We start from the raw sequence: 121,896 nt of genomic DNA, 5'->3' as shown, positions 1-121,896 counted from the left end.
CGGGAACTATCCAAAATTTTATGTAATAAGCAACTGTTTGCGTGTTTGCTGATTTGACACCACAGGTAGCTTTCAGCGTCCCTCAAGAATTCTTTTAAGACAGAGGTATCCGCAGCCTTGGTTGCTTTTGGTAAAACATGCCCAGGAGACCCACTGGCCACTCTTAAGGAAGGTGAGCATCCTTTTCTTGCCATGTATTTTGCCATCTCTCCACTCACCATCCGCTCTTGCTCAATGCAACTTCTTTGCCTACTTCATAAGTGCTTCTCCCAGGGTAACTGGGTTTTGTACCGCTAAGAAACACAACAAATATATGGGACATTTTGCCTTTAAAGCCAGTTGGCTTTGCCATTTTTAGACACACTAATTGGAAATGAACATTGGCTAAAATAGAAAGAGGGGCTGATCTAAACCTAGTTAATGCACAGTCTCTCTCTCTCTCTCTCTTCCAGCTTAGTCCAGCTTCTGCCCTGTTTCACTTTCATCACAGGCCCCAAATTACAGAAAGCTAAAATCTGAAGCAAAGACAGGACTACAGGGGGGCTTCTCAGCCTGGTGGGACTGGCAGCGGAAAGCTACTCGGGTCCCAGGTAGACAGCCTTTTCCATGGCATCCTCCACTTTCATGTACTCCAGGTGAGAGAGGAAGGTGGTGCACTCAAAGTGCTTGTTGTTACGGATGTACTTGATGAACTCTGGTGCCCCAGGGTAGATGATGTTGTCAGCCAGGAGGACGGAGCCCTTTCTCAGCAAGCCACATTCCTGAGAAGGAAAAAAGAAAAAGTGAACTGCAGTTCAAATGGGCTCTGATCTGGATGGCCCAGGCTAGGGCAATCTTGTCAAATCTTGGAAACTAAGGGAGACCACCATGGAAGTCCAGGGTTGCTATACAGAGGCAGGCAATGGCAAACCCCCTCTGAACGTCACTTGCCTTGAAAACCCTATGGGATCACCATAAATTGGATGCAACTTGATGGCAAACAACAAGAACCAGTTGATGTAGTGGTTAAGAGCACAGGACTCTAATCTGGAGAGCCGGGTTTGATTCCCCACTCCTCCACTTGAAGCCAGCTGGGTGACCTTGGGCTAGTCGCAGCTCTCTGGAGCATTCTCAGCCCCACCCACCTCACAGGGTGTTTTGTTGTGGGGATAATAATGACATACTTTGTAAACCGCTCTGAGTGGGCATTAAGTTGTCCTGAAGGGCGGTATGTAAATCGAATGTTGTTGTTGTTGTTGTTATTAAGAAGCCTGGACACAACTATCACAGAAAAGAGTTATTCATATGCTCAGAAGTACCAGCATACTTATTTATTTAGAATATTGTTTTATACTTTATTTTATTTTTAACATTTTGCTGCCAGAGACTTGCTTGAGGTCAGAAATAAAAGTAATGTAACACTGAATGTGCCGACAATAAAACAATGTACAATACTAAACTTATCTATAATAAAAGCAGAAATAAAAGCAGTGTTACAGCTAGCAATGCTGGTAAAAAGCGTCATCAAGTCATATTTATTTATTTATTTATTCCTCCCCACAAATGGGCTCAGGGCGGCTCACATTATCATTAAAACACAATAAATTAATAGTCAACTTTAAAAACAGATTTAAAAACTTATATTAAAATACTCTGGCACCATTATACATAGGCTACTTTGGATACTAATAAAAGAGCTGTGTAGGTCATAGCTGTGGGTAAAATGCGTAGCCGAGGGCAGTCATAGGTAGCGATCTTAGATAGGATAAGAGGGGACACCCGCTGGTCCTCAACCAAAGGCCTGGCAGAACATCTCTGTTTTACTTACAGTGTTGACTTATAGTGACCCCTGCTGGGGTTTTCAAGGCAAGAGACATTCCAAGGTGGTTTGCCATTGCTTGGCTCTGCATTGTGACCCTGGTCTTCTCTGAAGGTCAACCCTAAGGCCAACCTTACTTAGCTTCTGAGATGAGGCTTGCATAGGCTATCCTGGTCAGGACAGAGTTAGCAATAAAACTACTATAAAAAGGCATAAAAAATCCAAAGAGCAACAAATTAATTTCTACAGACATCATAAAAAGCAGTAAACAGGTATGATACAGGCCATAAAAGGCAGACAATTAAAAAAATCTGCTCCTTCAGGAATAGTGCAATTATCTGCAAGAGGGACTGGCTCCTCATTCTCAGAGCAACTTTGTCAGTGACCACCTTTCTTGCCTTCATCATCCAATAACCTCATCCATCAGATTATCTTGGCCAACCAATTATTCAGGATGTAGAAATAGGGCATATATTTTTCAGGATATAGGATGGATCTGCCCACACATCAAATAAGGAGCCCACTGTTGCAATCTTCCCATCAACTGCTCTTTCAGGCTACTGCTGTGCAGCTGTCTAGAATGATACCACGGAGCAATCCTGTGGAATTCCAAAATGGGGTGGAGGTGGGTCTTGATTTCCCCAAAGGAAGAGCTCCAACTTACTTCAAGCAAGATGGTGTCTGGGGCATATCTTTCTTTCCAGTGGTCCAGAAAGACAAAATCCAGCTTCTCTACTTCGTATTTCTTCTTCAGTTGTGGGATAATGTCTTCTGAGTGGCCTTCCAGGATGGTCACCTGAAAGCAAAATGACCCCCAGGTATTGAACCCAATATTGTGTGCTATCACTGCTTTTAAAAGAGGCAGTCACTCCTCATTGACAGTGTTAAATGCCCGGGTGGAAAATGCTGGCCAAGCCAAGCTGACAGGATCTGGGTCACTTGGGGGCTTTATTTTTTTTTGGTGCGTTTGTGATAAATTGGCTCAATTATTTCCACCACAAATATTTTGTCTCTGTGCAATTATAAAAGGTAATGACTTTGCTTCAAGTAAAGGGAAACTCTCGGCTAGCGACAGGCGAAGTCCCCCAGTAGAAATACTATTTGGTCCTTCTCAGAAATCTCAATCAAATGCAGCAGCCCAAAGGAAATCAAAAGTACAGAGACATTTTAAAAGGCTGGATGTATTTCCCTCTTACACAGAGTTATGGGCGAAAGATATAACAGAATCACCTCCTTGCCAAAAAAACAGGGCCCCCTTCAGGCCAGTGAGAGGCGATGCAGCAGGTCTCTGTGCTTAAACCTGGATCAGACAGAAAGTGGAATGCCATGGATCTGCTTGCAACAGCAGAAGTGGAAGAACTCGTGCTTTAGTACAGCCAGGGCTCATTTCGAGGGGGAACGCGCAGGAACACAGTTCTGGCAGTTCTCCAAAGAGGTCACATGTCAGGTGGCCTTGCCCACCTGACTTTCGGCCATTTGGGGCCCATTCCAGCCTGGATTGGGGCCGAAACAGCCTGAATCAGATCGGTGCCAGGCGGGGGAACCATCCCCTGCCCAGCACTGCCCCGATCTGGGCCGTTTTGGCTCCAAACCAGGCCCGAAATGGCCACTTTCAGTCATTTAGGGCCCCTTTTTGCCATTTTGAGCCCAATTTCGGCCCTGAATGGCCAGGATTGGGTCCAAAACAGCCAGAATAGGTGGTGTCAAGGAGCAGGGCATATGCTAATGAGTTATGCTAATGAGTTCGTCCAGCTCTTTTTCTACGAAATGACCCGAGTAGAGCCATTGGATCAGTGGTGGGGCCACATGCAGAAGATCTCAGGTTCAATACCCAGCATCTCAAGATACACAGAAGACCTCTTTCTCTCAAGTGCCCAGAGAGCAGATGCCAGTCAGAGTAGACAGCACCAAAACAGACCAAGAGTCTGACTCATGTAAAGCAGTTTCTTTGGTATAAAGCAGTCACACCAAAACAGACCATCAAGGTCAGAATTGCCTACTCTGATTGACAGAGGCTCAGGCAGCGGTCTTTCACAGCACCTATGCCTTGATCCCCCTTTTTTAATGTAAATTTTTATTTAAACAAAAAACGGTAAGCATAAAAGATAAGGAAAAAACACAACAATCTAAAAAAACCACACTAACAGTACATATAAACATGAAAAAAACAAACAGGACACACAATTAATAATAATAAAAAGAACATAGAAAGATATGAAAAGAGAAGAAAAAAAGAAAGAGAAGAAAAAAAGAAAAAGAAAACTAAATACAAGTTTCTCCACGACAAATATATATTGATTTCAAAGTCTCACTTATTCCATGTTAAACGTAAGAGCCCTCTTTTTCCTATTGTTCATTATTCTTAATCCATAAATCCAGATATCATCAAATTTCATATAAAAAGTATATAAACAGTTTCCATTCAGCCAAAAATGTAGATAATGTGTTTCAGGGCTTTTTTTCTGGGAAAAGAGGTGGTGGAACTCAGTGGGTTGCCCTAGGAGAATATGGTCACATGGCTGGTGGCCCCGCCCCCTGATCTCCAGACAGAGGGGAGTTGAGGTGGCGCGGAGGGCAATCTCAACTCCCCTCTGTCTGGAGATCAGGGGGCGGGGCCACCAGCCATGTGGCCATTTTCAAGAGGTTCCGGAACTCTGTTCCCCCGCGTTCCCCCTGAAAAAAAGCCCTGATGTGTTTTCTCTAATCAGTGAAGTAAGTTTTGCCATTGATGCAAACTCTTTAACTTTTATCCAAACTTCCTCCATTATAGGCAATATTGGAATTTTCCATTTTTGTGCGTACAGTACTCTTCGCTGCTGTGATAATATATAAAAATAAAGTTCCAAAACTTCTTTCCAACTGGCTGTCCATCATTCCCAACTCTATCCATCATTTGCCTACTCTGATTGACAGAGTCTCCCCAGGGTCTCAGGCAGAGGTCTTTCACAGCACCTATGCCTTGATCCAGAGCTTTTTTTCTGGGAAAAGAGGTGGTGGAACTCAGTGGGTTGCCCTCGGAGAAAATGGTCACATGGCCGGTGGCCCCATCCCCTGATCTCCAGACAAAGGGGAGTTTAGATAGTCCTCTGCGCTGCCGGCGGTGTGGAGGGCAATCTAAACTCCCCTCTGTCTGGAGATCAGGGGGCGGGGCCACCAGCCATGTGACCATTTTCAAGAGGTTCCGGAAATCCATTCCACTGTGTTCCAGCTGAAAAAAAGCCCTGCCTTGATCCCTTAAGTGATGCTGGGAGCTGAACCTGGGATCTTCTGCTGCACCACCAACCCACAACCCTCTTTCCAAGCAGTGAGGAAAGTAAGCAGAACTTACTTTTGGTACTAGAGATAGGGGGAAGCTGCAGGAAGGAAGAAGATTCAGCACCCGCAAATGCACACAGCCCTTGGCTTAAAATTCAGACACGCCACCCTCTACCTACCTGATCAGAATTTAAACCTTACTGCTGTTTTACTCACTCAAAATATACAGGATCAACATTTTTATGTAAGACTATAGCATTCAAGAATACTTTCTATGTATGCTGCAAACATATTTATTGTTAATATACTCTCGTGTATATGATGGTAATATATTATTGAAGAGTTCAGTGTTTTCAATATTACAAAGTTTAATAGAGTATCCAAAGGTGCTGCTAGTCCTGCTGTGATTGTATGAGAAGGTTTCAGTCCAAGAAAAATGTTTCCTTTCGTTTACTGCAAAAATTGTGTTTTCTATTTTCAAGGGTTTTTTTCTACTCAGGAGATGGTTAAAACCAAGTTACACATGCTAAGGTGGGCATATGGTGCAGCAGTTTGCAGTTCTCCCTTTGTAATATTGAGTATATACACATTGGTGTTTGCAGAAAACAAAGATGTTAGTACTTTTAAATTTCATAAATATGTTAAGTTAAAATTATGCATCTTACACTGTTAAAGGAGCACAATAAGTTTTAGATCCCGAGGAGTTAGCCGTGTTAGTCTGTAGTAGCAAAATCAAAAAGAGTCCAGTAGCACCTTTAAGACTAACCAACTTTACTGTAGCATAAGCTTTCGAGAATCACAGTTCTCTTCTTCAGATGCATGGAGGGCAAAAAGAGAAACTGGTCAGATATAGAGGAGAAGAGGGGCGGGGTGGGGTAGATGCAAACATCTCCTTCTGATATGCAGAAGGAGCTGTTTGCATCTGCATATCAGAAGGAGATGTTTGCATCTACCCCCTCCTCCTCTATATCTGACCAGTTTCTCTTTTTGCCCTCCATGTATCTGACAAAGAGAACTGTGATTCTCGAAAGCTTACGCTACAATAAAATTGGTTAGTCTTAAAGGTGCTACTGGACTCTTTTTGAATAAGTTTTAAGTTGCATAAAAATTAAGTATTGTGCAATTTCAATTTTTTCTAGTTTCAAAAGGGGTGGGGGTGTCTTCCCCTGGCTTCAAAATTTCTGAAAACTTTACATCTCTAGGCAGGAAAAGACTACATCCACAGAAATCAAAATTAACATTGGGAGGGGCGAGTCACCGGTTTGGCCCGATTGGTCTCAGCAGAGATGTTGTCATTTGCTTAGCCATTTTGAACATTAGAAATCTAGTAAACACACACACAAAACCATGTCACATTTGCTACTGAAAATATCCCCTTGTTTTGCATTTTCGGTACCTTATCATTGACTCCAGCAATCTCAATAATTTCTTTTGCAATAGAAGCAAATTCTGGGTTGAATTCGATAGTCAAAAGCCGAGCCTTCGGTTTCAAAAGTCGAGCGATCCTTATTGCTGAGTAACCACAGTATGTTCCCAGTTCCAAAACAACAGATGGATTAGTTTCCTCTACAATCTTATCTAGGATCAAACCTGAGGAGTGTGGGATGAGAAACAGAAGAGAGGAGTGAAGGCAGTAGAATGTAGGGAAACTAAATCAATAGTAATAGAAAACTGACTAGCTGGTAGAGGAATTCAAGATCTCCTTATTTTTCCATGAGTTGCAACAGAATTAATTTACAATTGTGTGCATAACACAAACATCACATTTTTAAACATCAGAAACAGAGAAGAGGTCACATGTAAAACAATGTCAAGCTACTGCTATTACTTAAGGTTACAATGTTAAATTGACAGATCAGTCAGATTAGACAGCAGATATATTATTTTAAAAGATTAAACTATTTTTAATGCAAGGTCTTTCCAACCATAGATGTCAGAAGCCCTATTTGCAGAGGCATCCCCTTCCATCTCCCACCCAGGCAGGAATGCCTCTTTCGAGATGGTGCTTCTTATAACAAGTATCCAACACCAAAACCAGGGAGAATATCCCCGTTTTGCTTTATTCCTATGGAAGGGGTTACAGAGAGAATTTCCGCTGCAAGAAAATATAAGGGAAAGCCAACTGGAATCCTTCTTGAGCTCTTCTAGATGGAGACAGCTGTTGCTGCTCACTTATATAGAGAGAAGGCATTCATAAAATGGAAGAAGAAAGAAATAGGACAAAGTATTCAAGTGGAAGACAGCTCACACGTGCACGCACACACACACACACACAATGGATATTTGGAAGACGGAGTGAAGAGTAGAGATGGGCACAAACCAAAAAAAAAAAGAACCATGAGATTTGTGGTTCGTGGATTTTAATGAACCATTTAAACTGCCCCTGTAATATGCCCCAACGAACCAGTATAAAGTTTGTGGAAGTTCCATGAAAAGAGCTTCCACAAACCCTAGTTTGCGAACCATAAACCAGCATGTTTCGTGGGGGTTTTTGGGTTGTAATTAGGTTCGTGCCCATCTCTAGTGAAGAGTAGAACACACGAAAATGTGTGCAGCAGTAAACTAAAGTGCAAACATTAAAGTTATATAAGAACATAAAAACAGCTACACTGGATCAGATCAATGTTTCCTCTAGTCCGCCATACTGTTTCATACAGTAACCAAATAGATTCCCCAGAAGGCCTACAAGCCTATATTGCGGCAGCGGAGCTCACATATCTTTTGTTAAAAGAAGTCATACACTTAACTTTCTTTTGCATCCTTAAGCAACCATCTACAGAAATTTCTCAAGATAAATAGGTCTAATTCCTGATAACGACTCATGGTTTGGAGTGGCAGAGAAAGTCTCTCATGAAAGGCCCAAATTATGCAAAGCCTGTCCACCAGGGCATGCTGTTTAATCAATTTATTTCTGCTTTCCAGCCATAAACAATAGAAGCTGCTTTTATGACGTTCATACCATACCCCACCCCCCAGCTACTCTGCAAGGCTGTTCCCATCTTTGCATCACCCAAAAGCATCTCTCTTTACAAAGCACTGATTGAATGTGCAAGATTTGTTCACCTGGATTACAACTCAGTCAAAGTTTCCAGTCCCACTAATATTAATGATGATAGATCAAGATGGGTAGTCGTGTTAATCTGTCTATCACAGTAGACAAGAGTCCAGTAGAACCTATAAGACTAACAAAATCTGTGGTAGCTGTGACTAGACATGGGCACGAACGTAAAAAAACTGAACACGGTGTTCGTTGTTTGTTGCCATCCACGAACAATGAACAGCAAACATTGACGAACATGACCTGTTCATGAACATGTTTGTTGTTTGTTGTTTGTGGGGGCCAGCAGGCTCTCCTCCGGCCATCAAGATCCCTACCACACCACTCCCAGAAACCCTACCTGAGCAGGCAGCAGGAAATGTACCAATAATAAATAATAGCTTGGCCTCAGAGCCTGGCAGCAGCCCTGGAACTGGAAGGGGTAGATCCCTATCCCGCCACACACAAAGAAAATTCAAGCTCCAATGCACTCTATCAAAATGCCAACAGCAGCTGTCTCTCCCTCTCCACTGTCTGTGAAACCAGAGCTGGGAACCCTCCTCCCTCCTGCTTTTTGCTCCCTTGTAACAAATTTGGAGCTCCACACTTTAAAGGAAGACCTGCCTATCAAGCTAAATTGGGCTTAGATTGGGGTTTCCAGGGCAACAGCAGGAGTTCAGAAAGAGTTCAAACAATCCCTGCCTATGTTGCCAAGGGAATTGGTTGCAGGTGCCAGACTGTCTGGCTTGATGAACAGCAACGAATGAGGCTTACAACGACCACCTGTTAATTTATAATGGGGCCTCATGAACAGCTTATTTGCAAACAGCTGATCAGGCTGTTCGTGGCTTTTTTTAGTTCGTATTGCTGTTTGTGCCCATCTCTAGCTGTGACTCATGAAAGCTCATACCCTACCTCAAATTTTGTTAGTCTTATAGGTGCTACTGGACTCTTGCTCTTTTCTACTAATATCAATGGGAAAGTTTTATGCAGATGCTTAAAAAATAAAATTATGCTGAAAATCAACAAAAATTAAAAATCATCTAAGATCTACATCAGCAATAGACAGCCACGAAAAATCACCTTAATGTGGAGGCCCCCCCCGCCTATCGCACTGGGATTGCAATGTGTGGCTGGAATACTCCCGTAAAGAGCTCCAACCGGCTGCAGATTACCTTTTTCATCCCCCACGTTCATGGCCCACTCGCTCTTGGAGCAGTACTTATCTATGCAGTCCAGCACGCTCTCGGGATTTCCTTTGATCGCATTGTATGATACTGTGTTTAATATCCGCTGCTCTTTGCTCTGATCCATGACAAAATTGGTTATTTTCTCAAGGACAATTTCATTCCAAAACATAGTCGCATGGATGTTGGTTTTGACGAGCTTCACCAGGGCCACCACAACAAGAATGGAGCCAATGACAAAGGACACAAGGATGGTCACAATATAGTTTTCGATCATCTGGAACGAGAGAAACAAAAAGGAGGCTGTGAGTTAAGATGACACAAGAAACAAGGAGCTGGCTTCTTATTTTCCTATTGAGGTAGACAGTGTCATAAGCAGCAATCTGAAATGGAAATGATCCTGTTTTAGGACCAGCAGTTCACTATTCTGCGTACTTCTTCATTATTATTTAGGCATAGCAGTTGACAGACAATTTCAAAGCCCAATGAAAGGTCTCCACTCTACAAAGGAGCCTGGGGGTTGGGGTGGAGTTGCTTAAAAACAGCTTTTCGCTCAGAGCTGTAACAGTTAGGTGGACTGCAATCGTTTATTCAGCATATAACCAGCACAAGTCTCCCTATTAAAACCAGAGTAGTAGTGTAAGTACACAAAAATACACAAGAATCCAGACTATTAAAAGTACAACAAAACCTATCTCCAGTATTTACACTGAAATTCCTCACTTTCTCTGGAATGCTTCCAGCCAAAGTGAAGGAAACATACATTCTCTCAAATCCACCACCTCTCAACTGCATTAGGCTTTGTCTTTATGAATTTTGTCGGCTAAAGCTAAACGTTTGGCGGCATTCAGTATAAACTGGGGATTAGGGTCAAAAAGTAACTTTTGGCTTATTTTCTTGTCTGCAAACTCATGAAGCCTCTTTAATAAGATGTGGATAATCTTTACCAGGGCTTTTTTTCTGGGAAAAGAGGTGGTGGAACTCAGTGGGTTGCCCTTGGAGAAAATGGTCACATGGCTGGTGGCCCCACCCCCTGATCTCAGTGGCGCGGAGGGCAATCTCAACTCCCCTCTGTCTGGAGATCAGGGAGTGGGGCCACCAGCCATGTGACCATTTTCAAGAGGTTCTGGAACTCCATTCCACCACATTCCAGCTGAAAAAAAGCCCTGATCTTTACTCAGAACCTACAAATATATGTTCAATCGATTCTATATTCCCTGACCCACAAGGGCAGAGCCGCTCTATCAGTGGCACCTTTTTGCACTGTTTATCTGTTACCACCTACCAGTTAGGTTGAGAGAGCACGGCCATAATCCAACTGAGACCCTGTTGGGATCCTCCTTCTGTCTTCTCAGAACCTCAGTAAAATTGCTGCTGTTGGTAAATGTTATTCTGTCAGACAAGAAGGGCAATGGCAGCTATTCTTTGTGAAGTACAAAACTTATTCCTGCCAGAGTTACCATTCCAGTGTACACAATGGATGTTTTAATAGGTGTGATGTACACTGAAAGAGCCTTGTCACTGTTCATTAATAGCGGATACAAATTTAGTGAAAGTTTTTAGTTTGTATTATTAAGTTGAACGCTTTGTTGTCGAAACACATCTGGGTCTTCTGTTTGAAGTTTGTATTTTAAGGTTTCATGGGGTGGAATAAAGTTTATTATACAGTCAATAGATACAAAAAGAATCGTGAAAACAGAACACAGCAACTATTAGAATGTGATTAACAGAGTTATTTCACCATCTGGGACCTTATCTGAATGACTACATTGGAAAATATTACCACTTTTGTGTACATTCTCCCCTGCAAGAAAAAGAGTGACTAGCTGTACAGCTGAGCAACCTGGCACCATAGCCAACAGTGGAGCAATTACATTCTATCTGTTTAGTCAGGGCTTTTTTTCAGTGGGAACGCAGTGGAACGGAGTTCTGGCACCTCTTGAAAATGGTCACATGGCCAGTGGCCCCGTCCCCTGATCTCCAGACAGAGAGGAATTTAGATTGCCCTGTGCCGCGGCATGGAAGGCAATCTAAACTCCCCTCTGTCTGGAGATCAAGGGGCGGGGCCACTGGCCATGACCATTTTCGCTGAGGGCGATTTAAACTTTAAGAAACTCCCCCTTTGTTCCAACTGACCCAAAGTGATATCATTGTGCAGTCCTGAGTTCCACCACTGGGTTCCACCACCTCTTTTCCCAGAAAAAAAGCCCTGTGTTTAGTTATTATTTTATACGTTTATAGCATTTTAGATCGTTTAAAATTTTATTTTTGCATATACATTAATTATATGTAATTTGTTTAGACTGTTTTGTGTATTTTCTTCAAACCCGCTGGCCCTTAGGGGGTCTTTTAATTACCCTGTATATTAGATCGCTTTTTAAATTTTCCTCAACTTCTTTGTTTCTCGGAAGCGTCAATCTTGCTGAAGCTAAGCAAAGGTCTGGCAAGCTAAGCAAAGGTCTGGATAGGAAGCCCACGCATTTCTCCATGAGTTCCACGATGAGACAGAAGGTGGGGCAGAAATTTCAGAAAGAAACAGATCCAGGCTTCAGCTATCAGGAATCTTGCAGAAGCACCTACTGCTCCAGTTACATTAACAAATGGGTTAAAAAGGCCTCTACTCTGTATCGTGTCTGGGGATGGAAGCCTTTTTGTTTTGCTGTCAAGTCACAGCTGAATTATGGTGATCCTAAAGGGTTTATAAGGCAAAAGACAAACAGAGTTGGCTTGCCAATGCCTGCATCTGTACAGTGACCCTAGATTGCCTCCCTTCCAAGTAACTAACCAGGGATGATCCTGCTTAGTTTCCAAGATCAGACAAGATCTAGCTAGCCTGGGCTACCCAGGTGAGGCAAAAAACCTTGTTCAATGAACCAGAAAGTGGCAGCAGCAACCAGGTGGCAATTGTTTCTGTACACCACGGTTATAGGCAACTGGGCTGGTCCAAAGTAAAATCCAAACCACAAAAGCCCTGCAAACCTTTTATTAGAACTATCCAAAATTACATAAAACTGTATACAAGTTTTTAATTTCACCAGAATTTTTAAATCAGGGACCAATTACTGCTTCAACCAGGGTTCTGGAGAGGTGATGTACACATTTTTAAAAATAATATAAAGCTGATTTAAAAAAAAAATGGGAGGACAAGTTGTTCCAGGCCTTGATCTTAAGGGGGTGGCTTCTCCTTTGCGGCTAGTGAGGCGCTAGCCCTGTCTAAAAATGAGGCTATATGTGGTGGGTGGGGGAGATAATGTGCTTGTTGAGCAGCCTGTTCCCAAATCCTACTGAAGTCCATGGAGCAGCAAAACTGACTAGGCATGCTGATTTTACAGCACAATCCTAAACACATAACATACTCCTAATAAGGTTGCCAACCTCCCGGTGGGGCCTGGCGATCTCCTGGAATTATAACTGATCTCCAGAATACAGAGATGAAGACAATGGCTGCTTTGGAAGGTGGACTCTACAGCATTGTATCATACTGAAGTCTGTCCCCTCCTCAAACCCCATCCCCTTCCCAGGCTCCACCTTTAAATCTCCAGGAGCTTCCCAATCTGGAGTTGGCAACCCTACCATCTAAACTCATTGTCTTCAACACCATTGGACTCTGTTTATTAGTCTACTGTTGTATTCATATTAGCAGATATGGATGCATCCTTTAGCATACTTGAAATAAATAAGGAAACTGCTCTGTACATTTGGCGGTGGCAAGGAAATGATGCGTGTTATTCATCGCCAGTGACAGCACAGGCCCTTTATTGAGGCATAAGCTTTTGAGAACCACAGCTCTCTTTGTCAGATGTATGGAGGGTATGAAGAAACTGGCCAGAGATATATGGGTGGTGAGGGGAGGGGGGAGAGGGTGCAGGGAGTGAGGGCCTTGTAGATGCAAATCAGTTGCAAAAGTCATGAAAGAGCACAATCCAGGATGGGTGTGACCCCCTCCCCTCCATTACTGAATCTAAATGGAATGCTTGAAAGGCAGTTACTTCTGATAATGAGATAACCATCCAGAGTCTCTATTCAATCCAACTCTGATTGAGTCAGATTTATATATGAATTCCAATTCAGCAGCTACCCCTTGGCTTCTGCTTTTGAAATGTTTCTGTTGAACTATGGTGACCTTTAAGTCCTTGATGGAATGACCTGGTAGATTGAAGTGTTCTCCTACTGGTTTGGGGATATTACTGTTTTTGATGTCAGATTTGTGTCCATTTATTCTTATTCTCTCCCCCCTCCCCTCACCGCCTATATACCTCTGGCTAGTTTCTTCATACCCTCCATGGATCTGATGAAGAGAGCTGTAATTCTCAAAAGCTTATGCCTCAATAAAGCTGGTTTGTCTTAAAGGTGCGACTGGATTCTTACTATTTTTTTTATTTTGTGAGAACATACAGCACATAACAAAGCCCAGTATGTTATTTGTGATGGCATTTTATTTATTTTGGAGGGGGAAATTTAGAAGAACTTTTTATTTTATTGATAAGATTAAAAGCCCAATAAAAAGGGCAGAGAAAAGAGAAAGAAGATTAAAAAAAGAAAAAGGAAAAAGAGAAAAAATATTAAAGAAAAAAACCAAAGAAAAATAATTCATATTTCCTTTTCCATTTTTCTCTACACCTATCATATCTTTACAAACGTAGTTTTGATACCTCCAAAATTTACGTTTTCAGTACTGCCCCCCTTCTATTTATATTCCCCCAATTTTTCTTCTTAGAAATCAAATCCACAAATCATTAGTTTGTTTTTTCTTGTCTCGTGCTGAAAGTCAATAAAGGATTTCCAATTAACCATAAAAGTAGATAATATTTTATCTCTGATCACAGCTGTAAGTTTAGCCATCTCTGCAAGCTCCATCATTTTCACAATCCAGTTATCCACTGAAGGCAATATTGTACTTTTCCATTTTTCCAAATGGAAAATGTAAAACATTTTAGGAAAATGTGAGGACTAACTCTCCTCACCCACCCCCCTCAAAGGGTAAAGTCAAAAAACTGAGCAGCCAGAGAATTATTTAGGCCACTGGCCTAAAAGTACTTGATAAAATTCTCTGTAGGTTAACCACCCATGAGGTAAATAATATTCCTGTTTAAATGTACACTCCCACCTTCTACAACCTTGCTGCCGAGGTACATTTCATCTCTCCCCTGCCTTGGTAATTAGGATGGAATAACCTTGTCCGCTACTAAGAACCAAGAAGGAGACCCAGAGGTAATGAAAACAAAAGCTTTATTTATTTCCCCAGAAGGGGGAATGAATGGTTTTGGTTTCAGAGATTAAAGTTAGTACATTCCTAACAGCAGGTGAGACTGCAGGCAGCTATGAGCGCAGGTGGTGGGAGGGCTCGTGAGCAGATGGGAAGCAGGTGGGAGGCATACGGGAGGGTGGAAGGGAAGGAGAGCATAAGCTGGGGGCCCAGTGGTGGGCAGAAGAAGGGAGGGGGCCCTGGTAACACTTTGTCCAGCCTCCCTGCAAAACCTGGAAATAGCCTCAGATTTCTCAAACTTTGGTTAGATGTTTGTGGAGTTAATTACACACAGGTTTTAGTCTGCCCCGTAGCTTCCCACTGCCTAGGAAGATTAAGTTCTAGAACAAAGTTCTCCAACATGGTGCCAATGGGCACGACGGCATATGCAGACACCTTTCCTGTGCCCACTAACTTACGTAGTGGTAAAGACCAGTGGGACTCTAATCTGGAGAACTGGGTTTGATTCCCCACTCCTCCTCTTGAAGCCAGCTGGGTGACCTTGGGCTAGTCACGGCTCTCTGGAGCTCTCTCAGCCCCACCCACCGCACAGGTTGATTGTTGCAGGGATAATAGTAACACACTTTGTAAACCACTCTGATTGGGCATTAAGTTATCCTGAAGGGCAGTATTTAAATCAAATGTTGTTGCTGTTATTTTAGAAAGTGGGCAGGGCTAGGTGGGGCTTCTGAGAGGCCAATGGAAATATGAGTGGCTGTGCAGTTTTTAAAAAGTTGCTTTGACAGCAGCTGCCACCACAACACAAAGATCTTCACAGTGTGACTGAAGATAAGCTGTTGAGTATAAAAGAAAATATTTTTAAACAATACGTTCACGAATAGATGTATCTACCACTAGCATGTCTAATCTCTACAGACTTACTGTATACCACTTCTACTGTAATATGTGATGGGTTCCAGAAGTTTATTTTGTAGCTACTTTTGTGGTTTTATCAATCACCCACAGTATTTGCTATCCATACAACTATCTACAGTCATACAGGAAGAGGAAACTGGATACAAATCCTAAATGTTTGCCTTTCCACAGACTTTCTGAAAATATTAGGTCATCATAAGACAGAAACGTTGGTGGAAGAAGTATGGGGAAAACATAAAACCTCCCCTGCCCACCCACCCCATTATTGCTTGTGTAGCCTGATGAACAAATACTACCACAAAGGAACAAAAATTGTCAAGTAAGCAGGGAAACTCCCAGGGCTCATTTGGAGTGGAAACACACAGGAATCCAGTCCCGGCAGTTCCCCAAAGAGGTCGCATGACAGGTGGCCCCGCCCACCTGACTCTCAGCCATTTTGGGCCCGTTTTGGCCTGGATTGGAGCCAAAATGGCCCAGATCCAGCCTCTGGCGGGTGGTGGATCACTCTCCTCAGCAGCAGCCCGGTCCTGACCACTTTGGGGCCCTTTTCAGCCCCTTTTTGCCATTTTGGGCCCAATTTCAGCCCTGAATGCCCAGGATTGGGTCTAAAACAGCCATGATAGGTGATGTCAGGAGGTGTGGCATATGCAAATCAGTTATGCTAATGACACAATTCTGGTGCTGGCAAGGGGTGTGGCATATGCTAATGTGTTATGCTAATGAGTTCCTCCAGCTCTTTTTCTATGAACTGACCCCTGGAAACTCCCAATTACCAAATGGTCTGCTTATCCAAAAAAAAAAATCACCCTCTTCCACATTCACCTTGCCCGGTGCCCAGAGAGGCTGGAGGATACTTAGAAGAGATCCTAGCAGAGCTGCTCAGGCAGGGGTTTGCCAAGAAACTCTTCTCTTTGTTTCTGCTACCACTCCCTTGATCATAGTCTCTGCACTCCCTGCTTCAATTCAAATAAATCCAGCACCTCTCATAAGCCAACAGCGTTCCCTTAATACCTTATTGAAAAATCAGATCTCCTTCCTCTGTTTCCCACTCCAGCTACAAAAATCTGAGCTAAATTTCTGCTCCCACACAAAAGAAACCCAGGCTTACGAAATCCAAAGGACATAACAATACAGCGCATTGTAGTTTTGTGCTGGACAACTCAGACATCGGAGGAGGCTGGGCCTCTTGTTTCTAGGGAACCTGGATCACTATCCCAGGCATGCTTTCTGAGGATCAACTCCCACTGAACTCAGTGGAACTTCCTCGAGTGTAAACATGACTTGCAGTGTTTGCTTCTTTGCAACAGGAGTTTGCAGCGGGCAAGCACCTTGAACCCGCCAGATCGTTCATAGCATCTAATTCTATACTACAGAGTTGCATTAAGAGAGAAATAAATATGTCGATCCACAATTTTATGTATTTATTTCATTTATACCCCTCCTATCAGGGGTCATTTTGTAGAAAAAGAGCTGGAGGAACTCATTAGCATAACTCATTAGCATATGCCACGCCTCTTGCCATCACTGGAAGTGTGTCATTAGTATAACTGATTTGCATATGCCGCACCCCCTGACATCACCTATCTTGGCTGTTTTGGACTCAATCCTGGCCATTCAGGGCCGAAATTGGGCCCAAAATGGCAAAAAGGGGCTGAAAATGGCTGAAAGCGGGCCCAAAATGGTCAGGATTGGGCCGCTGATGAGCGAGAGAGTGATCCACCTCCCGTCAGAGGCCTGATCCAGGCCATTTTGGTCCCAATCCAGGCCGAAACGGGCCCAAAATGGCAGAGAGTCAGGTGGGCAGGGCCACCTGACATGGGACCTCTTTGGGGAACTGCCGGAACTGCGTTCCTGTGAGTTCACCTTCGAAATGAGCCCTGCCTCCTATAAATGCCCTGGGGAAGAGTCATGGTATAGCTCCATCTCATCCGATCTCAGAAGCTAAGCAGAGCTGGATCTGATTAGTAGTGGAACTGGAGACTACCAGAGAAATCTAGGGTTGCTATGCAGAGGCAGGCCATGGCAAACCATTGAACAGGCAAGACAGATCTTACACACACACACACACACACACACACACACACACACACACACACACACACACACACACACACACACACACACACACAATATATATATATTGGGGAGCAATATATATATTGGGGAGTTAACCCCCACCCCTACAGAAGCAGCACCTGTAACTTAATGAAACAAATGACCTCAGTCACTTATTCATTTGCTTATTTGGCTAACTTAGGTTATTACGGCAGTTAATGGGAAAGTAGGTAACTTCCAAACGGCTTGGGAGTTTTCCTGAAGATCAGTTTCGAAACAGATTCCAGCTAACTATCCATCGCCACTGTGTCATCGGCATCTTTATTGCTGTATAGTATCACAGTGTTATTGCCATTTTTATCATTATATGATTGGCTGCATAGATTGTTGTATTTGTTTATATATTAGTATTTTGACATTATCCATTCTTGTAGTTACAGTTTGGTGTAGTGGTTAAGAGCGCGGGACTCTAATCTGGAGAGCCAGGTTTGATTCCCCACTCCTCCACTTGAAACCAGCTGGGTGACCTTGGGCTAGTCACAGCTCTCTGGAGCTCTCTCAGCCCCACCCACCTCACAGGGTGTTTTGTTGTGGGGATAATAATGACATACTTTGTAAACCACTCTGAGTGGGCATTAAGTATATAAATTGAATGTTATTATGTTGTTGTTGTTGTTATTACATGAGTGTTGATGTTTATGAACCGTCGTGATGTACACTAAATCCTTTTACACCCTCTTTTTCAGTGTTTTTTTAATACCTCCAGTATGTAAGTACTTCTGTTTTATATTAATTGGCCTCCACAAAAGATACTGCCGTACACAGAGTCCCATTGGCACATTTTAAAGCTTGGGCAAGGGAATCATATTGGAAAAGATATCCTGAGACAGAACCTGAGGCCAGATTCCCCTCTCCCCACAAGCCTACTCTTTTGTGTGACACAGCTCCCTGCTTTAGACTTCATATCATTATGCAGAAGGCATTCTGAATTCAGAAAATGATTACAGTTGCCATGGAGATGTACTCCACTCACAGTACAGTCGATGTTTGTTCACCCATCTACTTATCTTAGCGGTGTGGCGAGAGCTGTGTGTTTGGAATGCTTGCAGTGGGTCCCTTCCTGCCCCCCTCCTGCCCCAAACAGTCAGCAAAGTTTATGACTTATTCTTCTGCCTTGCAACTTTCATCTATCATCTTGAAAAGGTTTCCCTCAAGGAGGGACACAATGCCTCTGTCTTTCATCATCTGGCTTGTGAGAAACGCAGTGGGACTGACCAGACGTAACATGCACACATTGCTATCTTCATTTACCAGGGGCAGCCTGGCTAATCGCCTCGCCAGTATATTTTTCAGAACTTTGGGATGCCTTATTTTTTTAAAAAAAAATTAATAATGCTGGCAGAGTTGTTTGTTCAGGATTTAATCCCCTCCCCTAGAGAAGGTGCACCTCTGAGCAGGTGGGTGCTTGCATCTTGTCCCTTATGCACATGTATGAACATGAAAAGTTCCATATATGACACAACTGGCGATTTATCATGTGGGAGAGGTTTATTTCGCACCGTTGGTAACTGACTACAGGGCAATTAGGATCCTAGTCTATAATTATTCTTTCAAATGGTTCTCTTAGCTTTTAAAACTGAGCAGGACAGACTACTGAAGAATAAAAGTATCTATTTCAATAACGTATCACACTACCTCTGTTCACAAGTTATACTGAATGCAGGTACAATCCATAGTGTACACTTGATTCTTCTTTATATGCATGCTGTGTAATCCTCATGTTACATGTAACACATGTACAGCTGAACACGTGATTGAAACTCTGTATTTATTCAGGCACTGGTCTTCAATTTTATTTGTCAAGTGAATGTACATTGGCTGTTTCTTACAAACAGATGTGTGCCTTTACATGCAGAATGCACATTCATTCACTGCAACATGTGAACAGGGCTCTTGGGTAATAGAGTAGGGATTCTAGGCTGCCGTCTGGCACCCCTGGGAATTTTGCAGGCAGGGAGAGACACTCTGGGACTTTCTAGAACATCAGCTGATTCACTGACATCACATCCATGTTTTCACCTGGACATGACATTGATGCACCGTGCAATGCCATTCCCACTCTCCACTGGCTTGGGCGCAAGGGTGGGTGGGGGTGCCCACTAGAAGCAGACAAACAGCATACCTGTTCTACAAGTACCTCTCTGTTTTCACCTAAGAAATGTGGGTGGGTGGGTATGGTATAAAGGTCTTCACCAGGTGACTGAGTGACTTCCAGAGAGAGAGAGAGAGAGAGAGAGAAAGAAAGAAAGAGAGACAGTTTGGTGTAGTGGTTAAGAGCGCAGTATTCTAATCTAGAGAGCCAGGTTTGATTCCCCACTCCTCCACTTGAAGCCGGCTGGGTGACCTTGGGTCAGTCACAGCTCTCTCAGAGCTCTCTCAGCCCCACCCACCTCACAGGGTGTTTTGTTGTGGGGATAATAATGACATACTTTGTAAACCGTTCTGAGTGGGCATTAAGTTGTCCTGAAGGGCGGTATATAAATCGGTTATTATTATTATCATTCCTGTGCAGTTGGGCTTAACACCACACAACCAGAATCTGGGAAAGAGCTCCAGGGGGACAGAGATTTCCTTCCCAACAAGAAACCCCCCTGCATCTAGTATGTGCAGCCGACAACAGTGACCCCGCTCAGCAATCAATACAACCTGGCAAAGACCAGCACAGACTAAAGCCAAGTTGAGATAATATGGGAATGACGGGGGTGGGTGGGGTGGCAGTATTGTGGGTGCAAGCAAGAGACAGTAACACCCTCTCCCACTATATATTAGTTGTTATTGGCAGAGAAACCTGCTAAAAGTATCTTCAATGGGATGGCCAGGTTTTCAACTATGAATATGCAAGGGATGGGGAGAGGGGAAATCCCACCAATAGACAGACTACTAACTCTCTTGCAATTTCATGGCCCTCTATCATTCTCAGAGAAGCACTACTCCCAGCGGAGTTTTGCACCTCTTCCCTGAAAACATACCGCTTGGCTCACCCTGCTCAACCATCACCTTTCCTGTAGCACTCAGAAGGGCTCAGTGGTAGAGCATTGGTTTTGCATGCATAAGGTCCTAGGCTCAATCCCAGGCACCTCCAATTAAGAGAGCAATCCTAAGCAGGTTACTCAGCATCCTACTGTTGTCTACTGAATAGGACTTAGTCCCAGGAAACAGTTCTTAGGATTGCACTGTAAGAGGCTCCAGGTGCTGGAAACAGCTCACCCTTCCTGAAACCCTAGAGAACGACTGCCAGTCAATACTGCTATAGACGGACAAGTGGTCTGACTTGGTACAAGACAGCCCCATACGTGGTTGAAATCAATATGCCCACTTCTTGTCTGGACAAGTGGACTTTTGTGCTGCTGTGGAACTGACTTGATGGCCGCTTGCGTCCTTCCACCCAGCTCTGGATTCTGCACACAAAATAACCCTCTGCCATGTACTAATGTTTTATTTTTGTTGCCGTTTTCAGCTGACCCTACAGCATGAGCAAGCCATCTCTTAAGCAACGCTTCCCCCCATGTATTACTCTTGCTGTTCTGCACTGCTAGATTAAACTGTTGTTGTTTTTTTGTTGAAGCACTGTGGCAGCTGGTACCACCAAGGAAAACTCAAGTAAGCAGATACTCTCCTACCGTATCCCAGGAGTGCTCCAGGGAGGGAGGTGGGTGGAATGACGGCCTGTTGTTGCAACTCTAGCTCTACAAGAGGCGGAAACAGGGATTATTTCTCTGCCATCATGATGGAAACATACAGCAAAGGCCTCACAGCAATGAACGTTAGCATGGCAGGAATCACACGCATGTGTTAACGTGTGAACGGTCACTGTGCTCTCCGCCTAGAAAGGTCCCAGGCTGGACTTCCTGCATTTCGTGGTTGTTGGGTCCAACTGTTCACAGTCCATCTGCCCCCTCTAGACTCACACAGACACATGCACATCTACGTTCGTTCACTTGTGAGCTGTAGCCCACTTAGAGGTCAGAATAAACATGTGAGTCTTCAAGGGGTTGGTTGTTTTGGCTGGAGCTGGACCAACATCAAGATTTGGAGGGCTTAGAGCAAAATTATTATTATTATTAGCAGGGCTTTTTTTCAGATGGAATGCGGTGGATCGGAGTTCCAGAACCTCTTGAAAATGGTCTCATGGCTGGTGGCCCCGCCCCCAGATCTCCAGACAGAGGGGAGTTGAGATTGCCCCCCGCACCGCCAAGCGGTGCAGAGGGCAATCTCAACTCCCCTCTGTCTGGAGATCAGGGGGCGGGGCCACCAGCCATGTGATCATTTTCTCCGAGGGCAACCCTCTGAGTTCCACCACCTCTTTTCCCAGAAAAAAAGCCCTGATTATTAGGTAGGTAATAATAATAATAATCTTGCTCTATTGTTGTTATTGTTATTCTTTATTAAATTTATAGTCCGCCCTCCCCACAAGCGGGCTCAGGGCGGATTACAGCATACAAATAAATACAAAAAATAAAACAGTAAAATCACAAGATCCAAGTTCAGTGGCGTAAATCATTGCTCCACAACATAAATCCCCGGTGTTCCGGGACGAGATTCCTTTCACCCTTTCCTGCAACCCATATAAGGAGAAGAGAGGGGGCGGAAACGTGAGTTGGTCACTACTCGTACATGGGGGGCAGATGGTCATATTGCCCCCCCCCCACACACACACTGGTAGGAGACCAGCAGGGAGGCTAATTCAGTGGATCTGAGTGCTGGCCTCAACCATATGCCTGGCGGAACATCTCTGTCTTGCAGGCCCGCCAAAAGGACACAAGGTCTCGTTGGGCCCGAGTGTCTTCCGATTCCAACAGAGAGTGCCTGCCAGAATCTCCCTTTCTACCCCACGTGCCCATATGCGCACCTCCTGGAGGAAGGAGCAGAGTATGACCCATTCATGAGCCTTCAAGCCCTATCAACAAGACCTTTCCTTTATTATTACGCTCCTCCAACCCAAGGTCTTGAGCAAAACAATACAGCTGCCAATATAAACGACAATGCAACAAACATTAAAATAAAACGTTACCTGATTAAAATCACCTGCTTAAAGAAACCAGAACTGCTAAGAATTTGGCAAGAGAGTGCATTATTTCTGGGTTAATAGCTGCCAGCAGAAATGAAATCGTGCGACATTCAAGAGGCAGCTGCTATTTACTCAGGACAGGTCCAATCCAGGGGTCTCTGAGTGGCAGTCCATTGGGCACAGAAGCAAACGAGATGATCTATGGACTCTATTACTCCAAATGTGCAGCACCAATAGCAATCAGAATACGGAGTCTTAATAAAGACCCATAGTGGGGACCCAAAGTGGATTACATCATTCTCCTCCATTTTATCCTAGCAGCACCCCTGTGAGGTAGCTTAAGCTGAGATTGTGTGTCTGGCCCAAGGGCACCCAGCAAGCTTCCGTGGCAGCAGTGTTGCCAGTACAAGGATGGCAGCCTGTGGGAGGAGATTAACCTGTGTCTGGGGGCCCTTGCTGGCAATGTAATGATGCTGCCAACATCATTTTAGGTGCACTTCAGGTGCAACTGGAAGCGACGCAACTGCATCACCAGCGACACTATAGCATTTGGCCAAACGGTATGGCTTAACCATAGAGTTTTGACCAAGTTCTAGAGTGTCAACTCACCAGAGACATAGAGGTGACATCATTGTGCCAGGACGCTGTTGATTGCCTCTCGTTCTTCCCCACTCTCCTCCCACTGCCCAGCTGAGCAGGAGACCTCGCAACTCTGCGAGGCAGAGCAGGGGGATTTGAACCTGGGTCTCACAAATCCTAGTCCAACAGTAACCACTAAGCACACTGTCTCTTTTGATAATATGAACACCTTGTTCTTGACGTTCTTGATGATATCAATACCTGTGGAAACCTTAGAAACAGGTAAGCCTTCCAACACATTTATGATGGAAAGGCTGTTGGGGTGTCCTTAAGAGCAGCAGAACAGGTAAACAACAGGTCTCACCAATAGAAACAATCCATCAAACTGGGCTCCAGCCAAATTCTAACTGAAATGCACATGAGCTTTGCCGGAACGCTCCTCTACACTTCCCCTTCAGTTCAGCATGGGTTGGTGGAGGCACGGCAGACTGTACCCTGTCTTAACGCTGGTGGGGGGATGAGGTGCCATTTAATTTTCCTGCATCAGGCACCCCAACGACGTTGGGTGGCCCTTTGTGATTTTTCCTCTTTATCCCACTGATAAATTATCGCTCAGACTGGAAGGTAACAGTGTTAAATTCAACGAAGATACAATTTTTCATATAACATCTGCCAGTTGGCGGTTCAGAGATCATTTCAATGCCCCGTCCCTAAGGACGTTCTCAGCCAGTGCTATGGCATTTAGATATCCGAGGGTTTATAACCCCATTGGGAGTCGATTAGTCCCTAACCTATGGAGTGTGCAGATGATGTACCCCAGTCAAGTTTTCCCACTAATGGAGTCCTCCATCAGCCTAATAGTTTGGATGCCAACAGAAAAAGGCTACAACAGAATACTGCCCAGGGACAATGTTTGTGATCTCATTGCAGAGATGTTCAATAACCAGAGTCCTCCACAGCAGAGAGTAATAAGGTTTAGCAATTACACAGTGGGTTTATTTCTCAAAGAGGCGCTGCAAAATTAATTTGTTCTGTCAATAAAGTTCCTATAGCCATAGGCCATTGTAAAAGCAACATGTGCAAATTAAAACACACACACACACACACCCTGCTCAAAAGCAGTGCTAAAAACAGTCTCAAAATGTAAGCAAAGATCAGACCTGTTCTCCATTCTGTTATCGCACTACAGGCTCTCTATGCAATAAGCTCAGCTTTAATTACAGTTGATTTCAAAAGATGAAGAGCAAGAACCATTTTCCTGTGTTTACCGGTCAGCAAAAGGCACCATGCAAAATAAGTGATTCTCCTTGCATTCTGCAAAGGAGTTTGCACAACCTGCTTTCACAGGTTATTAGTAGCAGTTGTGCATTATATACAGCCTGGGACACTTTTAGTGTGAGATATTCCAATTATATAGATGGAAGAATGGAAACTGAATGTTGCGGATTTACCCAATGTTACCCGGCAAGTTTTTAAAAGTTCCGAAGGGGATTCAAACCAGCTCTCCCCATTCAAGCCCAGCACTGAAATGACTTGTGACAGTCTTCACCATTTTTACAAACTTACAGTGCAATCCTATGGAGTTACATCCTTCTAAATCCATTGAAATCAACAAGTTTAGAAGAGCATAACTCTGTTTAGGATTGCAGTGTAAGCTTCCGAAGAGATGATTGTCAGAAAAACATTCACAGAATGATAGGTATAAAAAGAGTCAATGCCAAGCCCATCTAAGTAACTTCCATTTATGTATTGTTTTTAAAGTTTAATTACATTAGACGAACCTGGAGCTTCATTAAAAATCAAGAGGAGTTAGCCATGTTAGTCTGTAGTCACAAAATAGTAAAGAGTCCAATAGCACCTTTAAGACTAACCAACTTTATAGTAGCATACGCTTCCGAAAACCACAGTTCTCTTCATCAGATGCATCGTCAGCTTTCGAGAACCACAACTCTCTTCGTCAGATGCCTCGTCGGCTTTTGAGAACCACAGGTATCTTCATCAGATGCCTCATCAGATGTATCTGATGAAGAGAGCTGTGGTTCTTGAAAGCTGATGAGGCATCTGATGAAGAGAGCTGTGGTTCTCAAAAGCTTATACTACCATAAAGTTGGTTAGTCTTAAAGGTGCTACTGGACTATTTACTATTAAAAATCAAGATGCCTACTACCTATGATCAGAGGATTATAATCCTTTCCTTTCCTTTTGCAACCCACTAGATATTTTAGTTTTATCTATAAAGACCAGCAGATGTTTTGTCTATTAAAGACAAACAAAGATGTTCCACCATTAAGAGGTTGCTACAGCAATTACTAAGAGCACCTGGGATGCATTTCCCTTTACCTGAAACAAGAGAAGGAGATTTTAAGAGACCAGAATGTAGGATTTTTCCCCTTCTGCATCAAGGAAGGCTGTTTTGCTCTGACTGCCAACTAATGCTAGATTTCCTCTTCTTTAAGACTGATACTTTTTCACAAGTATTTCATCATAAAAAATGAGAAATTAACAGTGCAATCCTAAACAGAGTTACACAATTCTATACCCACTGACTTCAGTGGGCTTAAAAGGGTGTCACTCTTCTTAAGATTGCACTGTAAATTGTTTCCTTAACCCAAGACATTCAACCTTATAATTTTAATTTCATTACAATGACAACAGTAAAGAGTATATGCCAGAATCAACTTTCTGGTAGCATTTTTAGCTTTTAAGAGTCTGCTAAACTGCTGAGGAAAATAAATTAGAGTCCTTTTCAAGAAGAGTGAAAGGAAGTGGCCAGACAATAATCGTAACTCTTGCTGTGCTTTAGCCCCATAAATAGAGGTTTATAGGAAGAACCAAGATGTATTTAAAATAGAATGAATTATTCCAGACCTCATGGCTGCACTTCAAAGGCTTCAAGCAAATAGGCTATGAAGGGTTTCAAGTCAACTGGAAGATGTTACGTGCACTGTAACTCCTTAACACCTTTTCCCTGAACTCCAGAGCAAAACCAAAGCCACTCTCAAGCAATTCTCACACACACACACACCATTTATTGGCATGTCAACAAGCAATTCTCAAGTCTGAATTGGAATCGCTTGCTTCTCCTCATATTAGCATTTTCAAAATTTGGGTTCACTAAACAGGGGATGGGACAAAAAGAGAAGTCCAGACATGCTGGTTCTTAGCGCTCCGGAACACCTTATTCTAGTACGGTTGCGGGGGGAAATGATATCCAAGTAACAGAACCCACCAATCTTGCAATTCCACCGAAAGAGAGGACAAAAATCAGAGTAACTGAAATGTTGAGTCATTCACTGTGCAGTATGGAAATCACGTGAAATAACTAGACAAATAACTAGACAAATCTTTTTGGAAAACTCTTGCTTTACAATCTTGTGCTACACCTTTGAGCTGTTAAAGGGGCAACTGCTGCTGGGCCGATCCGGTAAGCTGTGTAGGACGTCCCAGTGGTGTTCTGACATTCCCTCAAAACCAAGAGTACGGACAGAGGCAGCTACCAGCGCTGCCTTAAGTGTCTTAAAATTGAGCAAAAGGGGATGCCCAAGGAACACAGAGAAAACAAAAATGGACTGATTATGCACACGTCACACGGCAAGAACAAGATTATCTACAGCTTATGGTTTAGATGACGCAATCTTTGTTTGGGAAGACAGAAGAATTTGAAATAGAAAATGCGGTCTCCTAATAAGCAAGTAGAAAAACGGAAACCTCAAGACAAAGACATCTTTAAAAAGGAAATTAGCTTGAAAGCGGTGTCAGCTTTATGAATTGAAAGGTATTTTTTTCTTCATTGTTCATACATGAGAAACAGTTTCAGCTGAACCGGGACCTTCAGGAATAAAGTCCCCGCAAGGATAACAGACGTCCACCCCTGGTTCTAGCAGCAGCTGGGAAGGGAATCGGTTGGGCTTTTTTCCTTTTCTTTTCAGAGAGAGAGAGAGAAATTATTTATAATTGGGATCTTTATTAAGAATGCAATCCAAGAGTTACAACAACTGAACAGCTGACACCGTTAAAGTATCGGCAGGCAAGCAACTGACTTGGACCTTCTGTGATTTCTTGAAAATAAAACCTTCTGTATGCCTTTAGCCCATAACATTTTTCAACAAAAAAAAAATCAGCTTATCTGGTTTCCCCCCTTTAAACGGTCGTCAGTTAAACAACAGATGCATTAAAAAAAGCCTTCCCTTCTCTAGAGATTTGCTTAGTGACAAGAAGCAAAGCAGAGTGAAACAAAAAAAATAGCCTCCCCCCCCTCACCCCATCCTCCTGCTCTCTTCATTTAGAGCATTCCTTTTAAAAATGAAATGAAAGAAAACAGGAAAATAGCCACGTATACCTTGCTGAGCAGAAGACGGAGCAGCTTGCTCCGACCTTTTCCTGGGATTCAAGGAGGTGGCTTTTACAGATGCCGTGTCCTCGGTCACATTTGATCACATCACTGGGAGAGCTAACAGGTTCGGATGCCACTCAAAGGAGCAGCCTTGCCCCCCCCTCCTTTTCCTCTTCCACCCACTGCTCCTAGTTGCTGCAGTCTTTTCTTAAAGGTGCTCTGCCTTCCAGTGACCTCAAAAGGCGCTCCTTGGTGCCTGTATTACAAGGCGCTTCTCGTTACTTGGTTACCGTGCAGGATGCTGACAGCACCCAGGAATTAGGTAAAATCATCACAGGACCAACGCCTCTAAAACCAAAAGAAATTGTATCGGGAAGAAAATGTGATCTGTTGAATGGATGCTTTGCACGCAGAAGGTCCCACGTTTGGTCCTTCGCATCTCCAGTTAAAAGTTCTCAGGAATCAAGCGCTGGAAGGACTCCTGCCCACAGATCAGAGAAGCTCTTGCAATAAGTATAGCAATACTGGGGTTCGTTGGTTGAATAGGTATAATGTAGTTGCTTATGCTTGCTAGGAGGGGAGGTAGGAGCACAGGGCACCTGTTTTACATGCACAAGGTCCCAATCAGAATAAATGAAGCTGCCTTATATTTATTTTTATTTATTTACATTATTTATAGTCCACCTTTCTCACCGAGACTCAAGGCAGTTAATACAGAGTTAAGTCAATGCAGTCAATAGAATGGGGCATCCCACAAACAATGCAATGGGTTTGGACTGCAGAAATCTGAAAACAAGTAGAAATCTGATACAGAGCTGGAACAAAGCATGGAGTCAGGCCACTGGCCCATCCAACTCAGTACAGTCTACTCTAAGTGGCAGCAGCTACCCAGGGCTTGGAGCAGAGAGTGGTCATTTCCAGGGCTTTTTTTCAGCTGGAACACAGTGAAATGGAGTGCCTCGAGTGCTGAGGTGCTGAAGGGGGCACCGGAAGGGGTGCCGGGGGTGGGGGTGCATTCCACGGAGCTGGTGAGCCTGGCCCGCAGCTGCTGCAGCCAGCCAGCCCCATGCCGCCGCCATCACACGCCCCTGCCCGGGCACAGCAGCCGTGGGCTAGGCGTGGCAGGTGTCTGGGGTGGCGTGCGGAACCTCTCCAACCTCCGCGCCCCATCCCAGCCACCTGCCAGCCAATGGGGCCAGCTTGCTGCGTGATGACAACACACGCAGTGACATCATCATGCAGTCCGGGGGGGCACACGCACATGTAGGGGCAGCTGTGGGCGCCAGAAACCCTGGCACTGCCCCTGGGCCTGATAGATCAGCTGAGAGAGTCAAACTACATGTTAGCAATGAGGGGGAGGGAATCCACCATGCAATTTTCCCCATAATTGTGCATTCAGTGGGGCCAGTTGCGCTTGCAGCACCTCTCTGTAACGCAACTCTTATTTCTATTCAGTTTCTGGATACCCACAGAACAACAAATTATAGCAGAAAGTATAACCAGAGTTAAAAATCTTAAAAGAAGGTAACATTTTTGAAAGAATGGCACATGACACAGTCTAATACAGGAGCGGGCATCTGCTGGCGCATGTGCCAAACAGTAATATTTCGTCTGGCACCCAGGGCTGATTCTCCACCCAAGCCTCTGAGGCCTAGGTGGAGCCAGAGGCAATAGGAGAATACAAACAGCATCGCTTATGCCTGTCGTCACTTTCGGGACCTGCAAAGCCATCAGTCAGGCCCAAGGTGCCAGCAGCGGTGCGTGGGATAGGCTTGCTCGCCACAGGTCTGGACTTCTCCCCCTTCGATGTATTGTACAGTCCGGAAAATCCACAACAACCAACCTTCTCCCCCTTCCTTTAGTTTGCCAGCTCACTAACATCTTCACAAGTTTGTAGCAGGGCACTTAGGCCAAACAGGTTGCCTGATCGTGGTCTACTTATTTTAGAAACCATCCAAAGATGCCAATAACCAAATCTCTTAGCAGCTCCTCCACATTCTGAACTTTGCAACCTGCCCAAACTATCCCAATTAAGCAAGACTTGCATTGGTTTTTCCTGTACATTATCTATATTTCTCCCCCTTTGTAAGGACTGCTGTAACCGGATAAGCTTCCATAAGCCCTACAATGAAGTTAACATACATCCATTCTTTAAAATCTCTGGTTAATATATTGTTCGAAAAGTTCTCTGACTATTGGTGGTGGAGAGTGCCTTCAAGACAGAGTTGACTCATGGCAACCCCTGGTGGGGTTTTCATGGCAAGAGATGAACAGAGGTGGTTTGCCATTGCCTGCCTCTGCAACCCTGGTCTTCGTTGGAGGCCTCCCATCCAATTACTAACCTAGGCCAATTCTGCTTAGCTTCTGAGATCTGACAAGATCAGGTTCACCTGGGCTGTCCACGTCTGCCCCATTAGCAAAACCCATCTAGGTGTCCTTACGCGTTCCAAAAAATTCAGAAAGGGATGCCATATGTCTGGAAAATGGTTTGAATTCTAGCCCCTCCCAATCTAATATAGATTTTCTCCACCACTGCTAGATTCCATGATTTACAGTCCTATCCTAAGCAGAGTTACCCTCATCTAAGCCCGCTGATCGCAACAGACTCAGAAGGATATAACTCCACTTAGGACTGCGCTGTAGGTCTGCACGGCAGTTATGTATATAGTTTGCCACAATTTAGCAGTACAGATTTTTGCTGCTACTTATAAAAACAGGACACAGCCAGGACCCTCTTTCCTGACAATACGAAGAACTTGGGTAGCAAGGTGACTTTTTAGTTATTTTGCACCAATTATTCCACTTCCTTTCACCAAAGCTCAAGTGCAATAGACTCTCCAACATGTTCAGGTTCTGCCCCCTGGAAAAAAATTGTATCAACAGGTCCTTGGCTTTCAAGGTTAACCCAAAGTTTCCCACAAAGAACTCGAAACACGACTCCCTTAAAAAAAAAAAACACCCCTGGTTCTCAATAAAATAAATTCAGGTCCCTTTACCTCCTCACATGCTTTCTCCTGCCTGCTAACCACTTCCTTGGTTGATTTTCAGTCCTTTTTCCTAGGTTCCTGACAACGGCGACGAGGCTAACATCTGGAACGTATGCAGCACAATGATGTAGCTTCTACACAGCTCGAATTTATGTTATTGATTTTTCTTATTGGTCTCATGGCACAATGCTCCAAGGGTCACCGGCAGCAGGAGGAAACTTTGCCCTACCTATGGAACTAATAACCATTGCAGGAATGAGAATTGCAAAACCTCGCCAGTCCAGATCTTATCACCGTTTTACCTTGCCCTTCCTCCCAAGTTCTCATCTGCCCCATTTTGTCCTCACTGCAGCTTTGTGACATAGATTAAGCTTCAGGAGAGTGGGCCAAGATCGTCCAGTGAGCCCAGGCCAGGCTAGTTCTAGGCTTCTTCTCTAACCAGGGCTTTTTTGGGGGGAAAAGAGGTGGTGGAACTCAGTGGGTTGCCCTCGGAGAAAATGGTCACATGGCTGGTGGCCCCGCCCCCTGATCTCCAGACAGAGGGGAGTTTAGATTGCCCTCTGCACTGCTTGGTGGCGCGGAGGGCAATCTCAACTCCCCTCTGTCTGGAGATCAGGGGGCGGGGCCACCAGCCATGTGACCATTTTCATGAGGTTCCGGAACTCCGTTCCACTGTGTTCCTGCCGAAAAAAAATCCCTGTCTCTAACTGCTACACCACACTACCCATCCAGATTGTAAGGTGAGCCTTAAAACCAGGTGAGGCCACAGGAACCCCTTCAAATGCAGCATGCCATGTACTCTTCTTGAAGGGCAGTACGGAAATGTGCCTTGTAGGCAACATTTTTTCTTGGTAGAGATGCATCTGCATTCTTCCTCTGCTGCCCCTGATAATTCAAGAGCTCGTCCCAAGTTTGCTGGAGGAATGACTGCAATGGTCTGATTAGGGGAAAAAAATTATCTGCTGGCCAACTCAGATAAAGTATATGGCTGGTTCTGCATCAGCTGCAGATAAGCACAAATATCCTCGGAGGACTTTACTTGACCAATGCAATGACTGAGAAGTGGTTGATCGCATTTTATAGACATGCACATTTTACTTGTAATTTTTTTAAAAATTTATAACTGCAAGAGTGGCATAAGGTCCAGTTCTCTTTTTAGTTCGGTTTGATCCCACCGGGCCACCACTATGGAGCTCAAGTCAGCATGCAAAAGGATTCTTAGGATTTAGCAGAGGGGATTCCATCTTTTAACATTGTTTTTAAAATCTGCTTCTAAGCAAGGAAATGTTTTATGGCTATCATTTCAGGCTTATGCAGTTTTTTAAAAAATTTAATTTAATTTTTTTTTCCACCAAAAAAGACACGTATCAACAAGACTCGTAAAATCTATCACACCACCACAATATACAAAGTGCAGTTTTCATGACCCTGGCTTATTTTATATTCTTATATCACTATTTTCATGATTTTATTGTATTAGTTTTTACTTTGTCAGGCACGTCATGCAGCGTCTGGAGAAGTGGCATGTATGTTTTCTAAATATACAATAAATAACAACATGCAACTGAAGTGCAGAGGTTTTTTCCATTGCCCCAGAAGGTCAGACCAGTACCAACGGGTTGAAATAAATCAAAATAGTTTTCGGCTAAACATTAGGAAGAACTTCCTGACAGATAGAGCAGTCCCTCAGTGGAACAGGCTTCCTTGGGAGGTGGTGGGCTCTCCTCCTTTGGAGGTTTTTAAGCAAAGGCAAGATGGCCATCTGACAGCAATGCTTATTCTGTGAACCTAGGCAGATCATGAGAGGGAGGGCAGGAAGGGTTACATCGGTGTTTAGTTCTTGTGGTCCCTTCTTACATGGCCAGGGTAAGACCGATCGACACTTTGGGGCCAGGACGCCATTTTCCCCAGGCCAGTTTGGCTGGGGATCCTGACGGTGTTTTGCCATCTTCTGGGCATGGAGCAGGGGTCACTGTGTGTGTGTGTGTGGGGGGACAGGTAGTTGTGAATTCCCTGCATTGTGCAGAGGGTTGGACTAAATGACCTCGGAGGTCCCTTCCAACCCTATGATTCTATGAAGCAAAAATACCACTAAAGAGTGCATTAATATTAAGGGGGGAGATCTAACATGTGAAAAAAGAATTTGGTGCAGAATTAGACTGAGAGTTAAGTTTGTTCAAAGGATTTGGGTGAAAATCAAAGTGGGGAATTTCGACTCAAACTGGCCATCTTTTAAAATGTGGTGCAATCCCTCAATTGCACTCCCTAGACCAACCTGAGAGCTGGACCTCTTTCTCAAACCGGAGGGACTCAGCCTGAACACACTGCTGCCCCTTGGGACTGTTTATGCAGGTTCACATCTGTTTAGTGTATGATTATGACACCTCCAGAGAATATGAAATGGTGTCTCAAATCTGCAAGCGCTGCACACATTGGCATAAACAGGAATAAGCTCTCCCCTCCATCGGCCTGTCTGCATTGGACACGTTGCCTTAAGACAGCTGGGACTCCACATATATAAAAATCACGGTGATGTTGATTTGAATGTGGGAGGATGGGGGGTGGACTGAAGCCATAGGATCAAACCCTCACAATTCCCTAGATCAAGTTAGCACCTCTGAATGTGCCTTTCACTGCTTAACAAACTCACAGAGAATGAAGCCCTGCACTAACTTCCACATTACCTGGTTGGCTTCTACCCTAGTTGCACCCTGCAGTTCTTTGCATAAATGCTTGTGGGGTCCAACTGTGGGCAGTGAAACACTATGGTAGCAAATTAAGGGAACCTGTTGCACATATATGCATGAACAGATGTGACTTCAAGACAAGGACTCTAACTAAGAGCCAAACTAGACAAGACGAATTACACGAGTCTATGCGAGGGGCCAGATTCTCTTTTACCCCTGATGAACTCTGTAGCTCTGCTCTGTGTACGTGTCAGCAAAAAAGCAGTTTACATTGGCGAGTGTCCGCAGCCCATATCATCGAGTCACCATTGCAGAGTGGTGGTTCTGTTTTGCTTCCGCTTCCCTCTTCCCGCACAGAAAGGAAATAGGGGACAGTTGCAGGGGACGGTTTAAGCATGCACAAACTGGCAGTGCATGATGGGATACCATTCCTGCATCTTGGAGGAGTGCAGAAGAAACTTGTACTAGCATGGACACGGGATCAAGTGCAGTCCGGCCATGCTGGCAAGTGTACAGGAAAGCAACGGGGAGACATGTCTAAGTCTGTTCATGTGTCGTTCGTGGGTCATGCATATCGTGTACTTCAGCTCTCTGTGACTAAGCACATGGCCTCCAGCTCTGTTCATAACATTTCCAGTTTAAAAAGGTGCCTTTTGCTCTGGGAAGTCTCAAGGTTTTGCCATCACATTTTAGCAAGTTTCCTCCCCTCTCCACCAAAGACAAAACGAATTTGTTCCATTTTGGGAACAGACATGAAATTGTATTTGCATGTTAATATCATCTCTAAGATCACAGGGCTTTGGATCCAATGAACCATAAATGGCAGTCAACACTCACTCGCGCAGTTCTGCAAATCCTTACACAAGAGTCCCTATGGATACTACGATAGTTCCTATAGGAGCTCCTGCATACTTCCGCTCATACAAGCATAAGACTATCTTGGGATTAAGTTTCACACTTCTTTTTTGGAGGGGGTAATAGAAATTTTATTTAAAAAGAAAGAATATAACAATATTCTTATAAACTTATACAGCATTACATTTGGAATTAATTTGAAACTTATACAAACGAATACATTTGAAATTAGTTTTGAAACTTATACAAGCACTACATATGAAATTAGATTAAACTAATAGAAAGATACGGTCAATATTTACAATAACGAAACTCAATTACGTAATAGCTCTCCTTCCCTCTCCTTGGTTACTTATACAAACTTTAATATCAACTGCTCTGGTTAGTCATTTCCTTATGTTTTATCTTCTTATCTTTGGACTAAGTTACCTTATAATTCTTCTTAGTTTTTACCTAAGTAGTAAAAAAAAAAAACCCTCCATTTTTCCCGGAATTCAACTATTGTTCTATTATGTACATAAGTAGTCAATTTGGCCACTGATACCTGTTCATAAATCTTATCTATCCATTCTGACACATCAGAGCACATATCTACTTTCCATTTCGTTGCATATAGCACTCTTACTGCTGTCACCGTGTAATGGAAAAGGTCTCCTTGTACTTTTCTAAGATTATTTGGAAGAATATTTAATAACATGCTTTTTGGATTTAGCTCAAATCTAAGTTTGAAAATCTTCTGCACCTCTCCATGTATTTTTATCCAATATTTTCATGCTTTCTTACATCCTCATCAAATATAAAATGTTGCATCCGTGCATTGACACTTCAAGCACTGTTCACTATAGCCGTTACTAAGAGTCAAGCTACAAGTGACAAATTACACTTGCAAGTGAACAGACTCGTGTGTATTCCTCCCGGTTCACTTGCCATTCACTTGCTCTCCACTTGATCAAGTGGAGCACAAGTGAATGACAAGTGAACGGGGAAGAATACACGTGAGTCTGTTCACTTGCAAGTGTAATTCGTCACTTGTAGCTTAGCTCTATGTTTCACATTTCTTGCACTGTGCTCTAGCACATGGTTTAAAACAGACCCATGCTCCTGTTCAGAATTCGTCCTTTTTACAAATGACAGCCAGCATGGCATAGTGATTAGAGTCGTGAACTAGGCCTTGGAGGACCCAGGTTCAAATTCCTACTCTGCCATGGGCCAGTCCCTCAGCCTAACCTACCTCACAGGGTTGTTGTTGGGAGGATAAAACAACAGAGGTGGGAGGGATAATGTTGTAAGTTGTTCTGGGAAGAACCTCACTGGGATGAAAAGCAATGCCTAAATAACTAAATAAAGTTCTTGTTTTGCCAATGGTTGCCTTCCAGCATTTCACAGATGAAAACACATACCTGATAGTCTAGTTCGAAGGACCACCCTTTCACCCCTCACCCAGTTTGTTGCATTCATTGTCTCTGCAACAACCTGTCCTTCAGAAATGGAAGGTTGAAGGGGAGGGGGGGTTACTCATCAACTTAAAGATATCCTAGATAAACAAAACTGTCCGACAGGAAGTGAGCTGTTCAAAGCAGACCTCAGCAGATACAAAGAATGAAATGGCAGGCTGCACACCCCACCAAATAAAATCTGTTTCCCCCTTTTTGTAATATCTGACCTGATGAAAAATTCTGGGGAACTCAAAAGTTTGCATAACTGTTACATTTCATTTGGTTGGTCCTAATTAAAGGAATTACACAGATTGTATTCTTGGCTTTTTAGCATTTGCTTTGGGACTGACATGGTTGTAAACAACTTGTATATTATAGTGCTTTACAGCTCATAACGATTCATTTAAATGCACAAGTTGTGTACCAGAGATAAGAACCCATTCACCCCCTTCAGAGATTTAATTGCTGGAGATGGGAAGAAGAGTGAGGTGAGGTGCAGAACAGCAACTTTAGCAATTTACGAGAACAGCTTTTTAATAATGCATCCCCAGAAACAGAAAGGAATCAGAAAACAAAGTGTGCCTCGGCTAACAAAATAGACATAATGGGAATGTATCCAGCCATGGAAAGTTCTCTGTGCGCACTGAACATCCACAGTGAAAGCTGCAGAGTTGAAACAAGATGCCGTTGCCACTCAGTGTACCAGGAAATAAAATTTTCTAATGCTGGTATTATTTTAAACCTCTAACCACAACTCAAATGGGGAAGAGACTTTGCCCAGCTAGACGAAGTCCTATCTTCAGTGGCATCAATCATGTCTAGGATGGCCAAGCACATTATTGTTCCCCCAACCACTGCGCACAAAACAAGCAAATATTTCAAAATATTGTCCAAATGTAACTCCATGCTCAATCTGTTTTCCCTTCTCCATTAGATTTCAGTAACATCTCCAAGTCCACATTCAACTTCATTGGCATACATATGTTCCTCCCACATGTTCAGATTATCTAATGTCCACAATTATAATATTTTCTTTGTGCCATGTTGTCAGCAAATGCTTCTAAGAGCAGAACCGCAAGTGACAAAAGGCACAGATGGGACACTTGTCAGCTTCCCTCAAGTTTTGATGGGAAATGTAGGCATCCTGGTCTTGCAGCTTCGCTCTCTGACTGCTGTCCAATGGACTTTTCAACTGTCACTTGTCCAACATTCTGTCAAGCTGCCTACATTTCCCATCAAAACTTGAGGGAAGCTGACAAGTGTCCAATCTGTGCCTTTTGTCACTTGTGGTTCTACTCTAAGATCCTACCAAAACTCACTTTTCTAGTTTGCTCAACAATTAATAGCAGGGCTTTTTTTCAGCAGGAACGCAGTGGAACGGAGTTCCGGAATCTCTTGAAAATGGTCACATGGCCGGTGGCCCCACCCCCTGATCTCCAGACAGAGGGGAGTTTAGATTGCCCTCTGTGCCGCTCAGCACTCAGCGGTGCAGAGGGCAATCTAAACTCCCCTCTGTCTGGAGATCAGGGGGTGGGGCCACCGGCCATGTGACCATTTTCTCCGAGGGCAACCCACTGAGTTCCACCACGTCTTTTCCCAGAAAAAAAGCCCTGATTCAAACATCCTGAACGCAGCCCCAGTGGAGGGGAACAGCCACTGCGACAGAGGAGAAGCAAACACCCTCCCAGGCTGGCGCTCCATAAAGGAGACGGGCTGCCCTAAGACACCTAGCACAACAGTGGCAAAAGCCTGCAAAAGCTGCTCCACTGTGGCAAGTCCACAGGGACACCATCCCACTACACCCTATGGGCTCAACGTTGTTGGCAGCTTGCTTGCACCCACTCCCGGAAAGATATCCAAACCAGGTCAGTCCTTATACTTGGGCGTCACCTGGCCAGTTTGAGTCAGAATAATAGAAAGTCAAGAAAGGTGGCGGCTGGCTGCAGGTTACAAAAAGAGCCAGCGGTATCCAAGCAGCTGCTGTTCTTTTGGCTGACACTTACCTTCACCTGGCTGAGGAGGCAGGTCAAAGGACCTGCTGCCCCTTTGTGAGAAGGGGTGGCGTTTGAGGAGTTTTAAAAACCAACTCGTCACCAGGCAGGGGCGATATGTTAAGACTTTAGCAGCCGGCTACAGAAATCTTGCATGGTGCTTTCTTTTGCTGAGACCTCAAGGGCAAAAATAACACCCTCCTTCTCTCTGCTGGCCAATCCCTTGCCAGGAATGGCCGGGGAACTGCAGTAAATAAACCAACGATAACCAACTTGTGCTCTACTTATAAAGCCTTTCTTTTGTAAAAACAACTTATAACCTAAAGCTATTTCTCTCCTCCCTTTTTCCAGAGCTGTTTGAAGGCCAATGGCTGCTGGGATTAAATACTAGCCTTGAAAACATGCTAGACCAGAAATAAAATCCTTTAATTGTCAAGGGCACACTTAATCATTCAAGGAAGCCAGTTTAGGGCACAGCCTTGAATGGGAGCATCCAAAAATCACAGGAAGTGGTTGAGAGCAAGAACAGTGCAAGCAGAATATTTTCCCCAAAGATAAGGAAGCAGTGTTCCAGTCCCAGTCCCATAAGCTTTGACCTCTCAGGCGTTTTGCACAATTTTCAGGGTACCAAACAGCAAGGGTCAAAGTTGTCACATTTTTTCCCTTTTAAATCATCTTTGCTTCTGTGCATTTAACAACAGCCTCACAGGCAGAATTTAACAGGAACAGATTTTCTTGCAGTGGGGATAAAATGACGGGACGGGCGGGAGACTCTGGGAGCACACCCAAGCAGGTTAACTCAAAAGTAAGTCTCATATTATTTAGTGGGTTCACTCCTAGAAAAATGCCCTTATAATTGCAAGCCTACATTTGTGGATGTGAGATTGAGCTCTAGGACGTTCCACACGGCGTTATTGCATTCGTTCTGGCCACTTACTGCTTTGGTTTATCCCGTCTTCCACACATTCTCTGGAGATGTTTGTTTTCACCTTGCATTTTCCCTGGTTCTTTCAGGGCCGCTTTCACCCCAATCTTTTTCCAGCGAACATTTAAGTTGCATTTCTTTGCATGTAAAATGGAAAAAGTTTCCTGGGCTTTGGGTGAGTCATCCCACTTCTCGCTCACTTTCCACTGACTGGACCATAACTGTGGGACCACCTCGCTTTGTGCTCTCTGTCCCCCAACGGGTAATCAAGGATTCTTATCCCTTGTGTTGGCAAATTTTCAAGTTATTTTTTTTAAAATGCTCACTGGATAGAGTTATACCTCTATATCGCTAAAAGAAGTAATAGTGGATAGTGCCGTCAAGTCACAGCTGACTTATGGTGACCCCTGGTGGGGTTTACATGGCAAGAGACTACCAGAGGGGTTTACCACTGCCTGCCTCTGCAGCCCTGGATTTAATTGGAGGTCTCCTATCCAATTACTAACCAAGGCCAGCCCTGCTTAGCTTCTGAGATCTGACAAGATCAGGCTCACCTGGGCTATCCAGATCAGGGCACTAGAAGAAGACACAGGGGCAAGTACTGCTCTTCCCGCATGTATGCAGAAATCGGTACCCTTTTTTCACCCTACCCTACTCCCTTTTTGCCACAGCCATTTGCTTTCTTGCACTTTCAGAAGGGAGTGCTCACTGCTCCTTCTGGCCACCCAGCTTTCCCTCTTCGCCTTGTGCTTGGCTCTCTTGATATTCCCTGAGCCCCCGACCCCCCCCCCCCCAGAAAGAAGGATTCCCCTTCCCCTTGTACAGGCAAGCTTGTAGCCAAGTCTTTGGTTTTTAATTTTAGAAACATGCTCCCGGATAGCAATATATCTCTGTAAGATGTGCCTGTGCCTTGATATCTAGCGCTCACTCCGTACTAGAGATGGGCACGATCCACATTACGATCGAAAAAAACCCACGATAATGGCAATCGTGCAATCGTGACCCGGCGGATCGTGATCGGCCAAGGCCAACGATCCGGCGATCGGGAGAGGCCTGGATTGGGGCGATCGGGCTCGGATCGGGGATCCAGACACTCAGGCACCAGCTATCTATTCCCCTGGCAACAGAGCCAGGGGAATGCCTGAGCTCTGTTTGCCCTCCTTCCATCGCCCTGGAAACCCGAATGGAAGCCCAGCTTTCCTTGATCAGTAGGGCTTCCTTCCAACCACAGAGCAACAAAGCAGTCACAAGTTGGGAGAAGACACCCAAGGGAGGGAGGGGGAAGGGGGTGTTCTGTAGCCATGGGCACTCCAATCTCATCCCTGCAAACCCTAATAGGCAGCTCTGACAGCCAAACACAGACGGCCAAACACAAACACAGATGCCGCCGGCATCACCCACCGTTCCTGTATAGCTGGGAACAGCGGGGCGCCCCTCCGCTTTTGCCTCCACGATCCACAATCTACGGCTCGGGAACGGGAGATGATCGGTGCAGATCGTTAGTTTGGGATCATCGTCGGAGCCAATCCACAATCCGCTGGATCATTAAAATTTTTTGGATTGTGCCCATCTCTACTCCTTACTATGTTTATTTTTGGAGGACTTTGATTTTTTTTACGGGTTTGGGGGGTATTTGTTATTTATTTAAAACATTTCTGTGTCACCTTTTCACCCAAACTGGACTCCAAGGTGGCAAACATCAAAATATTTAAAACATTAAAGCAGTATTTAAAATAAGGTACATATAAAAGATTTAAACAAATCAAGTAAAAACATACAGATGTAAAACCATATAACAACACAAACAGGGAAGAGAGCCAATAAGAGATACCGGGGGGTACGCCACATAAAACAAGAAAGTCTTCACCTGCTGGTGGAAGACAATGACACAGGGACACAGAAGGATCACCCCGGAAAGGGAATTCCAAAGTTTCGGCACCACAACCAAGAAGGTTGTCACCTGTCTAGGTTTAGATGATGAGGGCATCTGGAGCACAGCCTTCAAAGATGACTTCCCAGCTGCTGCTGAAATTTAAGATGGGCACAGGCAGGGGTTTTTTTCTGGGAAAAGAAGTGGTGGAACTCAGGACCGCGCAATGACATCACTCTGGGTCAGCTGGAACAAGGGGGGAGTTTTTTAAATTTTAAATTGCCCTTGGCAAAAATGGTCACATGGCTGGTGGCCCCGCCCCCTGATCTCCAGACAGTGGCATGGAGGGCAATCTAAACTCCTTTCTGTCTGGAGATCAGGGGGCGGGGCCACCGGCCATGTGACCATTTTCAAGAGGTTCTGGAACTCTGTTCCACTGTGTTCCAGCTGAAAAAAAGCCCTTCTTTTGGAAAATTAATAAATATGTTATCACTAGTGGGGACATCAGGGCCCAGTTCATTGTTCTCCACCTGCTAAAGACATTTAAAAGACCCAGGTCGTTTGAAAGCAACTGACCAAATAGGGGAGCGACTGACACCTCTCCATTTGCCTGCTGCTTGTTAAGAGGAAAACTTTTTAAAGCCCACGTTCAGCTCCAAACGTCCGAATGTTGGGGTGAACTTTTGAGCGGAGGATATATTTCCACAGGGACATTATGACGATTCTCATGTATGGACATGCCAAACCCCCTCGTGACAAAGAAGAAAGGAATAAAAGGGGGTTGATGACAACAGCACATTTGAACAAGAATCCTGATTTTTGTAAGGCACGTCTGTAAGAAAATAAGTTGACGTAGTTACTGGAAAAAATGCGGAGGGAGAGAGGATGTGTGGAACTAGGGTTGTCAGCTCCAAGTTGGGAAATTCCTGGAGATCTGGGGGGTGAAACCTGGAGAAACCTGGAGAAAGTGGGGTTTGGGGAGGGAAAGGACCTTGGCATGGCACCATTCCACAGAGTCCACCCCCCCAAAGTAGCCATTTTCTCCAGGTGAACTGATCTCTGCGGCCTGGAGACCAGTTGTAATTCCGGGAGATCTCCAGCCACTACCTGGAGGCTGGCAACCCTATGCGGAACCCTTACGCTCAATGCAAGTCCAATGCTAGCGGATTGACTGCTAAGCTAAGCAGGAATAAGTCGCATGTGCTGAAACCCCCCTACAAAAAAGCAAGAGGGAAGGAAACTGTATCCTTAACAGTCATGAAGCTTCTCTCATCCTTGTGTGAGAAGCAACATCTGCCAAAATTCCCACTCCTATATGACTCTCAAAGCACAGCCTTCCTTTGCAGCCAGAAGAAGCGAGTCAGGAGTTCAAGATTTTACTCTGAACCCCACGAATCAGTCCAAGGATTGCCAGCTGTTGCCCTGGCCTTGCTGACACTCAGAAATTGACTGGATGAGGCTTTCCCCCCTCCCATTACCTTGCCTAGGAGGCCATGTGGCTCAGTGCTAGACCATCCGCTTGCCATGCAGTTAAGGTAGTCAGGATGGAATGTGGAAGACCTCTCCCGAGAGAACCGCAGCCAATCAGAATAGATAACACTGACCTTGATAGATCAATAGGTTATCTACCCCAACCACAGTTTCCAGCACTACAATCTCATCCAAAAGTGATTACGTTTTACAGAGATGCTAAAACTGGTTTAAACTTCCCTGGAAACGACACAATTGTGGTTTTTAAAATTAAGAGAATCCCAGCCTGCTTAATTCTAGGCTTGGCCCGGCATACCTACGGGGCCGCCTCCCTCCCTATGTTCCTCCACGGCAGCGTCGCTCATCTGAACAGGGTCTCCTGCAGGTGCCACCCTGTACATGGGCAAAATCAACAGCAGCCTGTACACGGGCTTTCTCTGTGGTGGCCCCTACCCTGAGGAGGTCAGGAGAACCCCCACTCTCCTAGCTTTCTGCAAACGATGCAAAACCAAATTATTCAAAAAGGCTTTTGTATTGTAGGGAGGGGCTCCCAGATGCTTCGCTAATGAATTAAGGACCATAGACTTCCCCACTATGTTGCCTTACGTACTACCTGTTGTCTTAAATATGTGCTCCTATGAGCTACTTGCGCTTCATGTGGTCTAATGTCAGCCCTAGAATTGCTTATGTTCTGTTTCAGCATTTCTTCAACTCTTGTATTGGATTCTTACTAATGCTATGACTTTGTAAAATTATGTTTATTTACCCTATGGCATTGTTTATGGAAATGTCCTTGAAACTGACCATACTAATCTCACACTGTGTGATCCACCTTGAGTCTCTGTGAGAAAGGCGGACTATAAATGACATAAATAAACAAATAAACAAATAAATAAATAAGGAGGTTCTCTCAATGATTACCCCCAAATTGTTGGAAAGACTCTCTGCACATCCTCAGCGCTCATCCTCTTAACTACTGTTTTACTTACCTATTTAACAGCAGGATTTGAGTCCATAGACACCTTAGAGATCAACAAGATTTTCAGGCTATAAGCCTTCAAGAGTTATAGCTCCTTTCTTCAGATAGGGAAGCTTCGACTCTTGAAAGATTATACCCTAAAAATCTATTGGCCTCTAAGGTGCCATTGGTTCTACTGCAGACCAACACAGCTACCTAACTGACATTACTTTTTTGCGCCATACTCTTAGCTTAGACACCTCCAGAAGCTGCTTCCAATATTAAAACAGCATAAAACAGACACAGGAGTAGCAATAAAAACATTCATAACTCAACATCCATAATAACACCCTCCATAACAACACAGAAGTCTGAAAACTTTAAATATCTAATGGACTTTTGGTAGGATCCTGTAGGGCTCGTTCTGTGCTCTTAATGTGCCTGTTACATCTGGATTTTATTTATATAAATTGATTTTTACCCTCCCCCACAGGCAATTTTTTCCTAAAGGGCTCCCAAGGCAGTTTCCAAAATTAAAACTATACAAAACAGTCATAGGAGAAGAGATAAAAAGCAATCATAAAAAAGCATCCACTATAAACTATTGCTAATAAAATTAAAAGCCTAAAAGCACGAAATGCCAAAAAAAGACATAAAGCCAGCAACTGATCACACAAGAATACATTCTTAAAATATTTTTAAAAAACAAATAAATTAAGAATGGCTAAGGGGACCAATATTTTTTAATCTCCTCTTGGCACCTATTTTGTAACACAAGGATTTTCTAGTATTTGCATTAAGTATGTGTTTTGTTTTTGTTTGTTTTAAACCCTCTGCAGCCCTAATAATCAGTATATTGCAACAACGCCAACAAACACAACATACGCAATCAGTGTAATGCAACAAAATCAACAAATAAGCTCCTGCCACCTTCCAGACTACTAGATACATGAGGCCCACCCATTTATTAGGCCGCCAGTCAGGTTCTACAAGCCCCTTTATCATGCCAGACAACTCTGGCTACCCCTCTGCATTAAAAAAAAAATTGCAGTCGTGATAGAAAAGCATACATTGTTAGCCTTCAAAGTCCCACAAGCCTTCCGTTATTTTCTTTTTAATCAAAAAATGAATGAAACTAATGAACTCTGTTTCAAAAAAACAGAAGCTTTAAATAATAATAGAAAAAGGAAGTCATTTCATTGAGTTGTATGTGCTCGAAGAATGTTAAACTCTGGGGTGAACAAATTCTATGAATGTTTAATGTCCCGGAGCTCCAAAATCCAAGAGGGAATCCACCCATATGTATTCTTTGGCATGCTATAAGTGACGGTGTAATCAATTTTAAAAATGGTTCTGGTTATAAGAGTTGTTGTTAGCTATTTAATAAATTTTTTATATATACAGAAAAAGGAAATGAAAGCTGACATGCCTTGAGTTGTAGCTCTTGCTTCTCTCGTTTACTTAGTTTATTTATTTGTGTAGCTTATTTATAGGCTGCTTTTCTCACTGAGACTCAAGAAGGATTGCAGAGTACAGAAAGAGAGAGAATGAAATTTAATCTTACAGTGTAGATATTGAACAAATAGGGTTAGGAGTAAAAAAACCGAATGGCAATACAAGCAATAGTGTGGAAATACAGTATAAGATATACCATAAACAATGCAATAGCTGGATCTGTTGAATTTATACTGCACCTGTTGGATTTAACACATGATGCTGTTTTATACTGAGTCAAGCCCTTAATCTATCGAGGTTGGCATTGACTACTCTGACTGGCAGAACCTGGAACCTTCTACATGCACAGCAGATGTTCTACCAGTGAGCCACAGTTTCCACAGGATCCCTGCCTGCCAAGGTTGCACCTGTTGGATTCCTGCCTGTCAAAATCCAAACAGCCCTACCAAGACAGATGATCTTTTTTGTAAGTGGAGGTGCCATGGGCTGACCCTAGAACCTTCTGCCTGCACAGCAGATCTTCTATCACTGAGCCACAGCCTTCCCAGTATTCTTGCCTGCCAAGATCACGCCTGTTGGATTCTTGCCTATCCTCCCATCTCCTTTCTTGAACAGCTTGCTGTGCCCTCCCCAAGGATGGTGTATTCAACTTTCAGTCCCTCCTCACTTACTCATTCCCCATCTTCCTCCACTGGGGCAGCGCCATCCTCTCCACTCGCGGCTCTTCCCACTGAGGGAGGAGGAGGGCTGTCTGTTTGGGCGGGCGCGTCCCTCAGGCACTCACTTAGTCAGCCCTGAGCGAGCGCCGGGCGGAAAAGAAAAGCCACTGCGGCCGCCTCTTAGGGGTCCTCGGCGGCGTCACCAGCCGTGCCGTACAACATGGCGGCGCTGTGGTGGCGGCTGCGACCGCGTTTCCGATGTGAGCCTCGGCTCCGCTGTACGGCACGGGCCCTGTCAGGTACGAGGGTCTCCGCGGCCGCGCGCAGCTCTTGGCAGCGGGGAGGGGGGTGGACACGGTTCCTGCTTAGTGGTTCTCAGTGCAATCCTAAACAGAATTGCTCCAGTCTAAGCCCATTGAGTTCTAAGCAGAGACTGCACTGGATGGCAGGAGCATGTTAGGAGGACATTCAACAGGTGAGGCTTCCTCCATCACGGCATATCAGTTGGGTTGCTGCAGGTGTAAAATTCACAAGAGCAATACCTAGTGGAAAAATGCCTCCTGGGAAAGGAGAGGAAGGCTTTGCGTGGGAACGCCTCTCAATGGCTTACGGCTCTTTGGGGAGGGCTGCCAACCTCCAGGTGGTGGCTAGAGATCTCCCAGAATTGTATCTGATCTCCAGGCCACAGTCTCACTGGACAACATGGCTGTTCTGGAGCGGGGACTCCACTGAGGTCCCTCTCCGTCCCACACTCTGCCCTTCCCAGGCGGCACCCCTCCAGGAATTTCCCAACTTGGAGCTGGCAACCCAATTGATGCCCCAACCCTCTGCGTGGTTATTCAGGAGCAAGCGGCTATATGTTCTGCGGGGCTTACTCTCTTGTGCCTGTGCATCAGATTGCCGCTTGAAGCCTAGATCTTACCAGCAGGCAGTCAGGGGTCAGGAACTCTGCATGTGCTCAAAGGCACGTTACTATTGTTTCCTTTATTGCTCTAATCCGTCTAGAAGAGCGGTGTATAAACACAATTACTATTATTATTAAAACAGACCATGGCTCCAAGTAAGTCCATGCTGAGGCAGAAGGGATGTTGAGCCTGAAATTTCTGCTGACTGAGAGTTGTCTAATATTTTACCCAAAGGACCCAAAAGCGGGCCTCTGACTTACCTTGGCAAGTTATCACGATAGAAGAGCTTGTTTGTCACATGGAGCCGGCCCTGTTTAAGCTGCCTTCAGTTTTCCTCTCCGCTCTCTTTTGCTCTTTACTTTGGCAATCAAATGGCTTCTTGGTACCTCCCCCCTAAACCCCACAGAGTCTTAAAATTGGGCCATCTCTCAACAATTTTTATTTGTTTAACGTTCACACACATTGCCGATTGACTAAAATATGCAGTGTACATTTCTTTGGCCTTTCTCGATACCACAAAAATTGAATTTTAAGATTGTTCTGTTATCACAGAACATGGCAGATTTGCTTTTGTAAGAAACCCATTATTATCTCCTGTCTGGAGCCAAAAGTTGGTTTATCTGAACTAAAAAGGAAATATAAAATGATGGGTGGCTCTTATATCAGATGCTGTAGCACAATATTTAATAAATAACCCTGTTCCTGTCACTTCAGTGTTTTATAATCAGTCCTATGGCTGATTACTTCAAAGCAAATAGTTCAGTCAGTGGAGCTTGTTCCTAAGAAAGTGTGCCTAGAATTGTTTCCTTAATCCGTCAGTCATTAGATAGATTTACAGTAGAATTTAAAAAAAACGGGCAAAAATATGACTGTAAAAATTGTGGAACTATGGATATGTAAAAATAAATAATTGATTTCGGTTGACAGCTTGCTGTCATTTATACAGAAAGAAAATTTTAACTGCAAAATGATATTTGTCAGAAACCATGCTCAAAAATGCATGAACGTTTCTCATCTGACCAAATCTGTTGCAAATGTCCATAAACTCCCATCCTGCATCGTTTTTTTACTAATCTGCCTGCATGCCCCATATGTTACTCTTTTCCAAAAGTAAACTTGATGATAAATAAATCGCATGTTGGCCCCAAAAACCTAAATAAAGGATTTCATGTTTGGGCCATTAGCAGAGTATCATTTAGCAGAGGACGCGTGATTATAGGTGGTTGTGAGCTGGTTCTGCTGGCTGGTGCATGGGCAGGAGAGAAAATAACAAAGCATGCACTTGCTTATATTTAGAAAGGAAATAAGAGTTATATATTGTAGGAACTCCATACTCTGATAGGAAAGGAGGAGACACAGATCCTAACTACCTATCTAGTCTAAGGATGGGCATGGATGCTAAGACAAGTCCTGCATCCATGCTTCCAAGATGGAGGAAGGACAAGGAGAGAGATGATGTCTGGAACAAAGCCAGGAAGAGAAGTGGCGAGAGGGAGGAAGTCAGGAGGAGGAAATCCTGAGAATAGCAATCTACATATGAAAAGATAGTCAGAGCAGTAAACAGAGTGCCCTGAGCTCTCTGTCTTTCTAACTCTTTGGTTTGTCCCCCTCTGAAACCCAAGGAAAGGGACAGTGCTGGATCCTCCTCTTCCAACAGGTCTTGTGTCAATAGGACTGCGGAAGTTTTAGAGTCAAAAGAGGCCTTGTTTGTTTGTTTACCTATAGCCCACCTTTCTCCCCTATAGGGACCCAAAGTGGCTTACATAGTCACCCAACAAGCTCCTACAGTAGAATGGGGATTCAAACCTGGGTCTTCCAAATCTTACTCCAACACTCAAACTACTATAACACACTGGCTCTTAAATCTAGCCAGTGGTGATACTCAGTGGCTCAGGAACCACCTTTAACACGCCACCTGTGGCTCTTCTGAGCATTGTTGCTCAATGTGGCACCTGCCCGATGTCTCAGGAAAATGGGTAGGCTCTTATCTGGTGGGGCTTCTGGTCGGTAGGTAGTTCCTGCCTAGAAACAGCCACTGCCAGAGGAATAGGTAAGCTGCATATCCAGAGGTGCGGGCCAGGGGTGGAAGTAATCTAATAGTCTAATCCCCTGCTCAATGCGGAAAATTGAGCCACCTGCAAAACAAGGTAAATGTTTCTCTTATATCTGGGGGAGGAAGATTAAGGTTGGGCGATGAATGCCATGCAGTCCACATCCATTGACCTTAGTCCCCGTCCCCCCCCGCCGTAATTTTATAAACTTTAAAGGGCTCTGATTAGTTTCAGGTTCAGTTAAGGTTGGAGGACCAGCATTTCCTCTAATTATTTTCACACAAACCCTGAGAAACTTTAAGCTGTGAAGGGGACAGAGCTCCATACAATTCATAGTGTCTTGGATTGTGCTAGAATTAGTGGGTGGGGCGAGGGCTCCAGGATAGGGTGCATTCCCCAATCCCATTTCCTTTCCCAGGTACTGCAGGGAAAGAAAAGGGTGATTATACCTTCCCTTCCAGTGTTGTAGCTTGCAGGTTGAGGACTAGAGGAACAGGTTTCCTAGTTTGAAACTTCAGTAGTCCAGACAGTTGGGCAGCAATGCCAGATGAAGGCAGTTTGGTGAGAAGGAAGCCATGAAGATCAATAGTGTCAAACTGTTGAGCTTTGTAGGGAATTGTATAATTATGGGACCCCAACTTGTACCTGTTCCGTTGACCAAAAGCAACCAGTGTTGACAAGCTTTCTTGCTTAGGTCCTTGGTCCTGGCTGACCAAGAGAGTGCTTGTTCCGAGTCTGCCCTATGTTATTGTGGGTATGTAGTATACATGAGTTTACTCGATATTGTTCTCTGTATGGTGTAATCGAGGACTCGGATCCGGGAGACCCAGGTTTGAATCCCAACTCTGTCAAGGAAGCCTAATCTCTAGGGATCCCCAGTCCCCCGGTGGGGGCAGAGGATCCCCTGCTCCCACTCTCTGCTCCCCATCACCACTCACCTATCTGGCGAGAGGTGGGGGGTGGGAAACGCAGGGGAATGGGCCTCCTGGGTGTGCTCCTGGGGCGGCACAGTAACGTCTCCCCTGAGAGTGACGTCATTGCACCACCCCAAGAGCACATGTGCGCTTCTCAGCAGGCTGATTTTGGCCCCAGGCGGGACGAATTTGGGACCCAAATCGGCCCACTGAGAAGCGCGCGTGTGCTCCCATACCTTCTTGATGACATCACTTCCCAGAAGTGACATCATCATGCAGGCATGGGAGGAGCATGTGAGGAGCACAGAGAAGGTAAACACTGGGTTCTCCCCCCGCCCTCCAAGGGTAAGAGGACTTGGCAACCCTACTCATCTCCCTCAAAGGGTTGTTGTGAGGATAAAGGAGATCAATGTAAGCCAGTTTGGGTCCCAGTTGGGGAGAAAGGCAGCATATAAATGAAGTAAATAAATCTGTTTATTAAAACAGCAGGATTTAGATCAATAGCTCCTGAAACTACCTACCTGATGCTACTTATTAAACATATCATTCCCAACGTGTTTGTTGCTGCTATTCCCCTACATCTCGCTTCTCTAATAGCTCACTCCTGTACAGAGCTGGTGCACCTACGCCTCACGGACTTGATGCTAAGCCTCACTGAACATAACAGGGCTTGCTTCTGAGTCAACATCTGCTCAGTCGGGCTGCAAGAGACATTGTCTTGCGTAAGGCCCATTGAAATCAATGAGAGCTGTGCTGGAGCTTCTCAGTGGTGTGCACCCTAATTATTTCTCTGTCACCACACTGTCTCAGCTCATAATTTAAGAATGTTCAAGCTGAGTTGAATCTTCTTCAGGGCTTTTTTTCTGGGAAAAGAGGTGGTGGAACTCAGTGGGTTGCCCTCAGAGAAAATGGTGCGCTGCGCTGAGCGGCGCAGAGGGCAATCTAAACTCCCCTCTGTCTGGAGATCAAGGGGCGGGGCCACCAGCCATGTGACCATTTTCAAGAGGTGCCAGAACTCCGTTCCCCCACGTTCCAGCTGAAAAAAAGCCCTGATCTTCTTACTTCCTGGCAAGAAGCAGAATGTGGAGTCACAGAGACTTTCCGTTCCCCTATCTCCCTTGGAAGAAGAAAGGAAAGAAATTTCAGCTGTCTGGCACAGAAGGTTATCTTTGCCTTGTGAGTGGTATGTGGAGGAGAAGGGAAGGGCAAGGCAGATTCTACCCGCTTCTCTACTAGTCAGAAAAACTCTCCCTGCGTTGTGTGGTCAATCCTTTCAGTACTTTTGCAAGTTATAACAGGCAAAACGCAAACCCGTTACTGGTCTTTATATAATTCCCCTGGTTTGGCAGATAATTTGATGACCAAAACATAAGTACAAAAATATTTTCCCCAAAAGGATTTCCTGGCCTTTTGCTTTGTATGCAGGCTGCAAAGCTGTTTTTGTACAGAATGCCTGTACAGAATGCCCAGGCTCCATTGCCTGGGATGCAAGAATGGGCAAACATAGCAGGCTCTTGTTTATTAAAAGTGGTTTAATAAAGTACTTAATAAAGTAGTTGTGAATATATTTATTTACTACTTAATAAAGTACGTGTGAATTTCCTGCATTGTGCAGGGGGTTGGACTAAGTGACCCTCGATGTCCTTTCCAACGCTATGATTCTATGAAAGTATTTTTCTCCATGCATTTCTCCTGGAAGCTCATAGCAGCTTTCAGGAATGCATAACAGTAGTCCTGATCTGGATAGCCCAAGCTAGCCCAATCTCCTCAGATCTCAGAAACTAAGCAGGGTCGGCCCTGGTTAGTACTTGGATGGCAGACCCCCAAGGAAGTTCAGGGTTGCTATGCAGAGGTGGGCAATGGCAGTTGAAAACCCTGTGCAGTTGCTGTACGTCAGCTGCAACTTGATGGCACTTTACACGCACACAATTTTAATAAAGTTTTTCTGTTCTGTTATGAAGACTTTCTCCTAATGCTCAGTTTAGAAGTTCTAGATCCCGTCACTCAGTGCCTGTTTTGTTCTTGTTTTTTAAATTTGGCTTGGGTTATTAGATCTCTTTGCTCTTAATTATTGGAATTTTCATGTTGCTTTCTGGTATGTTTCTGCTTAGGGTGTCTAGTAAATGTAGAGATAACGTTCTCTGCTGTCGCAACGGTCTTATTAACTGCAATGACCTTGTTACAGATAAATATCCATGTGACTTACATATCATACTGTTCAGACTGTCATTGAGCAGCATAGCAACAAAGCAGAGATTGTTCCTCAGTTCCATCTGCACGGTGACGATTCTCCATGTTGCTCACATTGCTACTGTGAGTGCGGAAGCATTTGCAGCAACAGAGTGTCCACTTGATTGGTTGGACATTCCAGATGTTTTGCAGCCTGCATTGTTCCCCTTATATTTTTGTAACAAAAAGGGCCAGAGACTTTCTCTCTCTTTTTTTTAATGAAACTGGGAATCCAAAGGAACTAGTAGATCATGACAATAAATCATCATAACATTATTGCTCTATAGTGATTTTTAAAAAGCTTTCTAGTGGCACAGTGGGGGAAAATGTCTTCCGCAAGAAACTTGGGGAAGGAAAACGGAGTTGATAGGGATGGGACCTTTAAAACATTTATTTCTATAAAAGATTTATTCCCTGCCTTTACATTTAAAATAAATGTCTATGGTTGCTTGCAAGTTATTAAATCACATGGTATCATTTAGAGAGATTAGAATACAAAAGAAACTCTGGAACCGAAACCCTGAAAGCAGCAGCTCGACATCGTTATTAGGCAATCAAAATTACAGCTCTCTCCCAGCCTTTAAATGATGGGCTTACTTTTGACATGCATAATGGATTTAAGATACCAGTTATGAGATGAAGCTAAAATGAAATGTAAAGCATCCTGTCACGGGCATATTTGATCAGCAGTTGCATAGAGACTGGTTCTTTTTCCAAATAACCAATACCATTTTGGAAGGAGTAGATTATGATTTTAAAAAAGAGCAGCTCCAAACGCCACTCCTTCCTTGTTAGCTTTCCACCTGCAGGGGTTGAAGATACTCGCAAAAGCCGCTGGGGAGGAAGCTGTTGTGTGCGGTTTAGAGCAGGGAAAATGGCAGGTGGGGGCGGCGGTTAAGCCCCTCTATCCACCCCCTGCCATTTAGGCAGTATAAATTCCAAGACACTGGAAAAGGGTTCCATGCTTTGATGTGCTAAATGTCGCTAGTCCCTAAGATAATGCTATTTAATAACACCCCAGTTCGCTGGCATTTCCAGTTAAAGGCTTTCCATTAGCAGGTATTGGGGAAAGAGAGCTACTGTTTGAGGCCTGCTGAGCTAGTTGGATTAGTGTGGTTACCTTGTGTTCAAACACAGAGAAACTTAAAGCTGGAAGGAACCCCTGAGGGTCATCTAGTCCAACCCCCCTGCACAATGCAGGAAATTTACAGCTACCCTCCTCCCCACTCTCCCAGTGACCGCTGCTCTATGCCCAGAGGGCAATCTGGCCTGGAGGAAAATTCCTTCCTGGCCCCAAAGTGGTGATTGGCGTTACCCTGGGCATATATGAAAGGGTCATGAGAGCCCAGCACCAGCTCATCCCTTCCTGCCCTTCTTCTCACAATCTGCCTAAATTCGTACTAATGTGATATGTTTAGATCCCCTCGCCATCTTTCACTGCCTTTTTTGTAATGCTCTTTTTCCCCCTTCTAGGGAAGAACGAATACGATCTTCTAGTCGTTGGAGGAGGATCCGGTGGCCTTGCTTGTGCCAAAGAAGGTTTGGATTGCATTTATTTAGATCCTACTTTTCTCCTCAACAGGGATCCAAAGTGGGCTAAGAACATGGTTCTGCCCTCCTCCGTTTGCTCACAACGACAACCCTGTGAGGAAGGTGAGGCTGAAAGATACCCAGCAAGCCTCCATGGTGGAGTTGGGATAGGGCAGGGCTTGTAGACAGTTATGGTCAGTTGTTGGTTCCTGTGAACCAGGTAGGTTGGTGGTTCCTGTGAATAGGAACAACCAGATGGATGGACAGTAACAAATTTAGCCATTCCCATCTAAAATGTGTCCTCATCTGGATAGCCCAGGCAAGTCTGATCTCATTAGATCTCAGAAATAGCAGAGTCGACCTTGGTTAGTAATTGGATGGGTTGCAGAGCCAGGCAATGGCAAACCCCGTCTGTTAGTCTTTTGCCTTGAAAACCCTACGAGGAGTCGGCTATGACTTGCTGGCACTCTCCTCCACCACCATCATCTAAAACATGGGATTTTGTATCTATTTTTTAAAAAGATGGGACATGTGGGCAAGGAGAGTTAAACCTCCATCGCTTTTCCTCCCTTTTTGTTTTTCTTCCATTCCGGCTCACTTCCAGAATTGGAGCCAGGCTGGGAGAAAAATCTTTAGATCAACAGAATGCTGTGAGATCAGGAGGGAGAGAGGGCAGAACTGAGTGCAACCATTTCTATTTATTTGACTACCACTCGCTACGCAAGGACTTTTTGCCTGGCTAGGCTTAATGCTAACCCTTCTCAGGTTTACCAGGGCAGATTTTTGAATATTCGGTATTCGGATTGCCTCTCTCCCTGCCGTCTAGGTAGAATTGATACTTCTTTTCATATTCTCTTTGAGTGTCCGTTCTTTGAAGTTCTTAAGAGTTCTTTTATTACTCCTCTTTTAGCTTGTCCCCTTGAATTTTGTTACTGATGCATCATCCTTTTTATTTTGTGACAAAGATCCCAAAATTACTTTATCAGTAGCCAAATCTTTTCCAGTCCTTTCATCCTTGGTCATAATTATTTCTGCTGCTCAAGGGAATTGTCTCGTGGAGCTTCAGTGGGAGAAAGGAAAGGAAAAATACCAAAGACTACCTTTTATATACATATTTACAGATCTTTCTGTTGGTGTAATACATTTTTTATTGCAGCCCTCCTCCGAGGAGTACAGGTAGCATCCATAATTCTTCCTCCTCTGTTTTATCTTTGCAATAACTCTGTGCATCAGGTTAAGCTGGCTACCCCCAAGGGCCCCCAGCAAACTTCACCGAACCCACGTCTCTTGGATCCTAGTCCAGCGTTCTAACCATCACTCCAGGCTGACTCTGCTACATCTATTTTAGCCCTAATTCAATTTATTGCAACCCTGACCTGGATAGCCCTGGTAAGCCTGATCTCATCAGATCTCGGTAGCTAAGCAGGGTCAGCCTTGGTTAGTAATTGAATGGGAGACCTCCATCAAAGACCAGGGTTGCAGAGGCAGGCAATAGCAAACCATCTCTGTTAGTCTCTTGCTTCGTAAACCCCACCAGGGTCACTGTAAGTCAGCTATGACTTGAGGGCATTCTCCACCACACCAATTTATTGCATGTGCTCATATCAGAAAGTAGCACAGTCATTGTGTCATCTTTAGCTAAGGGGTAAAGAAATCTGTTTCACTCTTTAGCAAAGTACTGGAGAGCCAGTTTGGTGTAGTGGTTAAGAGCGCGGGACTCTAATCTGGAGAGCCGGGTTTGATTCCCCACTCCTCTGTTTGAAGCCAGCTGGGTAACCTTGGGTCAGTCACAGCTCTCTCAGAGCTCTCTCAGCCCCACCTCACAGGGTGATTGTTGTGAGGATAATAATAACATACTTTGTAAACTGCTCTGAGTTGGTGTTAAGTAATCCTGAAGGGAGGTATATAAATCGAAAGTTTATTGTTGTTGGTTGTTGGGGGTTTTCCGGGCTGTATTGCCGTGGTCTTGGCATTGTAGTTCCTGATGTTTCGCCAGCAGCTGTGGCTGGCATCTTCAGAGGTGTAGCACCAAAAGACAGAGATCTCTCAGTATTTATTGTTGTTGTTGTTGTTGTTGTTATATCATTAAATGCTGTTCCTTAGGTAAGGAGGTGGGAAATCCTAATTCATGACAAATCGGTCTGTAACTTTATTTTCCCAGTGTTTGTATGTTTCTTAATCATGGCAGCAGTTAAAAATTAATTTTGGGTTATTTTTGGTATAGGCTGCAAGGTCTAGAAACTTGTCTTTGCAGTTGGCCTGGTGAGGATCCAGATGTGCTCTGTCTCCGCTAGAATGGCTTAATATATCCAGTGATGCTCTTGCAATGCCTGACCCTGTTTGCAATGCCAGGACAGCTCTGTGGGTTAAGCTGGCATGTGAGCCCTCTTCTGAATCATTCGGCCACTTGCTGGCTAGTGCATGACATATTTTGTAAAAGCAAAACGATTTCGGTTTTTAAAAAGCCAATGTAGTTGCCAAAGAATATCCTAACAACATCTCTCCTTGCACGTAGCTATCTCTAACAAGTCCTTCCGGATGCTGGGTTTTGCAAGTGACAACACGCCTGACGCCCACGATCCACACGGACTCTGGGTCACTGTGCTGACATTGGTGCTAGTCCAAACAGGCCAGCGATATCAGCGTGGGTGATGAAGCTGGAGTCTATAAAACTGCTGGGCTAAGCTAGCACATTCCTTGCTGTTTCTTCCTAGGGTTGCTATAACACAGACGCACACCCCTTCTGTTTGCTGTGCTTGGTGAGGGAACCTGCTGGGTCTGCAGATGTCATAAACAAACCCAAATTTATTCCTTAAAAGCACAAACCTGGTTTATAGTTGGTCTCTTTCCCTCCCTTCCCCACCCCTTCTCTTCTTGCATGCTGTGCTAAGATCAAAGACTTCTTGGTTCAATCTGTCTCTCATTTGGAGTGGTGCTTCAGAACACCGCCGTTTTATTTCTTTCCCAGTAACTTGGATTCTGAATGAGGATTGAGACATGGCTTAGAATCCCAGCTAGCGGGAGAGAAACTCCAGTTTCCTATTTGGTAGGCATCTCAAACCAGGAAATCTTCCGTCACTCTCTATGCAGCAAGGACCAGTGTTGTACAGTGGTTAGAGCATTGGACTAGGATAGGGAATTCCCGTGTTCAAATCCCTGCTCATCTATGAGACTCATTTGAGTAACCAACCTTGGGCCGGTTGCTCACTCTATCAGCTAAAATGATATTTTACCCTTAACTATATTTATGGCCTTTTTATTTTTGTAGCTGCTCAGTTTGGAAAGAAGGTGGCTGTGTTAGACTATGTGGATCCTACTCCAAAAGGTATGAAGTCATCCAAATGCCAATGGCTAAAAATTAAGATTCTCTCCACTGCTGTTTCTGTGCTCTCAATCATTCCATCCCAAGCCAGTTTGTCATGCTAAAGAGGGCTGCAGTTATATGCATTGGCTTGGATCCAGACTAAACTGGCTATTTCCGGTAACTTACTCTTGCAGCTGCAGACTACTCCCCCCTCCCCGCCCCGGGTCATTCTTCTAGATCCCCTACCCCCCAGGAGCAGCATTTCGTGGAGATCAGTGAGCTGAAGTGGGAGGGGGGAGGGAGAAATGTTTCATGCTGCCTTTGGAAAACGTAGTCTGGGTCCAACCCATTGGATGGCAGTCTTGCTGCTGAAGTTTTATGCCGTTTATTTCATTTCCTGTGGGAGCCATCTTTTATTCTTGTGTCCCCTCAATTTTGATCATCAAACGTAGGCCATCGTTGCATATTGGCAACAGTGTGCGACATGTCAGATATTGCTCACTGTTTTGTTGTGGATTCCACAGCCTGAGCAAAGGAACTTTTAAATGGGTTTTCGAAACACGCTGTGTTGGTGGATGGATGGATGAATTTCTGTTTTGTATTTTTTTTCTATAGGAACCAAATGGGGACTTGGCGGTACCTGTGTGAACGTTGGCTGCATTCCTAAAAAGCTTATGCACCACGCAGCCCTTTTGGGGAGCTCTCTCAAAGATGCCCAGCACTATGGCTGGAGTATATCTCATCCCGTGACCCATGACTGGTAAAATAAAACATATCTACTAAGACATGTCTCTAATAAACAAATGCTCCATTTTGTTTGCAGCAGCTAAGACCTTTGATTAGTTGTTCTGGGATAACAAGCCCTGAACACATTTGATCCAGTTTCGCCAATACTCTTCCCCAAACTCTCTAAGCGTGCTGGAAGAGTGGGATCACACAGGCATACTGGAAATTGATGCCTGGGTGAAATGTTAGAAGAGGATGTACACACAATTATACATAGGACAGTTCCAAGGACAGTTCCTTGGATATCCTAGATACAGTTCAGGAACTGACTGCATGATCTGGGTCTACACATGTTGGTTTTTACACACACAGGGCTCATTTTGAGGGGGAACATGCAGGAACGCGGTTCCGGCAGTTCCCCAAAGAAGTCATATGTCAGGTGGCCCCGCCCACCTGACTCTTGACCATTTTGGGCCCGTTTCGGCCTGGATTGGGGCCGAAATGGCCCGGATCAGGCCTCTGACAGGTGGTGGATCACTCTCCCGCTCAGCAGCAGCCCAATGCTAACCATTTTGGGCCCCTTTTCAGCCATTTTCAGCCCCTTTTTGCTATTTTGGACCCAGTTTCGGCCCTGAATGGTCCAAAACAGCCAGGATAGGTGACGTCAGGGGGTGTGGCATATGCTAATCAGTTATGCAAATGATACACTTCCAGTGATGTCAGGGGGCGTGGCATATGCTAATAAGTTATGCTAATGAGTTCCTCCAGCTCTTTTTCTACGAAACAACCCCTGTACACACATATCCTTCCCCATTGGCAGCCCTCCTGATGACCCCTGTTTTTTTGGCCACTGTGTGACACAGAGTGTTGGAATGGATGGGCCATTGGCCTGATCCAACATGGCTGCTCTTATGTTCTTATGTTCTTACCCCAAATTGAAACATTACACCCATGCACGGATATCTGGCAGCATCAGAAACAGGACTGCCGTACCAGATGTACGTGGATGGACTCCTCCACCATGCTTAAGAGAAATGTCAGAAGGGAATGAAATGGGTCATTTCTGTTTTCCAATTGCACCCCTTTAAAGACTGGTTCAGAAATTCGTGTCCAGAGCAGTTCAGCCTTACTCTTCATGCTGGGGGGATGGATACCAGCCAAGCAAAATAGATGCAGAAGTGAATCCGTTGTAAATGGCACAGTAACTCTTAAACAACCAGGATTCCTTACAACATAAACAGAATTACATAGGATTCTTGCTTGTATGACCTTTGTGAGGAAACCTGATCATTTAGACATGCATGTACCACTGATGTTGCACATATTTTGTGCTCAACCAGGGATACCAAAGTTCATTCTTTAATTTTTTTTATTTTACTTCATTTATACCCCACCTTTTTCCCCAGTGGGGACACAAAGCAGTTTACATAATTCTCCTCTCCTTCACTTTCTCCTCACAACAACCCTGTGGTGTAGGAATCTAACTGATGGTCAATGGAAATGGACCCTCTGTGCCTTTCCAGTTGCTAAAAGACTTATACTGCAACATTGGAAAGCCAAAAGCCCACCTCCTGTAATTCATTGGATTGAGGACCTTATAAACTTATCAACATTTGAATGTATTGCATATAGACAGCAGTTGCATAAATAGATGCCTGTGAGTCCAAAATCAGGAGCCCCGTGGTGCAGAGTGGTAAGCGGCAGTACTGCAGCCCAAGCTCTGCTCATGACCTGAGTTTGATCCCGGCGGAAGCTGGGTTCAGGTAGCCGGCTCAAGGTTGACTCAGTCTTCCATCCTTCCAAGGTCGGTAAAATGAGTACCCAGTTTCCTGGGGGAAAAGTGTAGGTGACTGGGGAAGGCAATGGCAAACCACCCTGTAACAAAAGTCTGCCAAGAAAACGTTGTGATGCGATGTCCCCCCATGGGTCAGTAATGACTCGGTGCTTGCACAGGGGACTACCCTTACCTTTTTTTTAATGAGTCCCATCAGCTCCACACAATACTTTTGATACGTGTTCTTCACCTGTTGAGAGACACAATGTTAGCCAGGAAGCATAGTTTTAAATGACAGAGCTGGCAGAGATTGCTCCGGGGGTATGGATTCTCTCACAGCTCTCTGCCACCTTTGGCATCTCCCCTTCCAGAGCCTTGCCTTGCTGAGACGCAGTTAATTCAATGTTTTAAGCAGCAAGGGTGGCAGGGTAAAAGCTCTGGAAGGGGAGACAGTCTGGTACGCCAGGTGCGGCAGAAGGCTGTGAGGATTCGTCCCCCCCCCCCGAGCGATCTCTGCCAGCTCTGTCTTTCAAAACTACACTTCCCAGTAACATTGCATTTCTCAACACTTGACAGAGACATGCCCTGCCGTCTCATGTAGAGACTCTATGTATAGATTTGCTAATAGTGTTTTTGTAGCCAGTGCTATTTTCTTTTTTGTTTATTTTCTTTTTTGTTTTGCACTAATAAAAACTTAATTTTTAAAAAAGTAAAAGTGACCATGTAGCCATAACAACAACAACAATACGCTTATGATGTAGGATAGGCTGAAAGTATGTGACTGGCCCAAGGTCACCCAGTTTGCTTAAATGGCGGAGCGGGGAATTGAACCTGGGTCTCTCAATTCCTAATCTATTCCTCTAGTCACTACACCACATTCGCTCTACAAGCAGACCCAGAGTCCTTGGCAGGACCAGACTTTCTTTCTTTCCAGATTATATAAACAATAGGCCTGTTGAATTATTTAAACTTATATCCTATCTTTTCCTCCAAAGAGTTCATAATGTTTCCAGGAGGTACTCCACCTGGGCAGTGACCGTGTCCAGAGTGCTTTGGCTTCAGCAAAGTTGTTAATAGATTGGATAGAGGAAGCTTTTTCCTCCCTCTTCCATAATCTTAGAATTTGGGAGGCACCCAGTGAGATTGGTAGGTGGGAATACACTACAGACAATCTTCACACCAGCGCATAAAAATGGATGGCATTTGCTTCTACAAGATCTAATGACAGCCACTAGTTCAGAGGCTTTAAAAGGGGATTAGGCAAAGCAATGGAAGCAGCTGGAGGTCTCAGTAACTATTAGTCATGATTAGAGATGGGCACGAACCAAAATATGAACCAAAATTGAGCACGAACCAAGCCGGTTCGTGGTTCACGAACCACGGTTCTTCAGATCCCATTTCTGATGAACTGTCATGAACTTTAGGCTGGTTCGTTTGTTTGGTTTTTTGGTTCGTCACTGTAGACAGCCTGGTGCCAATCAATCAGTTTCCTAGGCAACAGGGGATGGACTTCCTGCAGACCTTCTGCTGACCCAGAAATGAACTTCTGCTAACCCGGAAGTGATTATTTTCTGACCTGGATGTGGTGTTTTCACAAACCAAATGAACCGGTTTGCGAACCAGGGGCAGGTTTGTGAAAGTTTGTGGTTTGTGGTTCATGAAATATGACGAACCACAAACCACATGATTCGGTTTTTTTCAGGTTTGTGCCCATCTCTAGTCATGATGGCCAAATGGAACCTCCTTCTTCAGAGGCACTGTACCTCTGAATAGCAGTTGCTGGAGGCAGTGGGGGGGCAGCAACAGGGAGAGGCTTTGGCCTCCGTGTCCTGCTTATAGGCCTTCTGGGGTTTCGGTTGGCCATGGTGAGAAACACGAGGCTGGACTAGGTAGACTGTATCTCTAATCCAACAGGATTTTGCTTACGGCGTTCAAAATTCTATGATGCACATTGACGAGAGCTAGCAAGAGCTATGGCTAAAATACTGAGATACTCTGCTCCTGGGCAATATAAGCAGAAGTTGGTACTATAGTCAGCAGCTCTGAGATTAACACTTTGATTTCTGGAGTATGCAAGCCCTAGAAATGTGACTTTGCAACCCAGTTATGCCATTGATTTTCCATGTAATCTCACCAACATCTGTAAAACTGAATTTGCTTTGACTCGTAGCCCTTCAGATCTTCAGGACTTTGTACCTGAGAATTGCTATTTAGTTTGGACTGCGCCTTAGCAGGCGATTATGTGTGTATCTAATATCTGATCACAGAGCACTTCACAGTCCAAAGGCTGTTGGCTTCTTATGCCTGAGGTTTGTTCACAAGCCTCCTGAAATAATAGCTTCTATTTTTTGCATTAGAATTTCTGGCTTCTTTTCCTGTTCTCTCATAAAAACGTCTGGAATCGTTACGCAGCTTGTACCTTTGTTTATGGCCTTAATTTGCGCTGATACCCTAAGTAATAGCTTGTAGAGTTTATAAATTAAACAAATTTAGCTAACCGAACACCCCAGTTACTGTGCTGCGCAGTAAAATAAACTGTTCTGCTGCAACACTGCCTTAGATTATCCAGAGCACTAAAGAATTCAGATGGAGCTTTGGCGGAGAGTAAGGAGGAGGGGAAAACAAACAGAGATACCTGGAGGATCACCACAGCAGTTGAAGGACGGTAGACCCTAGGCAAAACTGAAGAGGAGCTGCAAGAGAGCTTTTGTCGTGTGGAGAAAGTGGAGGTAGATAGGCACAAAGATAAGGGCAAAAGCCAGGTAGGGAGTGGATGCATAGCTGTGCACCCGCTCCGATGCCAGAAGAGCACGTGGTGGTTGGTTGCAACAAAAGGGTACAGTTGGAAAGGAGGAGGAACATACTCAACTGGTTGTCCTAGATCCAAAATAGCCGAGCACCATTCTGCCAAGTCCTTTCCTTCTGCTTCCTGGACATTAAAGTAATACCACCTCAGCAGGCTCCTATAGGCATGCGCTACTCCCGCAGTAGAACCCCTTGCCTAGAAACCGATTGTACCAGCTGGAGACATGGTCTGACTGTGAGCAATCCGTCCATAAAGCAGCTGGGCCTTTTTTGGCTGGATACCTGTCTAGGAGACACGTGGAACATCCTTTTTCCGTGCTGCAGTCTATTGCATGGAGGTTACTAAAGCTGGCTGTGCTGTGGTTTTTGCTCCTGTGAGGTCATGTGAGACTCACCGCAGATACCCATGGCAAATGCATGTGCGAAAGCCTTCACACTCTTATGTAAAGTTGGAAGGTAGATGGTTGCTTGACTAAACTATTTAATACTCTACCTCCTTGTTGCTGATTTGGGTGAATATTTTATTTCAGAAGAACCCAGATATTAAATATATTGTCGAAGGCTTTCATGGCCGGAGAACGATGGTTGTTGTGGATTTTCCCGGCTGTATCGCCGTGGTCTTGGCGTTGTAGTTCATGACATTTCGCCAGCAGCTGTGACTGGCATCTTCAGAGGTTTGACACTGAGAGATCTCTGTCTTTTGGTGCTACACCTCTGAAGATGCCAGTCACAGCTGGCGGCAAAACATCAGGAACGACAATTCCAAGACCACAGCTGTACAGCCCGGAAAATCCACAACAACCAGATATTAAAATTTGCAAGGCATCACTAAAGGAAGATTTGCTAATAAGAAAGGGAGATGGAGCACGTCCACATAGCATAAGTCTGTCCGATCTCTCACTAACTAGTCTCGTTTGAGCCTATAATATTTTTTTAACAGAGTAAAGGAGGTGTTAGCTTCTCCCCCATGTCTCGTTGGCTGGTGAATGTGAAAATATACCATTCAGTGACTGTGATGTTTCAATCCTCTGTCTTTCTAGGTCTGCAATGGCAGAAGCTGTTCAAAACTATGTGAAATCCTTGAATTGGGGACACAGAGTGCAGCTACAGGACAAGTAAATATCCCCTCCCTTGTGTAATCAAACAACTTTAATTAATGCAAATGAACCTTAAAGATTACCAGATTTATTTCTGTGTGAGTTTGAGTAACAATAAACAAAACTGTGCAGTAAATAGTTTACAGTACAGTAAATGTGGTCATCTTTAAGGTGCCACAGGACCCTTTGGGGGTTTGGCAGCAGACCAAAACGGCTACCCTACTGAAATGTATTTATAATAGAAACCTTCCAGTCGATACCACACATTGTATTTCGTTTCATTTATTCGGTTATTTGTCTGCTCTCCCCATGGCGGGCTCAGAGGGGCGTAACAACCAGGTTAAAACACATTAAAACATACATAAAACAATTCATACAATGATATCATAAAACTCAGTTCATACAACAATAAAACCCAAGATGGCTGTCCCCAAAATATGCCCTGCCCCATTAACATTCAAGGGGCAGGAGCTGTCCTCTCTTACAAAGTTGAATAGAAACAACAATTAGAGCAAAGCTGCCTTGTAAGTTCTAGATGAGTTGCCAGTTTTTTTTAAAAAAACCTGTCTCATCCAGGGGCTTTTCACAGTGCCAGATCACTGGATGGAGACAGCAGGCTATGTTTTTAATCTAATTTATGTTATCTATTTTTATTGTATTTATTACCGCCTGTGATCCGCTTTGAGCCCACTTGCAGGGAGAGCTGAATATAAATTGAATAAAATAAATAAAAATAGAAGAATGATCTCGAGCACCAAAAATTGCACGAGAAACATCAGATTATTGGAATCAGCGGTGGACTGGCCATTGACCTTTCGGGGAAATCTCTTGGTAGAACACTGCCCTAGAGGATCACTGGTGGCCAGCAGGAAACAGAGCCAAGCCCGAGCCTCGGCACTGTTTGACCAGACCCTTCATTATTCATGACTGTTTGGGTCAGCTCACCAATTGCATCCTCCTGCACTGCTTCCAGTTGTGGGGGATAATGCAGGCGATGAGCTAATACCCATTGTCAGCCCCACTGAACTGAGTGCCCCTGCAGTGTTGGCATGTAGCACAGCAGGAGCTGCTCAGTTTGACTTGCTCCATGGCAGTTATCCCTTCCCAATCCACTCTTGCTTGTAATGCTGGTGTGTCCCCCCCCCCGCCCCAATTCAGAGTTTCTCTCCTTTTTGGCATCCACTTAATACTTTATCATGATGCTAAAAGCACCCCGAGTTGATTGCTGCAGTTTGCTAAGGCTGCAATTCTGCACTTGATCTATCCTTGGGGATAGATCAAGATGGGTAGCCGTGTTAATCTGTCTGTAGCAGTGGAAAAGAGCAAGAGTCCAGTAGCAACTATAAGACTAACAAAATTAGTGGTAGGGTATGAGCTCATACGCTACCATTAATTTTGTTAGTTTTATAGGTGCTACTGAACTCTTGCTCTTTTCTTCGGGGAGTTAGTCCCATTGAATTTAGTGAGACATTGCTGAATAATCGAGTACAGGATCAGGTTGCATGTGTTGCGATTTTGTTTTATTGTATGTTTTTTTGACAGAAATGTGAAGTACTTCAACTTGAAAGGCAGTTTTGTGGACGCTCACACGATTCGCGGGTTGTCAAAAGCCAACAAAGAGGTAAGATGCTCAGCTGGCTTTTTGAAAATGAACTTCTGGTATCAGGAACAATAACACCGAGTTGCTTCTAGCTCTTATCATCGGAGAGTTTTGTTGTGTAGCTATGGCTGGCCCTGTGATGGGATGAAGTGAGGCAGATTTATGGGGAGGGTGCCAGCCTCTATTACCCCCATCACTATTGCCTCCCTGCCTCCCACTGGAGCCAGAGAAGTAGATATCCCTTCTCTCTTGGTTCCTCGAGTGTCTTCCAAGACAGCATGGCAAGCCGTGAGCCCAATGGGGCTTCCCAATGTCTTGCAACTTATGAGAATTCAGGAAACCCTACTGGGCATGTGCAGTTTACCACTTTGTCTTTAAAGATTCTTAGAGAATCAGGAAGGAAAGAGCATTGGCCGTTTTGCTCCTTGGCAGCGTTGGGGACCATGAGGAGGTGGGCTGGGGTAGCAGCCGCTGGTGACATCCCTTGCTGATCTGTCACTGTTGGTAGCCCCCATCTGAACAATGGAAAACCTTTACTGTCTTATGTACCAAGCCACGGTTAGCTCTGTTACAAGGCGGTGCGGGGTCAGGGGGGTGTCATCAGGTGCAGAATTTTAGGGGTACAAGTGTCTGTCCAAAATGGTGGTGAAAAGTGCCATCAAGTCATAGCTGACTTATGGCAACCCCTGCGGGCATTTTCAAGGCAAGAGACAAACAAAGGTGGTTTGCCATTGCCTGCCTCTGCATAACAACTCTGGTTTTCTTTGGAGGTCATCCAATAACTAACCAAGGCCAACCTGGCTTAGCTTCTGAGATCTGATGAAATCAGGCTTGCCTGAGCTGTCCAGGTCAGGGTGTCCAAAATATATAGCTCTCCTAATTTGGTGTCATTGCAGCAAAGAGTTTCCAGGATGATACTAGGGTGGCTTCCTAGAGTGACTCATTCTTCATGGGCAACAGAGACGGTGTTATCTAGAAAGCCCCCCGGCCCCAACTTAGAGGCACTTTCTGGACTATTTCTATACCACCAGGCTTGTAATGGCTGTTTTTAGTAGTTCTGCAAAAGCGTTAAAATATTGCTGTGGCTTCAGAGATTTGGGATGGGGTTGGGGGAACAGGAAAGACAGACCCTAACCTGGATAGCCTGGACAAGCCTAATCTCATCAGACCTCGGCTGCTATGCAGGGGCAGCCTTGGTTAGTAATTGGATGGGAGACCAAAGAAGACCAAGGTTGCGATGCAGAGGCAGGCAATGGCAAACCACCTCCGTTAATCACTTGCCTTGAAAATTCCAGCAGGGGTCGCCATAAGTTAGCTAAGACTTGACAGCACTTTCTACCACCACCAGAGAATACAGGAAAAAGATTTAAATGAAATTGTATCAGCTGAGAACCAAAACTGGCTTGGTTGAATGTCCTTTCTACACTGGCATTTTTGTTAATTTAAATGAAAGAGATTTTTGCATCCATGATGTTTTACAGACTCTACTGTATCTGTTCTCATTTTGGCAATGTCAGTGTGTGCAGACTGACCTCTCATATTTTTGAACATGTCAAATACTATTATTTGACCTAAAATCTTTGACAAATCAATGAGATGGATGGATGCTTCATGAGATCGTTGGATTAGGTTAGGTTATTTGAAATGTTGCTGGAAGAGATTTGGAATTAATGTGAAATCCATTCACATCTACTAAGATATATGCATATATCACAGCTCCTTGAAAGAAGTCTGGAACACTTTTAATATTAGAGGAGAACAGAATAAATTTTTGTTTGTTATCATGTAGATAAATCTATTGAAAGATGGGCACTGTTTGCTGAATTTTTGAAGAATAAATTCCAGGATAATGTTTGTCCAAATGTTATTGATTACAAAAATTATGCTGGAATTTTTAGTATTTTGTCTTCTCTTTTTGCATGCATTGTTTAATATAATCTTTTTTTAAAAAAAGGTTGCATTCATAGAGAGCAGTTCATCTAAAGCTGATCCTTTTAATCTCAGTGCCTGACATCTTTGTGGCTTTATTCCTAGACTTTGCTCACAGCAGAAAACATAGTCCTTGCCACTGGTGGGAGGCCTAAATATCCCGCTAATGTAAGTTGCATTGATTTGAATCTATTTGCCTTCAGGCCCTGGTTTAAAGGAAAACACCGAGTTAACTTTGGAGGAGTTAGAGCTGAAATGGGAAGTACAGAAAAAATTCACGCAGCAGGGAAAGAGCAGGGAACATTCCTGATCTTGTCACCATGGTTATGAGTTTGGGAAATACTACGTCTGCTTTGGGAAGTGGATGTAATAAGGGCATTGTTTCAGTTCCAGCTCATATTGCTGCAATGCAAAAAAGGGCTGTTCTAAAGCACAGTTTGGATACGACAACTGACAGGTGGTGCCACACCCACCCCTGAAAAGCTGCAAACGGATGAGGAGAGGAGCAATTCAGACAGCTGTAAAGGGCCATTTGTGGCTGTCCTGGGGGAGCACGAGGGGCTGAGTTCTCTAAGGGCCAAGCTACAAGTGACACCTGACAAAGGTTCCCTCAAGTTTTGATGGGAAATGTAGGCGTCCTGGTCTTGCAGCTTGGCTCTCCGACTGCTGCCCAACGGACTTTTCAACTGTCACTTGTCCAACATTCCGCCAAGCTGCCTACATTTCCCATCAAAACTTGAGGGAAGCTGACAAATGTCCAACCTGTGTCATTCGTCACTTGTCGTTTGGCCCTAAGCCATCCAAGCCCCACAATCAGGGCTTTTTTTCTGGGAAAAGAGGTGGTGGAACTCAGTGGGTTGCCCTCGAAGAAAATGGTCACATGGCTGGTGGCTCCAGCGGCACGGAGGGCAATCTAAACTCCCCTCTGCCTGGAGATCAGGGGGCAGGGCCACCAGCCATGTGACCATTTTCAAGAGGTACCGGAACTCCACCGCATTCCAGCTGAAAAAAAGCCCTGCCCACAATCATATGCACCACCAGTCTGAGCATCATGCTGGTTGCTAAGCAACGCAGGATAGGTGAGGCCTGGTCCTCTTGTGAGGGTAGGAACAAGGGGATGGGGGGGCAGGTTTGTACAGGCTACTGGATAGTATTTAAGCCCTTGTCACCTTGGCCTGAGAAAGGATCAGGAATAGCGAGGTAGAAGATGAACTGGGGTGTAGCTAAAAGTGGCTGGTCCTAGCTGGCTCACCACAAAACATTCTCTTCCTTCCCTACTCTCTTCTCTTTTCCCCTTCACTTCATTTCTTGATGTTAAAGCATAGTTTGAAGGGAAATTTGCACTTGAGGAGGGATAAGGATAGGAGTAAGCATCCCTAAGGCCAGTTTCTGATTTACAGGCCCTGCACCACACCAAATTGGTTTGGTCAAAGGCACCACCCAGTACTCACACTATGTAAAATACCGAATATGCTTATTTTTCATCATAAAGAGTGTTTGTTATGTTTGGTCTTGCAGAAAACTGAGGACTGGACTGATAATTGCATGTAGAGTCCAAATTAATTCTTCATGCATGATATGCTTTAACGTGCAAAGTTATTTGGCAAGATGTTGGTAATAGTTGCAGGTGTCCTTTGTAGATTCCTGGGGCGCTGGAGTATGGGATTACAAGCGATGATCTCTTCTGGTTGAAAAAATCTCCTGGGAAAACGTAAGCTGCTTCCCCAAGGATTTTAAGATGTGTCACATCTGAATTCTTTTACTTGCTTCTCTCTGTGTGTCATCTTGTCTCTCTCGGTGCATGTCTTCCTCTTAGCTTTTGAGGGTGTTTTAATTTTGCTGTCATGACAAATTGGGTGGGTATGTGCGCTCAGAAACAATTGCATGGGAGGGTGGACAAACGGTTGTGGAACTTCGCTCCTGTCCACCCCAACTTTCCTCCCCCAAAGTAGATCTTAAGCAGTGCAAATTCCCAGTCTCCCTTTGGGTTCTCTTTCCTCCCACCTTTAACTGTTCTCAACAATCCAAGCAAAATGAGGATATTCCGTCTTTAACAAGTTGTTGGGCCAGGGGCAGGCTGCATACCGAAGGAGTCCCCCAGGGATGTAGGTGACCCCATTTTGCTGCCTTTGTAATACCGCCTCCCCCCCCCCCACACACACACACATACTGATTTTAACTCTCAACTGCTTGTGACATTCCATGTTTTGTAAGGCATGCTCAGGCTTCATCAGGCTGGATTGGGATTGGGGAGTGAATTCTTTTTGGCAGATTGTATTTAATTGGCAAAGTCATACATTTCTGTTGAAACACCTCTCTTGTCTGTGTGTGGCTTTTCTTTGGTTGTTTTTTGTGATTTGCACAAACTGCTCACTTTACTTGTTAGATAAAATAATGAAATTTATAATGATGCCGTTGGCTATGATTTGTATAGTGTTACTGGCAAATGTTCAGATGCTATTTATGTAAGAATGTGTGCGCTACAGTTGGTCCCTATGTAATGCCCAACCTGAGGTAAATATTATTTGGGTGAGACTTAAGTTTCCACACTCCCTCTTCCCTTCACAAGATATGATTCACTCCCTGACTTTCTCTTTTGTGGCAAACCGTAGCTTGCTTGTTATGTCCCAATCAGCAAACTGCTTTGTGCTTGCCCTTTGTTAGGGGTCAAACCAAGGCTGAGGGAGACTCCAAAGCAGTACAGGCCCTGCCTATGGCTGGAGCAGCACCAACCATCTTAGTGCCAAAGCCCCACCCACAAGCAGGTGAGGGAGAGTTGGGTGGGCACAAGAAGGCCTTTCCGGCCTGTTCCTTGAGGTGGCCACAACCCCCCTTCCCATAATGCAGTGGAGTGTTGGGGATTCACTGCTGAGCCACACCTGATGGCAACCCATATAGAGTCCATAGTGTCCCCACCCCTCTTAGGACAGCACAGGCCAAGAAAACAGCCCATTAGGGTAATGAGGGAAGGTAGGGCACAGGAGAGGGTGCCCACACTGGAAACCCAGCGGCCCCTGTTGCCCCACTCTGTTGCTCCCCCTTTCAGGGAGCATTAAACGAGCCTGAGGTTATCCTGCCCCAGAATCTCCTTTAAAGGGCAGCCAAGGAGGATGGGCCAAGCCTCAACCTGATGGTCAAGGGAGAAGTATGGGACAGGGGAGAGAGGGACCAGGGTGAGACAGAACCCTCTCCTCCCCTAGCACTTGAGACATCTCCTGTAGCCGTCCACCAGAGACCCAGCAGTCCTGGACTCAGACCTGCGGGAGTTGGAGCCTGACACCCTCCAAACCATAACCAGGTTTGTTAGTTTGAACATAATGGTAGAACTGGGATGCTGAAAAATGGAAAATGCATTAGGTAATCAAGGAAGACAGGAAGAAGAAGCATGTGATCATATGACATTGAAACATAGTTTGGCATTACATGTGAACATGTAAAATTATGTATATGCTGCTGGTACTGTGTAAGCGATAGTAATACTGTCTAAAGTAATACAAATGTCCATGATTTCTGTTTTGTCTTCCTCACGCACAAGCCACAAGAGGGCAGCAAATGCTCATAAAGTGGAATTGTTTGTTATATAATCCTTGATTCTCTCCATACATCAAATGTGTCTTGGGTTGAAAGAATACAACCCACCTCATTTGGTTGTTGACTTTACTACTTTGGCAGTGTCACAAATGTTCTAAATCTGCTGAAGTTCAGATGAGACACTATTGGTTTCTCGATTCTGTAGATTTAGCCAGCAGCTGATCTGAACTTGATGACATCTGGTAATCGGCAAATGTGTTTGTACAGTTAAAATGGCCCAGAAACAAGGAAAATTCCTGATAAAATCATAATACAGTACAAATACCTGTTCGGTCTGAGGTCTCCAGTTTATTCCTCATTGTTCTGGTGCCTTAACCAAGGGGGGCCTGTCTTTCTTCTCTCTCTTGCTGTTCTCTAGAACAGGGGTCTCCAATGTGGTGCGCGTGGACACTGTGGCACCTGCCAACACCTTTCCTGTTGCCTGCCATGTTCTTTTAGAAAGTGGGCAAGGGCCAGGTGGGCTTTTGCTCAGCCGGGCTTCTAATCAGCTGTGCATATATAAATAAAAGCATCCTGTTAAACAGAGCTACTGCCTGAAATGTTGAAGAGTTACTATATAACCTCATTCCCTGACATTTTACGGTGGTGGCTACAACCACATTTTGTGGTTGTAGCCACCAACCTGTGTTAGAATTCGAAAGGTGCCCACAGGCTGAAAAAGGTTGGGTAGCCCTGGTCTAGAAGCTTCGCTGCTGTTGAAATTATTTTCTACTTTCATAAGGCTCAGGGTGTTACCGGATTTTCAGAGTCTTTTCTTGAGCTACAGCATGCACAGTTGAACAAGCTTGCAGAGCTGTTTGAGAAGAGCAGGTGTGTGCAGTTGTGCATTTCTTTGTGAAATAGTAAAAAATTTAATAAACAACTGAGTGGTTAATGTATCAGCATGAAAGGACACCAGCAAACATCATTTTGGACAACAGATAGTTGCCAGCAGGGCTCTTTTTCAGCCAGAATGCGGTGGAACGGCATTCCGGCACCTCTTGAATTTAATCACGTGTCCGGTCGGAATTAATTATATGTCAGCTTTTTCTTAAGATTGCTTAAGGCTTGTAGAGTAGTAAAACAGCACTTTGATTAAGTAATCCTTAATCCTGTAAAATATCTATAAACACTAGAAATATACTAACACATCATTTGTTTTACTAACAGCTTTTGAGGGATATTTTATTAAATTGTGTATGTCTAAGGTACATGATATTACTGAGATTTCCGAGATTTCCATTTAAATACTGGATTGCATTTTATTTTACGACTGCACTGGATTTTTTTTCTGTTAAAAAACAGACCCCTCCCCCCCCGAGATATACAGTACAATACTAAATGTTGCTTGAATCTCATTTTAAAACCCTGTTTTGGAATAAACAACTTTAGTTCACCAAGGCACCCTGGAGTGATGTCATTGCGCCACCCCAAGAGTATGTGAACGCTTTGCAGTGGGCCAATTTGGGCCCCAAACAGCCTATTTGAGGCCAAAATTGGCCCATTGTAAAGGCCACAGAGATCAGTTCACTTGGAGAAAATGGCTTCTTTGAGGGGTGGACTGTATGCAATTATGCCATGCCAAGGTCCTTTCCCTCCCCAAACCCTACTTTCTCCAGGTTTCACCCCCCAGATCTCCAGGAATTTCCCAACCTGGAGCTGGCAACCCTAACACACACACACACAAAATGGAACCCTAATTGGTCTCTGTGATTGTAGTCACTGGCTCAGTCCACAAAGCCTAACCTAATATCAAGTATAAGGGAATTACATTTTACAGAGTTTCTATGCTTTGCACACAACTGAAATTGTGTCCGAATTTTGGCAGGGCAACAGGTGGGGGAGGGGAGAAACTCTTCCTTCTGCATTAAAAGCAAAAAGCAAAAGAATGTTCTTTTCTGGCTCAGATTAAAATCCAAGGCCAGCAAGAAATGTCCGTTCATAATATTTGCATATTGAAGGCAATCGCTACTGCCAAAATTCATATTTGAGCTTCGGGAATCTAAACCTTGATGGCATTACTGTAGCCAAATACCCTTGCACTGGGAGAGGTGCTGTCGGGCAACAACAACTCTCGGGGTGGGGGGCAGGGAATATATAGGCCCAGCCCACCCACCCCCCCATCATCCTAACAATGAGTATTTCATGAAAAATAAATAAAGATGTTTTTCATGGCTCTAGTTACCAGAGCATTAGCTTGCCCCCCACATATGTCTTCCACTGACCTAAATGCTATGAAAAGCAATTCACACAGCAGCAGTAGGGGCTGCTTTGCATATCAATCAAAAGTGACACACCGAAGCCGTAATAGGCAACTGATCAACGTTTGTACAGTGTTGAAGACTGAAAATGTTGCATCTGTTCCATTCACCCTTCAGCAGATAAACAGAGGGGTGGTCTTTGGGTACAGTTTAAAAGGGAAATTAAATCTGCAGTTGTTTGCAGTATATCAGTCACCTCTTGAATTTTGGGAGCATGATTTATGTGAGGAAATTGCGTGTTGTTTTTTTGCTTTGCGTTGCCCCTCCCCAACCCAAACGCTATCCCTGTGAGATGTTTCTGTGAAAATGTGGCTTTTGTCTAGTTGCTGTTAATGCAAGTTGTAACAGTGTAATGTGGGAGTCTTGTGTTTATATGTTGCATTCCTAAGCTTTAGTCAAAATAAGCCTGGAGGGCCTACAGTAGCCTTTCTGTACTTTATCAGCCTGTGTCGCTGCCGACAGAGGAGGGAGTCGATGGGCGCATTTGAGTCACATTTGTTTCTGTCAAGTGGATTTCCCTTATAAATGTTCCTATGATTCAATTTAATGCCTTCATGTTTTTTGAAATTTACTCCCCTTTGACATTTACTGCTCTGTGAGCTTTCTTCCTCGGTTTTTACCTCAGCACAAAAAGCTGCGCTGGATGGCGAATTTGGGAGGCGTATCTAGGACAATTAGAAGTTTTTACAGGCCTTATGTTTCAGAGTGCTTTGAAACAACAACAGACATCTCAAGAGCTGCAAAATACTGTTTGCCTGATACAACACCATTTCTGGCAGCGTGTGGAGAAAAGAGAGAAATTATAAGTTCTTGACATATCTGAACTGGTTGTATGCATGCTTCCCCCCTCCCCTTGTCCCCAGTTCCTGTGTGGAAACCCTCAGTGTGAACTGGGGGGTATACACAAAGATTTTGATGTAACTTAAGTGGGAATTCAGCTCTAGAGTTGCCTCTTTCACTTCGTAGGTTGGGGCTACCATGATGGAATGTGTACCTGTGAAAACAATATTCCTACCCATAGTAAACTTGCATTTCGAAGAGAAGACTGAGCTGAAATCATACTGAAATAGAATCAGAATCAAAATAATGTTTATTGCATACGGCTAAAGGCCTTCACAATTGAGCAAACATACAAGAATAAATGTTGTTCATCTTTAACTTGGCACTGGACTTCTGTTTTGTTTGGATTAACACAACTATCCCACCGGAACTAAAATTCTTTGGCCTGACATGCTAGTCTTCTATGTGAAGGGATATTATTGCTATGGGGGAATATTCGGTCATGTGAGTCTGGCTAGGATTAACAGTCTCCAGGTGGTGGCTGGAGATCTCCCAGAATTACAACTGATCTCCAGATGATAGAGATCAGTTCCCCTGGAGAAAATGGCTGCTTTCGAGGGTGGAGTCTATGGCATTATACCCCTCCCCAAACCCCACCCTCCCCATGGTCCACGCCCAAAAATCTTCAGGAATATCCCAACCCAAAGTTGTAACCCTATCAGAAGTAGTACAATCCAGACATGCAGTTTATCACTTTGGTGAGAACTAGACCTAAAGCAAGCCTGTCTTAACCATTTCTGCAATTGAAGGGGTGCTTTTTACAGCCATTGCCACTGGAGGAAATGGCTGTTTTATTTCCAGTACAGCCAGTTTTTGTTGATGTTTCCACACAGTATGCCATCGTGTGGAGCCCTATAATGTTAGACATACTTAAAATGTTTACTTCCTTGGAACCTCTGACCTCTCTCATCATCCATTATGTGTGAACCATACCAGGCCACTCAACGCCTTTCTCCCCCCTCCTGTCCTGTAATTTTCTGCATTACAATGAGGAAAATGATTTCCTTTCATTCATCGTATCTGAGGAAGTGAGCTCTGACTCAAGAAAAGTGATGCTGGAATAAATGCTGTTAGTCTTTAAAGTGGCACTGAACTTCTGCTTTGGTTTGCTATGATAGACTAGCACTTCTTGATTATCTCCTTGATAGCATTCAGAGAAGCATCTAAGGTGTTGTTCTGAAGGGCCTTTGGCTACGTTTATTCATTCATTTTTTTATTTTTTTTATTTACATTATTTATTGTCCGCCTTTCTCACAGACTTAAAGCGGATTACACAGGATGAGTCAACACAGCACAGCAAAGTTATCTCAGTAAACAGGGTATCGGGTGAGCTGTAGCTGCTGATTAGATTATGGCTCTGAGGGTGCCTCATTCCCTTGTTAGAGTATTGTAGCTTTCAGATTTTCAGTGATTCCGCACACGTTGGATAATGCACTTCCAATCCTCTTTATAGATCATTTGGAATGGATTTTTTTGTGTGTGGAACAAAAAATCCACCTCAAACGATTGATAAAGTGCATTGAAAGTACATTATCCAACGTGTGCAGAATCAGCCTTTAACTGAGTGTACGTGAACCCCCTTGGGCCCTTATCTGTGGAGAAAGACAGCATATAAATATTGCAGTAAGTAAGTGGCTCAGCTTGTGGAACTGCAGAGGAAGCGTTGTGTTCTGGTTGACTGCTCAGCTGGGGCATCTCTGCGTTTTTCTCTTAGCCAAATCTCAGTCTGATCCTCTGAGCCCACCTATTCTCAAATGCTTTAGAACTGCTGGACGGTGGCAAGCCTCCCCTGTCTGCACAAGATTCGTAAGCATTGCTTCAGATAATAACTCCAGGCACATTCCTGTCACCCCGCCCCGCACAGCAGAGTCGAGGGCTGATGACTTTTGACGGAGCACCCGCAGCATTATTTTGAAGAGCTTGCTTTTTGTGATGGAATTATATTATTAGTACCTCTAGGGATTAACGCTGACATCGGTATTATCCGCTCGAGCATCACATTATCCTTTTGAAAGGACCAATGTGTTCCTTTGACTAGGCCACCCACATCTTAGTTTGCCCTGCTGAGGAATTGTCGTCTTAATGTACAATATTTGTGCATTCCTTCTCTCTCTCGCTTTCTAAGTTAAAGCGAGGGGATACAACCCAGAAATTTCCCGTATCCAAAATTTTTCTGGGCTTCATTTTTTCATGTTAGATGTTGTTTGGATAACCAGGTGATGTCTTTTAGAATAGCTTAGCTTTTATAATGAGCCTCTGCAATAATCATTAGCAGAAGGTGAAATGATTGCTTTTGGGGTGAAAAGGTTTGCATTTTTCTGTTGTGAAGCACAGAAAGTCCTAGATGATCTCCTTACTTTCATTTTGATTAGATTTGTGGGGGGAGAGATTCTGTTATCCGAGCATGGTGAAATTTTCTGAGAAGATGTTGCTGAAGAATATTCATATTTCTATGCTGCTTTCTTCGAAATCCCCACTTCAGTTGCTGCCTCTGCGGCTACTTCAGGGAATCATTTTTTGGGCTCGGTAACTCAAACCTACTGGTCAAGTGATATTGTGCATCTGTGAAGGAGCTGTTTCAGATTTAACATCGGTGCTTTAGTGTCACCTTTAATATTGGGTATTATCTCAAACACAATATATTTTTTCAGTAGAGAAATTCATATTTTCAGTTCACCTTTTTTCAAAGGAGAAATTCACATCTTCAGTTGCTGGCTTTCATAGGTACTCTGCTAATAGGTACTGGGGCCCTAATTTTTCAAGGTGTATGAGGTTGCGTAATACTCTTCCAGATAGGACTGAAATACAAAACTTCATTCTCCCAAGTCCACATCCCTCTTCTACCTACATGATTTGATGGATTGGTTTGACATTGTCAACAAAACATGGGTTTTCTCTGTCCAGCTTCTGTGGTCTTTCTTCCTTTTTTTCCATGAAATCTTTTACTGTGTGGGAAACTTTGGCTATCCAGAAAACATCGTATTTGTGTTTGTGACGAACCCAAGAAGCATTGTTCTGCTCTAAATTAGCTTTGTTTTCCCTCACCTCACTAAAATAGCCAGATCTGAATGGCTGTACAGCGCTGTGATGTTATCCCTCTTACTACATAATCTCTAATTGGCTGGTATCACTCAATAAATGAGAAAAAAGCCCTATGTAAGGAGAAGAAATTTTGCCAAAGCAACAGGAGAACTGTGGGGAAAAGGTAAACATTCTCAGCTGCACGTTTTTTTGAGGAATAATGGTAATCCCCAAAGTTTTACAATTGATCCCAAAAGTGAACATTCTTCACTATGCAGAATGGTTTATAATCACGGCATTAGAAGTCTGTAGTTAGCGGAGAGAGGTTTGAAGTTGTGTTTTAAAGCAACTTTCCTCCATCTATCCCCTTTTGGGTGTTGGGAATTTGCAAAGTCAGTCATACCTGTAATTATGCCAGAGTTCTAGAAAATAATTTGTTTTAGTTGTGAAAACATGTGCAGTCTCATTTCTGTACTCTTTTCTGTGTCTTTCTTCCCCCCCACCCCACTCCTCTCCCCATGAACAGGTTGGTTGTTGGAGCCAGCTGTATCCTTTGTAAAAGCTGTCATGATTTATTATATGCTCAGCATATTTATTTTTTCAGGGAGGACTCAATAATCTGAGTAATCAGAGAGAGCCGGAGTGCGCACCAAACCTAGGGAAACAATGCAAAAGGCAACAAATCTGTTCTCCAGGGAATTTGTTCATCAGTTATGTGGGCCAATTCTACCTCTTTCTAGCAAGACTGTATAGAGGGCATCTTTCCAAATATGACATGTCAGGAGTGGGAGATTTTCAGTTAAGTAATCCTTCACTCCATTGACTTTGCCTTCTAGTGTTTAAGCATCACTTTCTAGCAGTGTTCACTGAAGTCAGTGGTTAAAATACAGCAAGAACCAGCTAAGTAACCAACAAAATCTTCCACTGCAAAGTACCAGCCTAGCCCTCCCCTTGACACGAGTCATCTTTTTTAAAATAGGGAAAGATATATAATCCCCATTTGTTTCCACAGGTCAAAAAGTTGTTGCCCCTTACCGTTTAAAGTGGTACAGTCCAGCAAGAGCTAAACCATATGATTGTTACTAACCCTAGCCCAGTTTTAGTATGCTTTGAGCGAAGGGGAAAAAGTGTTAGACCTGTTCCTTTCCCGAGCAGTATAGTATATTCTCCCATTAGAAATCTCCCATACCCCAGGCTTTTAGAATCCAAAAGAGAGGGGGGAAATGACTTCAGGCACAAAGCAGGTATCAGTCTTCTCCAGAGTTTAAAACAACCCAAAGAGGGATTTTTCCTTCATTGAGGTAAATTTTTAGTTTTCTGGAAGAAAAATCTGAACATATCTCCAATTCCAGAATGAAGCTGAGCAGGCTTTCTGGTGGCCAGGAAATGAATCTTCAGTATTCTAAACAGCTCTTTGTAACTAGTAGAAGTAGGATAAAGGGTCAACCATCAGCAAATGCACACAACTTGATTTAACCTGTTATAACTTAATGACAGAATTTGATTTTTCTTTGCCCAGAATTTTATTCTGTGCAGAGCATACGCAAAGAAAGAGATTATCCCCTGCTTCTCCAATACTATAGCTCTCATTCCTGTCAGACCCTTCCCCAACTGCTTTTTGCAGCTCAGTTTCATGTCTGGGACTGTCCAGTCATAAATTCCCAGTATCACATGTTTTGGCTCTTCAGTATTAAAACATTGTGGGATGGTTCTCACCACATATGGATAGTGACAGTACTCAGGCAAGGGATCATGCCCTATTATTATTCTTCCATTTGATCTCAAAGCTGTGGTGCTGTGCTTCTCTCCTGGGCTGTTTCCAGATGGCTTACCTGCCTCCGGAACGTCGCGCCATGTTGCGGGGAAAACACGAAATATCGCGTTTTCTTGTGAGAGTTTTGCGCGACGTCGGAGGCAGGTAAGCCGTCTGGAAACGTCCCTGTTTGTGCAACTACTTTTCAACCATGTGAGGCAAAACGGTGATTCTTGTAAGTGCCCTTGAAAACTGTTTTGAGAATAACTGATCTTGCTGTGACTGTGATTGTTTGATCAAACTAAAATGAAGCTGAGCTACATTCCTTTGACTGCTAATTTACCAGATGTTTCCCTTGAGTGCGCTGGCTTTCTCACGGGCCTTGGATTGGATACTACGGTCATGATAAGAAGCATCCCTCTTCGAGGATTTGACCAGGTAACTGATGCTGTTGACTGCTATGTCAGTCTGCTTAGCTTGGATTAAGATTCACCACTAAGTTACAGGTCTCTCCCTACTGGTATTATAGGTTAGTAGCATTGGCAGAAGGATCCTTTGGTGGCTTTCTGCCCCATGTCAGTTTGACAATTGGAATGAGAAAATGTTCTCTAATTTATTTCTTTTTACATTCCTTTGTCATTTTGGTCACTTTTGTTGTTTTACTTTACTTTTTACTTTACTTTTGTGTATATAGATTTGTTTGAATTGTGTGTGTGTGTGAGTTGCATGGTTTGTATATGCAATTTATATGGTATTTAAGCATACAATGTTAGGTCACTTATATATGCAATGTATATTGCTAACATCAATGCAACACCCTCCAATGCTGCACCCTCCGATCTGAATTACATCTTTCCCAAGCTGTTCCTTGTTTTTAAAAAGCCCACTGGTGTGCCTAATCACAGATCTCCCAGATTGCACCTACATTGGGCATAACAATGGAATTCATACATCTAAAAGGGGCTGAAGCCCCAGCCTGCTCACCATCAAAAATTTAGGCTGCAACTGGGTCAATAACTGCTGAAATGAAAGAAACCATAGACATGAAATCAGCTGAGGGAGACAAACTGGCACCAAAATGCTAGTACATCATGCTGGAGATTTTTTAAAGAATGGCAGTCTGGAGTTTGTTTTCTTGCTATAGGTCAGGACTAGCAGAAGAGCAGGAGCAAAGTTTGCCCCCACCCACCAGTTCCAAAACCGAGCACTTAAGTTCTTCTCTCTGGGTGGATTTGTGATCTCTCCTTTATGCAACTAGTAAACACACCCTTTTTAAGTACAACACTTTGACAATGTCATCAACAGCAGTGGCATTTTTTTAATAAACCCATCAGCGTAACAGTTTACTGTTTGGCAGCAGGATGGCATTGGTTCAGACAATCCTTTTCTAGGAAGGCTCCATTTCCTTTTGTAAAGGAGCTTTTCAGGATATCTTAATGAGTCACACACATTGGAGAGGCGTGTGACAGGTGCACCAGAGAGGGAAGGACAATCAGCTCAACCCTTTCTTGTTGGCACAGAGTATTTGTACGTTGCACAGGCATCAGGAAGCAGGTTGATGCCCAGTTGCCAGATTGCTCTGTTGTCGGGAGGTGGGGGTGAAATTTGTTTGTGTAGTGAGATAGTTGTTTACTGTATGTTTGCAAAATGCCCATTTTCCTGATGGGTAGGACAGAAAGGGGGGGGGTCTATGTGTCAAATGATCATTCAGGGGAGGAGGGGAAATGCACCTGTATGTACACCAAGTTGCATTTCATGTCCCAGTGGTCCCTTGTAGTGGAGCCCAGGGGTGTGGGACCAAAGGATATAATAGTGATGGCACCGGCACAGACAGCTTTAAAAAGTGATTAGACAGATTCATGGAGGATCGTTCTATCAGTGGGCACTAGCCATGGTGATTAAAAGGAATCTCCACATTCAGAGGCAGTATGCCTTTGAACACCAGTGCCAGGTGGCAACATCAGGGGAAGATCTCGGCCTCTATGCTCTGTGTTGGCCCTCCCGAGTAACAGCTTGGCCACGGTGTGAGACAGGACATTGAATTAGATGGACCTCTGATCTGATCCAGCAGGGCTCTTCTTTTGTTATGTTCTTATGCCCCACCAGAGGAGGCAAGGGAGGGAAAATGCATGTCTGTGGGCATCAAGGTGGCTTGTGAGCAACTCATGGGTTGTTTGCCATAGAGGCCAGGACAGGGGTTGGGATATGAATCTTTACCATCAGCATGACAGTTGTTCCAAATTACAGTGCTATACTCTTCCCCATAGGGGTGAGCTGCAGCCATTTCTATAAGATATTTGAATGCCACTTTCCCCATCATTCAAAGACCTTCCGGCCAGATGGAAGAAACTTAACAAACAAATTCGTGGGCTGAACTTATCCCACAGACCCAGTGTCAGAGAAGGGGTGGTAGTTTTGCCCTCCCCAATAGTCTCTGGCATCTCAGGTTCAAAAAAATATCATTTGGCAGGGCAAGGGATGTTGTCATTGCAGCATTCTACATAATGGAGGGAAGGGGAGGAGGCCTCCAGCAAGACGTCTGTGCTGCTGCTGCTGCTGCTGCTGCTGCTGCTACAGTGTAAGGAAACAAAAATGAAAGAGGGCTCATGCATGGGGCACGGGGGGGGGGTTGCAGGTGGGTTTTAGAGGGCAGACATTTAAATTCCCTTGTGTTCAAAGTGATGTCACTGGAACCCAACAGGCTCCAATTCCAGAATCGGGAATTAATTTCAAATAGTTTGGGGAAGCACCTCAGCTTGCTGATATTGCTTCTGAGTCAAGCTGGGAGAAGGTTTCCCGTCGCAACCTGAACTCAGGATTTATGTAACATACAAGGACAAATTCTTATCCCCGCCGCACTCCTTTCCTGTTTTAGCAAATGGCTGCCTTAGTAACAGATTATATGGAAGCCAATCACACACGGTTTTTAAAGAAATGTACCCCAACTAAAGTGGAGAAGATGGGAAACGGCAGGCTACGAGTCGTGTGGAAGTATGGTGACTCTGGCCAAGAAGAAACGGATGAATTTGACACGCTGATGTGGGCAGTAGGTAAATATTTTAATAATATCTCCTGTACTTTTATGCTTAATTTGAGTTGCTTTGCAAGGTATACTCATTGTCAGGGCTTTTTTTCTGGGAAAAGAGGTGGTAGAACTCAGTGGGTTGCCAGTACAGGGGGCAACTCTTGGTGGGAGGTCATGCCCCTGGTACCACATGTGCACGTGCAGAGTGCGCGCATGCTCCCAGGACCAATGACCTAATTTTTGGTCAGCGAGAACAAGGGGGAGTTTTTAAATTGCCATCAGCAAAAATGGTCACATGGCTGGTGGCCCCGCCCCCTGATCGCCAGGGGCGCAGAGGGCAATCTAAACTCCTCTCTGTCTGGCGATCAGGGGGAGGGGCCACCGACCATGTGTCTGTTTTCAAGAGGTTCCGGAACTCCGTTCCACCGCGTTACAGCTGAAAAAAAGCCCTGCTCATTGCTGCAACATCAAATGATAGTTTGTGTGCATGAAATATGGGCCAACTGATTTCCCCCCAGGGACAGAACTTTCAAACCACCTTACATCCCCTAAAACATGATGCTTTTTGGTGCCTAGAGCAGCTTGTCATGAAATACTAATCAACAGGTGATGTACATGGATGTGTGAACCAAGGCTTAGAGAATGCCGCTTCATTGACTGGTTTCCCAATCTGGGGAGGGAGCAAGATGCAGTCTTCATTCGTGGGAATCAAGAGCTTATCTGTTTGTCATACACATCTATGAGATAACTGCTGAATCTATCCCTCCACAGGGAAATGTTTAATTAGCCTGGGAGCAAAGCCAGAAAAACTATCACAATTGGCTGAAATTTAATATGCTATTTTTCAGCTGGAAAATGTATGTACCTTTGTAAAAAGTTGATTAAAGGACATGAAAACACTACAGCAAGCTTAGCACTGTCCTCCAAAAGCCAGCTTGAATTTAAAAAAGAAAAACTTCTGAAAGGTTTTCAAGCTTGAGTTTTGGTGATGTTCTCATAGGGAAAGAAGTTGCGCAACAGATGCGTGGCATGTACTAAGAAGGCTTGTGTGCAAGTGTAAGAGAGGAAGGTTGTTTAGTATAACACATCAGCACTCCTCAAAATAGCAAACTTGATAGCCCTGTGTCTATCAACAGAGCAGCAAAACAGAGTGACTCTCAGTCAAGGTTTCTGCATGCTTGTTGGACTTAACAGGTGTGAAGGAAAACATTCTTTTAAAAAATTATTTACAAAATAATAAAGCCAAAACACATTGAGGAGGAATGAGCATGCGGATTATCCTTTAGCAGAGTTATTCAACCTTTACAGACCCAAGAACTCCCTTTAATCTGCTAAATTGGGACCCATTAAGTTGCAAACATGTGACAGGAAGTAACAGTCACATGGCAGGAAGAGGAGGAACCCTGTCATTGCCAAAAAAAAAAAAAGAATCCTCTTCCTCACTGAGTGACTTTGTATTACCATCCTTTTCCTTCTCTCAGCTTGCATGCAAAGTAAACCTTGTTCTATGGGCATGAACACTAGCAGCAAATTATTTTCAACAAGCAGAAATAAACACGGTGATTCAAGAACAGCTTATGGCAATCATTCCAAAAAGTCCCGCCTCCCCTCCAGGGTTCAGATTAGAACCAATCCTTTTGTGATTTTGGGTCTATGCAAATCCAAGCAGTTTTCAGCCAATCAGAGCCCATGGAACTCTATTAGATGGGAGAGGCCAAGCAAGCTTCATTTTAAAAAGGGAGGGGAAAACTCCCCTCCTCAGACTGGGATTTGAGGCTCTTGAAAAGATGGTTAACCAGAGGGTTAACTAGTTTAACCAGAGGGTTATTCAGCTTTTAATTAGGATTTGGGGTCAGCTTAGAGAAGAAAGCTTGTTTTCCCATACCCAGGGCTTTTTTTCTGGGAAAAGAGGTGGTGGAACTCAGTGGTGGAACTCAAGACCACACAATCATGTCACTTTGGGTCAGCTGGAACAAGGGGGAGGTTTTTTAAAATTTAAATTGCTGCTTGGCGCAGACGGCAATCTAAACTCCCCTCTGTCTGGAGATCAGGGGGCGGGGCCACCGGCCATGTGACCATTTTCAAGAGGTTCCGGAACTCCGTTCCCCCGCGTTCCCCCTGAAAAAAAGCCCTGGTTGTGCCTTTTTAAAAGTTGAAATTGCCCTCGGCAAAAATGGTCACATGGCCGGTGGCCCCGCCCCTTGATCTCCAGACAGAGGGGAGTTTAGATTGCCCTCCGTGCCGCTGACCGGCCATGTGACCATTTTTAAGAGGCGCCGGAACTCCATTCCACTGCGTTCCCGCTGAAAAAAAGCCCTGCCCATACCAAAATACCAAACGAATGTGTACAGGTTCTGGGGACAGGAAACTGTCTTAAAAGGATCCTGCGGAGGATCCTGTCAGTTGTGGTAACAGGTCCAATGTAACCTCATAAGTTGAGGTAAACCGTCTGGAGAAAGGGAAACCAAATCTCCCTTCAGCGTTTATTTACTGTAACCGAGACTCGGTTAGCAAATATTCACTCTCATTGTGACCGTATGAAACCACTGGGAAGTGATGTCGAGAGCCATTTTCAAGTTATAAACTGAAGCATTCCACACAAGACCTTTACCCTGTTAAACACTTTTCCACTTAAGTAAAAGCTTGTTTATCTCCATCTTTGTCTTGTCAGGATTCATATTTGCCTCATAAATAAATTACAGCAGCGTGCCTGCAGGATCCAAGTAAGAAAGCTGTGGGGACACACAGCTTACACACTACCAGCACTTTAAAAACTTGTGTTACCCATTTACCTGATTGTGGGCAGTTAGGGGTGTTAAACAAGGAGAGGCAAGTGTGTGGGATTGGACGTTTCAGAGAAAGGGCCCCACGTGCCTGCTATGCACCTGAGGCATAGTAGTATGGTATAAGAATAAACACAATAAATCCCACAGCATGCTACTGCTTCAATTAAATTCTCTGACTGTTCTCTTTCACTCACAGCCGCCACAGGGCTTATGGTGTACTGGGTGCACTCTGCAACCCACCTGAGAGTCCCAATCCATGGGGTGAAAAACAGTGCTTTAGGAGGTAATTAGGGGAATTGAGAGTCAGGTCTGGGACAAGACACAAGAGGGAGTACGGAAGCTGGCCATTTTCACACTGCTTACCGGCCACGGAACATCGCGCCAAGCTTCTGGAACTACAGCATCTTCCTGGCGCGATTTCGTGCGAGAACGACGAAATCGCACCAGGAAGATGCTGTCATTCCAGGAGCTTGGCACGATGTTCTGTGGCTGGTAAACAGTGTGAAAACGGCCACTGACCAGCTGAAACCCGAAAGAGCTTATAGTATCTCAGAGATGGGGAGGTTATGAGTTGAGGGCAAATTTCCCGGTGGTTTACCAACTCTTTGAAATCCACCTCATAGATAGTCCCATGGCAGAAGCCTTTCTGGGCCATACTGCTTCAGAAAACATACGAGGATGTGGGAAATGGCATTTTTCAATGCTCCCTTGTGTAAAACTCAAAACATACAAAAGTCCCTGCCGGATGAGGGGAAAACACCGGCAAAGTAAAACAACAAAACTAGATTGTTAAAAGTATCTTTACATCAGTTTGTCAAATAGCATCTTTTGACAGCTGTGATGAATATCAAAAGTTTAGAAATTATTTAGTATATGAGATTTCATCATTCAAATCTCCACATTTCCCAAACACCTTATCTGATTTGCCTCAAACTTCTGGAATGATTCCAAGCCCTTCCCTTAATAGAGAAGGCATATATTTAAAGATTCCAGGTGTACTTGGCTTAATTTGGGGGCATGTTTGGAATGGAAGCCAGGGAAAAGAAAGTGATGGAGTGTAGTAAGTATAAAAGTTGACATACTCCACCAAGAATAGATCCAGGGAGCCCCTGGGAGAGAGAGAAGACTATACATGGTGCTGTGCCTGTGGAAAAGTACTTTGCAGTGGAAACATATTTGTACAAGTCTGGATCCAGATTTCTGGTACCCCATTTGTTCTGTGCAAACTGGGTTTTGTTTCAAAAACTTTGTGAATAGATTTGTTTAGACATGTGATCATTTTTGTTTTATTCGTTTAACATTGTTTTCCAAGGGAAATTTCTGGCTTTGTTTTCTATCTAAGGTAGATGACATTCTCAGGAATCCTGTTTCTTGCCCAAGAGATCATCCTTGCCAAATTTCAGGGAGGGTATTGATACAGAAAGAAAACAGCTAAAGGCAAAACACAGGGAAATGAATGGCACCTTGTTGCTATTCAGTTTTTTAGCCTAACAAATGGAGCTGGCAGGAGGGGGTAATGGAAATGAACAACATCATTGTACACAGTGTTGTCTTTCTCCCATTCATTCCCCAGCTTTTTGCATCTATAGCAGATCTGTTTGTGGAAATAATTTTTGTGAACAAAACATCTTTGCTAGGTGGTGGTATATGAATGTATGAAGCTGCTTTATACTGAGTCAAGCATTGGCTCATCTTTTCTAGGGTGCTGACATGAAATCCTGGAGAACTGCTACCAGTCAGAATAATGCCGAGCGTCTTTAATTGCTCTGCACCCTGAGAACTGTGCTTGAAATCCTTGGAAGCTGCTACCAGTCAGAGTAGACAATATTGATCTTGATAGACCAATGATGTGACAGGCTATAAAGCATTTTCATTGGAAGTTTGAACTTTGCACCTCCAACATGCAAAACAGGACCTCTGCCACTGAGATATGTCCTCTCCCTGAAATTGTCTGTCAACTTAATCTACAGATTTGGTTGGTGCACTGCCACATCACCTGTTGCAGTGTGAAACCACTGAGAGACCACACTGCTGGGACTGTGCATGTACCCCTAATTAGCAAAGAGATTTAAAAAACTTTAGGTTTTTTCCACTCTGAAAACTCAGAATTTAAATACTTCCCTTCTCGATGAGAACTCCACCCCATAGGATTAAGGTTTTTTAAGTCATTTAGCAGTTAAAGCTGGTTAATTGATATGGAGTTGGTGTATGATTGTTTTTATTCTGTATCAACACACCCACACCAGGTGTCTCTGATAACAGACTTAGGAAACTTAGTTGTGTTGAGGATTTCCTGTCTGAAGACACGCCAGTCACAAACACAGACTGAAAGGGGGCAGCTTGTAAATCTAGCAAGAGATCGGCTACAGACAGATTAACTAGTTGTTGCCCAAATCTGCTGAAATAAATCAGGGTTTGAGATTTAAGCAAAAAGCCCAATTTGTCTCCTCCTCTACAAAGAACGTCTACCCTACCATATCAGTGGCTGTCTTTGCTCAGTGGAGAATGTTTCAAGATACAGTAGCAAACCATGGTTTGCATGAACAAGTGAAGGAGAGAAATGGGAGTTTGTGAACAAAGTGCTTTTGTGAGCTTAAGGTTCAAGCAGCAATTCCCAAATCAAGGTTTGCTGTTCCATATAAACTGAGCACATGTGCTCCTCGGCAACCTCCTGATATGATAACCCTGTCTAAACAGCACTCCTTTTTTCCCATCTTTCCAATTATTCACATGTTTTGGATGCTGTTCAGGAATGTGACACTGTGCAGTGAGAACTGAAAGCCAGATTGTCTAACTACCTAAGAGGAGAAGATTTGCCACTGCAGGCCAGACTGTAAATATGTCATGAGCGGAAAAGCTATAATTTTCATAATTTTATTTGCATTTGATGAGTATAATTTGCATTAACAAATTATGAGGTCAAGCACAAGAAAACTTTGTGCCTTTTAACAGCGTTATGCAAATGATTCTGTGCATATATTGACTTGTACTTCTACTGCTCTGCTCAAAAAAGTTTAAAGCCTTCCTCTGATCGGTTTCAGACTTTTTGCAGAGCAGCATGGTAAAACACAAGCCAATGTTCTCAAGTTTATTTTTGCAACCAGATGGCCTAGAATCTTACACAGTTGTGAAGATTCTCAGGACTCTGTTAAAACCTGCATGCTACAAAGAAATGCGTTGGCGAACTGTTCCCCAAGTCTCTTCTCACTCCCTGGGTATTGCATTGCGTTGTACCAAAAGCCATCTAGAATGTTCTGAGAAACGTTCATGTCATTCTTCTTGGGCATACACGCTGATTTAACCAGCTCATTAACATGAAAAGCAAATGATGGAGATGAGCGCCATTTCTCATTGACTGACTTCTACCGGATGAACCACAGCTGCTCATTTTCCTCAGTCTTTGTGACTAGCTGTGTAGATCTAATCTTTCCCAAGGGACAAGAGTTGCTTGAAACTTGCTGGTGGGTTTCAGTGGTGTTGTTTTTTTAAAAAACGAGATCCAAGGGTCTGCTTTGTCTCAGAGGCTGAGTCTGTTACCACGCTTACATTGGTTTCCCGTTAGGGTATCAATGCAGAAACCATTTGCAAATAATTTACAAAGTCTCTGAACCAGCTTGTGTGAGGTAGATACTCTGGTTTTAACAGCTAACTTAAAATCGCTGTAGTGACCACAGAGTCTGCTTTGAAAAGGCTACAGAGTTATTGTGTTATACCCCACTGTCTTTAAAAGAGAGAGAACCATTTATGTTATGATGTAGTAATAAAAGACACAGCTCATGTGTAGCAACAAGCCATGGTTTGTCACTGTGGTTGGATAATAAAACCATGGTTTGAGCGAGGGAACTCAATCCAGAATCTTAATAAGTATTTTGAAGCTGTTTTGCAAATCACAGTATGGACAAACTGTAGTTTGGCATTGCGTCTGGATCTTCAAAGCATGGTTTGAGGTGTAGCTCTGCCCTTGGTGACTTGCCTGATCACAGAAAAAGGCATCAAGAACTCATAGAAAGCAAGCTATTCTCCCAGCTGCCTCTGGTAATTTAGTACTCTTCCTACCCTCATCTGAGCTTGAGACTTTTCTCTACTTCTGCTGCTGCTTTTAAGTTAAAGAAATTCTGCCTATCACATTTGCAGCCTTCTCTTCTACGGAGCTCACGTAGTGTACATAGTTCTCCCCCCTCCTCCATTTTTCCTCACAACAAACTTGTAAGGTAGGTTAGGCTGAAAGTGAGTGAGTAGTTCAAGGTCACTCTATAAGCTTCATAGTGGACATTCTAACCACAGCACCGTATTAGCTCTTCTGGCCATTTAGAGGCTCATTTAGTGATCTGCAGCAGCCCATCAATAGTAAATCCTTAGTTTTTAAAATAATAATAATAATAATAACGTGATACAGTGCCATTGTAGTGCACAGTTAACACAGAAGTGTTGGGAAGGCAATTTTGTGATAAACATCTGGGGATTGTGGTGGGAGGCAAGGAAACAGAGCATGTCTTGTCTTTATGTACATTTTAAATTTATTTAATCCTTTTTGGGTGGTGAGTTGCATTTTCAAGTTTTTTTTAAAAAACAGTTATTTATTTGATGATTTGTATGTGTGTTATGTGCCATCAAGTCACCTCCGACTTATGGCAACCCTGTGAAGGAAAGACCTCCAAAACGCCCTATCATTAACAGACTTGCTCAGATCCTGCAAACTGGAGGGCGTGGCTTCTTTTATTTTGTCCAGCCATCTCAGTTTAGGTCTTCCTCTTTTCATACTGTCTTCCACTTTTCCTAGCATTATTGACTTTTTCAGAGAACCTTGTCTTCTCATGATGTGACCAAAGTATGATAGTCTTAGTTTTGTCATTTTAGCTTCTAGGGAGGTTTCAGGCTTGATTTGATGTAGTACCCACTTATTTGTCTTTTTTATTTATTTATTTATTTTATTTATTTTCGATTTTTATTCCGCCCTCCCCACATTTCCAGCAGGCTCAGGGCGTCCATGTTATCCGCAAAACTCTCCTCCAGCACCACATTTCAAATGAATCAATTTTCTTCCTGTCAGCTTTCTTCACTGTCCAACTTTCACATCCGTACATAGTAATGGGGAATATAATTTGATAAGTGCTTATCTTCTGGATGTTCCATATCTGTACAAATATAATCATTGTTTTAACCATTTGGCTTTCTACGTTGTATCTAACCCCTTTATTAAAATTAATGCATCACCGTTTCTTCAGTTTGGGGGCTTATGGTGCTAAGCAACACTGTCATTTTAACAATCTTAGGTCCTACTACCTATTTGAAATATCTTTGATTAAAACTGAGGGTGGAAAATAAAGCATGAGATGCCACGGTTGGAGCTGGGAAAGTCACGAGGAACTCTTCTCTTTAAATTTTCGCAAGGGAGCCCATGGTGTATCTGTCTCAGTGTTTCCCAACTTTTTTTCATGGAGGAGCCCTAAACTGATTTTTCAAAACATTTATAGAAAAAGTTGATGATGGGGAAAGCAAGTGCATTGCTGCTAAATTATTGTCGTTTTTTTATTTGTCAGCTTACATTTTAAGAAAACAGTGAGGCATTTTTCTTGTCTTTTTTGTATTAAATAATCTTTTTTTAAAAATTAAATCAAATAAAGTTCACATCCAAAGTTAACATAAAGTTTACTTTCAATGTGATAATTGGGGTTGTTTGTTTTTGCACAAACGTTGCATTCTTGGCTGAATTTGGATATTCAGATTTTTTGGTAGAATTTCAAATTTGTAATTTATTTATTCCACGGTTTCTTGTGGCAACTCTGATGTCCTGCAGAACCCTGGTTGGGAAGCTAAGCAAGGCTGGTTTTGGCCGGGGCCTGGATGGAGGACCTCCGAGGAATCCCACATAAGCCACCTTTAAGTCCATAATGGAAGGAGGTGGGGGGATGGATGAAAATAAAAGCCTACTTGAAGTTCTTATTCTGTGGCTTTTATGCTCATGCTCCTTTGAAATAGAAGCATCTTAGTTATAAAGGTAAGCCTTTAGGCCTTAATCTCTCTGTGAAATAAAGATGGTATATGGTACCTTGCAGCATCATATGTTTTGCACTGCGTGGGGGTTGGGGGGGGGAGGTAGTTCCCTGAGTCGCTCAGCAGCCTCTTTACCAACGTGAATGGCCAAACTCAGATTCATTAGCGTGCAATACTAAGAAAGGGTTAAACATGGAAGAAATCGTTTCCCTTTTCAGCTCTGCAACCACATCAGTTTGGATTACCCAAGAAAATGGGGGGGGGTTTGCTTTGGAACTTTGTTTTGATATGTCCCATATGTTACATTGTGTCAGACTATTGGCTATAACCCTGCCTGTGGTCTCTTCTACAGAAGAGAAAGAGACTTGAGAATTGTCTCTGGGGGCTTGGCAGGCCATCAAGTTCTTAACTTTTTGAACTAGGCTGAAAAATCTGATGTGCCTTTATGGGTTTAGGGGTGCCCGATGACTGTCTTTGTGAAGAAATTTGCCATTTGTGTGAGACTCTTGTTCTGAGGTTCTGTGCGTGTTCCTCCTTGTTAGCTTTAGCTCAGGAAAGCGTGGATTTCTTTTTCTGCTGACAGTTGCCTGTTTGCTCTCTACTTGGTTAAATATCTGAAGGGTTTGTTTCCGCATTATATCTCAATAAGGTATAAAAAGGTAAAGATGGTCCCCTGTGCAAGAACCGAGTCATTACTGACCCATGGGGGGACGTTGCATCACGACGTTTTCTTGGCAGACTTTTTACAGGGTGGTTTGCCATTGCCTTCCCCAGTCATCTACACTTTACCCCCAGGAAACTGGGTACTCCATTGCCTTCCCCAGTCATCTACACTTTACCCCCAGGAAACTGGGTACTCATTTTACTGACCTCAGAAGGATGGAAGGCTGAGTCAACCTTGAGCCGGCTACATGAACCTGGCTTCTGCCAGGATCGAACTCAGGTCGTGAGCAGAGCTTGGGCTGCAGTCAATAATATTGAACTAATTGGAATGTTTTGTACTAATATGTCAGGATGGGCTCAGAATGCCATCAGCAATACACTGCTAGCACGGGGGGGGGGTGCTTTCTCCTTCTGCTGACAACTCCATGTGCCCCCACCATGCACCCCCCCCCAAGAAAATCCTTGCCACAAAGAAATGCAGTGAGCTGTCACTAGAAGGAAAAGACTACCATGTGCAAGATAAATATTGCCTGTGGCACTTTGAATCCCTTCTTATGTATGAGTCCATCATGACTAGCACATAGTAATTAAAATTCCACTCTTAGCATAATTTTTTAAGCATATAAACAATCAGGTGCTCGCACATCTTTCCAACACAGGGTTCTGCAAGTGCATGTACGTGGGTAGGGGCGGGGGTGATGATGTGGATGTTGCTTCCACTTTTGGAGTTTCCGCAATCCCCACACATATTCCTTCTTTTGCATGTTATATTGGTAGAGCTGCTTTCTTTTTTCCAACCCACTGACACTGGATTTACTGCTGGAACTACACTAAGGTTGTAACCCTAGGTAGCTTCAACTGGGTTGGATCGAGGGTTACCAACTTTCAGAGAGGCCTGCGATGACAACTGACCTTCAAACGACAGAAATCACTTCCCCTGGAGAAAATGGCTGCTTTGGAGGGTAGACTGAATAGCACTGTACTCCTCTGAGGTCCCTCCCCTTCCCAAACTTCACCCCCAGGCTCTGCCCCCAAATCTCCAGGAATTTTGCAACCTGGAGTTGGCAATCCTACTAGGATCCAATGGATCCATTCTGCTAATACATTTTGTGATGAGGAAGGCTTCTTGTGCTGGGGAAAAGCTCCGCAGTTAGTTGAGCAGATCCATGAGATCCAAACCACTGTATGTATCTTATGTTATTCCACTTAAATCTCAGTGTTCTTTGAAAGATTCAGTTAAAGTTAATGGGCTTTTAACCCAAGCCTCTAGACGTTCAAGAAAGTTGTCTGGTCCAAATGTACATTTGATATTAATGGACGGTATTGAACGGATGCTTTAGTTTTAGAAATCAGAGCTGGTATGGCTAAAAGCCAATAAAAATTCAACCTAAGTTTAATATTTTGTTACTGCTTTCAGAATTGCACTTTGGGCACACGTGGGAGAACGGATGAGGTTTCATGCTTATCAGCTCAGGGTGTCTCACTCAGTCCTTTCATTCTTAATGCCAAGCTATGCATGCAGATGTTGAGCGAGATTGGAATCGAAAGGTTAAGTGTTATCCTGTCGGTTTGATCATCCCAGCTGTTGTTTTTGTTTTAGCTTTTAAAACTAATCTATGGGTAGGTTGTTGGGAGGAGGGGAGAGATTTGCGGCTATTTCTTTTCTTTCCCTTTTTTAAAAGTGTCTGCCATTGCGTGCTAAGTTTTGCTCTTGGCGCTGCCTGGGCAGGAAAACGAGGAAACTAGGAAACCCCTCTGTTAGCTGCCCAGTTGCCAACGTTCCAGACTTTATTCTCAGTGCACAAAGAAATACAACAGTAGGAAGTTGTTTCACATCCGAGCCATGATAAGGTCTGGGAGGTTTATTATTTTTGGTGCCTGATAGCATCAGGGCTGGGGAGCAGAGGGCAAAGAAAGGAACAGCGGATCAGCATCCCTTGGGGACCTCGGAAGGGAAGACAGACAGATAACCTAGTGCCGACAGCTTCAGTCACTAGTCCCAGAGGAAGTGTCAGTTTCACCAGCTGAAATTAATCCATAGAAGTCCCCTTACCCAGGAATTCAGATCTGACATTGTTTGGAGGGGGTAAGTTGGTTTATGGCAGATGTATTTTTGTAAAAAAATGGTGAACTGTATGTTTATATATAATTAGATCTCCACCGAGATGCCAGGTTTTCCTTTTGTTTAATAATTTCCTACATTAACATCAAAGACTCAAAGCATGTCTCAGATGTTTAAAAGAACACAAATACATTTCCCCTTCTGTTTTTCTTCGTTGTAGCTGTAAAGGTTTCATCAAATGTAAGGTGGTGGGTTTGCCGATACTCATTGTTATCTTTCCCTGTATAGTCTCTAAAAATGGAATCAGACTTGTAAAGTCAGAAGCCACTCTTTCTCATTTATTTCCCAGTACAAAATGCCATAGTTGTTTCTTCACAGTAACTGGTATAGATGCTTGCAGTTCCCTATCATACCAGTTTAACTTGTGATGGATAATGTGGAAAGGCTCCCAAGCTCTACTCTCAAAGACACGTGTTGTAGATGGCTAAAAATGGCCTTGTACAAGCAGGGAACCCACTAGAACTCACAGGGGCATGATATCTCATTTTCCTCCCCACACACTATTTCCTCTTTCCCTCCACCTTGCAGCCCCCATATCCTCTCCCATTTTCCTGCATATTCTTTCCACCCTCACCCCCCACTCTTCAGCTTTCCCTTCCATCTTTTACCTTCTTCAGTCTCTTTTCCCTTTCCCTGCTTTTGATTGAAACAAAGGATTGGAAAGCTTGACAATATTGTTATGGTGTCCTAGTTGCCATCAAAATGGGCTCTGAGATCTCAGAAAGTAGTCTCATGAGAGCTCAGTGGGCATTCATCTCTTAAAGCTACAGATAACGTGTTTATTAATACAACCTGTTTTCTTTTGTTTTTTAGATTTCACATTTTTGTGCAAATCTGGGGCTTCCCTTGATAGAGAAGGCTTCAGATAATCAGGACTGACAGTTTGATACCTGGGGTGACACATTCTGTCTATCACATTTTATGCTACCTTTCCTCCAAGGAGCTCAGGATAATATATGTGACTCTCCCCCTCTAATATTATCTTCATATCAACTCTGTAAGGCTGAGAAAAAGTGACTGGCTACAGTCTCCCAACAAGTTTCATGGCTGAACAGGGATTTGAACCTATGTCCTAGTCTAGTACCCCCACCATGTTAGATCTGACCAAACATTGAAATGGCACCTCTGCTGTTCACTAAGGTACCTCCTTAGACTGAGGCACATGTATATTGCCAAAACATTGTGTTCCACAAACTCCCTTCAAGCAGGCTGAATGCACACGCCCTCAGAGCGTCCCAGCGTTGCGCCAAATGTTCACTAAACACCCAGAAGTATAGTGTCTTTCTGGCGTGATTCAGAAATCGTGCTAGAAAGACACTATACTTCTGGGTGTTTAGCAAACATTTAGCGCAATGCTGGGACGCTCCGAGGGCGTGTGGATTCAGCTGCAATTGCAAAGGCTCCATTTTTGTTTATATTATATTTGATGTTCTTAAATACTGAAGATAGACCCTGCTGGTTTTTGAATTGGTACCCACTACTGAGCCTCGGCATCTCCTAAAAATTAGTCTCACAAGCGGCGCTGCCTCCATATTATGGTCTTTTAAGAGGAGAAAGAAACAGAAGAAAAATAGAGTGAAAGAGACAGTAAGAAAGAAGGAAAAAAGAAAGCAAAGAGAGAGGTTGACATGGCAAAAAAAAAAATTAACACTGAAGCCAGGGGGAGACTGATAGACGCACAGGCTGCTGTACTAGACCAACCTGAGGAATATGATGCACTTGTGAATGGTTTATTATCTGCCTCTAAGCTGATCCTAATACAGCTTTGGAAAGAGCATCACATTCTTAAGAGTCCAACAAAGCATTTTAAACCTATCAGGGAGCAAAGTGCTCAGCAGTTGTCATGGAAACAGTCAAACCCTCTGACTTTCAGGTGGGTAGCTGTGTTGATCTGCAATCAAATTTGAATCCAGTAGCACCTTAAAGATCAAGAAGATTTAGGGGGTATAAGCTTTTGAGAGACAAGCTACCCTTATCGTACGGAGCTCAACTCTCAAAAGCTTATACCCTGGAAATCATATTGGTGCTACTGGACTTGAATCTTGCTCAGTTCCTCTGGCTTGTTTGTTCTATGGACATAAAAAAATGCTGTAGAAACAAATTAGTTTTTTAGTTTATTCGGTGTTTAACCCGCCCTCCCCATGAGCGGGCTCAGGACAGGGTACAACAATCATAAAATACAATTACACAACAGATTTTGCAATAAAATTCACCAATTAAAATCATATATACACAGAAACCTCAGATGGCCGGTTACACATTCCTGCCCCCAGCATACAAAGAAGGAGGAAGACAGACGGATGAGATGTAATTGGAGGCCGGTGGGAGGCTCGATGATGGTCCTGGCACTGGCCTCAACCATATGCCTGGCAGAACATCTCTGTCTTGCAGGCCCACCAAAATGATACAAGATCTTGGCAGGCCCGAGTGTCTTCAGACAGAGACTTCCACCAGGTTGGGGCCAGGACCAAAAAGGCCCTGGTTGAGGCCAAATGAGCCTCCCTAGGGCTAGGGATCACCAGTAAGTTCTTACCCGCTGAACGAGGTGCTCTCCGGGGCACATACGGGGAGAGATGGTCCCTCAGGTATGCTGGTACCAGTCCATTTAAGGCTTTAAAGGTCAAAACCAACACCTTGAAATGGATCCGGAATTCCATGGGATCAGTTATGAGTAAAATTCTGCATACTGAATGAATCACCTTGAAAGACATTCCGAGACTTCACAGAGATCAGGAAAGCTGTAGTTCTGAGACTGGGTCATATGATGGAATATTAAAACTACTGCCAATTTGTACTTTGGGTGGCAAGGCGTTTGGGGGAAGGATTATAAATGATGTATTATACCGTTGATAGGAAAAGAAATAGAGTCATATTTACAGAGTTCAAGGAGAGGTGTTGTATTTTTGAAGCATGAAAGAAAACGCACTTGTTTATTTTATTTATTTTGCATTCAAATATGAAAGGGAAAGCTGAAAAGGAAGAGGAAATGCCACTAATGTTCTAGTGACAAAATATGGTCCTTCTTGAGAATCAATCACATTTATTCATATGATGATTTCTTCTTTTCCAAGCAATTGAGTTGTACCTGAATTTTAGAAACATTTTTTTTGAGGTTCAAAAAGTAACTGAAGGTTTATTTACAGAAGGTTAAAATCAAAAGGCAGATAGGCAGATGTTTGAACTGATGTAACCAAAATTTTAGAAACATTTGACAGATAAAGGGTAAGGTTCTTATTTAAAAGAATTAAAACTGCTAAAAGCTTAACTTTTAAAAGCCAAATTCTCTGTCTCTTCTCAAGGCCGAGAGCCTGAAACCAAGACCCTCAATTTGGAGACTGCGGGTGTGAAAATTAACTCTGCAACGGGAAAAATCATTGTTGATGCAAGCGAAGCGACTTCTGTTCCTCACATTTATGCTGTTGGAGACATTACAGAGGTAGGTGGCTACATAAACTATTCTACAATAACAGGAAACCTTACTTTGTTCCTGATTAATAACCAGTGCCTAGTTGTCGTCATGCTGTAGTATATATTGATGTTTAGGTCTTTTCTTTTTTTCATTTTTGAGATCCACAGAGTTCATACCAAACACCTGGAGCTGTAATTTCCTTCACTGAAAACATTTCTGCATTGGTGATTACTGATGTTTATCAGCCTGTTGTCTGGTCACAGCTAATCATAACACCCTGTTATCTGTCCAGTATAGATTTATTCTTGGAAACAAATAGGTTTTGCTGCCCATCAAAGTCAGTTTTAAAGTCAGGTGACGTCCTAGGCTATGTTGGCAATTTGACTATCGACTCAAGCCAGTGACCACCAGTAGGCCAGAAGTCACATGGTGCTGCTTTGTGGCAGATCCCAGGATGCATCTTCTTTAGTAACCAAAATAACTTGTTGTCTATACTCAATATGGCTTCTCTCAAGCTCTTGTTCCGTGCATTGTTGCATCCTTGCACATTTTGAGAACATCAGCAGCTTGTGTTGTTGGGTGCCAAGTTTCTCACTCCCACCACCAAGCACTGCTGAAAGAGGAGGAAGATGTGGAGCCCTAGCCAGAGAGTGTCAGAAAGAGGCAGACAGAGATTCTGGGTCCATGACTGCAGAACCTGGCATTGGCAAATGATGTCATCACCTGCATCCGTGCTGGATTCTGATGTCCATTCAATAGCTGCACGCCTGCATGTCTCTGTAGCCACGGCCCTGGTATCTAACCCCTCCCCAGTAAGAGCCAAGCTACAAGTGACGCCTGACACAGGTTGGACACTTGTCAGCTTCCTTCAAAGTTTGATGGGAAATGTAGGCGTCCAGGTCTTGCAGCTTGGCTCTCCATTTAATTGAAGTTTACAGAGTGGCAGTCTATGGGAGGGAGAACATGCGGTCAAGAGGGGAGTGCAGGCGTCGGGTTTTCACCGGGCCCCCCCTTCCCCTCTGCTGGGTGTGTGTGGGGGGGTTTCTGTAAACTTCAATTAAATGGAGAGCCAAGCTGTAAGACCAGGATGCCTACATTTCCCATCAAAACTTGAGGGAAGCTGACAAGTGTTCAACCTGTGTCAGGTGTCACTTGTAGCTTGGCTCTAAGGTCACCCCATCCCCCTTCAGCAGCACTCAGTGGTGGGACTGGGAATCTTCCCAGCACCCTTCTTCCATGCAAGCAGCTTCTGTCCCAAAGTTCTTATAAGGAAAGTGTAATAATGGATGCTATGGTGTTTTGCTAGTCCCAATTCACACTATTCCAACCCTTCTCGTGGGAGACATGTATTCTAAGTGTTCATGAAAGTCTCGAAACATTCAGATCAGACAGTCCCATGCAAGAGCGCAAAATGAGTGTTTGCGTCAACTGCGTTTTTCAAGGAAGTATTAAAGCGGTTTTATGAAGAAGTGAGCTTTTATCTTTGGGGAATGTTTTAGTAATTAGCTGGGCTTTATGGAGCCCGAGCCAGAGGCTTTTGCAATTTTATCTCCTCCTCCGATCTCTTGTTCTGTTCCGGAATGCCAAAATAACATCTGCATTTCCTGCTACAGAAGTGACTGGCAGCCGCTTTTCAGGCAAGCAGGATGGGGGGGTGGCGGGATGGCAGCTTTCATATGGCAAATGACATTTACAGATCTTGAAAGTCAGAATGCTAGTTTGGAAAAGCCATGGGAAGAGCTGGACAGTTGATCTTTATTTTTTTAAAAAACCCAATAGATCACAACAAAGCTATGGGTTGCTGGGAGGGGAGGCAGAGGGTGAAAGTATGCATGCTTTTAAAAATTTCATTAAGATATTTATTATAATATGTGAGTCTGGGATATCTAGAGGACCATGTTCTACAACATCACCTTAAAGTGAAATCCTAAACAGAGTTACTCCAGTCTAAGCCCATTGAAATCAATGGGCTTAGATTGAAGTAACTCTGCTCAGGATTTCACTGTTAGTGTCCGTGGAGACTCACCTACCAGCCTTTTTCTTTTATCAGCCTTGAAATTATGGCACGGCCCAAGATATAACAGGCCTTTTTCAGTGGCAGTGCCAAGATGGTGGAATACCCTCCCCCAGGGCTTTTTTTCAGTGGGAACACGGTGGAATTGTTTATTTATTTATTTATTCAATTTATATACCGCCCATCCCCAGGGGCTCTGGGCGGTGAACAATTAAAATCGATAAAAACAAAAACTAAAATCAATATACAAATAGAATAGAGTTCTAGAACCTCTTGAAAATGGTCATATGGCTGGTGGCCCCGCCCCCTGATCTCCAGACTGAGGGGAGTTTAGATTGCCCTCTGCTGAGCGGCAGGGAGGGCAATCTAAACTCCCCTCTGCCTGGAGATCAGGGGGTGGGGCCACCAGCCATGTGACCATTTTCTCTGAGGGCAACCCACTGAGTTCCACCTCCTCTTTTCTTAGAAGAAAATCCCTGCCCTCCCCCCAAACACAAGTAGCTCTCCCTCTCTTGTGGCTTTTGGAAAAGTGGTGAAGCCTTTCTGTGTAGACAAGTTTTGCGGTTGCTTCAGCAGCTTTGTTGTGGGACTGATCTTCGATCTGACAATGTTAAACTGTCGGTCTGTGTTTTTTACGTGTTTTTTGGAGAAAAAAAATTGCATCTCTTTTAAATGATACTTTTTTAAATGCTGTCTCTTAAACAGGGCTTTTTTCTGGGAAAGGAAATGGTGGAACTCAAGACTGCACAATTACGTCACTTTGGGTCAGCTGGAATAAGGGTGGAGTTTTTTAAAGTTTAAAGTGCCCTCGGTGAAAATGGTCACATGGCCGGTGGCCCCATCCCCTGATCTGCAGACAGAGGGGAGTTTATATTGCCTGCTTGGTGGCGTGGAGGGCAATCTAAACTCCCCTCTGTCTGGAGATCAGGGGGTGGGTCCACCGGCCATGTGACCATTTTTAAGAGGTGCTGGAACTCCATTCCACTGCGTTCCTGCTGAAAAAACTCTCTGCTCTTAAATGACCTGATTTGTCACTGTTTGTTTTATTTAAATATATATGTTCAAGGCAACTAATCAAACATATCAAGCAAAGAGTACAATAAAACAAAAAAATAAAAAAACAAGTAAAAATCATACAATAACTTTGCTAACGACTGTGAGGGCTGTTGTACAAAAAAGCTGAGGAAAATGTTGTAATAAATAAGTCTTTGGCATAGGCCTTGGTGCCTGGGACTGAGATTCATATGTGACAGCACACTTTTGGGGTATACTGTCATCCTCAGCGCTCTTTGTAAATTTTCAAGGATCACTTATTAGCTCCTGGGAATGCCTCGAGTATTTTCCTTCTGACTTTTCCTTTATTCAAGGACTTATTTTTCTCCTTCCCACCCACCAACTGACCAGTCTTTTATCTGCCCCCACCCCTCGCATCTTCAGCTATATTTATTATTTATTTACCTCATTTATACTCTGCCTTTCTCCACAATCTGGACCCAAAGCAACTTATATCATTCTCCTCTCCTCCATTTTATCCTCACAACAACCTTGTGAGGTAGGTTAGGCTAAGAGTGTGTCTGGCCCAAGATCCCTTAGCGAGCTTCCATGACATAGCGGGGATTCAAACTTTGGTCTCCCAGATCCTAGTCTGACACTCTAACCACTACACTACACTGGGTTTCATGGAGCAGCTGCTGCTGAACAGTAGCAAGCAGTTGAACTTTGGTGAGTCATGCAAGTCATGTGGCAGCAAGTAGCCCAGTGGTTGCTGGCGGGGGATGACCCCCCCCCGTGAGTCTTCTTTTTGTTGCTTAGCAACAACCATTGAGCAGACACTGAGAAGGCATTCATTTCTTAAAGGTACAGGCACTGGTTATTTTATTTTGGGGATTTTTAACCACCCATATATTTTTTTAAAGATTTCAATTTTTTCTGCACACCTGTAGCTTTTCTCTGGTTTGTAGAAAGATCGGTTCATGGTTCCAGTGTCAGGATTTAAGTATCCACAGATGGCGATATGTTGAGAATTAGTTATATTAATACATTTGTATTCACATTTACACAAGTAGGTATTTCCTGACTTGTGGAACAGGCAACTTTCTACTTGCACCATCTGAATAGGTCTGACTTCAAAGGAGAAGCCCAGTTTGCTCAGCCAGTAGCAGAAGCCGCTGAGGGTCCTTTAGATTAAGGTCGTGTCTTGCTTGTTGTGACTCTGCTCCGTGCTCTGATCAAATCCTTTTTGCAGGTATCACTGAGAGGAAGTGTACTGAGGCGTAGTTCTGTAGATGCAAGGCAAGTTGGCCATGAGGGGAAAGGTTGAATTTATGCGTCCATTCCATTCAGTGGCTATCATCTCATCCTTTATGACCACCCAATTCACCTAGTCTCTGAGTACTTGGGCCACCTGAGTTATGTGATAAACTTTTCAAGGTTCTGTCACCACTTTAACCAAATTTTTTCAGAGTAGATCCATGGCTTCTTTTTATAGCTGTCTTTCATTCTTATTTATCCAGAGGAGTTAGCCGTGTTCGTTGGTAGTTGCAAAATAGTAAAGAGTCCAGTAGCACCTTCAAGACTAACCATTTGTAGCATAAGCTTTCGAGAACCACAGAAGAGAACTATGGCTTTCGAAAGCTTATGCTACAATAAAGCTTATGCTACAATAAAATTAGTCTTAAAGGTGCTAGGGAACTCTGTTATTTATCCAGGTTATCTTAAGGGCTGCCTTCTCTGAGTAGAATCAGCTCACATGCTGAAAGTGAAAGTTTTTGTTTCGTGTTGCCCCACTGTGAGAGGTGTGGTGGGTGGTTAAATGAAGCAGAGCCTTTTCAGTGGTGGCCCTGATAACTGTGAAAATCTCCCTCTTAGGGAGGCCCATTTTGCTTTGTTCTGTAGACATTAGCTTAGAACTGGATCTGAATTGGGTGCCAGTGGTGATGTCTTTTTGGCTGGTTTGGCACTGTCGCTTGTGCAGATTTTGTGTTTTGTTGCTTCTTATTTTTCAGGTATTATTTATGGCCTGTATTTTGGCTTTTAAGTTTATTGGGAGCTGCCTTGTAGATCCTTGTGAATCAAAAGGTGCAATATAAATATACTATCCAACAGGCTGGTATGGCTAAAATAATGACCTACTGTATGTGTATGTGGGGGCGGGGGGGGGTTGCTGGTTCAGATTTCATTCGCTTCACTCTCAAGGGGGCCTTAAGCAAGCCACCTTCTCTCATTCTCACCCCCCTTGGGCAATATGGGGATAAAAATGACCAGTCTTCCTTGTAGGTCTGTTGTAAAGATTACATCAAAGTAAGGCATGTGATGCACTCTGAAGACTGAAAGAACTTTAGAAATGCTAAATGATGATGATTGTCCCTCTGACTGCCAGGTGGGGATCTCAGAGCTGCTTTGGCTGCTCCTCCCCTTCTGTTCTTGCATCCTTTTCAAGCTGATAGAGACATTTTGTTGTCTTCTCTCAGGGTCGCCCTGAACTAACGCCGACTGCTATCGCTGCAGGGAAGCTTCTGGCTCGCCGTTTGTTTGGCCAGTCGAAAGAACTAATGGATTATGACAATGTGAGTATTTATCTTTTCGTTCCATAGTCTTTTCAGATGTCTCACTGCAAAGATCACAAACTGCCACTTCTCTGCATAGGCAGGATCATAATTTTTGTTCCTTTTTTCCCCCCCTTTATTTGACTTCTAATGCAGCAGGGTGGGTGGAAGAACCGCTAACCGTGCTTATTTGCTCTTGTACTCAGCAAAATTCAAAATGCTTTTGCTCTTAATGGTTGACTGTTGTGACTTGATTTTGCTTTGGTGTAGTGGTTAACAGCGCGGGGCTCTAATCTGGAGAGCCGGGTTTGATTCCCCGCTCCTCCACTTGAAGCCAGCTGGGTGACCTTGGGTCAGTCACTTAAGAGCGGCCGGACTCTAATCTGGAGACCCGGGTTTGATTCCCCACTCCTCCACTTGAAGCCAGCTGGGTGACCTTGGGCTAGTCACAGCTCTCTGGAGCTCTCAGCCCCACCCACCTCACAGGGTGTTTTGTTGTTGAGATAATAATGACATACTTTGTAAACCGCTCTTAGTAGGCATTAAGTTGTCCTGAAGGGCAGTATATAAATTGAATGTTATTATATTATTATTATTTTTAGAAACTGCCTCACCTGAAAAGCTGCTTGCAGAATCTTTGCTCTTCCTGTTGCTTGTGTGGGTGCACATGAATAGGTTGCTGATTCTTAATCTCAGTTCTCCATCAGTGAAAGGTATAAATAACACTGATTGGTACAACTTATGGAGAGATTGACACTAAGCAATGGAGAAGGCATCATGCCGTTTTATTTTGAGAGTAACTATGTTGTTGTGTGTTGTGTAGGTGCCCACTACAATTTTCACACCCCTGGAATATGGATGTGTAGGTCTCTCAGAAGAACAAGCCTCGGACCGGTTGGGGCCAGATAATATAGAGGTATGCGAGACCCCTTGATGTCATCGTCACGGATTGGCAGAGCTGAGCATCTGTCTTGACGGAGTCTGTGTGGTGTACTGCTTGGACTAGAATTAGGGAAGCCCAGGTTCAAATCTACACAACTCAAAGCTTGGCTCAATCACTGTCTTGGCACAGCCTACCACACAGATGAACTGGAGAGAGGAGAGCCATGCACACTATTATGAGCTCCTTGGAGAAAGGGTGAGATAAACATGTATAGAAAGATAGCTCTTGCTCCATAGTGTGCAGCTCTTGCTCCATTGTGTGCAGCTGAGGTAGCCTGGGCCTTCCAGTTGTTTATAAAGATGTGGGCTCCATAAAATCAAGCAGGGCATCAAGTGAGCAAAGCAGGTTTCTCTCACACACACTGCCAGAAGTAGGAAGTCTACTAAGGTTGCCAGCCTCCCTACCTGAAAAGCATGGTGGGGTGCCAGGGTGCTGACCCTCCTTTCTCAGTGAGCAGAAGCACACTGCATGCAGGCTCTGCTTCAAAGCAGAGTCTCAGCAAGCCAAAAACATAGCATTTTTGCTATGTTTGTGGCTGATTCCTAGAGAATTGGCCTCTGAGACACTGTAGCTTCCAATTTAAACCGGAAGTGACATCATCGGGCCTGTGTACAGCATGCTCCAGACAACTTCTGCTCACCTTTCTCCCCCTCCCCCTCCCCAGAGTGGAAGCTGGGGCAGGGGATCTGGCAGCCCTGAAACCTACTCAAATCTCTAATCAATGGACTAGGCACATCCTTGCCTCCATCAGTGAGCAGTAGAAGTAACTTTCAGAGGTTCACCAGCCAATCTTCTTCCTTTAGATAGGAGGAGCTTGTTTCATAATTCTTTGGAACCTGATTTGCATGTTGCCAGTTTTGTACATATGCTCAGACTGTGTTTGAGGGTTTCATTTGGTTTTATTGTTATTGTTGTTGTTTCTATTTCTAATCCGCTCTCCCCGCGAACAGGCTCAGAGCAGAATACAACATATATAAAATATATAAACATATTAATTTAAAACCAGATAAAAACAATAAATATATAATATAATTACTAAAAGACAGCAGCACACATGCGCAACCCAGAACCCTAAAGCATGGAAGTGACATTGTCATGTATGCCAGCATACCTGTCAATATTGTGTTATGCATTTTGTGCTGATCATAACTGTTAGCTAAGGTTGTATTCTGTATAAATCATCAGAGAGTGTGTAAACTGCTAACTTACAATGTACTGAGCCAGTGGGGCTGTCTGTTATCTATTGAAAGTATTTACTTTCACTTCTGTAGCAAGTGTCCTTGGAAGCAAGCTGCAGGCTGTGAGCGATGTATCTTCTCAGAGACTGCGATGATTTCATTCTGTACTCTGTCTAGCCTAAACTAATCAGTTCCCATGTAACTCTTTGAGGTTTCATGCCAGAATGTCAACAGACCCAAAGGGCGGGAAGTTTCCCTATAATTAGTAGTGTCCATTTTTGAATAGTCACTTCTGCCAATTGCTACCTTTGTGTGAACACCCTGAACTGTATGGATCTCTAATAAAGAGCAGAACCACAAGTGACAAAAGGCACAGATTGGACACTTGTCTGCTTCCCTTAAGTTTTGATGGGAAATGTAGGCATCCTGGTCTCGCAGCTTCGCTCTCTGACTGCTGTCCAATGGACTTTTCAACTGTCACTTGTCCAACATTCCGCCAAGCTGCCTACATTTCCCATCAAAACTTGAGGGAAGCTGACAAGTGTCCAACCTGTGCCTTTTGTCACTTGTGGCTCTGCTCAAAGTTGCTTCAACTGGAACACCTGAGTGTTAACTGTGGAAAACTTGAAGGGACCTAACTGCCAGGGACTGACAGACATAGTGTAACCGTGCTTTACAAGTTGTGTATCAACAACCTCACCTTTTGAAAGTACGACAGACGGGGTGGGGTGACCTTGAGTGAGTCACTTGTTCTCAGCCTAGCAATACCCTCAGAGTGAATTGGTTGCGAGGATGAGTGAGAGAAGAGAATGAAACTGTAAGCTGTTTGAGGTCCTGTTAGAGGGAATATAAATAAAAAGACCTGCAGGAAATGAATGCCAAAGTGGCATTTTCCACAGGCGGTGATTTCTTCCCTGTGTGAAACTGGATCCAGGCCTCTGTGTCCCCAAGTAGCAAAGCATAAGGCTGTTTATTTGCTATTTGTAATAGATTAAAATACCAGTTGCAAGTATGAGTTAAAACAATGCATTCTTTTTTTTCATATTCCTTTCAATTAGGTATACCATGCATTTTATAAGCCTTTGGAATTTACTGTGCCTGACAGAAAAGCTGCTCAGTGTTACATTAAAGTAAGTGTTGCTAGTGTTTGACCTTCATTCAAACAGGCATGAGGCTTTATATCCTTGATCAGCAACTTGTTTTGTAGGAAGGCCACTGTAAGAAGAGAGACTCAACTCTAATCCCAGGGCTCATTTTGAGGGGGAACGCACAGGAATGCAGTTCCGACAGTTTCCCAAAGAGGTCACATGACAGGTGGCCCCGCCTACCTGACTCTCAGCCATTTGGGGCCCGTTTCGGCCTGGATTGGGGCCGAGATGGCCCGGATTGGGCCTCTGACAGGTGATGGATCACTCTCCCGCTCAGCAGTGGCCCAATCCTGACCATTTTGGGCCCTTTTTTGGCCATTTTCAGCCCCTTTTTGCCATTTTAGGCCCAAATTTGGCCCTGAATGGCCAGGATTGGGTCCAAAACAGCCAGGATAGGTGATGTCAGGGGGTGTGGCATATGCAAATCAGTTATGCCGATGACACACTTCCGGTGATGTCAAGGGGTGTGGCATATGCTAATGAGGCATGCTAATGAGTTCCTCCAGCTCTTTTTCTACAAAATGACCCGTCTAATCCCTTTCTCCCAAATCCACTGCCAGACAAGGGGTCCTGATGATCACCACACCCATTTACCACTTGCTGCTAGTTAGTAAAAAGTCCAGTGGCACCTTTAAGACTAACCAATTTTATTGAGGCATAAGCTTTCGAGAACCACAGCTCTCTTCGTCAGATGCACCAGTTGCTGCTGGTTGTAGGTGATTCAGTAATCCCTGGCACTGTCATTTAAAGGATCTCTCGGGGTCAAACTAAACATCCAGGTTTTTAAAGAGTTGGGTCTGGATCCACCAGACTCAACTTGGGTTCTCCCAGCCACACGGCTGCTGTGGAGAAAGTCTGTTTAAAAATAAAGCTGAACCCAAACTGCCTCGGAACACCCTTATAGGTGGAGGAAGGGCTCCTGCTGCCCCCTCAAGCTGTTTTCCAAAGTAGTGAGTTGGTGGGGGGTGTCTCTGTTTTGCTGTTCCACGTGAAATACTCGGAGCCCACGGAGCAATAAAAACAGGGAAATATCTCCCCCTGTGCTATTTTGACAGGGGGAAACGGGGAAATGGCTTGTGGGGGAGAGGTTAGAGAGGAGCTCTTCCTTCCCCTGTGGTGACCTTCCAAGGCCATTTGGGCTCTTTATTTTTTAACAGCCATTCCCCACAGCTGCTGTGTGGCTGCGGGGAACCTCACCTGGGTCTGGGGAACTCAGGTTCTTACCACACAAGACAAAATACACTCAAATTACACGGGTAACTCAAGTGTATTTTGTAATTCAAGTGTATTTGAGTGTAATTCGAGTGTAATTCAAGTGTATCTTGTCTCATGTGGTTTGACCAGTTCCAGCTCTTTAAAAACCTGCATGTTAGTTTGACTCTTAGTAGGTCTGGGAAAGTCCCTCAGTCTGAAACCTTTTAGTGCTATGCTGCTGCCAGTTGGAAAAGACAACACTGGTGTAAGGCGGCTTCATATATGTTCATGAACTGCCACCCCCCCCCTCCGAAAAAAAACCAGCTTTCTTTGGAGACGGCAGCTGTAACTGGGTGGTACAGCATCTGTTTCTCATGCTGGTTGTCCCAGGCTCAAACCCCAGCCTCTCCAGTGTAATGGTTTTCAAGTCACAGGACATCTGTTTGAGAAAGCCATCATTACTCCAAATTAACAATAATAGATGGCAGTATTATACTGTATAAGGTGGTTTTTATATTCATCTAGACATTACTCGATACTGTCTTGAAAATAATGAGAACTTGCAGGTAGCCTTTTTCTCAAAGCCTGATGGAAACAGTTTCCAATTATGTATATAGTTTATTAGTTCCTTGTATGTATTACGCTGTTCATTGCATTGTTCGCCAAATGTGCATCTCAGTCCTGTTTCATTATTTGTACAACACTGTTCTTAGTGCATTGCTCTTGTGACATAGCCCTGAGTGTTGTGCATTTTTGTTGTTCTTATTGCATGTTTTTAAATTACATACTTGCCTTGAGTCTCCATTAGAAAGGTGGACTATAAATGAAGTAAATATCATAAAACTAAGCATTTCTATGCCCTGACCTGGATAGCCCAGGTGAACCTGATCTCATCAGATCCCCGAAGCTAAGCAGGGTTGGCCTTGGTTAATAATGGGATGGGAGACCTCCAATGGAGACCAGGGTTGCAGAGACAGGCAATGGCAAGCCACCTCTGTTAGTCTCTTGCCATGAAAACCCCACCAGGGGTTGCCATAAGTCAGCTATCACTTGAGGGCACTCTCCACCACTGCAAGCATTTCTGCAATATCTCTTAAACATTCTTGAGTTGACTCATGACACAATCGAATAAAAAATGAAATCAAAATCACTGACAACTTCAGTTTGTTTAAGGCATCACAGAAAATATTAAAGCCAGGAAATTGCCATTTGGAGGTTCACCTTGTTGATTCTAAGGGTTTTCTACTTGGTCGAGAACATAAGGAAAGCTGCAAATCGTTCATTAACTCCCCACCAACATCACCGTTGTTGTTTCCCTTTGAGAGTGTTGCAGAAATCCTTTTATAGTATAGCTTTTTAAAACGGAAAAAAGTAATAATCCTTGGGACGTATCCAATGAGCTACACTTATACTTGTGCTGCACAAAAAATTGTGGCACGTACATAACCCTGAACATCAGAGCCCTATGCGAGCAGGATACATTGAGTAATGTGTTTTGTATGGCCCTAATTTAATCAAGACAAATGCCCTCTCTCATTTCTTTCCTCTCATTATCTTGTATTAATTTCAGATGGTGTGTTCGCGTGCGCAAGAACAGCGAATCCTTGGCCTTCATTTCATTGGTCCAAATGCAGGCGAAGTTATTCAAGGATTTGCCCTTGGAATCAAGTAAGAAGTAAAGAATGTGGAGGGGGGGGGGGGTTTCTGAAGCTTGTTCTTTTATGTTTCTGTAAGATTATGAAAGATAGTGGATTACTTTTGGCAAGAGAAAAAAAAAAGAACGAATGTTTTAGGTTTCTTTTATGTCTCATTTCCTATATTTTTGTTTAAAATATGGCTGTTCTTTATTAATAAATATGGGGCTTAGTGACGGACATACCAGATTTTTGTATTTATATTTATGAAATATGCTTCTTGGCAAACCCTACTGTCGAATATCCCCCTCTCCCATCCTTCCAAAAAATCAAACTCACTGTGCAGCTGTTAACTCTTCAAAATGCAACAAAGGGAAAGCTCTCCTAGCTTTTCTGTTCTCCAGATAATAAATGATCATTGAAACATTCAGAAGCCATCCTTTTAAACAGACAAACAGAAAAAAAGGATGAAAAGCTTGTTTTGATTACGTTTTCTGGGAAGGCCTCTCTTTAAAAAAGGAGCAATCATCAAAGCTTTGTAGAGAAGCTCAGAGGTTTTTCTCCCCCTCCTCTTTAGATCTGCATAGATTTTCGAAATGAGAGTGACTATATGTCTGAAAAGGAGAATCTGGCTTCTGTGGTTCAAAATGGCTAGAAGGGTGGACTCTGCCCCTTCACCTCCTGAAATGACAATTCTGCACTCGATGATAATTTGTGCAACTCTGGCATAACCTGCATGCTTGCAGATAAGAGGATGCTAATCTGGGAAGAAGGGCAAGTAGCATTCAGTGGCTGGGTGGGAAACAGAATCAAAGTAGGGTCAATACAGAAAGGGATTGAGTTGGCAAGTGGAGATGATGAAATACATAAATAATCTGCAACGACAATGTGGTGCAATGTTCGCTGCGTGAACTTGGGCCAGTCATGCTCTTTCTCTGTGTCTCAGCCTAACCTACTTCACCGGTATTGGGGGATAAAGCTGGAGGAAACGTGCATGCCACCATTTTAGTCATCATTTGGATAAAAATGGATTTTGGAGGGAGGAGAGAAGGAGAGGGGTATTGTGATCGTGGGATTTTCATTTGTGCTTTTATAGAGCATTGCTTTGTTTGGAAACAACTTACCTCATGAGTGCAGGCCCCTCTCTAAAGAGGCATGGGAAAGAGCCTCATGCAGACAGGGTATTTTCAGTATTTTCCCATTAAATAAGACATTTTGCTCCTCAAGCCCAGCGCCAGGTTTTAATGTCTGGCAATGACTGAAGCGGTTCCTATACCTGGGTGGAGTGTTTCTTTTCCTTGTCACTCCTGACCTCTAGTGGTTAAAAGCAGTAGGGTATAAGAAATGAAGATGAAAATCTAGCTACTGCAGAGATACTTTAAAACAGCTCAGAGCATATAGAATTAACTGTGTTGGAGAAAGCAAAGTCTAAAAGTAAGAAGCACTGGCTTCTAAAAATCTAACGGGGTGACTGCTTCAGATATAATTTCTCTGTTGCTTTCTAGTTACATGCAGGGCTCATTTTGAGGGGGAACGCACAGGAACGCAGTTCCGGCAGTTCCCCAAAGAGGTCACATGTCAGGTGGGCCTGCCCACCTGACTCTCGGCCATTTGGGGCCCGTTTTGGCCTGGATTGCGGCCGAAACAGCCTGTATCGGATCTCTGACAGGTGGTGGATCACTCTCCTGCTCATCAGAGGCCAGATCCTGACCATTTTGGGCCCCTTTTCAGCCGTTTTCAGCCCCTTTTTGCCATTTTGGGCCCAATTTCGGCCCTGAATGGCCAGGATTGGGTCCAAAACAGCCAGGATAGGTGATGTCAGGGGGTGTGGCATATGCAAATCAGTTATACTAATGACACTTCCGGTGATGGCAAGAGGCGTGGCATATGCTAATGAGTTATGCTAATGAGTTCCTCCAGCTCTTTTTCTACAAAATGACCTGTGGTTACATGAAAATATTTAAGCTGCCTTACATTGAATCAGAATACAAATCTGCTTAAGTCAGTATTGTCCTGATTAGCAGCAGCTGTCCGAGTCTCAGATATAGAAATGCCTTTCCCAACATCTGTCCCCTAAAACCCCTTAACTGGTGGTGCTGGGTACTGAACCTGGCACCTTCTGCAGGCAAAGTGTGTGTTCTACAACTGAGTGACAGCCTCTCCTTTTTCAGAGTCCTTACACTATACCCTTGTGCAAAATTAAGCCAAATGAAAACCAGATCAGATCAAGATGGCAGAACCTTGGTTAAGGGGAGGGTTGGTTCAGAAACCAGTGATTATAGCCTGTGCATATTTCTTGCATGTGTTTTGCAGTCCATTAATTGGTAGCAGTAAAAATTCCAGCTGGTTTTTTTAAAACAGAAAAAAGTTGTCTTTTTGATGTTTTATCCAAAAGACCCTGCGCAAAGAAAGTATGTGAAACCTAATCAGCAGTCGGCCTTGCCCCAAAGGAACTTAAAAATTGTAGTTAAAGGGTTTTTTAAAAAAATTGAAGGTCAAACCATGGTGTTCCATTTCATGATTCTTGAGTTTAAAACACAGAAAACAACCAAAGTGACAATAGTAATATTTAGCATTGATGACAGTGTGTTTAAGCGATTAATTCGTTCTGATCCATGCAACAGCCCCGTAAGGTGGACCGCTATTACAAGACAAGAGAATTTACTATATATGGCCATAGGCCTTCACAATCCAAAACCTTTCATAAAAAAACATGAATACAAATATAATTACATGCATATAAATATAATTACAGTAAAAGGAATTTTACCTAAAATGTAAACAATAAACAATATTAAAATCAAATGGTTTCTAGCAGATTAAAAGGCAACCGTTCGTATCCGTTGTTTACTTTCCTAGTTGCCACATTTGCCTTTATTTTCCTAGCAGCCAGGATGTAGAGTGCCATCCTTTTGGAAATAAAAGGTTCTGTGTCTGAGAGTATGAAATTTAATTTATCAAAATCAGGCAGAAGATGGAGACCAGATAAAATATTATATTGTCGAAGGCTTTCACGGCCGGAGAACGATGGTTGTTGTGGGTTTTCCGGGCTGTATAGCCGTGGTCTTGGCATTGTAGTTCCTGACGTTTCGCCAGCAGCTGTGACTGGCATCTTCAGAGGTGTAGCACCAAAAGACAGAGATCTCTCAGTAAAATATTGGTGAGAAATTTTCCCCTTGGTTCCTGGTATAAGGGACAGTTTAAAACATAGTTCAGCAAGTCCTCGTTTGAGGTTCCACAGATAGATATATGCTGATCAATGGGGTTTATTGGGAATCGCCCGAGTAACACCTCAGTTGGCACAGACTGGAAGCGTAATGATGTAAATGCTACCCTGAGCTTATAAACTGTAATATCAGTCAGGTAACACGTTCTAGCGTGGTCTTTTTTATGGTTTTATACCACAGGGCAAATTTTGTTTTACTGATTAAAAATTTATCGATTAGGGCATCTTTATAAATCCATTCCCTTAAGTCGACATTGCTTCCTGAAGGTTGGTAGGCCATTATTATTATCCCCAGGAGGGTGAAAAAGAGAAGAAACATCTTGTCCACTTACTGAGTTCAGGTCGCAGGTGAGATTCAGCTCATCTTACAAACTGCTTGGTGTTTAGGAAGGGGTAGTGGGAAATATAAACATAAAAGTATGAAGCTACCTTTATGCCAAGGTGGCAGACCAGTGGTCCATCTAGCTCAGTAGTACCTCCTCTAACTAGCAGTGGCTCTCCAAGGGCCAGGGCAGAAACAGGTTTGTCCCAGCATCTGCCCCTGACATCCTTGCATGAGAGATGTCAGGGATTGAACCTGCAACCTTTTGCATGGAAAACATGTCCTCTACTAGTGAGCCACAGCCATCAGGGTAAGCCCCAGGGTATCATGCCAGAGTAATAGTATTGGTCTCCCAATGCCAGACACGGCACAGGAGGGCTCTCAGATGCCCACAAGCCACTTTATTACCTTCTCTGAATGTTTTTACCCACCTCAGATTCTTCATCACCGGTATTGCCCTTTCCTTCTCTCCAGGTGTGGTGCTACCTATTCACAAATGCTGAAGACGGCTGGCATTCACCCAACCTGTGCTGAGGAAATCAATAAGCTGCACATCACAAAACGGTCAGGCTTGGATCCAACCGTCACTGGCTGCTGAGGTTAGCTTCCATCCCTGGGTAGCCAATGAAAGAGCACGTGGCAGAAGCAGGACACCCGAGCATGAGACAGCATCAAGGCATGCAAGGCCAGGAGCCGCAGGTATAGTAGTTTCAGCCCTAGCAATATTTCAGCATGCAAGGTCATAAAACGGGCCACTGGGATCTGTTAGGGGATCTTCTTCCGACAATTTTCAGAGTGCCAAAAGGATTGGGGCAGGGGCATTGCAGATGTTGGAAAAATACCTTCATTCTTACAGCTAGGTCTGAATAAAATCTAGATTGATCTGTGCAACAAAGTGTAGCCAGCTCACGCAGGTTTATGGTGGCTGAGCACCTGCTGCATAAAATGTCAAAATGTAAAAGAAAAAAAAGAAACTCCATGATAAAGCCAGGAAAGGCTTGGTTTTCTGGGGGAAGGGCAAGGCTCAGCAGTCCTATGCTAAAATTAAAACTTTGTGGTAAGAGTAAAAAGAAGAGATATAGCAAGGCAAGCAATCTCAATCTTGTAGCAAAGTGGCTTGTTTAGTAGTAGAAACTACTGCAAGGGCCATCAGCAACTGAGTCTCCCGTTTGCCCATACAGACCCTGCCTGCTTTTCTCTCGGTTGGATCATTACTGGGTGTTGCACAGGCACCTGTTTGCAAGCAGCGCTTTCAGGGCCTTGCTTCCACATTGTCCTAATTGTGGCAAACATTTTCTTCATTGTAAACTACTTCTTGTCGGCCAGAAGGGGGAGATGCTGATTCGTATAAGGCAAGAAGTCAGCTTACGAAGTCAGATTCCTCTTGTGTATCCTTTGAAAAGGCTTTGATTGGATAAGAGCTTAAATTTCCTGTAAGATGGAAGAAGGGCCTTTTCACACATCATAAGATCAGTACACATGGTCCCCCCTCCCACCCCATGTAACATTGTATATGTGGGCGGGGGGGGGGAGTCACTCTTCTGTCTGGGGGGGAATAAAGGTACCTTTTAACATACCGTGCGTTCACCATCCTGCCTTGTGTTTGCTGATCTTACTTGCTGAAGCATGCAGTACAAAATACCCCCAGGAAGAAAAAGAGTACGTTCCCTTTGGTGTGGGTCTAGCCGTATTACTACTTGGTTGAATCTCTGCTTGATTTCCTGCTGTATCTTGAAATGACATCATTGTTAGAATGGCCATCTTAATGGACATAGATCCAGAGGAGTTAGCCATGTTAGTCTGTAGTAGCAAAATGGTAAAGACTCCAGTAGCACCTTTAAGACTAACCAACTTTATTGTCGCATAAGTTTTCGAGAACCACAGTTCTCTTCGTCAGATGCATCTGATGAAGAGAGCCGTGGTTCTCGAAAGCTTATGCGACAGTAAAGTTGGTTAGTCTTAAAGGTGCTACTGGACTCTTTACCATCTTAATGGAGTTTGTTTTGTTTATTTCTCTGCAAAATCGTTTGTTAAAGATGCATCAGCGCAACCAAAGAAGCTTGACTCCACTGTATCTGATACACGCACAGAGATACAGAGATCTGTGTTCATACACATCTCTCCCTCTCTCTCGCAAAGAAAAATAAAATTAAGGTGAAGGTGGCCTTTTTTCTCATTTTTCCTCTCCCCTCCTGTGGGTGTGCTGATTGGAAATTGAGGTATTGCCACCCTGGTTGTTTTTGCCATGAGAAGAGCTTAGAATAAATAAAACTCTGTCAGTATATCTCAGCGTGGCTTTTCCGAGAAAGGTACTAGCTGTCTCTACGGCTGCAGAGTTCTTTCTGCTGGCTCTTGCTTCTCTTTATGTAAACCTTGAGCAGTCCTCAGAAGACAAGTAAGGTACAGTCGGGTCAGTGAAGGAGGTGGCATCTAAAAGCACAAAAGGAAATTCAAAATGTGCTCAGTTCGTATGCTAGGATTGCAGCCTCATGATGAAAGGGGCCAATGGACATGAGCATCCGGCTGCCTTGTTAAAGAACAGCCTCTCATGCCAGTTGAGCAGTGGCTCTTTTTTTCCAAGTATTTTATTTGTGAGAGAAGGAGAGGCAAATTGTGCTCTCAGACACAATCACTGGCCGAATTTCGCATTTTTGCATTCATTGCATTGAATTTTGCATTTTTGCATTCATTGTTTCATGTGGTTCAGGAACAGGTTTTGATGTACTTATTGTTTTGAAGCGCTTTCTCCATCTGCCCCTTGCAGAGAAACCACAGCCAAAATGTCTGTTCTGCCTCCCAAAAGCGACATCAGGATCTTACCAGCAAATATATTTTTGAATTGTTTGTTTGCTTGTTGATCTTCCAACTAGTCAGTTGGGCCACATTAAGCTGAACTTATTCTCTGTGTTTGTCATTCCGCCATGCTCCTCACAGTAGGAGGTGCTACCTCCCAGGCGCCCTCATTCCTAGCAACACATCATAATTGTAATTGTACTTTTAAAAATAATTTCATCCTTCTCTCACTGCTGCTTCTTAATACTGAGAGAGCAAACCAAAAGCTTAGCTCTAGGTGGGTAGCCATGTTGGTCTGCAGTAGAACAGCAGGATTTGAGTCCAGCGGCACCTTAGAGACCAACAAGATTTTCAGAGTATGAGCTTTCGAGAGTATCTGAAGAAGGGAGTCCTGACTCTCGAAAGTGCACACTCTGGAAATCTGGGTTTCTAAGGTGCCACTGGACTCCAATCTTGCGGCAAAAACTTAGCTGTATCAAAATGGCCCTCACGATGTGGGCCAAAGGAGAAGTATGGGCATAAAGAGTTTTCTAATCTGGCATGGTCATTTTCTTGGCTTTGTGACCATCGTGTAGGCTTGCTGGAAGAGTGCTGGAGGGTGGGGGCTCAGGCAGGATGCCCATGATACCCCCTTACACATTTTGGAGGGACCCCCCTTGCCCCTCCTGAAAGCCCCCTCCTCAATGCCACCCTCACGCTCGCTCAGACGGCAGATGAGCAAGGACGCAGGCAGCAGCTCCTGTCCCTGCTGCCTCCCGCAAGCCCAAGAGTAGGCAGGGGCATTAAGGAACAGCAGCAGGAACTCCTGCCAGCCTTGTGTTCCTGGAACCTCTTCTTATCAGGAGGATGTCGCATCCACCTGTTGATGGGGTATGGTGCTCCATTCCTCTTCTCTCGCCTTGTAGCCACTCCTCAGAGCACAGGGCTTACTACACCACCCCGTTAATACTCTCTTCCCCGTTTTCATCAATAAATATCTTGGACTGTTGTACCAACTTGGAAAGGCCTGCACACCGCAGATCGTTTTTTCTCCCGTTGTGAGACCGCTGAGTAAATGAATGGCTTGCTGAGCTGCAGCCAAGCAGAAAGGTCTGGTGGGAAATGGTACAAGACGGTGTGGAGGGTGTGAAGCCAGTCCACACCATTTCTATCTCGAGCTGTTCTTTTAATCGAGTCCTTCCTGATGCAAATATTTTACTTCTGTTAGTTTAGAATAATGATAGGGATTCCCAAAAGGTTTAGTGGCAGCCAGTCTTGCATTCCATCACAGCTCTACTCAATATTGATGAGCCTCCCCCCTCCCCCCTCTTTTCTATATACGTAAATCTAGAAATGCGCTGATGGGCTGGAACCGATGGCAAAGTTGCAATAGATGGAAACGAATGGGATTTGCTCCTTTCCTGATGGATTCTGCCTCATGCTCTCCAGGGATGGCTTTTTGTAACAATATCGGCCTGGCTAACATTGAGTCGAACAGCCTGATAGATGATTTGGATTATTTCCTGTATGTGCAAAGCTGAAAAATGTATGTTCAGCCGGACAAATGCACTTAGTCAGGCTGCCCCACTGGATGCCAGCTAATGATGTCTTGTGTATTAAACCACACAGTGGAGTAGACAAGTCTGATGTTTGCTGGGTCCTTAATCAACTCACATTATATTTATTGTTGGCAACTGAATGGAAAAATAAAGAATGTTTTTTTCCCTAGCGTGTAGCTCTCATTAATACTGTATTTGTGGTGGCTTTTTTAAAGAGGGTTTTCTGTTCTGCTCTTTTGTTTGTGTTCCATTTGCATCAGCATTATAGGGTTTTTCCCCCTGCATATGTTTCCCCCTTTCAGAGCATTGGGGATTGACAAAACTAGAGAAAAGGTATGAACTGGAGTTCATCCTCCAAAGCTTCCTTTGAGATAATTTGGCAGAATACTATTGGTTCAGTTCTCATACCAGGCCAAACCCATGGCTTTTGCTAACCACAAACTAGACCCAAACCGTGGTTTGAATTTCCAAACACCAACCAAGCGGCCATGATTTAGTGCTGTTTTGCTCATTTTGTTTCCCTTGCTCCCTACACTCGACCTCTTAACTTCGCACTGATCTCCCAGTCACAGCCGCCTTCAGAGTTTGGCTGTGGTCATAACTATGGTTTGTTAATTCAGATACCGTTCCAGATTACAGTTAGCCCAAACCATGGTCAGCAAACCCACTTCAAACAATGGTTTCTGTGTCTGGCTTGCCAGCTAATTGCAAACCATGGCTTGTCAATTCATGCGTCACACCATCAGCTTTTAGAACCATGACTTGGCATGATGCCTGAATTATGCCAAGTAGCTGCTGTGACGTCAGAAAATGACTGGCCCACACCAAAGCAGGCTAAAATATCTTTCATCTATGTGAGGTATCCACGTTGGGGCGGAGGTGATCATAAAATGCTAATTGAGTATTCTCCATTTTACACTGATTTAGTATGTAGAATAGGTCCCACGAAAGATAAACAGGTTAATGGACGTCTTACTAGTGCAATCAAAAGTATAGCTAGAATACACTGCTTGGCCTACAGTGGTAGTAAAGGAATTCAGATCTGGTCTACACATGCAACCAGAAAAGGCAGTCGATTTCTATCCTCATAGACCTACCTCCCAATATTCCTTCTCAGCCTTCCTGCCTGCCTCTCCCTTTATCAGGCACTTCCTGGTGAACTCGTTGACTCGTACCTGGGCCTAGATGGACTCTGCCTGCGGACTGACTCTTTTCTCCTTCCCTCTTCCTATGACTGTCTCATTGCTTCTATGGGATCTACCCCAGCTTTCCATCCCAACTCTGGCTCTAGTCCTGTTAGGGTAAGTATCTTACAGCACTTCACAGACCCTGTTCCTAGTGACCACAAAGCCATGTTTAAATGCTCACGAGGAAGTGCTAATCCTGTTAGTGATGATATTGGTTCATTGGCACCCCCAGATTTTCAGTAAAGGGCAACCAAGGAATTTCCGCCTTTTAAAAGAATTGCTCATTATCTCTGCTTCTGGTCAGGAGGTTGGAGAGACATTCCATCAAGTACTTAGGCTCATCATCGTGTCTTCTGTTCAGTCCCACATGCGCAGTTCCCATGTACACCTGTGCAGAAGAACACTTGATGAACAACAGTTACAGGTAGGTATAACCCTGTTTTCTACAAACTAAAATGATTTTTGTCACAATCTTTTGCATAAGAAGCCTCCCCCCCCCACCCCACCCCCGGCTTTAACTACTGTGGATAAAGGTAAGAAAAATGGGACATAAATCTGTGTTTATAAAACCCAAACTTACTGATGGCACCATGTAGTAATTTGCAGCTACATAATTCAGGAAAGCTTTTTATTTATTTATATTTTACCCTGGTTTTCAATGAATACAAATGATATTAAAATTCACTATGAATGTCTCTTGAAGAAAGGTTTCTCAGCTGCACATGTCTCCAGGCATGCCAGAGCAGTCTCTGACTCTCCAATATTTATATGATAGTTTCACCCATGGCTTTTGGAAGATGGGGGCTTTCACCAGAATCTGGGTCCCAGATTTCTGTTTCATTTTATGGTTTTAAAAAAGTTTGGCATTGTGATATTTGAAATAAATATGTTCACTTAAAAGATTTTTCACTATATGAACATGATTCTGGATTTTAAATCTGTAAATGAGAAGTGATGCCCGATGCCCGACATATTCTGTGCGCTCTCGTTCCTCAGATCATGAAATGACAGGAGGTGAGGTGCATAATTTTGGGGAATCATTGCTGCTGCCTCATCCTAGTAATTCCCAACACGGTTCCCATAGAGGCACCGTTTCCTCCCCCTTTTTTCCTGGTTTCCACTTGCTACTTGAATCTTGCTGGTAAAATCCAAATGGCTGAGATGGAACAGAAGAAAACGGGAACCTTTGAGCGGCAACTCACCAGCGACCTCTGTCCTTTCCTCAAAGGTCTTTCCCAGATGATTCAATTCCATGCTTGGTTCCTGCCCTAAAAACCTTTAATGGGTGACCACATTTTTCTGTTCCACAGCAGTGTGAACTTCCTTGCATTTTTACTTTTGAAAACAAAGGAGAGAGGCCTCTGAGGCATAGCAGCGATGATTCAAATGCTCGTCTGTTTATTCCAACTAATGCGGGCTAACAGATCCACTCATGATAGATGCATGTTGATAATGTTTCTTGGAAAAGGCATGCCAAGGAGGGAACTCCCATGAAACACAAGGCAGTCACAGGAGGAAACGAGAACATTTGTTTACATTGCCAAGCTAGAATATGGACATAAAAATAAAATGCATTACATAACATGCTCTACCCCTCTTCATCATAACGAATGGATGGGTGATGCTAGTTCTAGAAGGGTCACAAATGATGTTAGCAAAAATCAGAATCACCATGTGATAAAATTGTGTGTGTTATGTGCCATCTGACTTATGGCAACTTTATGAATTAATGACCTCCAAACCAGCCTTGCTCAGATCTTGCAAACTGGAGGCTGTGGCTTCCTTTATTGAGTCAATCTAGCTTCACGTTGGACAGCCAGTTTGGTGTAGTGGTTATGAGCGCGGGACTCTTAACCTGGACAGCCAGGTTTGATTCCCGACTCCTCCACTTGAAGCCAGCTGGGTGACCTTGGGCTAGTCACAGTTTCTAGGAGCTCCCTCAGCCCCACTCACCTCACAGGGTGTTTTGTTGTGGGGATAATGATAATATACTTTGTAAACCGCTCTGAGTGGGCATTAAGTTGTCCTGAAGGGCGGTATATAAATCGAATGTTGTTGTTATTATTATTCCTCGATTCCTACTGCCTCCCACTTTTTCCTAGCATTATTGTTTTTTCCAGTCTTGTCTTCTCATGATGTAACCAAAGTATGATAGCCTCAGTTTTGTCATTTTAACTTCTTGAGAGAATTTAGGCTGACTTGCCCATTAAATCTGGCTTCAGCCACAACAGTATTTTTGTCCACTTGAGCCCAAGCTGCGTCCCCTGAAATGTTGCCACAGGGCTATGTTTCCCCCAGCAAGTTGTTCCTATCACGTCACTTTTGTCCCTTGTAAAGGACACCCCTACTGCATTAAACAAAGGGTACATGTAATCCTGCTTTCTGTTACCCAAAGACTCCAGCCGGAAGTAGTGCTGTCACTCCTCTGGTGTGAGCAGGGGATTCCCTGCTCCTAGCCCCCCCCCCCCATTCATCTGGCCAGTGGGGGTGGGGGAGGCTCAGTGAACAGACCCATAAAGTCTTCCAAGTAGGCCCACAGCAAGCACAATCCAAGTGGGGCACTATGACATCACTTATGTGAGTGACCGGCCACAGGAATGTTCCCGCACTTCGCTTGGGGCCAATTCTTAAAGAATCAGTCCGAACAAAACAAAACCAGGAAGGGGAGAAAGGAAGGCAGGGGGGAGGAGTGGTTCAACAATGATGAAAGTCCAGTCGTCAAAAAGGCAGCTTCAAAATGACAATAGCAGTAGTGATTAATTCAAGCCCACAAGGAACCAGATAAAGCAAGCTGTAAAAGTGAAATCTGGCAATAAAACCACAATTAAAACTGGCAGTACCATCTAAGTAAAAACACAACGAGCAGCAACTCAACAAAAAAAATCAACAAAAAGCCTGAAACAACAGCTAGGATTGCATATGCGAGACTTTGGAAAATGACAACTATCCCAACACAAGAAAACCTGGTCGAAAAAATACTTGAGACGGCTGAAATGGACAAACTGTCGAGTTTATTGAAAGAATTGGACATTACAACCTATAATGACATTTGGGAGCCTTTTTACAAATGGATACAAGATAAGTTTGGAGAAATTTAATTTTCAGCTAAGATGTGGTCCTTTGTGGACATTATAGAAGATAAATGGAAAAATTTGCAAATCGAGAGCTGATTAGCAGAATATTAAGACATGTATTAGAGTGAATGGTGCAGTGTAATAGATATGCAATTTTTTTTGTTCTTTCTTCTCTTTCTATCTCCCCCTTTTACTTTTTATTCCCTATTCTCTATTTTAAAAAAATTAAAACTTTATATTTTTTTTTAAAGCTTGAAAGGGGAAAAAGTAGTCTTCACCTGGTTCCTAAAACTCAAAAGATGTGGAGCTGGGCAAACCATTGTGAGGACAGGGAATTTTAGAACCCAGCGCCTCTGCAGAGAAGCCCTGCTCCTAGTGGCTGCCTGCCTTGCTTCAGAGGGTGGAGGAACATGCAATATATGAATCAATCCTGAATGCCCCAACATGAGTGACCCAAGCATGGCTTTTCGGGACCTAGTAGAAAATTCGTTGCACAGGCTTCCCCCTGACCTCAAACCCATCCCCTATATACACGGGGCTTTTCTGCACACCCAATTTATCCCTGATTTTTTTTAACAGTCTCCCAGGCATTGGAATTGATTTTGGCATGGTTCTTCCCCACTTTCTGCCCTCCCTTTGCATTGCTACAGTTGTGGAGTCCGCTTGTTTTGTTCTGTACGTGCATTAAATAATCAGGATTCTCAAGCAAGGGGGCTGTCATCATTTGTGTCGTCATAGTACCACCACTTTTTTTTTGCACATATATTGATAGATCAATATAATAGCTGAATTTACAAAAAAGATTGAAAACGAACACATGGGGAAGTCTTTGCATGGGGAAGCCTAAAAGAAGAGCAGCTCCACCATGCTGCTTTTTCTGGTGCCAGAAGTGACTACCCCACCCCTCTCACCAGGTCTTTTGCATTTTTTAAAAAAAATATGTTTATTTCATATCACTAGATCATCCTAACACTGTTATAAAAGGTGCAGCAGCTTCTCTGCAATTCCAGCTTTCATTTTAAAAATGTAAGTCTCTAGCCCCTTGCCGTGTGGAGGTATAAGGAAAAAGGCAGATCTCTGCAAGGGGAAGGGCTAGAAATGTACTTTTAAAAATGAAAGCTGGGAATTCAGAGAACCTGCTGCTCCTTCTATTACAATGTTAGGTTGATCCATTGATATGAAATTGATTATTTTAAAAAAGTAAGTCTCTAGCTCCTTCCCTTGCAGAGGTAGACCTTTTCCCTTATATCTCTGCAGGGACTAGAGACTTTTCTTTAAAATGAAAGCTGGGAATTCAGAGAACCTGCTGTACCTATTATTACAATGGCAGGTCAATCTATTGCTATGAAATTGGTGGTTAAAAATGATCAAAACAAAACCAAGAAGGGGGGGGAAGGAAGGTAGGGGGAGAAGTGATTCGACAATGATGAATGTCCAGTGATCAAAAAGTGGATTGGAGGTACGTGGGAATAGGTGGGACAAACAAAACCAAAAAAAACTACAGGAAAAAATTGACTCAAAAATCAGCTTCCAGAAAAAAGACTGGGGTAAAAGTGGTCTTAAAAGAACCAGAAAAAAATGAGAGGAAACCAAAAAAGCTCAAAGAGAAAAATAAAGACAAAAAAGTTCTTGTAAAACTCAGGGGATAACTTGAAGCAGTATGAGGCCAGAACCAACAACAGCAACAACAAAAAAAACCAAGCAGAAAACCCCATCATTTCATGAGTAATTGAAGAGAAATGTCCAACGTGACAGAGATGCAGCATCATGTGCTCTCAACCTGGGCTGGGTGCCCCTGGCTTCAATGAAGCATGCCCATTCCCTCCCCACCACCTGCTTAAGCCGCATGTATCATACCAGCTGCCGGGATTTTCTCCTGCATGAGCCCTGTGGCAATGAATAGTATGGTGCAAGAATGTACCATTGCGCCATTTGCACGGCTTGCCCCCATGCTGCTTGCGCTTGGGTTACTGCCCTTGACGTTCTTTGCACACCTCCTTAAGACTAGCCCTACACTTAAGCCGTTTGATGAACATGGATGGATTGAGGTTCACGCTCTGCTGAACTGAGACTTGCGGCATCATTCAAAAATGCAAAGGAGGAGAGATGACGAGAGGCCAGGAACCAAATCCACCCACCTTGGCTTAACTGAAGCAGTTGCTGCATTTGAAATGTGACGCTTTCTCTCCAGAGCTTGCTTTGCAGTTATCCAGGTTATTTGTACAAAACACTTTCTTCCTTTGATCTTTCTTTCAAAACCCTAAATGAAGGCACAGAAAGTTGTTTCTTAGCTTTGCATGTAGACTTGCCAGATGTGAAGGTCAGACCTGCTTTCTCTTCAAGCATGAAACTCCGGCGGGTGAATGTCTGTGCAACAAGATATGCTTTTTAAAAAATGCTGGCAACAAAGAAGCTTTTAAAATGTAGTTTCAGAAGTGACACATCATCATCAACAAGAAATGAGGGGAGGCAAGCAGCTGGAGGAATAGGGTTACCATCCTCCAGGTGTGGCCTGGAGTTCTCCTGGAATTACAACTGATCCACCATACTACCGAAATCAGTTCCCTTGGAGAAACCATAGTCTAGCAGAAATTGCGTTCCTAGAATGGCTACAGAGTGGATGCTCTAGGACTTCCATTTTTCCTATGATATACCTTAGAACAGGAGTCCCCAGTGTGGTACCTATGGGCGTCATGACACTCATTGACACCCTTTCTGGTGCCCACCAGATGGTTTTAGAAAGTGAATGTAGCCAGATGGGGCTTTTGTCCAACTGGGCTTCTGATTGGTCACTGGAGTTCTGTTACGATGTGCTAATTTTTAAAAACATTGCTTTGGCAGCAGCTGCCACCACAGCACAAGGATCTTCACCGTGTTGCTGAAGGAAAGCTGTGTGTAGGCATGCAACAAAATATTCTTAAACAAGATGTTCTTTTAAAGGCATCGCTCCCTGACATTTTGTGTCTGGCTCCACCTCCTAAGGCAGCCATTTTGTGGTTGTGCCTACCCTGTGTCAGAATTTCAAAGGTTCCTGCAGGCTGAAAACTGTTGGGGGCCCCTGCTTAG

The 121,896-nt window shown here is 43.9% G+C and overlaps 2 protein-coding genes across 7 annotated transcripts; one reads left to right on the top strand and one right to left on the bottom strand.

The window, feature by feature from the left end:
* Positions 1 to 321: 321 nt before the first annotated feature.
* Positions 322 to 45,911, bottom strand: COMT (catechol-O-methyltransferase). Of its 6 annotated transcripts, XM_054995994.1 has the most exons (6): positions 30,430 to 30,558; positions 10,563 to 10,651; positions 9,266 to 9,554; positions 6,450 to 6,643; positions 2,463 to 2,594; positions 322 to 761 (listed from the first exon to the last, which is right to left on the bottom strand). In XM_054995994.1, exons 3-6 carry the CDS (start codon positions 9,552 to 9,554, stop codon positions 576 to 578), a joined length of 801 nt encoding a protein of 266 aa, XP_054851969.1. In that variant the 5' UTR covers positions 10,563 to 10,651; positions 30,430 to 30,558; the 3' UTR covers positions 322 to 575. The 6 variants fall into 6 exon arrangements, with proteins under 6 accessions (XP_054851969.1, XP_054851970.1, XP_054851966.1 ...); XM_054995995.1 differs by lacking the exons at positions 10,563 to 10,651; positions 30,430 to 30,558 and adding an exon at positions 45,892 to 45,911; XM_054995991.1 differs by lacking the exons at positions 10,563 to 10,651; positions 30,430 to 30,558 and adding an exon at positions 44,739 to 44,823.
* Positions 44,936 to 114,707, top strand: TXNRD2 (thioredoxin reductase 2). The gene is made up of 18 exons (XM_054995989.1): positions 44,936 to 45,025; positions 52,299 to 52,364; positions 55,624 to 55,680; positions 56,275 to 56,419; positions 62,005 to 62,079; positions 63,604 to 63,682; positions 65,696 to 65,758; positions 67,231 to 67,301; positions 75,809 to 75,828; positions 77,382 to 77,473; positions 79,911 to 80,085; positions 94,925 to 95,061; positions 100,519 to 100,614; positions 101,417 to 101,509; positions 103,773 to 103,844; positions 106,627 to 106,724; positions 110,713 to 110,937; positions 114,362 to 114,707. The coding sequence occupies exons 1-17, from the start codon at positions 44,947 to 44,949 to the stop codon at positions 110,834 to 110,836; spliced, it is 1,542 nt and encodes a 513-aa protein (XP_054851964.1). The 5' UTR covers positions 44,936 to 44,946; the 3' UTR covers positions 110,837 to 110,937; positions 114,362 to 114,707.
* Positions 114,708 to 121,896: the final 7,189 nt, after the last annotated feature.

This window comes from Eublepharis macularius, chromosome 13 (genome assembly GCF_028583425.1).
Source record: "Eublepharis macularius isolate TG4126 chromosome 13, MPM_Emac_v1.0, whole genome shotgun sequence".
NCBI lineage: Eukaryota > Metazoa > Chordata > Lepidosauria > Squamata > Eublepharidae > Eublepharis > Eublepharis macularius.
This window is presented reverse-complemented; position numbering and strand designations above follow the sequence as displayed.

Excerpts from the sequence above, each read along its gene's own strand:
- COMT (XM_054995995.1), bottom strand. The coding sequence starts at position 9,554 with ATGATCGAAAACTATATTGTGACCATCCTTGTGTCCTTTGTCATTGGC. Across the intron at positions 2,595-6,449 it reads TTGCTGGAGTCAATGATAAG|GTGACCATCCTGGAAGGCCA; the intron begins GTACCGAAAATG and ends TTTTGCTTTCAG. Across the intron at positions 762-2,462 it reads CAGACACCATCTTGCTTGAA|GAATGTGGCTTGCTGAGAAA; the intron begins GTAAGTTGGAGC and ends TTTCCTTCTCAG.
- TXNRD2 (XM_054995989.1), top strand. The coding sequence starts at position 44,947 with ATGGCGGCGCTGTGGTGGCGGCTGCGACCGCGTTTCCGATGTGAGCCT. Across the intron at positions 65,759-67,230 it reads GGCCTAAATATCCCGCTAAT|ATTCCTGGGGCGCTGGAGTA; the intron begins GTAAGTTGCATT and ends TGTCCTTTGTAG. Across the intron at positions 75,829-77,381 it reads GTTGGTTGTTGGAGCCAGCT|ATGTTTCCCTTGAGTGCGCT; the intron begins GTATCCTTTGTA and ends CTAATTTACCAG.